This window comes from Chiloscyllium punctatum, chromosome 14, assembly GCF_047496795.1.
Source record: "Chiloscyllium punctatum isolate Juve2018m chromosome 14, sChiPun1.3, whole genome shotgun sequence".
Taxonomy (NCBI): Eukaryota; Metazoa; Chordata; class Chondrichthyes; order Orectolobiformes; family Hemiscylliidae; genus Chiloscyllium; species Chiloscyllium punctatum.
This window is the reverse complement of record NC_092752.1, coordinates 42,143,042-42,287,220: the sequence shown is the minus strand read 5'-3', so window position 1 is coordinate 42,287,220 and position 144,179 is coordinate 42,143,042. Positions and strand designations below refer to the sequence as shown.

Sequence of the window (144,179 nt, the reverse complement as noted above, 5' to 3'; positions counted from 1 at the left end):
AAGTTAAGCTCCATCTGCCACTCCTCAGCCCATTGGCCCATCTGATCAAGATCTCGTTGTAATCTGACGTAACATTCTTCACTGTCATAATCCTCAGTAAGACGTAAACTCTCCCTAAACTCCCACATCTGACAAGAAGAGCATATCAGAGTTTCGGGCAAAAGCCCTTCATCAGAGCATATTCCTGATGAAGGGCTTTTGCCCGAAACATCGATTTTCCTGCTCCTCGGATGCTGCCTGAACTGCTGCGCTTTTCCAGCAACACTAATCCAGAATCTGGTTTCCAGCATTTGCAGTCATTGTTTTTACCTTGTTGATTTTAACCCTACTGTGAATCCTCTTGCAAGGATGCCTGCCTTGAAGAAATTTTCCTCCTCTCTCTGCAAGAATCTCAGGGAGTCCCGCTCCCACTGCAACTCCCAGGTCATTTCCTCTGCCCTGAAGCTCTTCAACCATGTCCTGAAACAAACTCGCTACCACAGCCACATTTGCTTCCTCAGTGCCTACCCTATTCCTGATGAAGGGCTTTTGCCCGAAATGTCGATTTTTCCTGCTCCTCGGATGCTGCCTGAACTGCTGTGCTTTTTCAACACCACTTAATCCAGAATCTGGTTTCCAGCATTTGCAGTCATTGTTTTTACCAAGAAGAGCATATCACTCTACCAAAGGCCATTTTTGCTTTTTTCGATCTTAGACCCAGAAAATAGTACTGTCTTATTCCTCTACAAAACACTACTCCAGGCTAACTTAACAGTTATGGCTTATATTTTTCAGTTTAATCAAGAAACATATCTCAATTAAACATATAATTAAAAGAGAACTCGCTACTTCAGACTTACAGTAAGGCCACACTTAAAACTATTCACTTATCTGTTTCTGTGTTGTCACCTCTCCCAAACAGGTTCCTCCGAGATCAGTTATGAATTTCACTGTTTGTTAATTTTCCCAGATGCACTCTGATGTCCAGTGATACATGAATTCAAACAGCAAAAGGTAGTAACTGTGCAGGTTCACTGCTGTGTCAGTTAGCAGTGTGGGTTCCTCTCTCTCTCTCTCTTTCTCTCCTGCACTGATCTCACCATGTGCATCCTTTGTCTGTTTCTCTTCCTTTTAAAAATGCTGTTGGTTTGATTTTCTTTTCTCCAAAGTTCCAAAACAATGCAACAGCATCTAAAACAGGAATTGCTGCTCCTGGAATTCAAGGAAATCATCTCCAACACCCAAAATACCTCAAAAAAAAGGAGCAGCCTGTTACAGCCAAAAATTTTCCCCTGATCAGGTCCTGAGGCTTTATCCACCTTTATGCATTTTAAGACATCTAGCACCTCCTCCTCTGTAATAAACCTAACCTCTCTCCAGTCAGCCCTGCCTCAGCTGAGGGCCACACTCTCTCAGAATTGCAAAGGACCCACTCTGTACTGCATCCTCAGGAGAATTCATACTCTCAACAAACAGTATTTCAACTCCATCTCAAACATCAAAAACTGTAAGTACAACAAACTTTTATCCACCCACCTCCATAACCAGCACTCCTCAAACATTCCAGAAGATTCCCCTGGCCTCAGAACCTATTCCACCATTAGCCATGCGGCTGATGCAGCTGCCACCCCCACGCTGATTGATGATGTCACTTCTGCCCCCATCATGGCAACGCCCACAACCACTTCCACCCCTCACAATTCCTCATGCATCACACCTGACATCACTTCTGCCCTTCACATCATCGCTGATGCCACATGCTCAGTTACTCCTGCCACCCCTACTGCCGTGGTCACCACCACTTCCGCCCCCACCAGCACCACTCACCTGCATTCTGCTGACATGCCCCCCACAGACCCCACTGTCACTATCCCCACCACCCCCCCGAACCCCAAGGGGATCACTACCCCTGCTCATGACTCCACCCCCATTCCCCCCACCATCACACCCACTCCAGTTACAGGTTCCACCCCCACTCCCAGCTCCACACCCACACCAGATCCCAGCTCCTAGCCCTGCCGAGTTTTCACCATCCCCCCAGACCTCCCCCTCACTGAGGACGAACGATCAGTCCTCAGCAAAGGACTCACTTTCATCCCCCTCTGTTCATGCATCAATGAATTTAATACACGCCGTGATGTCGAATAATTCTTCCGTCGCCTCCGCCTCCGAGCTTACTTTCACAATCAGGACTGCCGCCAACCTTCCGAGGACCCCTTCGCCCACCTCCAACACACTGCATCCACCTGGACACCCCGCGCTGGCCTATTACCTGCCCTCGACCTCTTCATTTCCAACTACCGCCGGGACATTAACCGCCTCAACCTGTCGTCCCCCCTCCCCCACTCCAACCTCTCACCCTCACAACGCACAGCCCTCCAATCCCTCTCCTCCAATCCCAACCTCACCATCAAGCCAGCGGATAAAGGGGGCGCAGTGGTAGTCTGGCGCACTGACCACTACACTGCTGAAGCCAAACGTCAACTCGAGGATACCTCTTCCTACTGCCCCTTCGACCATGACCCCATCCCCTATCACCAAACCATCATCTCCCAGACCATACAGAACCTCATCACCTCAGGAGATCTCCCACCCACAGCTTCCAACCTCATAGTCCAGGAACCCCGCACTGCCCGGTTCTACCTCCTTCCCAAGATCCACAAGCCTGACCACCCTGGCCGAACCATTGTCTCAGCATGCTCCTGCCCCACTGAACTCATCTCTACCTACCTCGACACTGTCCTATCCCCCCTAGTCCAGGAGCTCCCCACATACGTTCGAGACACCACCCACACCCTCCACCTCCTCCAAGACTTCCGTTTCCCTGGCCCCTAACGCCTCATCTTCACCATGGATATCCAATCCCTCTACACTTCCATCCACCATGACCAGGGCCTCCAAGCCCTCCGTTTTTTCCTCTCCAGACGTCCCCAACAGTACCCTTCCACCGACACTCTCATTCGTTTGGCTGAACTGATCCTCACCCTTAACAATTTCTCCTTTGAATCCTCCCGCTTCCTCCAGACCAAAGGGGTAGCCATGGGCACACGTATGGGCCCCAGCTATGCCTGTCTCTTTGTTGGCTACGTAGAGCAGTTGATCTTCCGTAATTACACCGGCACCACTCCCCACCTCTTCCTCCGCTACATTGATGGCTGCATTGGTGCCACCTCATGCTCCCGCGAGGAGGTTGAGCAATTCATCAACTTCACCAACACATTCCACTCTGACCTTAAATTTACCTGGGCCATCTCTGACACCTCCCTCCCCTTCCTGGACCTCTCCATCTCCATTAATGACGACCGACTTGACACTGACATTTTTTACAAACCCACCGACTCCCACAGCTACCTGGATTACACCTCTTCCCACCCTACCTCTTGCAAAAATGCCATCCCATATTCCCAATTCCTCCGCCTCCACCGGATCTGCTCCCAGGAAAACCAGTTCCACCACAGAACACACCAGATGGTCTCCTTCTTTAGAGACCGCAATTTCCCTTCCCACGTGGTTAAAGATGCCCTCCAACGCATCTCATCTACATCCCGCACCTCCGCCCTCAGGCCCCACCCCTCCAACTGTAACAAGGACAGAACGCCCCTGGTCCTTACCTTCCACCCTACCAACCTTCGCATAAACCAAATCATCCGCCGACATTTCTGCCACCTCCAAACAGACCCCACTACCAGGGATATATTTCCCACCCCACCCCTTTCCACCTTCCGCAAAGACCGTTCCCTCCGCGACTACCTGGTCAGGTCCACGCCCCCAAACAACCCACCCTCCAATCCTGGCACTTTCCCCTGCCACCGCAGGAACTGTAAAACCTGCGCCCACACCTCCTCCCTCGCCTCTATCCAAGGCCCTAAAGGAGCCTTCCACATCCATCAAAGTTTTACTTGCACATCCACCAATATCATTTATTGTATCCGTTGCTCCCGATGCGGTCTCCTCTACATTGGGGAGACTGGGCACCTCCTAGAAGAGCGCTTTAGGGAACATCTCTGGGACAGCCGCACCAATCAACCACACCGCCCCGTGGCCCAACATTTCAACTCCCCCTCCCACTCTGCCGAGGACATGGAGGTCCTGGGCCTCCTTTACCGCCGCTCCCTCACCACCAGACGCCTGGAGGAAGAACGCCTCATCTTCCGCCTCGGAACACTTCAACCCCAGGGCATCAATGTGGACTTCAACAGTTTCCTCATTTCCCCTTCCCCCACCTCACCCTAGTTCTAAACTTCCAGCTCAGTAACTGTCTCCTTGACTTGTCCGGACTTGTCCGACCTGCCTATCTTCTTTTCCACCTATCCACTCCACCCTCTCCTCCTTGACCTATCACCTTCATCCCCTCCCCCACACACCCATTGTACTCTATGCTACTTTCTCCCCACCCCCACCCTCCTCTAGCTTATCTCTCCACGCTTCAGGCTCACTGCCTTTATTCCTGATGAAGGGCTTTTGCCCGAAACGTCTTTTTCGAAGCTACTTGGATGCTGCCTGAACTGCTGTGCTTTTCCAGCACCACTAATCCAGAATTTTTCAAGATGTCACCATCTATTTCCCCACATTGTATATCCTCCACGTTCTTCTCCACAGTAAATACTGACGCAAAATATTCATTTAGTATCTCCTCCATCTGCTGTGATTTCCCCTTGCAAATCTTTGAGGGACCCTATTCTCTCCCTAGTTATCCTTTTGTCCTTAATGCGTTTATAAAATCCCTTTGGATTCTCCTTAACCCTATTTGCCAAATCTATCTCATGCCCCCTTTTTGCCCTCCTGATTTCCCTCTTAAACATACTCCTACTGCATTTATACTCTTCTCAGGATTCACTTGATCTCTGCTGTCTATATCTAATATGTGCTTCCTTCCGTTTCTTGACCAAAACCTTAATTTCTCCAGTCATCCAGCATTCCCTATACCTACCAGCCTTTCCTTTCACCCTAACAGGAATATACTGTCTCTGGACTCTCGTTATCTCATTTCTGAAGGCTTCCCATTTTTCAACTGTTCCTTTACTTGCAAACATCTGCCCCCAGTCAACTTTTGAAAGTTCTTTCCTAATATCATCAAAATTGGCCTTCCTCCAATTTAGAACTTTTAGATCCAGTCTATCCTTTTCCATCACTATTTTAAAACTAATATAATTATGGTCACTGGCCCAAAAGTGCTCCCCCACTGACATCTCAGTCACCTTCCCTGCCTTATTTCCGAAGAGTAGGTCAATTTTTACACCTTCTCTCATAGATTAGATTCCTTTCAGTGTGAAAACAGGCTATTTGGGCCAACAAGTTCACAAGAGTAATCCACCTAGACATATTCCCCTTTATTTACCCCTGACTAACACACCTAACATCATGGGGTAATTTAGCATGGCTAATTCACCTGAACTGCAAATCTTTGGACTGTGGGAGGAAACTGGAGCACTCGGAGGAAAACCACGCAGACACAGGGAGAATGTGAAAACTCCACACAGTTACCCGAGGCAGGAACTGAATCCAGGTCCCTGAATCAGAAATATTTCCTGCACACACCAGACAAATTTCTCTCCATCTAAACTCCAGTTCCAGTCAACATTTGGAAAATTAAAATCCCCTACCATAACCAGCCTATTATTCTTACAGTTAACTGAGGTCTCCTTACAGATCTGTTTCTCAATTTCCCTCTGACTATTGGGGGTTCTATGTTACAATCCCAATGAGGTGATCATCTCTTTCTTATTTCTCAGTTCCACCCAAATAAGTTCTCTGGATGTATTCCCAGGAATATCCTCACTAAGTACAGCTGTTATGCTATCCCCTATCAAAAACCCCACTACCCCTCCTCTCTTGCCTCTCTTTTCATCCTTCCTATAACATTTGTATCTGAAACATTAAGCAGCCAGTCCTGTCCATCCCAGTGCCAAGTCTCTGTAATTGCTGTGATATCCCAGTTCCATGTTTCTAACCATGCCCTGAGTTCATCTGCTTTCCCTATTAGGCTTCTTGCATTGAAATAAGTGCAGTTTAATTTATCAGTCCTACCTCATATGTACAGAATTTTACATTTATTATATAATCACTACATTAGATTCATATGAGTATTGCTTACAATCACTGTACCATCCAATTATATGGAAACACCATGTATTGGCGTCTCCTTCTCCAATGTAGGAACAAATTACTGCCAATGCTGGAATCTGTACTGAAAACAAAAAATGCTGGAATTCACAGGGTGGGTCTGGCAGTATCCATGGAGAGACAGCAAGCTAATATTTTGAGTCTAAATGACTCTTCATCAAAGCTGACGTGAAACGTGGAGGGGCAGCATTTATGCAATAGTGGGGGTTTGTGAGTGGAGTGGTGGGGGAGAAAGGGTGTTGACAGAGCAGATTAAGTGATCGCAAATTGAGAACGGCAGAACAAAGATGTGTCCAACTGCCAAACTGGAAAGAACAGATGGTCCCACTGGAGTTGGGAGAAGGGGAGAGAGGACATGGCGACAGAGGATGGAACAAGTAAAGCTAAAAGAAATGGGAGTGAGTTCACAATCTGAAGGTGTCCAGACATTGTAAGATGATGATGAAGATGAAATTTTGTTCCTCTGGTTTGCGCTGTGATTCATTGGAGTATTGCGGTATGCCGAGTACAGCCAAATGAGCATTGAAGTAGGATCCTGTGTTAAAATGACTGGCTACGGGAAGATCAGGGTCATGATTGCATGTGGACCAGAAGTGTTCTGCAAAGCAGCCATCCAGCCTGCGTTTGGTTTCTCCAATGTGGAGAAGGCCACATTGTGTGCAGTGAATGTAATAGACCAGATTGGAGGACGTACAGGAGAAATGCTGCTTCACCTGGAAAGACTGTTTAGGCCCATGGATGGTGAGCAGGGAGGAGGTGATGGGGCAGGTGTTGCACCTTTTGTGGTTACATGCAGGGTGCCATGGGAAGTAGAGGATGGTGTTGGTGGTGGTGGAATGGACTCGGGTGTCCCAGAGGTAACAATCCCTACAGAATGCAGACAGGGGGAGTGAAGGGAAGATGTGCTTGGTGGTGGTATTCTGCTGGTGTTGTCTGAAATGGCAGTGGATGATCCTTTGAAGGCGAAGGATGGTGGGATGAAAAATGAGGACAAGGGAACCCGATCACACTGTTATGAATGATGAGAAGGGGTAAGGGAAGAAGCACAGGTGATAGGTCGGTTGAGGCCCTGTCAACCAAAGTTGGCAGGAAACCATAGTTTTGGAAGAAGGGAGCGATGTCAGCTGCACTGTTTTGGAAGGTGGCGTCATCTGAACGGAAACAATGCAGACAAAGGGTTTGGGAGAATGGGATGGAATCCTTACAGGGCATAGAGGATGAAGAACTATAGGGAAGGTAGTTATGGGAGTCAGTGGCTTTGTAGTGGATGGCTGTGAACTATATGTTTAGTGCATAGATGCAAAAGGCTGACACAAGGGATCTCATGCCATTCAAGGAGCTGACATTTGGACAAACCTCTATCTGGTTGACAGGCAGCTGATTCTAAAGACACAGTCAGAATATCAGCAATCAACTCGCGAGGCACATCCAAAACAAGACATTACACTCTTTTAAAAACCCGACTAAGAGTTTAAACCTTGTGATGTAACTTGACACCACACTGCAGTTTGATCTTTCTCTCCAGGTAATGTAGAAGCTGAATAAAACAGCTTTGTGATGCTGCATACACATGGACCAAGACTGGTTTGATGAGAATGTTGAAAGCCCATCTTCTTAAACAAAACAGCTTGTATGTACAAGTCCTTGAGCAGCTCCACAGTCAACAACCAAGTGTCAAGCCTCTGAAACTTCTAAACACATGCTCAAATGTATTTAAGGAGAAATGCAGAATGACTGATGTGATGCAAATGTTGATGAACTGCAACATATTTGCTGAGAATATTAGTTTTTACAATGCATTGAAGGCTGTATATAATTCACCCACCTCAACGTTTGGTCCTATTCCAACAACTAAGCGAGGTGAACCAATCACTGACAAGGCTGCTGTAATAAAAAGGTAGTGTGACCACTCCTCAACAAAAGCTCCCAAATTTCAGCAGATTCTATATATCAAATTGAACAGTTGCCTGAGAAAGGAAATGTCCTTTCCTCCTTCCACTGATGAGGTGATAAAGATAATTAGATCAAATAAATAAGACACAAAGGCATCCCAGCAGAGATTTTGAAGTTTAAAACTACAGAGATAATAAACAAAATTACAGCAGTCTTGAAGAGAAGAACAGGGAGGCATCCACAGCCTTCAAGGATGCCAACAAGGCCAGCATCTGAATATAAATGTTATACAAGAAAATATGAGTGGGATGGTAAGCAAGTTTGTGGATGACACAAAAATTGACCGGCTGGTTGACAGTGAGGGATGGAGGTGTTAGGTTACAGAAGGCTACAGATGAATTGATCAGATGGGCACATCGGTGGCAAATGGAATTTAACTCTAAAATATGAGTTGATGCCCTTTGGAAGAAGTAACAAGACAAAGGAAATTCAATGAATGGCAGGATAAAAGGGAGCTCAGATGAACAGACAGATGTTGGAGTGCTTCCTCAGTGATGAAATGGATTATAGGGGTAGAGAGGTTATATTGGAGCTGTACAGAACTTTGGTTCTGCCACGGATGGAGTACTGCATTCAGTTGTGGTCACCATAATATAGGAAGGTGTCATTGCACTAAAAAGGTCGCAAAGGAGATTCACCAAATTTTTTCTGGGTTGAAGCAGTTTATGAAGAAAGGCTGGAGAAGCCTTGGGCTTGGGCTGTTTTCTTTTGAGCATAGGAGGCTGAGAGGGATTATAATAGAGATGTATAAGGTAATGAGGGGCTTGGACAGGTCAAATAGAAAACAACTATTCCCCTTAGTTGAAGGGTCAATAACAAGGGACACAATTTAAAGATGAAAGATAGGAGGTTTGAGGGGATTTGACAAAGAAATGGTTTCACCCAGAGGGGAATGGGAACCTGGAATTCACTCCTTAGGAGGGTAGTGGAGCTGGGAAACCTCACAACCTTTAAAAAGTTCTTGGATGACCACACGAAACGTCATAACTTTTGAGGCTATGGGCCAAGTGCTGGAAAGTAGGACTAGTGTATTGAGAGTCTTTTTTGTGGGTGCTGACCCAATAGACCAGAGGCCTCTTCTCTATTGTATGATTTTATGATAGGATAGATTCAAAAATATGTGTGGCAACTACTAAGAGATAAACATCTCTCTATCAAAGGAAAAGTCTTTACAAGGATCCAGTTAAATGTTTCCTTTACAGCCTCTCATAGATGATGTCCTGACCGAATCACAATGCAGTTTTAGAGTAAGATAGCTGCATTATTAAAGTCATTTGGACAGCGACAGGAAAAGTGCAAAGAACAACATCCGAATTAATATATATATTATTTATAGGCCTACTGAAGTTTTTCAAAATGTGAGTTGATTTAGTCTAAGGCAGTTGTTTTCCACGCTCGGATGTTTGAACAAGTTTGTTAAGAAAACTGTGGTAACAATTTGAGGATGTGCTTGTGCCTGTGTTGAGGTGTTTGATGCCTCTGCAGTAACCAGTACTATATGGCTCAACATCCACCTCCCCTCACTTTTAAATCTCTTTGTTGTAATACTTAAGCAAGCCACCAGAGATATGGTTCCATACATCAACATTACATTAGATTCTCTACAGCTCCTTTGGCCCAAAATGTCCACACCAACCCTCTGAAGAGTAACCCACCTAGACCCATTTCCCTCTGACTAATGCACCTAACACTATGGGACGATTTAGCATGACCAATTCACCTAACCTGCACATCTTTGGATTGTGGGAGGAAACCAGAGCATCCAGAGGAAACCCATACAGTCACCCAAGACTGGAATCGAACCTAGGTCCCTGGTGCTGTGAGGCAGCAGTGCTGACCACTGAGCCACCATTCTCTGCAGGGAAACACTTCAATATTCAAACTGCATTACTCCACCAAAGACACAAAGGCAATAATCAGAGAAAAATAAAAATGGAAAGTGCTGGAGAAGCTCAGTAGGTCTGTCGGCATATTTGGAGAACAATAATATGACCCTTTGTCAGAAGTGAAGACAGGTGGAAATGTGACGAGTGTAATGTTGGTGAGAAAAAGGGAGGCAAGAGCAAGCAGAATAGAGAGGAAGGTCATGGAAATGTTTGAAAGCGAGGGAGATCAAAGATCCAAAGTATTATGGATCAAATACCATACAACAGCAGGTTATAGTCCAACAGGTTTATTTGGAAGCATGAGCTTTCGGAGAGCTGATCCTTCATCAGGCAGCTATGAAACGGGATCATAAGACACAGAATTTATAGCAAATGATTAATCTTTAAATTCTGTGAAACAATACTGTTTCACAGCCACCTGATCAAGGAGCAGCGATCTGAAAGCTAGTGCTTCCAAACAAACCTGTTGGACTATAACCTGGTGTTGCGTGATTTTTAACTTTGTCCACACCGGCTTCTCCACATCATAGATCAAATCGTAATGGTTGCAGCGGGAAGACCACGCATCAATCCAAACTAGGTGTTAGTAACAGAATATAGGTCAGCTATAATTCAAAGCAAACATATGAAACCATGATACAGATAGAGGGGTTGGATAAAAGGTATATCAAAATGGAGGACAGAATTCATGATTTGAAGTTCCTGAGCTCAATGTTGAGGCTTTAAAGTGCATGATAGGAGAATTAAGTGATGTTTCTCCAGCTTATGTTAGGTTTCACTGGAATGTTGCAGTATCCCTAGAACAGAAATATCAGCTTGAGAGCAAGGTGGCATTTAATAAATGGCAAGTGACCAGAGCCAGGCTCATGCATGCAAACTGAGTGAAGATATTCTGCAAAGCAGCCACCTAGTTGGGGTTTGGTCTCCCCAGTGTAGAAGAAACGACATTGCACTCAGCAAATATATATAAAGTATATATACTTCCTGTGCCATATGCTACTGAGGCCAGAAATAGGAATACAGTACAGCTAATATGTGGCGAAAGAGCTTGTGTAGGAGGGAGGTTTCAGATACGTGGATCATTGGGATCTCTTCCAGAGCAAGAGGGATCTGTACAAAAAGGACAAGTTGAACCTAAATTAAAGGGGCACCAAAATCTTTGTGGGGAGGTTTACAGTTGCCTCTCAGGAGGTTTTAAACTAGTTTAGCAGAGGGGTGGGAACTGGAGCAGCAGGGCAGCATGTGTTGAGAAGGTAGAGGTTAATAGACGAACAGTAGGGTCAGTTTAATGAACAAGACAGGACTATAAAAAGTATATTGAGTAGGAGGGAGAAATAAGAAAAAGATGCTGAAGGACAGGATAGAATGTATGGGCAATTTAGAATTATTTATATACATGCACAGAGTATATACCTCAAATTAAACAATCTACAGGCACAGGTTCAAGTTGGAAACTATGATATAGTAGCCATTATGGAGACATAGCTACAGAATGGGAACTAAGCATGCCAGGTTGTAGAGTTTACAGGAGGGATAGAGAAAAAGGCAGAGGGGATAGAGCAGCATTACTGATTAGAAACAGAATTCAATTCAATGGTGAGGGAGGATGTAATGAAAGGAAAGCAGTCAGTGAAGACTTTATGGGTGGAACGGAGGAAACATGAAGGAACTAAAAGGACAAGGGAGTTTACCAGACTGAATCCTGAGATGCCAGGTCTGATGTATGAAGTAAGACTAGATTAGATTCTCTACAGTGTGGAAACAGGCTCTTCGGTCCAACAAGTCCACACTGACCCTCCAAAGAGTAACCCACCCAGACCCACTTCCCTCTGACTAATGCATCTAACACTATGGGCAATTTAGCATGGCCAATTCACCTCACCTGCACATCTTTGGACTGTGGGAGGAAACCAGAGCACCCGGAGGAAACCCATACAGACGCGGGGAGAATGTGCAAACTCCACACAGACAATCGCCCAAGGCTGGGATTGAACCTGGGACCCTGGTCCGTGAGGCAGCAGTGCTAACCACTGGGCTCCCGTGCCACCCTACTGTGCATAATCTAGTACAAGGTAGTTCAAGGCCATTTTTTTTTGTTATTGAGATATTGATAATACTACTGTCTTAAAAACACTAAGGAGTTAAGCACGTGCAAATTGAGTCACAAATTGGCCAGACCAGAAGAATATTCGTGAAGCGCTAATGTTTTTCTGACAATCCAGCAGCTTTCATCTTGCTAATGCTAGCACATAAATTACCAGATATTTTTATTTAAAATTAATAGATTATCATAATGAGATTTAAATTCATGGCCTCTGTGCTAGTTGAGTGCCAAACCTAGTAAATCGCTTTTACATCTCTTTGGTCACTGGATAGTTCTGGACCTATATGTCTATTTAAGAGTTGGGCACATGTGCATTTCCCACTGTAAGTGCAAAAATGAGACAATTTTTGGGACTTTCAGAATGTAATGTCCAGGTAGTTTGAGTGCAGAGCTGGTATTCAGGATTGAAGCATTTATGGACTTAATGTGGCAACAGTGCAAGCCCAGTCTTCATTTTCATTGGCAAACTTAAGTTAAATTCTGTAGAACATCTTGAAAATCTATTTTTCCAGTCTTCTCCTTTTGTCTATGAGAAATATACTAGAATTATCCACCAGCTTATTCCAGTCACCGATCAGACACAGAGCTCTGAATTGTGAGAGCTGGTTGAATAGATTAGTGCATGCTGAATGGGTCATGGCAGTATTCTGGATATTCATAACATTGTTAGGATTGTTATCTTGAGGCTTTGATTGACACAGTTCCATCAATTAGTTCATAATTGTTTGTTTGTCTGAATCCATTGGGAAGTATGTAAATTCCAAAGCCTTCTTCAATAGAACATTCTTGATCCAGGACAATTAAATGAAAAGCATAGGTAAGATCACCTGCTGCTCCCTGATGCCAGGAAATTTAAAGCATTTATTTTCTTAAGTAGTTGTAATGATGCTGTTCTACTGATAGATGTGAGGTACGTACCTTCAGCACTAACTTTTCCCCAAACCAACCATAGTTTTCTTAGATTTGATAGTCAGAAAAGTCTAACTTGATCTGGCAATCCAAATGAGTGATGAATACATTGGGAAGAGACATTTTGGTGAAGCCACTTTCAAATAGCCTCCAATCTAACCACTTCTAAACATGTGACCTTTTTTATTATCACTAGACATGATTTGTAATTGGAGGTTTATGCTCCAATGCATACCAATAGAGTGAAATTAGCAGCATAGGGAACAGTGTCCTTCAGTAATAACACGGTCTTGTCAATTTACTTTCTCGATCATGAACATAATGGTTACAAGGGGAATTAAGTAAAGGGAAGGGTTAATCACGAGTCTTTGACCTTTACAAAAAGATACCTGGCTCCCATGAGACTGAGAAGAGAATTCAATTTTTGTTGCAGATATTTTGGTAATCGGTTTGAAGCTGTAAGAATCACTTTACCCTGTTTACTACTTCAAACTCTCTCCTTAATCCATGTCTTGAAGTCCAACATTATTTTTGTTGCAGCTATCACATAATTTGGGTAGGAGGCAAGCTCACTTCTAATACCTTCTACACATGTATAAACACTTCAAAGGATAGAGCTTAAAAGTTTCTTCCTGGTCAAGGCTCATGTGCAATAGGAGTATCATAAGTAGGCAGTCATTCAAAGAACTGAGTGCATCACAACTCACAATATTTCATCCACTTCACTTAAAGCTTTCCCAGTTTTCTCAATGGAAAGGAAAATGCAATCCAAAATTACATGGCAGAACATAGACCAGAGAAGGATTGTTAGTATATTTAAATCAAAGATGAGCTGAAAATGTGTTGCTGGAAAAGCGCAGCAGGTCAGGCAGCATCCAAGGAGCAGGAGAATCGACGTTTCGGGCATGAGCCCTTCTTCAGGAATGAGGAAAGTGTGTCCAGCAGGCTAAGATAAAAGGTAGGGAGGAGGGACTTGGGGGAGGGGCATTGGAAATGCGATTGGGGGAAGGAGGTTAAGATGAGGGTGATAGGCCGGAGTGGGGGTGGGGGGTGGAGAGGTCAGGAAGAAGATTGCAGGTTAGGAAGGTGGTGCTGAGTTCGAGGTTTAGGACTGAGACAAGATGGGGGGAGGGGATGCTGATCGCCAGCATCTGCAGTCCTCACTTTCTCCTCCTATTTAAATCAAAGAGTCAACTATCAAGTGATCTCTACAACAGAACACTGCAACTACCTCAAGAGGCTAGACAAAATCCCTTGGCTTCAATCTTTAGGCTACTTCAAATGAAATGTTTCTTTAAGGATTATCTAACTAGATTTTTTTAAATCCTTGACTCCTTCACTGCCCAAGTGGAAAAAGAGAAGCAAAATGAGTTTGAAAAGAGACCGGCAGGTGATACGAGGAAATTCAAATGCCTTTTACAGGCATATACACAGTAAAATGCTAGTAAGAGGAGGAGTGGACCAACTAGGGATCAGAAAGGGGATGGAAGAAGAGGGCATGGCTGAAGTATGAATTGAATGCTTTGAACCTATCTTTACCAAGGAAGAAGATGCAACCAAGATTATCGTGAAAGAGAAGGTACTTCAGATACTTGGGAGTGTTCAAGGTTAATAAGGGGGAACTAATTTTATAGTTCTAAGGAAGGGTCATCGGACCTAAAACATTAATTCTGATTTCCTTCCACAGATGCTGCTTGAGCTTTTCCAGCAATTTCTATTTTTGAACCAATTTTATACTCTGTTCAGATAGGCCAATCAATTTAACCTCAGTTGCAAGCTTTTGGAAATGATAATTCAGAACAAAATTAATAGTAGCAAATGTGAGTTCATTAAAGAAAACTTGCATGGACTTCAGGGAAAATCATTGTTGACTAACTTGCTTCAATGTTTTGATGAGGGATGAGGTAACAGACAGGGTTGATGAGGGCAATGCTGATGTTGTGGTGCACAGGAATTCTGAAAGCATTTGATAAGGTGCTCTACAACAACCTTATTACCAAAGTCAGAGCTCGTAGAATAAAAGGGACAGTAGATAGGTGGGCTTGAAATTGATTGAACGACAAGGAACAAAGGATAGTTGTGAACATTTGTTCATTAGATCTAAGGAAATATTCTAGGGAATTGTCCACAAGTCCGTGTTGGGCCCCTGCTTTTTCTGATATATATGAATGACCTTATCCTTGGTGTATAGGCACAATTGTACAATGTGCATCATAAGATGTAGACAGGTTGGTTAGAATGATCAAAACGTCGACTCTTCCAACTCCTGATTCTGCCTGGCTTGCTGTGTTCATCCCTGACTAGGTTGGTTAGAATAGGCAGTCTAGTCACAAAACAATTGTACTGCAAAGAAGTGTAAAATGATTCATCCTAGTGAATGTAGAGAAACATTACACAACAATTCTGAAGTGGTACAGAGGTGTAGGAACTTGGATGAATATGTGCATAAGTAATTGAGAATGGCAGCATCCTGCATAACAAAAGCAAGGTATTTGAGAATTTTGGTAATCTGAATCCTAGGGAATCCATCTACAAATTTATGTTAAACAGCTTCAAAACAGCCAAGAAAACACGTGTCTCAATTTGCCCACAAGTGCACCATATATTAATAATAATCCCAAATGAAGGTACAGTTAAGCAGTAACCATGTGAAAAAACTCTTCATTACTCAATTTGTTCACCCCTTACAATTAACCTGTAAAAAAAGCATGGAAAATATTGACAGCTAGCTCCGGAAAAGCTCAAAAGTCCTTTGCTGTTTTGGATCGTGTTTAAATAACGACCGGAATTGATGAGTGATTAAAATAGCGGCTTTATTCAGCAATCACAGCACAAGTTCAAGGCAGCAATGAAATCCCAAATTACTGTTCTTACAAGAGCGCCTTTATATACAGTTCTTACATATATTAAAATCTCATTACTATAGTGTTACGTTTTTAATCTATAGTACCCAAATTTTTCAAGGGCTCTGCCCTGGGAGACAGGAGACGGGTTAAGTCTTGCTGGCATCTGTCCGGTCGGCTTACATAATTGGAGGTGTTAGCCCTTTTGTCTTTTAAGATTGTAAATGTTTGTAAAATACGAGGCCTACATGCACATAAGTTAGAAATTGTAATAAAATAATAAATTATATTAAACTGATAACTGAGTGGTGAGATTTATTTACTATTTGCTGGTGTGAGTTTCATTCGTTCATACAATTTCATGCAAACACTGTTTTGTCAGTTAGTTTCTTAAAGGGATAATGGCCCAGTTAAAAGATACTTACACAATCTATTCAGGTCCAATAGATGGTTGGTAAGGGCTGATTGATATTATAATGTTTTGTGGAGATGGTATTTGGATAAGATGACTTACAGTGTGGAAACAGGCCCTTTGGCCCAACAAGTCCACACCGACCCCCCGAAGAGCAACCCACCCAGACCCATTCCCCTAACACTATGGGCAATTTAGCACGGCCAATTCACCTGACCTGCAGATTTTTGGACTATGGGAGGAAACCGGAGAAAACCCACGCAGACACAGGGAGAATGTGCAAACTCTACATAGACAGTTGCCCGAAGCAGGAATTGAACCCAGGTCTCTGGCACCGTGCCGCCCAAAACGTATTGTTCTGTATGCTGATAAGTTGTGAAAATGCAGGATTGGGTTTGAAAGGGTTGTTTTAAATTTGGATACCACAGAACTGCAGTTTTATGAATGACTGAAACCATGTTATAGTAAATGACTGGTTAGTAAAGGGTTATGAATGAATGAAGGCAACTCGGTACTAATGAATATATAATTAGCCTATAACACATTATCTCACAGCTGCTTATTGTACAAGTGCAACATATCCCACAGTATTGTCAATGCAGTCAAACGTGCTTTCACTGTTTTTATGCTGCAATGCAAAATCCCAGATTATCTCTTCATGGCTTTGGGTAGGGAAAAAGGCAGACGAGTGGGCTGACATTCATCAGAACCTTCAGAGTCAACTGCCTCCTGAGGCTCTTCAACATACTGCATCATGACTGCCTCATTTTTCAGTTCCACTATAGAGTGTACAGTCTCCATCTCTGTGTGTGTTTCCATGGTTGTCTCTGCTGGAATTTCAATGCTGGCTTCCTTCAAGCAAGAAGAATAAGAGTTTTGTCATTGGGATGTTTAGCCCATGTCTCCCTTCTCAGTGCCTTGAACATGGCCGTTTTAACTCAGCATAGCAAAATCATTTGATAATTATGGATTCCACTATGGTGCAAGAACTCCTGATGATCAGTCATTGCAGGTGAACTCCTTGTGGTTCCGTCTCTTTGCCAGGGATTTCCTAAAGAATTGGACCAGGAATTGGAATGTTCTCTGCTTGAACTGCCTCTTTAGTGGGGCATCTTCATTGTCAGGTTAGCTAACTATTCTCATCATCTTTCCTGCTGGAGAGAATTCTGGTTTGTCCGAATATGTTATCCTTGTCTTGCAGAATAGTTGAAAAGCCAAATGGTGGAATTTATGACTTCTTTGAAATGTGCACTTTTCACTTCACATGTAGTTTTTCACTAATTGTATTGACTTTCTTTCCAAGCAAAAACACTTTTTACTTCCTCCAGAAGTTTAGCCATATTTGCAACTGCATGTCCTATTACAGGCTTTCTGACCTCTCCATGATTTTGCATTCTTTTGTGGCCTAACTCTTGTCTGACTGGTCAGCATGATCATATGACAAGTACAGCTAGTCCAAAATTACCAGAGCGCAATATGGGCTTATGATGGACATTATAATCATATCATCTAAATTTCATTCATCACACCCAACTCTGCTATATGTTAAAATGTCAAAAGTCCAAAGCAAAAACAGAAGTTGCCAGAAACACTTATCTGGTCTGGTAGCATCTGTGGAGAGAGAAAAACCAAGTTAATGGTTCAAACCAAAACCACCAGGAGTCCTGTCTCCAACTTTGAAGAAGTTCTCTGCTTCAAGCATCTGCAGTTTGTTTTGTCTCCAACATGAGAAAGCAGCCTTATGATGCTGGAGGAATTTGGTGACTTCTTCTCTTGCTCTCTCTCTCAACCAAGAAGGAAGAATCACATTTGCCTCAAAACCTAATCTCTGTATCTCAGCACAGATGCTGCTAGAGTTCTGCTGAATTTTTTCAGCACTTTCTGAAGTTAAACTGTATAAAACACTAGTTCAGTCTGAACTGGAACATTGAGTCTAATTCTGGTGTACCACAATTAAGGAAGGATATACTTCCAGGGAGAAGAAACTAAAATACATAGAAAGATGGGAAAAGTTGGGACTGTTCTCCGTAGAGAAGGTTTAGGAGCGATGTGGTAGATGTACACAAAACCATGATGTATTTGGACAGAGTAGATAGGGAGAATTGATCCTGTTAGTGGATGAATCAAGAACTTGAGGGCACGATTTTTTTAAGGCAATTAGCAAAAGAAATAATGGAAAAATGAGAAAGTTATTTATGCTGAGAGTGATTAGGATCTGGAAGGCAATGACTTAGAGTGCAATGAAGCTGACCTCAACTTAGGCTTTCAAAAGAGAATCAGATCATTATCTAAAAAGGAAATACCTGCTGAGCTATGGGGTAAAGGCAAGAGAGTTGTATGGGATGTACTGTACCTTCAGAGGCCAGCATAGACACAACTAGCTGAATGACCTCCTCCTGTAACATTTATATGGCCGGATCCTCCAGACTGGGAAAATGCTGAATACATTGCCACTGCCTCTCAAGAGTTCTTTGCCCTGACAGTACTACATTATTCCAGACAGGACATCTTATCCCTAGAATTAGTGGAGCCATTCACAGGGAAGACTGGGTATAAACAAAGAGAGATGAAGACAGGCCACCTTTTATTTTGGCATGAGCTGTGCTATCTGCTATGTCAGTAAATAAATAAAGTCTTTCAGTGAGCTATTGAGCAGGTGAGTGATTGGCTAACTGAATAAGTGAGTGGCTGGTGTTTGTGGATAAATGAATAGATGAGTGAATAAGTAGGCAGTGGAATTGGAACAGATATTTGGGTGCAGGAAAACTTGGGTCAAGTGTGGAAATGGTGTAGATAGTTTGGATCAGGAGTTTGTCAGCTAAGGAATTCTGCAGGGTCTTGAAGACTAACAACAACTAAGGTCTAGATTTTGCCTCTCTGGATCTCTGAAGATTCAAGCCTGTGTGTTTTATTTCAACAGACACATGATGAATAGTTTAAGGAGGTGTAATCAGTTTCACCAATAGAACAGGATTGATTTTAATTTGAGGAAGTTGATGTGTTCTCTGGAGTGATTAGACTACCTCTGGTAACTTGAACACTCACAGTAGTTACTACTGAGAAGTATCAGAGGATTTATCATAGAGCAACAAAATCCATTAAAATTCTGTCACAGACATTTGGCACAATCTGTGCTTCAGTTAGTTCAGTTAACTGAATTTCCTGATGGATTACACACAGCAACAGCTTTTCAACATGAAGTTTATATAGAAACACGGCATTAATATTAATGTAATCACTTAACTCTCAAAATTATGCGCTTGCTTGATTATAGACACATGCCATATCACAAACTCTCCCTTTTCCTTTAAGGAGTAGGACTGCTTCCATGAGAAACACAAGGATCCAGACCAAAAAGAAAGAGGCATTTACACACTTTTATCTTTACCCATCGAGGTAATGCTCCAGCAGACATAAAATGTGACTGGATCAAGTTCTTGTATAGTTGTGGATATGATTGTACGCTTTTATGCTATCATATGTTGTCTGCTACTGTAGATTGGTGTAACTATTCACTGTAGTCACGTAGTTATATGGGGATAGCATAATACTTTTACTGTCTGAACCATCTTGGATTGCCTGTGAATTATGCAATTTGAATGTATATTCTGCACTGCTTTTGGACGTGTCTGTGATCATACCAATTTCACATGACCTGGATTGAGTATGTTTTCTCTGCAATCTTAACAAATCCAAGTATTGGTGTTACTGTCCCATACATTTTGTCCTGAATTTATCCAAAGTAATTTTACACATTCTCCAATCATTTTTCTGCACCATTCTCTCTTCTTTCCAAAAAGCAATCATGTGAATCTAGTTGAGATTGGGTATGAGATGGAAAAGCAGGATGGACTTGTCTTCTGAACACGAGAGTTGCAGGTGAAGAGAGATCTGTGCCTTGAGGTGTACCTTGCAAGTTCAATGTTGCAATCCTGAAATCTTGACAAGTTGCCTTGTCATACCTGGTTATCATTACTTTAACTGCATGAATAGTGTGTTCTGCCTAGGAGGAAGTGGAGAACAGCAGATGTTGGAGATCAGAGTCAAACGTGTCGCGCTGGAAAAGCACAGCAGGTCAGGCAGCATCCAAGAAGCAGGAGAATCGATGTTTCGAGCATAAGCCCTTCATCAGGTATGTTCTGCCTGACTGTTGAACTGTGGGTAATGTGAAGAGGAGGTAACTTGCTGAACCTCCTACTTCCTGCATTTATTTTGAAATGGCTCGTTTATGTACTCAGGATTGTTGTCTACAAATCCAACCCGACCAATTACTGTCCTATCAGTCCACTCTCAATCATCAGCAAAGTGATGGAAGATGTCATCAACACACTATCAATTAGCACCTGCTTAGCAGGAAATTCCAGGATTTTGACTAAGCGACAGTGAAGGAATGGCAATATATTTCCCAAGTCAGGATGGTGAGTGGCTTAGAGGGAAACTAGAAGTTGGTGATGTTCTCGTGTATCTGCTGCTCTTGTCCTTCTAGATGGAAGTGGTCATGGGTTTGGAAGGTGCTGTCTAAGGATCTTTGGTGAAATTCTTCATTGTATCTTGAAGATAGTACAAACTGCTGCTACTGAGCATTGGTGGTGGAGCAAGTGGATTCTTGTGGATGTAGTGTCAATCAAGCAGGCTGCTTTGTCCTTGATGGTGTCAAGCATCTTGAGAGTTATTGGGGCTACACTCATCCAGGTAAGTCGGAAGCATATAAGGCACAGTCTTGCCTTGTTGAAAATGTGTTGCTGGAAAAGCGCAGCAGGTCAGGCAGCATCCAAGGTGCAGGAGAATTGACATTTCGGGCATGAGCCCTTCTTCCTGAAGAAGGGCTCATGCCCAAACCGTCGTTTCTCCTGCTCCTTGGATGCTGGCTGACCTGCTGCGCTTTTCCAGCAACACATTTTCAGCTCTGATCTCCAGCATCTGCAGTCCTCACTTTCTCCTCACAGTCTTGCCTTCTGCCTTATGGATGGTGGCGAGGCTCATGGCATTGTGGTGGACTGCAGCGGTTCAAGAAGGCAGCTCACCACAACTTCTCAAGGACAACTCAAGGGTCATAAATGTTGGCCAGCCAGCAATGCCCACATACAATAGATAAATGCATTTAAAAAAAATGATCTGATGCCAGACGCCAAACCTGCTGCAGATAAAAGTTAGCATTTCAGTACTGAGTAGCATTCTTCATTTTCCCAGTGAAAGGAAATTTGTTGAACTAATTTGTGACTAAAATATAGTGTTGACCATGAACAATTTTGCAGCAATTGTGAACCCTGGTTCAGAGGGAACTTCATGTAGCATAAATACTATTTTATACCATTAGCGAGTTTTGAGAAGATTTGTAGCTCAGGTTGAGGCTCTGGATGTACGTTTGCTCGCTGAGCTGCAAGGTTCATTTTTAGACGTTTCATCACCATACTAGGTAACATCATTAGTGAGTCTCCAATTTCAAATAACCTCCCTTCCCATCCCCCGACTCCCTCCCTGCCCCTCTCCCATCCCTTCCACTCCTCTCTGCTATCAATGGATTCATTCCTTCTATTGGCCAACCAGGTTGTACCCTCTGCCTGTCTTCAACAATTCCCACTTCACCACCTTGCCCCTGCCACCCCCTGTATCTGAACCTCCCCCTCTACTCATCCACAGTCCTGAAGAAGGGGGATGTCAAGTTCTCCACCTCCTGATGCTGCCTGGCTTGCTGTGTTCTTCCAGCCTCCTGTCTATTTTGGATTCCAGCATCTGCAGTTATTTTGTCTCTATCTAGGATTTGTAACAGGATAATATCAGCACTTGTACCTGTTTCAATTTTGGCTTATAATCCATGCTGTCCTTTTTCTTCCTGGGATACATCATCTTCATCGTAGCCAACATTTCTGTTTTCAAATGCTGTCAGTGCGATGTGTCAGATTTATCACTTGTACAGTTCAGTTAGGAGCTGGAAGCTGCTATGTTACCCACTTTTCCTAAACTTCGCCCACATGTTTATACTTCAATTTTGAAACCTTGGTGACATCTTTTTTGTTAGGTTTTGGCTTCAGAACCTATTCAGAACTGAAGACACTGAACCCAAATCATTAACTCTGCTTTCTCTCCACAGATAATGCGAGACATGCTGAAATTTTCTTGCAATTTGTTTTTGCTTCTGATTTCTAGCACCAGTAGTTCTTTAGTATTTTTGTCTGAATTTTACACTTAGTGACGATCTGCAAGTTGTAGGCTTACTGTATCCTTACTGCAGAAGTTTCTGAATAATTGTTGCTAGCTGTCATTGACTAAAATGCACTTTGCAGCAGTGCTAGAAAAGAAACAGTTGTAACTGGATACAGTGTAGTAATGCAGTGGATGTTGCTAACTGTGGATTGCAATCTCATTGACTTCAATGGAATTTAAGATGACAGCTATTTATCCTAAAAATAAGAAACGAAATGGAGTCTTGTGGCATCTTCACATTTTATACCTCTTCCTGAGAATCAAAATAGTGGATTTGGGGAATGACTTGAAAATCAGTGAGAGCAGTCTTGGTCGCACCACAGTTGGGAACTACGACTGCCATTGGGTTAGGCTGTGCCATAAGTAAAATGTTGCCAGATTTCTATCTTTGGGTTTGGACCAATAGAGGGTATCTCTCTATTTACTTTTTAAACAAGTGAGTCTAGTCCACTGAAGCACTTTAATTGGGAAGCTGAATGATCATACCTTGAGGGGACTGCTGTGCTGCTAAAACCATTTTGAAATTATTGTTGCTTGTTTACAGACCTCTGTCCTGAACTTAGTGCTGTCACTGCCACAATCCAGAGTTAACTGAAGTCATTCTTTTTGGACCATTAGCCACTGAGAATGTGTGCAGCGTCTTTGGTGCCCCATAGCAGATCTTATCAGACAACAGCCCTCAGTACATAAGCCAAGTCATTTCAAAACATATATAGGAAATAGGGAGTTACCTCTTCCTCACATTACCCACAGTTCATCAGTCAGGGAGAGCATACAGTTAAAATATCAGTAACTTTAAAATATTCTTCCATTGCTGCACATTACCTGCCACCATGCTCATCTTCTGCCTCGGGACTCTCCAATCCCATGGCATCAATGTGGATTTCACCATTTCCCCTCTCCCCCCCACCTTAACCCAGTTCCAAACTTCCAACTCGGCACCGCCCTCATGACCTGTCCTAGCTGTCCATCTTGAGCAGTGCTTAGCACTGCTGCCTCACAGCACCAGGGACTCAGGTTGGATTCCAGCCTCAGGTGACTGTCTATGTTGAGCTTGCACATTCTCCCTGACTCTGGCATGGGTTTCCTTCTACAGTCCAAGATGTGCAGGTTAGGTAAATTGGCTATGCTATAAATGTCCTTCGTGTTCAGGGATTGTGTAGGTGAGGTGCATTAGTCATGGGTAAATTTAGAGTAATGGGGATTGAGTTTGGGTGGGTTGAACCATATAGTTCATTTGGCTGAACCATTGATTCTCCTGCTCCTTGGATGCTGCCTGACCTGCTGTGCTTTTCCAGCATCATGCTCTTGACTCTAACCTCCAGCATCTGCAGTCCTCACTTTCATCTGCCACCATATGTTCAGTAGTTATTATGTTAAGTTTGAAAATGAGCCTGGATCCATAATGAGAACAAGTATTAGATAGATCAATAGAATACAACTGTGTCACAGACATTGGTATAGGCTGGCTTCAAGTTGGTTGACTAACTTACTTTGCTGTTTGATTACAGCAGCAGCAGCTTTACAACATGGAGTTGACACCAGTGTCAACTGGTGTGCAGCAGTAAAGTGAAAAGACCCTGAGCTTCCAGTTGCCTGCCACTTTAACACACCACCCAGGTCCCTGACCAACATGGGTATCTCAGGCTTGCTGCATTGCTCCAGCAAAGCTCAGTACAAGCTGTAAGAACACCTTATTTTCCATTTGTGACCCTGCAGCCCTCCAGACTCAATATCAAGTTCAATAATTTTAGTGCCTGAACCTCATGTCCTAGTCCCCTACCACACATACCAGGCCTTGTTATCATAAAGGGGAAAGTGAGGACTCCAGATGGTGCAGATCAGAGTCGACTGAGTGGTGCTGTAAAAGCACAGCAGGTCAGGCAGCATCCAAGGAGCAGGAAAATCGACGTTTCGGTCGTAAGCCCTTCATCGCCATACTCTCGATTTGTTAGCACAAAGTCTGCCATTACACACTACATAAAAACAGGGACTGGAGCGAACAAAGTTAAAAAATCGCACAACACCAGGTTCTAGTCCAACAGGTTTATTTGAAACTGCAAGCTTTTGGAGTTGCCTGAGGAAGGAGTGGGGTCTCCAAAAACTTGCGGTTTCAAATAAACCTGTTGGACTATATCACGGTGTTGTGATTTTTAACTTTTTACACTACCCATTGATACCCACTAACAGTCTCCATTAACAGTTATTCACTCTCCCAGCCAGATCCTTTGTCTGTCCACCTGTTCTTCTCTCTGGGCTTTATATGAACCTACCTTTTACTCTTTACTCCCTCCCCCCACTATCTTCCACATATAAACTGACATTTTCCAAGCTACCTTCACTTCTGAGGAAGAGTCACCAGACCCGAAGAAACGTTAATGTCAACTTCTCTTCACAGATGCTGCCAAACCTGCTAAACGTTTGCAACAACTTCTATTTGTTTAAGTTCCTGAGAAGCTGCTAAAATGCCCCTCGCACGTAGATTTCCGACATTGAGCATGCGCGTAGACTCCATCACTGCGCATGTGCAAGTGTCAGGGAGCCCGGATGTTATGCAGTCTTGCGCGCGCGATCACACACACATTAGGTTTGAGCGTGCGCAGTGATCGGACATCGCCGCGCCTGGACCGGAGATTGCGCGTGCGCATACCTTAGGTTTGAGCGTGCGCAGTGATCGGACATCGCCGCGCCTGGACCGGAGATTGCGCGTGCGCATACATTAGGTTTGAGCGTGCGCAGTGATCGGACATCGCCGCGCCTGGACCGGAGATTGCGCGTGCGCAGTGAAGGGGCCCCGCTATTTTTTGAAAGGCTGTCGCCTGGACAATAGGTTTAAGGAAGTGGATAAGGTTTTTAAGTCAAAAGAGATCACTCTTCACTTGGAGCCAAAAGCGATTTTTATACTGTGAGCTTTTTGGACACAGTATAACGAGAGCTCACTGGTCTTTGGATTTTCAGGGTCAGGAGGCGGCCTCTTTCCCTAAATCTCTCTCCTGTGAGAGAGTTGGTAAATACTTCAGTTGCGCAGATTTTAAAAATGTGTCTGTGCTCACAGTGGAAAATGGTGTATTTTTCTAGCGGATTTTCAGCATTAATGCTTTTAACCCTTCTATGAAACGTGTTTTTTAATCGGCCCCTCGGGATCCAGGAGTGTGTCAGTTGATTAAATATTCCAGATAATCAGGAGGTTCGTAGTAAACCCTGTCCAAGTGAAGGTTTGAGGTATTAACACCCCTTAAAAAACCTGCGTGAAAACATCAACACATTTCCTAAAATCAATGTAAAACACACAGAGTAAGTAACAAATATAATGTCGGGGATATACACATCAGTGTTATACGTTACGTGAAAAGACTCATATCGTGGTATTTAGGATTCATGTTTTTTTTTACGGGTTTATTAAGAGTGCTGGTTCATTAAGATGCGTGTTAAAACAAAGTTTGCTGTGCGATATTCCAAACTCCTCTAAGTAAGGTCATTAGTCATAGTAAATGCAAATTAATATGCCTTTTATGGCAGCTGAAAAAAGTAGTGTGGCATGAAATTTTTTTGTCTCACTGAAGTGTACCTTGATACAGCAGAGGTTGGGAACTACTGCTTTACAAAATACTTGTCACATTGCTGTAATCGCATAAATCTCTTGAGGTTGCGTGCTTGTCTAATCAAAGATGCACGCAGTATCCAAACAGAATTAATTGTGTGGTTCGGACAGAGGCTCAAACAGGAATAGAGTTTTTTGATGGTTCGTTTTATCACCTGCACAATGTCTTTTGTGTCCCTGGGTCTGGTGGTGATGTGAGAAAATGGTTCTCTGAATTTGGATAAGTGCCTGATGGGTGTTCAAAAGAACCTCACAATCAGGGAGTGGTGGGGAGCATTAGCTATGGGGGGTTTAACTTTCCTTTGTTGAATTGAGCAGGACCTTCTTCCTCCTGCTTTGACAGAAAGATATTTTTCAAAAATGAAAATTGACTTTTAACCTTTTGGGTTTGTTCTGGCGTTGGCTAATTCTTCACCATTAGGTTGACCAGAAAAGCTTCACCACACAGATAGCTTGTTGAAATTGTAGTCAGTTTCCATTTGATATCATAACTTAATTTGCATATTTTAAGAGACAAACCTGGCTTCCTATGTGTGTTGCTCTTATGATTTCAGAGAGTAGATTATGTTCAAAACAATTTAGAAGATTACAAGCTTGGTGTGGAGAAGCCTGGCTTGGTATGTTCTGCTCCCCTGCTTCCCAAAAGAGGAGGCTTAAAATTCATCCTGAAGTCTGAAAAAAGTCTCAAATTATGTATTTTAAGTACCCTGAATGAAGAGCTTTAGGGACATGTTACACCCTGTCAAAGTTGCTCAGTATTGTAAAAATCTCAATTGCGTATGTTCCCTGTACTTGTAAAAATTGTCAGTGTTTATTGATCAGTGCATTGAGTATAAGAGTTGGGAGGTCATAGGTTAGGCTACTTTTGGAATATTTGCGTGTAATTCTGGTCTCACTGCTATAGGAAGGATGTTATGAAACTTGAAAGGGTTCAGAAAAGATTTACAAGTATGTTGCCAGGGTTGGAGTGTTTGAGCTGTAAGGAGAGGCTGAATAGGCTTGATTTGGAGATGCCTGTGTTGGACTGGGGTGTACAAAGTTAAAAATCACACAACACCAGGTTATAATCCAACAGGTGTATTTGCAAGTACCAGCTTTTGGAGTGCTACTCCTTCACCAGGTGAATCAAGGAGCTGCGCTCCGAAAGCTGATACTTCCAAATAAACCTGTTGGACTATAACCTGGTGTTGTGATTTTTAACTTTGAATAGGCTGGGTCTATTTTCCCTGGAGCATCTGAGGCTGAGGGGTGACCTTTATGGAGGTTTATAAAATCACGAGGGGCATGGATAGGGTGAATACTAATAGTCTTTTTCCTAGGGTGTGGAAGTTCAAAACTAGAAGGCATAGGTTTAGGGTGAGCAGTGAAAGATTTAAGAGTCCTGGGGACAACTTTTACATGCAGAGCATGGTGCGTGAATGGAATGAGCTGCCAGAGGAAGTGGTGGAGGCTGATACAATTGCGACATTTATAAGGCAACTAGATTAAAAAGGGATGAGAGGGATATGGGTCGAGATTAGTTTAGGATATCTGTTCGGCCTGGACAAGTTGGACTGAAGGGTTTGTTTCCATGCTGTACAGCTCTATGACTCTGATTCTAAATGGCTCAACTTTTCTCTACCTTTTTTTTTGAACTATGACCTCTCGTTCCTAATAAGAGTTTCATAAATCTTTCCAGAGCTCCAATATCTTGGTTGTTGTGCACGCAATTGCAAGTACTAGGATAATCTGGATTGTCATATGGGATGGGCCACGAGACCTGGGTTCAAGTTTCAAGTTGCTTCAGGAGAATGTAGGAACGTCTATCAACGGGTTGATGAGAAAGTATCTGGGGAATGTGCTGGCCTCACATACACAGTGTATGCAACTCAAGAGTGAGGGATGATTCAGTGGAACTGAAAGATTTGGACAGTTTCTCTTTGTTACTTTTTTGATTTGCCATGCTGCATTACAGCTTTTACTCTCATGTTTGCTGCTACATTTCCACAACACATGATAATGCTCCTTAGTAGCAATAAGTACATGTGAGATTCAGCATTTAGGGCTTACAGTTTTGTTTCTTTCAAAAGAATAGCACATTTGTTTTTGGGACCCTAATTCTTTATAGTTTTTTTGATTGGCAATAGACGTAGCACATTAATGGTTAACAATTTATATAAAGTTGAACTTAAAAAAAAACTAACAAGGATATTAGAATCTCCTCAGATCAGATGACTGATTCCTGAACTGGCTGATCACACAACCAATGTGTTACTGTTATTTTTTTTTTGAGAATTGCGCTGGCTGGTCACACTGCCACTGTCTACTGTTATATCTCAGTTCTCTTTTTTTTTCCATTTCACTGGCTGGTTGCAGTCTGTGTTACTCTTTTTGTTTTTTGAGCAAGTACAGTGATGATTTTGTAGCAGGACTTGGCCTTTGCACTACGGTGTTTATATTTGCACTTTCTTTTTGCTGTGTTCTCACCTTTTATGTGTTAGGACTGAGTCCCTATACCTCAGCTGCACTTTTACAAATTGATTGTGTCTCTGTGGGTGGACCAGGCCACTGTAGAGACTAAACACCTTGTCTGTGTGCTGTGAGGTGTACATTCATTGCATTCTGGAGTGGACTCCGTCTTTTGCTGTGGACTTTGTTTTGGTAATGGACTCAACTTTTTTGATGGTTGGTTTTAATCACCTGCACAGTGTCTTTTGTGTCCCTGGGTCTGACAGGCCTTACTGTGAGCCAGACAGTGAGTAGGTTGTTCTGAAAGCTGTCACCCCTTGAGTCCTAGAGGATGGGCAGACTGTCCTGAGCGCTGTTGTCCTTTGGAAGGACTGGGACGGGCTTTCTTAGAAGTAGCCAGAAGACCAAGAGCCAGAAGGTGCGTAGGAGCAGTTGAGGTGTGTGGGCTGTCCTGAGCGCCATCGTCCCGGGGAAGTGTTGGAACAGGCTGTCCTAGACCTGGGTGGATGGTACATAGAGACAGGTAAGGGTGGACTGAGAGCCGGAAGACAAGTAGGCTACCACGAGAGCCAGAAGGTGGGTAGGCCATCCATAGCGCTATAGTCCTGGGAAGTTTTAGGGACAGGCTGTCCTACAGGTGGCCGGAAGACGGAAAGGGCAGACAGAGAACTGACTGGTGCATTGGGGCGGACTGAGAAGCAGGAATGTTAGTAGGCTGTCCTGATTGCTATCATCCCGGGATGGGCTGTCCTAGAGTCATCAGGGAGGTGCGTCAGGGTGGACCTAGAGCCAGAAGGGGCATGGGGACGGGCTGCCTTTGCGTGGCCAAAATGTGGAAGGTGGAAGGGGCGGGCGGATTGCTGGTTTACTGGGGTTGTCTGTGGAACCCTATTTTAATATTCGGTTGATCAATTAGATAAATATGATAAGCTGAATTTTGGAAAAGCAAATCATAGTAGAATTTATACATTTAATGGTAAGGTCCTAGAGAGTGTTGTTGAACAAAGAGACCTTAGAATGTCGAGTTTGGTGGCTCAGTGGTGCAGGTTAGGTGAATTGGCTATGCTAAATTGCCCTTAGTTTTTGGGGATGTGTAGGTTATGTGCATTAGTCAGAGGCAAATATAGGATAATAGGGTAGGGGAATGAGTCTGCGTGCGTTACTGTTTGGAGGGTGCTGTTGACCTGTTGGGGCAAAGGGCCTGCTTCCAAACTGTAGGGATTCTATGATTCTATAATAGCCAATAAAAAGTTGTTGATACAGTGAATGAAAGTTCCTGTAAGAAATATCACTAGTCACCATACCCTCAGTTTTCCATATTCACTTACTGCCAAGAAAATATTGTAAATGCTGCAACAAAATATATAAAATGTTGGCCTAGACTTCATGGACATGAATCTTATCCCATTCATTTTAATAACAATGAGGCCATTATAATTGGTAAATCAATCTATTTATTTAAAATAAGTATAAAGAACACAAAGTTCCAATATTAGTGAACAAAGGTACGTAAGAATTTATTGCCTTCTCAGTGATTCTACATGAGTGCTCATGACTTTATTACAGTGCGTCAGTCAGTTTCAAAGTATATTGGCCAATATAACAGGTTTTAAGAAGTGATAAGTCTACATAACCTAAAAACATTTGCTTCTCATAAATTTCTGTTTGAGGTGCAAATGAATTGTTTAAATTGTTGCTCACAGTTAGAAACGAATAATTGCTCATAAATGATATGCGTCAACCTCAATTCAGAGAAGTTCAGAACTTGGATGAATTAAATTGGGTCACATCTAAGTAGAAATATAATAGTTGGCCTACCCCTCCTCACAATCCTCAGATTAGTATAACTTAGAGTAAAATCTTTGGAACGCCACATTAATCTTTTTAGAATAACATGTTAGGTTCCCAGACCCTTCCTTAATCGCAGTAATGGTTTGTGGGGCACTCCTCTTTCTGGCAAGGTATGCTAAGTATTTGCCTATCAACCAAGCCTATGTTGATGTCTACGAACGCCCGAAATTCTCCACAAACTTACTATCCATGAGGATAAAGGGATCCATTTGCCAGTACCTTGAACCCACTGTACCATTCTTAGTCTTAACATTGGAGCATGATCAGAGATGGTAATATTACCAATCGTTCAAGATGTCACCAGATCCAGGGTTACCGCAGGGGTCAGAAAAAAAAAAAATCAATCCTCGTGTGACATGTGCAGATTGGAGAAAAACGTGAAATCCCTACCTTTACGGTGGAGACTCCTCTAGACGTCCACCAACCTAATTCCCCACACAGACTGTTTAGTTTATACAGAGGGTATCGAGGGACCATTGGGATCCATGAGACAGTTAAAATCTCCCACGATAATGATGTGCCGGGACTCGAGACTTATCAATTTAGAAAAAGCATCTACCAAAAATTTAAGGGGATGAACTGGGGGACAATAAACATTTAAAACACCGTATTCTTCCCCATTTATCAAGGCTTTAAGAATTACAAACCTCCTGGATGTGTCGTTAACACATTCCAACAATTTAAATGGGAGATTTTTCCTCACCAATATAGCCACTACCCTACTTCTGGTATTAAATGATGAAAAATAAACTCGGTCAAAGCCATTCTGCTGTAATTTCAGATGCTCCTTGTCATCCAGATGTGTCTCCTGTAACAAAGCAATATCCACCTTCTCCTTTCGAAGACTCAAGAGTACCTTCTTTCTCTTTATTGGCGAGTGACTTTCCTTGATATTCCAGGTACACCATTTAATTAAATCATTGGCCATAATCTTCTGCAATTACATTTAAATTCCAGCGAGAAGGAACCCGAACCACAAACTGTTGAGCCTTAGTGTCACGTGATCCACCAAATATAAAAACTACATAAACTAAAACCATGACATTTAACAAATCTATAAAATTATTAAAAATAAAAAAACAAAAACCAGAAAACAAGCCAACATAGAAAGCACCAACAGCGCCGAGTAGGGAAACTCACCCCCTGGCCCAAGGGGGTAACTATCCATCCCGAACTGCCCATATGTAGGCATCTAACCATCCCAACCACCTTCACTTCTCCCAGATAGAGCTGCACCACAAACACAAGCAGAAAAGAATAAACACCCCATAGAATATAGATATGAATAAAAAAAAATTATTTTATTTAAAATCAAGGGCAAATAAATACCCACCCATCCTTTGGTATATCCTAACTTAGAAATCTTCACCACTGCCAGATGTAGTTTAAACCAAATTATTATTAATAGAGGGAAAAAAAAGAAAAATAAAGCTCCAACCGGATTTCCTCCGTTTATTTTACAGAATAAAAGAACACATACCCAAACAACACGATTTAGACATACTACAATTGTTCAAATTAGGTTAGTTTGTCCATAAAGTCTCTTGCCTTCTCCAATGTGTCAAAGAGATGCATGGATCCATCGAAGGTGATCCGAAGCACTGCCGGATATCTCAGTGAGTACTGAATCCGAACTCCCTCAGTCTTCTCTTGACACCGTTGTAAGATTTTCGTTTCTGGATCACAGCCGCTGAAAAGTCCTGAACAATTTTAATCCTAGAGCCCTCGTAAATTAGGGCCTTTGGATCCTTCCCCTGGAAAATGGAGAAAGTGAGGACTGCAGATGCTGGAGATCAGAGCTGAAAATGTATTGCTGGAAAAGCGCAACAGGTCAGGCAGCATCCAAGGAGTAGGAGAATCGACGTTTCGGGCATGAGCCATCCTTCCCCTGGACTCTATGACTCTCTCCTTATCCTGGTAATGATGGAACCGCACCAGGAGAGGACGAGGAGGTTGACCCAGATTCAATCTCCGCGCTGTGACCCGGTGAGCCCTCTCTATCTTCAATCCTCTCATGCCAGCCTCCAAATCAAGGAATTTTGACAGCCAATCCTCAACAAATTCCACAGGCTGCTCACCTTCCTTACCCTCAGGCAGACCGATGATCCGAATGTTTTTTCTCCTTCCCCAGTTTTCAAGATCATCCACTTGGTCACTCAAATTATGTGCTTGCGTCTTCAGGGCTTGGATCTCATCCTTGGATGAACTGGCATCAGCTTCTGCCACTGTGACCCTGTGCTCCACCTCATCCGTCCTCTTCTCCAAGTTTCCCAGCTGCTGCTCATGCTTCTGCAGCATGAGAGAGACTGGAGCCAGCTTTTCTTAATCTGTTTTCCCAGCATCTCATGAGTCTTCAAGAGCTGGTTCACCAGGTCCGGGGAGTAATCAATCCGAGGCTGCTGCAGGCTGAACAGCAGACCCGGCCTTGGATACTCCTGCTCCCTTTTTCGGCATCTCTGGATGACTGAAAATAAAGGTAAGTTCATTTTTAGACGTATCTTGGGACTCCATGATCTTTCCAGAGTCCCAAGAAATCCAGATGACCTGGGTTGGGCGGGTTAAAGGACCATTCCGTTCCTGCTGCGATGCAAAGCTCTGCAGTGCAATCTTCTCAGATTGCCGCCATCTTAGATCCACCCCCCCCCCCCCCCCCCCCCCCCATCATACTGTTTTGACAGTTAAAAATTAATCCAGTCTCTTGTTGCCTATAAAATTATTTTCTTGTTATCTGTAGTCAAACTGGAGTTCATCTCCAGTGAGAAAAGCATGGTGTGGGAAAAAAATGGCAAAACAGAATAACAGTGGTCTGGCCAGACAACCCTTTGGGGCCAGCACTTAGTAAATGGTCCCCACATAAGAAGGTGGGACAAACAGGTGACGTCTGTCAGGTATTTCCCTGTTCCCATTCCCATCCGCAGCTAGAGGCTGACAGGATACCAGTGTCCCCGTACAGTCAAACAAAGTGAATGGAGCCCACAAGATCTTGCAGGCTTCTTCCACAGACAGAAATGGCCTACAAGATACAAAACAAAAAAACAACATTTACAACGTATATGCTGATTTAGCAGTCTAATTCTCTGTTGCTCCATAAGGCTTCCATGCCCAAGTAGTGTGCACATTCCCTTTCACAATAGATGCTGATAGACATGCCATTGTTGACATCTGAAATAAAAGCAAAACATGTAGGGGAAATCCCATGTTCATTAGCGGCATCTGTATAAAGGGAAATAGTTTTGAGTCCAACATGACATTGGAAGTCCAGGTTTTCCCCACATTCCATTAGTTTTAACTCAGAGTGCTTCTTTCTTTTTTAACAAGTTCACCATCTGGAAGTCAATCTGGTGGATAGGTTTGGGAACATTCCGGTGGAGGGCACAGCCTGAGTAGCTATTGGAAACCTGCTGTGTTATTGAGAGCAGGTCAGTGGGTCGGTGTGAAGTTGATTGCTCAATCCTAGTTGGCATTGTCAAAATCTGAAAGGTTGTATCACTACTGCAGGGTTAGAGCAAGGCAGAGCCATTAGGAGAGAAGAAGTCAGTATGGTGGGCTAGGAGACTATGTTACTTCTTGTCATGTTCCATAAACAGCGTGGTTAAGGCATTCATCATTTCTCCTAAAACCTTTCATCTCAGCAAGTTTTGAGATTTGTAGCTCAGATTGAGGTTTTGGATGTAGATTTGCTCGCTGAGCTGGAAGGTGCAAGGACTGTAACAAACACTACATTGGACAAACAGGCAGAAAACTAGCCACCAGGATACATGAACACCAACGAGCCACAAAAAGACATGACCCTCTCTCCCTAGTATCCTTACCATACAGATACCGAAGGACACCACTTCGATTGGGACAACACATCCATCCTAGGACAAGCCAAACAAAGACACGCACGAGAATTCCTAGAAGCATGGCATTCCAACCAGAACTCTATCAACAAATACCCCCTGAGAAAAGGAAGTGACTTCTCCACAGGAAATGACATCACCAACCCTAAGAGACCCATACATATAAATAGAAAGCAGGAAATTTTCAGCATTGCGTTGCCTGAGGCTCACTGAAGATGAACCTTCCAGCTCAGTGAGCAAACCTATATCCACTTCTCATCTCCTTTCAGAATAAACTGTTTATTCCCCATAATACTTAATAGCAACCATTCCTTTCGGGAGCTCGATGACTGTGTCTCTTATTGAGGTCTGTTAATAAATAGAAATTGTTATTGTCATGGAAATTTTGGAGGTGGTTGAGTGTACTATATTATTTAATTTGGATAAATGCGAGGAATTGCATTATGGTAAAATGAACAAGGGCAGAACTTGTACAATTAAAAGTAGGACCTTGGGCAGTGTTGTAGTACAGAGAGACCTAGGGGTGCAGGTACATAATTCTTTGAAGTTTGCATCACATATAGATAGGGTGATTAAGAAGGTGTTTAGCATATTTGCCTTCATTGCTCAACCCTTTGAGTATAGGAGTTGGATGCTATGTTGAGGTTGTATTGGAAATTGGTGAGGGCTGTTCTGGGGTACTGTGTCCAGTTCTGGTTGCCCTTTTATAGGAAAGATATTATTAAGCTGGAGAGGATTCAGAAGAGATTTACCAGGAGGTACTGGGAATGGAAGGTTTTAGTTATAAGGAAAGGCTGGATAGCCTGGGACCTTTTTCACTGGCGTGAAGGAAGTTGAGGTTTATAAAATTATAAAATTTTAGAGATTTATAAAATCGTGAAGGGTATAAATAAGGCAAACAGCAAGTGTTTTCTCCCTTGAGTAGGGGCTTTCAAGACTACGGCCATATTTTTAAGGTAAGAGGAGAAAGATTTAAAAAAGACATGGGGCAATTATTTTACACATGGAGGGGTTTGTGTGCGGAATGAACTTCCAGAGGAACTGATGGATATGGGTACAATTAAATGTTTAAAAGACACTTAGCTAAGTGCATGAATGAAAAATGTTTGGAGGATATGGGCCAAATGCAGGCATGTAGGACTAATTTAGTTTGGGCTTATGGCTGGCATGAACTGTTTGGACCGGAGTCTATTTCTGTACTTTTTGACTGTGACTCGATAAAATAAGTTGCTGGAATCCAAGGCCTTTTCAACATTCTATGAACCATTTTACATATTTAGACTTAGAGCGAGGTTTGCACTATTACATCTCTACTCAGAATCTCTCCACATCATATGATTTCTTACATCGTTACTATTTTCATATTCAGGTATTAGCCCTTTACGCTATCTCCACCCCTTGCCTTTGTATGATGTTTACATCCTCCTGAGAGAACTTGGTGAGTTGGAGACGAGATGGGATTGAGTTTGCGATGTACAACATTTTTACAATTCACTTGGCCCCAACTCTTCTCTTAATGTGTGTTAAAATGATCTTGTATTTCCTGAGTAGTATGTGGCTGCCTTCTTCCTATAAAAATGTGTACCTCATGGCGTTCTATACCGAAACATATTTGCCAGTTACATAACCATTCTACAAATTTTTAAAAAAGTGTCTATCTGCATTGTGGTGTTCTGTTCCTTTTTCTAATGAATATTCATATGAATATAATGATAATCCTCTTGCCAACCAATCAGTATTGTCCTCTCATTCAGTAAAAATATTGATTTCCTTTTATTTTAATATTTCTCGAGCATTGTCCTTATAAGTGCAAGACAAAAAAGCTTCAATTTAGTGTATCTTTTGCCGCATTATTAAAGTGGAAATTATTAAGTTATCTAGGAATAGAACACTGAAATACAATTTAGTCCCTGTATGGATACAGATGCATAATTGCATCCTAAATATCTGTTCTCATCCCTGGCCCCACAAAGCCAAAAACGTCCTCAGTCCTTTTTTGAACAGCCTCTAGAAAACTAACACTGGACAAAGGCTGACATGTGAATGGATCCCTGCCTAATTTCCTCTCTCATCTTCTGCCCACCCCTTGCATTAATGCTGTTAAATAGAGAAAAGATGTAGATCAGTGTATGTATGTCCCAATGAGACCTGAAGTTGTATGTATAGCCCAATTTTCCAAACTCATGAGTGATGAATTACTGCAGGGATTTTCTGGAACAACATTATTTGATATATACCATTTTTACATGGTTGCTGCCTTCTGTTTATGTTACAGCCCCCCCCCCCCCCACCTCCACCGCCAAGAAAATGTATCAACCTTCTCATTTTGTTTTCTATCATGTCATTATGCCATTACTGACACATACACTTGAGGTAAGAATGATACTAGTCACGAAATTATTTTATTAAGTGGACTGTTTTCTTCCTATGTTTGTAGTTGCTTTAAATTACTTGGAGCTGCATGAGGAACATGCTGGATGTCCTCTAGGATATTTTCCTTGTGGAAACATTTCAAAATGTTTACCACAGATTCTCCACTGCAATAGTGTGGATGACTGTGGAAATAAAGCCGATGAACAAGATTGTGGTATGTAAATAATTAATTACATTCTTCTGTCAGAGGATGTATTGCTCCTCATGTCTAGCTTTAGTTGCATGTGCATTTCACTGTCACTGTCAAAGAGCCTAAAGAAGTGTGATTTTAACTTGGCAAAGGGGATGGTACAGAGTTTGTCATGCTGTAGATAGAGATGTTCTGCCACTGCTTCCTGCCCCCATAACATTCTGTAGCCTTTATGAAAAAGGTCATTTTCCTGGTATGCATTTGAGAACGCAGCAAGACTATGGAAAGTCCACAACCTCACCACAATACATTCAAAAGTACACACAAGAATACAGGAAATGGAAGCAGGAATACACCATATGACACCACTAGAGTCTGCTTTGTAGTCAGTAAGATTATGACTGACCTGATTGTGGCCTTAACGCCAGTTTCCTGCCTACTGTTCATCAGCTTCCACATACTTTACAATGTTACAAGGTTGATCTGCAAGTTTGGTGCTTGGTCCTTTGAGTGGTGCTCCTATAAGTCAGTCAGTTAAGGAGGGAATTTGTGACATCAAAATGATGCCCCATCAGAAACGTCAGGCATCTGCTGGTGGTGCTCATGCGGGGCTATGGCAGAAGCAAAAGGATGTAATTGAATGAAGGAAATTGGCCACAAACCTGGTATTTCCTGTATATAACACCACACCCACAGCACCATGGTTAAGTCTTAACTTCACTAAAATGACCTTGCAAGCCAAGTGATTGTAGTCAAGCAGGTAGTGTTCTGCTATCTGCTCAAGGGCAGGTAGGGATAGGCAATAAAGACTGACCTTGTTAGTAATGCTCATCATCCTGTAAATGGGTGATAAAAAGAATATCTAATCATTTCATGAAGTGAAGTATTGGCACCATTTAAGAAAATCTCCTCTAGCAACCTCTACCCATTTGAAGATTTATAAAGTTTCAGCATACCTTCCTTCAAGAAACCGATTAAGTTTTTGTTAAATCTTTTGTCCTTATAATATCCACCTCCCTCTCCCTGTTCCTGCATCTCCTTTAATACTGTAGGTCTTTCAAATACATGAAGCTTAGCTCCAATTTCTCAATCCCTTTAAAGTCAGACAGCTTTGATCAAGGCAGATGTCAGTCTTATCTGTTCAGGCTTCTTCAGTAGTTACTACAGACACTTTACAGAATTTATTCCTTTTTCAATGCAACTTCTTTACAACAACCTCCTTGTTTGACCAGGAAGAACAGGTTTTCTCTACCCAGCCTCACCATTGCCATTTCCATTTCATTTGTTTTGTCCACTATGACCCTTCTTCTAGGACTTTAAATAAAGCCACTGCTAATGGAGTGAGTGTTCATACGGTTCACAACGGGAGGGTGTAATATTAGAAGTTAGTGAGACCCAAAGTTCAATTTTAGGCAAGCCTCAGATATTTGGTTGGTTGTATACTTTGTTATCAGAATGGAATCTGCCCAGAACCAAAATTCTACACTTAATTTTCACATTTTCATTCAATAACATGATTTTAAAAATGTTCAAGTGTTAAACTTTTCTTTAAAGCATGCTGAAGGATTTCTTTATCCATTAGTTTTCAGGGTCAGCTCTCATTGCTTCATGTATTACTTCACATAATTTGTGGACATATATCTCTGTATTGTGCTGTGTTTTAAAAATGCTTTCTCAATTGTAGATGACAGCAATGGATGGTCTAAGGTTTTTGAGTTATATTATGGAAGAATTTCAAAATATAAAACACCAGTTACCAACTGCTGTAAGTTTCTAAAAGCGTTACAAAACCTTCTTCATGTTTTGGTCAAATGTTAGTTTCTACTCAAGGAAAGGTGTCGGAGTTAGTCAGAAAGGTAGGGTTCCCTTTTGGAGAAGTCAGCTGTCCTTTGGAGAGATCAGGTTTTCTTCAAGGTTTTATAAATGTGTAGAAAAGTGGATTATTTTACTAGCTATCTGTTAATATAAAGCTAAAGGTTACCTTTAAAAGATTAGTGCTGCATAACAGATTTCACAGCCGGTCATTCTCACAGCAGGGGTCTGTAACATCACAGTTTTATTCACAGGTCCAACTGTGATAAAGTCTTTGATGTTTGTTTTCATAGGAGTTTAAATACCTGAAGGAAGTATTTTTAATGAATTAAATATTTGGAAAGAATTTAAATGTATTGAATGAACTTTTATAGATTAAAGTTTTTTTTAAGACAAGTGATGTATGCAGTACATACTTAGAATTTTATTTCATCTCACCATGGCTCATGCCCACAGTAAATGTAGGCATGAGGGGTAAGGCAAAGGGTAGTGAATATGAGGGACATTATTTGCATGAGTTGGCAGTGGGTTGACTTTGGTTATAAAGAGCCATTGAGTAAGTAGAGAGGCATAGTTAGAATGGAGGTTAAAAGGGACAATGGGAGGGTTCATGAGATGGCATGGATGGAACTATGAGTGTATGCGGTCTGAGGAGATGTGATGGGCAAGGGCTACGTTTTGCTTCATTGTTTTAATTACAACTAGAATAAAATCCCAGTGCACAAGAGCATTTTTAACAAGATACCTCTGTGCCCAGCAGCTGCTCTGGCTGCCTGCTGACCATCCTCGAGGTGGTGGCCCCACTCATGTTAACACGAGAATGAAAGTCTGAAAATTTGATACATTTTCCCAGTAATGAAAATTCTTCTTCAATGGCCTCAAAAATCCATTTTTGATATTTGTGGAATCACCATGGATTATCATTGGTACACCATATAGTTGTAATACCAACAAGTTATTGACCATGGGATTATAATCTTTCCTCCCCTTTTCCTGTCAATGACCTTAGCTTTGATCGCCACATTACAAACAAAGAATGAACAATACCGTACAGGAACAGGCCATTTGGCCTTCCCAGCCTGCAACAACACATTTTGCTGTTCTGTATGAAAACTGTCTTCGCTTACACGATCCGTAACCCTCTACTAGGGAGAGAGGGTCATGTTTTTTTGTGGCTCGTTGGTGTTCATGTATCCTGGTGGCTAGTTTTCTGCCTGTTTGTCCAATGTAGTGTTTGTTACAGTCCTTGCACCTTCCAGCTCAGCGAGCAAACCTACATCCAAAACCTCAATCTGAGCTACAAATCTTCTCAAAACTTGCTGAGATGAAAAGTTTCCCAGCAATTAGGCATAGTACTATTATCAGAGAATTCGCAATAAACAGTGAGTCTCCTGCAGTTATATTTTTAAACTATAACTATAGTTAGTGTCTTTGTCAGACTGTAAAGTGCAAATGTGCAGGTATCTGGTAAGGATGCTGTGTCCTCTCCTACAATCAGTTAGCCAGCTGAAATTCATCTTGTAGGCTAAGATGTGAAGAAAGGACATTTGGAGCGAATATTAGGAACCAATTAACGCAATAAAATTGCACTCCAGCTAGCTTCAGCACCTTTCTGAGAGTAAATAAGAAACCTGTGGGAAGGAATAGACTGTGTTTAAAATTCTATTTACGAAGTATATGGAAACACTCTTTCACAACAAAAAAAATCAATAAATCACAAAACAAATAAAATACTGTAACATTTCTTTTTGCAGTGCTTGGGAATATTTCAGAGAAATGTCAATGCAGAGGCTTGGAACTCGAGTGTGAACATGCTGAACTATATTCCATTCCCTTGGTTTCATCCAATGTACTAGCACTGTAAGTACAGAAACATTCAGATCATCCAAGGGAGAAATAGCAGGTGAAACCCCAGGTAGCAGTGAGGTATTTGACAGTGGGTCAATGGAAGTAAGTGAGACTTCTGCTCTGGGTGGGACAGTTGACTACAAATGATCACATTACAGCTAATCAATTAGCTATGTACAGGCAGGGAGCATAGCAAGAGTAGGCAGGATCAAAGGCCTGGCTGCCATATTTAAAGGGCATCTAGACAGACATTCATTAACTTCAAACTAGAAACATCATTCTCATTCTCTGAGGAGATTTTTGGAATTGCAGGTGCTGCCACCTATCTCCCCCTTGTTGAGCAAGACCACCATCTATGTCCAAGCACAGACAGGGGACCCTAAGGTTTGGAGGCACCTGGCTTCAGGTTCTCCCCCAGGCCTGTCTGGGAAAGGCAGGAGTACATGTATCCCAAGGATAACTGCAGGAGTTGCTCTTATCTGACGAAGATAGAAGTTAGAACAAGGTTTAACACTTATGGGGCCCACTCCAGAATCTGGGTGCAATGCAAAAAGAGAATGAATAACCTGTTGTAGCCGCCAGGTTAAGTGGCACTGTGTAGTCTCTGGAAAGTGGCTTTTGAAATCCGCATGTCCAGGCACGGAGTAGGGAGCGAATGCCCTTCTGAAAGTCCACAGAACACCTGGAAAATTTCAGTCACCATGACAATGAAACAGAAATGTCAGCCAGTGGATAAAAGTGACTGGAAGAGCTGTCCCTTACAAATTCAATCAATCAGTGGCTGTTACTCTCTGGCACCTAGCTGCTGGTAGGCTCAACTTATCAGCACAAATTGTGGGAGGAAAGCTACCTTAAATTGGAGGTGTTAAAAGTTAAAAATCACACAACACCAGGTTATAGTCCAACAGGTTTATTTGGAAGCACTAGTTTTTGGAGTGCTACTCTTTCATCAGGTGGTTGTGGATAGTAAGATTGTAAGACACAGAATTTATAGCAAAAGTTTACAGTGTGATGTAACAAATTATATGTTGAAAAAGTCCTGGATTGTTTGTTAAGTCTCATCTTTTAGAATGACCATGTTGGTTTCAGTTCTTTCATATGTAAATCGCAAAACTTTTTTTTAAAAAAGGTTACATTCTCAAGTGAACTTTAACAATTGGTGTCATGTTGGCCCAGATAAGGTAATGAAGGGGTTAGCTCCCTGTAAGGCTGTCTGTGCCACAATGGTCAGACTGATTCTCATCGAAAAAACAGATTTACAAAATCTTACATGGATTCATGCAGTTTTTGAGCAAAGTAAAATGTAATTCTGCAAGTACAAATTCATCTCACAAACGTGTGTGTAGTATGTACGTATGTGTGTCTCCATCTGTGTGTGTGTGTAAGTAATGTAATGGAGTCACTTGTAGTGTGCCATGAACCCAAAAGGTCCCAGTTGAGGCTATCCCCATGGATACCAAACTTGGCTACCATCCTCTGCTCGGCCACTTTTCATTGTTGCCTGTCCCGAAGTCTGCCTTGGAGGACGGACACCTGAAGATCAGAGGTTGAATGTTTTGGATCGCTGAAGTGTTCTCCAATTGGGAGGGAACACTTCTGTCTGTTGATTGTTCTGTGGTGTCCATTCATCCATTGCAGTAGCCTGTATTTGGTCTCGCCAATGTACCATGCTTCAGGGCATCGTTGCCTGCAGCATATGAGATAGACAACGTTGTCTGAGTCACATGAGTACCTGCCACATACATGGTGGGAGGTGTCCCCAACCATAAATGGTGGTATCCATTTCGATACACTAAAATGTCTTGCAGTGACTACTGTGACAAGGTTGCATGGTATTGACCTGAAAGCTGTGCAGTTTGCTACGAACAATGATCTTTTTGAGGTTTGATGACTGTTTAAAAAAGGTGAGAAGTGGAAGTTTGGGGAAGGTCTTGGCAAGGTGCTCATCCTCATTGATCATGTGTTGCAAGAACATGGCATAGTTTTTCGGCTCCTGGGAAATACTAGACAACAATGGTTGCAGTCTCCTGAGGAAGTCATTACAATTCCTTGCTGTGGCACATCGGAACTGGCGTTCGATGAGTTGAGCATCATACCCTTTTCTTCTGAGGGCATCCCTGAGTACTTCCAACTGCCCTTCACGTTCCTCCTCATCTGAACAGATCCTGTGTGTGCGTAGGGCTTGTCCATAGGGGATGGCTGTTTTAATGTGTTGTTTCTGGTGGAAGCTGGAGAAGTGCAGCATTGTGTGGTTATCCATTAGTTTGTGGTAGAGTGAGGTGCTGAGGTGCCCATCCTTGGTGGAGATGCATGTATCCAAGAATGAGACAGATAGTAGAGAGTAGTCAATGGTGAATTTGATGGTGGGATGAAACATGCTGATATCACTGTGTAGTTTTTTCAGTGACTCCTCTCCATGGGTCCAGAGGAAGAAAATGTAATCAATGTAACTGGTATATAGTGTTGGTTGGAAGTCCTGCATAGAGAAGAAGTCTTGTTCGAACCTGTGCATGAAAATGTTGGCATATTGGGGTGCAAATTTGGTCCCCATGGCTGTTCCATGTGTCTGGATGAAGAACTGGTTGTCAAAGGTGAAGATGTTGATCGAGGATAAAGCGGATGAGTTGTAGGATAGTATTTGGAGATGGGCAGTTGTTGGTGTTGAGTACTGAGGCTATTGCCACGATGCCGCCATTGTGGGGGATGCTGGTGTAGAGTGCTGAAACCTCCATTGTGTCCGAGGAATGTTCCCGGTTTGATTGGTCCATGGGTGCTGAGTTTCTGTAAGAAATCTTTAGGGTCGTGACAGAAGCTGGAGATCTCCTTTACAATGGGTTTTAATATGCCTTCGACATAGCCAGAGAGGTTCTCACAAAGGGTGCCATTGCCTGATATGATGGAACGTCCTGTTGTATTGGCTTTGTGTATCTTCAGAAGACAGTAGAAGTCACCTACACGAGAAATACGTGGGATGAGTGCACGTAGGCAACTCTGAAGAACTGGGTCCAATGTCCTGATCAATGTGTTTAGTTCACGGGTGTGCTGTTTGGTCGGATCGGCTGGTACTCATCTGTAGTGTTCCTGGTTGTTCAGTTGTCGGTACACTTCCTTGCAGTAATCTGTTCTATTCCGAATGACGATGGCTCCTCTTTTATCTGCTGGTTTGATGACAATGTTGTGATTGGTTTTGAGAGCATGGATGGCATTGTGTTATGATTTGGTGATGTTCTGCTCTAACTCATGGGTACGGCTGATGAATCTGGCATTTATATATTTCCTGACAGTTTGAGCACATCTGTCAATCTCAGGGCACCGGTCCTCCGCTGGAGTCCAAGTTGACTCCTTCTTTGGTCGATCCTCTACAGATCCCCGTGATGACTGTTCGGGTTCGTTGGGTGGGCTCATTGGGATCACTGTGTCTGTGAGAGGCTGTGTGTATGTGTGTGAGTCTGAGTATAAAAGGGGTTTAAGTCTGGGTGTGTGTGGGTGTGTGGTGCAGTGGGTCACCTGTAATGTGACATGAACCCAAGGTCCTGGTTGAGGCCATCCCCATGGGTGCCGAACTTGTTATCAGCCTCTGCTGGGCCACTTTTCGTTGTTACCTGTCCCGAAGTCCGCCTTGGAGGATGGGCTCCTGAAGGTCCGAGGTCGAATGTCCTGGACCCTTGCAGTGTTCTCCGACTGCTGGGAGGGAACACTCCTGTCTGTTGATTGTTGTGCGGTGCCCATTCATCCATTGCCGTCGCCTCTGTTTGGTTTCACCAATGTACCATGTTCCAGGGCATCCTTGCCTGCAGCATATGAGATAGACAACGTTGGCTGAGTCACATGTGTACCTGCCACATACATGGTGGGAGATGTCCCCACATGTAATGTAGTGGTGTCCGTGTCAACACACTGACATGTCTTGCAGCGTCTACCGTGACAAGGTTGTATGGTATTGTCCTGAAAGCCAGGCAGTTTGCTGCAAGCAATGATCATTCAATCACAACGTCTTTACCTTTGTCAACCAGTTCTTTATCAATTGGTAGCTATGCCCCCTTGTACAAGCCAACTTCATCATCCTAGGAAAAAGACTTTCACTGTCTACCCTATCTCATCCTCTGATCATCTTGTATGTCTCTATCAGATGCACGCTTAGCCTTTTTCTTTCGAGTGAGAACAGACCCAAGTCTGTCAAGCCTTTCCTCATAAGACCTTCCCTCCAGCACTTGGCCTGAATGCTTCCCAGGTAACATTCTGATAAATCTCCTCTACACCTTTTCCAATGCTTCTGCATCTTTTCTTTAATGGGCGACCAGAACTGTACACAATATTCCAAGTGTTGCTGCAGTAGCATTTTGTATAGTTGCAACATCTCTGTACCAATAAAACCTAACACACAGTAGGCCTTCTTAACAGCATTATCAACCTGTGTGCCAGGTTGCTGCCAGGTCAGGGCTGCTGGAGCTGTTGCGGTCATGGCCTTTGATGGGGAGCCTGAAAAGAAGCTAGGGAAAGAGGCTTGAAAAGGCAATGTGGTATGGGGGAGAAGAAGGTAGACAACTTTAATTTCTGTAAATAAAGAAATAGTCAACTAATTGGGAGCCCCTGGAAAAGTAAAATCACTGAGGCAATGCATGTAAAATACAAATGGATGTAAAAATCCCTAGATTTAGGTTCTGGAGATATTACATGTGGGTCACATGTAGTGGATGCTATTATAATGAACATTGTGTTAATTTTTAAATCTGAATTTGAGATTGAGATCTATGATGCAGTAAAATGGTAGCAACTGCCTAGTTAGAATATTCCAGTTTTGTGCATAAATAGTGGAAGCTGTGACTTCACCAGTCTTTGGACTTTGGCTAGTGACTATTTTTTGCCATGAAAGTGTGTGTCAGTGCTTATGAAATAAATGTTTGTTGCTGACTTAAGCATTTTGTCATCTGTTAATTTAAATATTACTGCCGATGAAATTAACTCTTTTCTGATCTTTTGTTGCTTTAAATTTGATGGATCATTTTTAATTATTGATTCTTATGTTGGTTTTGCGCAACTAGAAATACACTATACATCAACATAAATACAGAAGACATTGTTACTACATGCTTAAATCATCAATAAATGAGCTAGTGAACAAAAGGAGCCTCTAAAAAGTGAAACATAGACCCTGAAAATAAAAAGAAAGCCTCAAAGTAAAATTGACACCATTTGCAATAACGACATTTTGGTGGCTACTTTTTGGTTTTCAAGGACCTCTTTTTCATTCTCACTAAGTCAATAATTGGATGATACCATCATGTGACAAAATTACCTTCTGTAATAGGCATCTGGTTGTTTGAATTCACAGAAGTAGAATTAGAAATATTCATCAGTAACTTCAAGCATTATGAACAACCATTAAAGTTAAAGCTGCATACAAGAAATGTCTTAATTTCCGATATATAACAATATTTCAAATTGTGTCACAGATGGAGTAAAAACATTTTTGATTATGTCTCTCTATCCATATATTTGGGTGACTATTTTAAAACACATTAAAACAGCCCAGTAAAGGTAGAAGTGACAGCCATTTGACTGAATTTAGCATTAAGTTCCAGAACCTTCTCAGAAGTCAACATCAGCCAGATAATCAATACTCTACATACCTCTTGGTGGGTAGAGAATACTATTTATAATATTATAAGAAAAAAGCCCTTTATGATAGAATTGAAAGTTATGTTGATCTTACAAGATGATGTGTTCATGATTTGCCAGCTATGGCCTAACGTTAGAAGAGATTTACCACGATTTTGCCAAGGCTGGAGCAATTCAATCTTGAAGAAAGACCAGATAGACTATTTTCCTTAAAGCAGTGAAGACTGAAAGGGATCTGGTTGGGGTGTACAAAGCTCTGAGGGACATAGTCAGTGTAGAAAGGGAGAAACTATTCTCCTTGGTAGAGGGTCAGTAACCAGGGAGTAACCCAATATACCGGCCACTACAGTGGACAGCTCGAACTGACAACCGGAAGCGGCAGAGACAGGCCACTATAAATGCCGGAGGAAACAGCACAGAAGCGCTTCACAGGAGGCTCCCAAGCACTGAGGATGTCACCTAGACAGGGGACGAAACTTTTGCAAGACAAATTCCCAGCTCGGCGAACAGAACCACAACAACGAGCACCCGAGCTACAAATCTTCTACCAAACTTTGAACACCAGGGAGTACAGTTTGGGGTAAGGAGCAGCAGGTTTAGAGTCATAGCAATGTACAGGGAATTTGAGCAAAAATTGTTTAACCCAGAAGTTTGAGGGTATCCGGAGCTGACTGATGAAAAGGATGGTCGAGGTTGGACTCCTCCAGATTTTTAAGAACTATTTAGATGAGCACTTGAAATGCCATACAATACAAGCATTCAGGCCAAGTGCTGGAAAATTGGATTCTTACTGATGGATGTTTGATGACCAGCATGGATACAGTGGGCCAAAGGGTCTTAAAACTTGATGACATTTAACCTCTGAAATGAGCTGTAGACAGTTGGCTATCTACAGTGTGAGCCTTTGTCTCAATGGTAGCTGCTTCTTCCCTGTAGATGGCTTGGTTACATGATTCACACATTACTGAATCCTTTTTAATTATATAATTTTGAAATAACCATTGGATTAGGGGCCAGTGCAGTTTCATACAGCATCTACTGGCAATATTAACACTCTTAAATCCAGGACAAAGGATCATCTTTAAGCCTGTAAAAAGCAGCCAACATGTGTGTCTTCTGTGAGTAAAAATTTCTTTCATCCAAATGGTGTGACAAAAGTCACATTTCATATCTACACCTCCTCAGAAGACTTTTGAAGAGATAGTTTAAGGAAAGAAACCACTGCCAACTGTCCAACTGCTGGCTAGATCTTCGACTATCCTCACAAAGGGATTTCAGATTGTAAACTTGAACTTTGGACTCCATCTTAAAAGCAAGAATATTGTTAACTGGTTTTGAAAACTGAACTAATTCATATATGTTTTCTACTGAAATTCTTACTAATTGAATAGTTTCTTTATCCTTTTGTTTATGGTGCATAAGTCTGCCTGTGTTGTGAAGCATTCTCCTGCATCTGAGGGTGGTACGATGGCTCAATTACTGCCTAACTGCACCAGGGTCCTGGGTTCAATTCCACCCTTGGTGACTGTCCATGTGGAGTTTGCACATTCTCGCTGTGTCTGTGTGGATTTGCTCCAGTTTCCTCCAATAGTCCAAAGATATGCAGGTTAGGTGGATTGGCAATAGGATAGTGTAAGGGTCTGAGTGGGATACTCTTCAGAGGTCTGTGTGGACTTGATGGGCTGAGTGGCCTGGTTCCACGCTGTAGGGATTCTAAGAAGAGTGTGGAATAAACCTTACTTCTGATTTAATTTACCACATTGTTGTTGGGGTTCCTACAAAGCCAGAATCCACCATATCAGAGGGAATGGCAGATATACGCCCTCACTGTTTAAACAAAGGGAAAACTTAAATTGCAATCTTCTTCTTGAGAAATGGAGAAAGTGGTAAGGAGATTTGTTTTAAAAGTCACAATCTATCCATAACAGCAATTCTGATCAGACAACAGTGATAAGTTAGCAACAAATGTCTTTTTTTTTAAATAAGATTGTTTTAAAAACCCTAAGCCATCATCTTCCACAGAGTACTGAGGTCAGAGCGAAAGCATTTTCATTGTGTAAGCTGGAAGATTTAACCTATTAGTTACTATCCTTTTTACTGCATCTCAGATATCAGTGTCAGATTTGAGTTGAACAATTGACAATGTTTTTCTCCATGAAGTAGCTATTGAATGAGGTTAATGACGATTCGCCGACGCTGATTAGTCACAGCCAGTTCACAAGCGTTTCTCCACTAGGGTCATTTGATCTCTGGAGACTATTCACCACCGGAAAAAAAATGTATATGTAGTGATTTTTTTTCCCTCCCGCCTGTTCTTTCATACTTCTCAGTGCCCTTTATTTATACAAAAACATAGTACATATTGATTTTTAAAAAAGTGAAATAAATATCATTTTATTGGTTTATATATAAAAATGAGTTACAAACACTTGCGGTGGCGAATCGTCCTCGGCGGTGAAAGGCTAGTGGCTAATCGGCGGCGGCGAATGGTCCCATTCCGATTGAATGAGTGCAGGCATCGGTGGTTTAAAATTTCCTGACTAATTCAGTATTTCCTGGTTGAAAAGTTTAAAAGCAGCTTCCCTTTCCCTCCCTCACTTGTATTCTCATCCTCTTCCCCCGGTGGCCTGCCCTGTCACTTTTGCAGCCATGCCCTCAACCTTACAGCCACCACCTCTTTCCATTCTCGCAGCCTCTCTCTCCTCATCCTGTTTGTTTCCTTCCTCATTGTACCTCCTGAAGCCTATTTTTCTCCACCTCACCTCCACTACACTTTTGCAGCCTTCTCCTCAACCGCACTCCCACCAGCAAATGGCTATTTTTTCTATTATCTTCCTCCTAGCTCCTCCAGCAGCTGACTTCCTTTCGTATCCTTTCAGGATGGTCCTGCTCAGTGTTGCTTCAATGGCAGAGTGTTCTTTTCCACGTTTGGTGCTGAGAAGTTTGCCAGTGAATGGAAGGGACCTAGCCTCTGACTCCTCATAGGTTCTGTCCATTCTACGCTGGAGACAACTTTACTCTGGTTGGCACTGGCACAATTGAATTTTCACAGCACTTAAAGGAATTTAGGGGATGGGATATTTCCAACAACCCTATGTGTTGATATAAAAATGGCTTCCTGGCACTTGCTCTTGAGAAATTTTATCAATTTTAAAACCTGAGAGCTTTGTAATTTCACTCCTTCCATCTAGAAACTTATTTTTGTCCTCCCACACAATTACGTTTCATCACCCACCAGCCTTCCCACTCCTGGGACTAACCAAAATTCCACCCAATGTGCCTTCACTTCATTTCTTTCTCTGATTCAGGAGACTGCCAGTCAATAGTCTAAGAAAACTTCATGCTGATTGCTTTATCAACTATCAAGACCTTCGAGAGCTGTAAGTATGCACAAAACTAAAAAAACTATTATATACGCTTTGGCTGTGATTACTTTTGGGAATCGTTAGTTCAGATTTTGTTAGGAGCACTGAAGGAACAGATTGTACCGTTTGCCTTACATGAAGGGGACGGTCTTGTAGTATTGACAGTGACTAGTAATCCAGAGACCCAGATAATATCCCAGGGACTGGTGTTTGGCAAAGAGTAGGATATGAATTCAATAAAGTCTGGAATCCAGTCTAATAATGACCATGAAACTGTGGTCAATCATTGGGATAAACTCACCTGTTCATTAATGTCCTTTAGGGAAGGAAACCGCTGTCGTTACCTCGTCTGGCCTAGATGTCACTTCAGACACACAGCAATGTGGTTGACTCGTAACTGCTCTCTGGGCAGTTAGGAAGGGGCAATAATTATAGGCCTAGTCAGCAACTCTCACATCAAGTGAATGGATTAAAAGTATATATAGTTATTTAATTCAGTACAGTACACTGCAAAGCATCTGCAGAGAAAATGAGGAGGACTAGTAGCAGGGAGGCTCTTCAAACAATCATATTGAAGAATCTCAATGAGACAGTCTCAAAGCAGAAAGTAAAAAAGCTCAATCATAAATTATATTTCAATTTCAGGAAGGAAAATAAAGGTTAGGACACATACATGGAATTAAGGAAGTGACATAAATAAAAACTCTTGATTACATATCTCCGACTTCCTTCATCTGCCTTTAATGAGAGACTAATAGATAATTATCCAAAGTTAAAGCCCAGTTGCGATTTCTGTGGAGACTCCAGTGACAGAGCAATCTGCGAAGGAACAAGATAATTATGAAAGTAACCTGTAGATTTCTGCATTTAACAATACCTGCACATGCAGAAGCTGTCCCCAATTTTACTCTGTAATGATGGCAAGTATTACAACTTCACTTTCACCAGGCAGCAGGGTGGTTATTGGGACATTCTATGGTTATGCATGGTTCTATTCTTTCTCAAATTGACCATTGGAAAACTGAATGAAACTCAATAATCACATAAAATCCATCCATAATTTGCCATGTCCTCAATTTCTATTGAAGTTACAGCAGCCACAAGTACATTGCAATGCAGTTTATCTACACCCCTTCTCTGCCAAGCTAGAATCTTACTGAGTCTGGATGCTAATAGTGATAAATTGCTGGAATAGCTTTAGTAAAGAGAGGTGGACTTTTTTCCTAGGGATCAGAAAGTCCTGAACTTGATCGGCCAGCAATTCCATAAGACCATAAGACATCGGAGTGGAAGTAAGGCCATTCGGCCCATCGAGTCCACTCCGCCATTCAATCATGGCTGATGCGCATTTCAGCTCCACTTACCAGCATTCTCCCCGTAGCCCTTAATTCCTCTAGACAACAAGAACCTATCAATCTCGGCCTTGAAGACATTTAGCGTCCCGGCTTCCACTGCACTCCGTGGCAATGAATTCCACAGGCCCACCACTCTCTGGCTGAAGAAATGTCTCCACATTTCTGTTCTGAAATGACCCCCTCTTTAGCATGTACAATTTAAACTGCTGGACTGACCCACCCCTTCCACTTTCCAAAATTGCAAAAGTGGTGGAATGAGGACCTCAAATGGCAACAAGTTTAATTTTAAATAAAATCTTTCCAATGTTTGTGTTAAGCATTGGTGAAAGTTGTCAAAAAGATAGATAGTAGACTAAGTCTTAAATGTCAGTAAACATTTCACCCAAAACCTTTGTTTTAAGTGCACAGCCCAGTGTGGAATTGATTGTGGAAATATTGGAGACAGGCAAAATCAATTTGGTCAGTGTTGTTGCCTAGTGTTGAAAGTGGACTTTTTGAACACTTTAAAATGACAAGAGAATGGGCCCCTACCATACTGTACAGCTCAGATGAATAATTACTTACAATTCCACCCTTAAATTACACCAAACTGTATTAGCAACAAAATAATTTCTGAAATTTCACTGCTGAAATTTGATAGGTTAACATCCATAGTATAATGTTGCATGTTAGATAATTGAACCATTCCCAGCATAACGTACTATCTTAGGATGATAGTACTACAAAATTAAAAAGAGGGAAGATCATAGTAACTAGAGAACATTATTTGATTCAGGTTCCCAATGAGTTCTGCTCTAACCCACCTAAAGCTATTTTGTATAATACAGAGCCATATACAGGCTGAATCAGGGTGGAGTCGTAGAGGGTGCAGAACTGCAAGTACGTCACAGCAGCAACAACATGGTGCTCTGCTGGAATGCTAGTTTCTAAACTTAACAGATCTGTTAATATTAACACATTGAACAAGACAGTGCAACAAGAGGTCCTTTTCTAAAAATTCATTCAAGGGACGAGGCTGGACCAGCACTTATTGTTCAACCCAAGTTGCCTTGAGAAGCTGGTGTTGAGCTGCCTTCTTGAACTGCTCCAATCCATTTGTAGACCCACAATGCCATTAGAGAGGGAATTCCATGGTTTTTACCCAATAATAGTCAAGGAATGGCAATTTAGTTCCAAGTCAGGGTGGTGAGTGCCTTGGAGGGAAATTTGCAGGTAGGTATCTTCCCAGGCAGCTACCTTCCTTGTCCTTCTAGATGGAAGTGTTTGTAAGTTTGGAAGGTGGTATCTAAGGAACCTTGGGGAATTCTTGTGTTGTATCTTGTAGATGATACACAGTGCTGATACTGAATTTTAGGAGTGGATGTTTATGCATGTGCTGCCAAAAGAAGTCAGCTGTTCTGTCCTGGATAATGCCAAGCTTCTTGAGTATTGTTGGAGCTGCACCCATCCAGGCAAATTCAGGCAGCATCTAAGGAGCCCTTCCTGAAGAAGGGCTCATGCCCAAAATGTCGATTCTCCTGCTCCTTGGATGCTGCCTGACCTGCTGCACTTTTCCAGCAACACATTTTCAGCACAGCTCAAATATGGGCATTGCCCAGGTCTTGCTGCATTTGGGCATGAACTAGCTCAGTTTCGGAGAAGCCATGAATGGTGCTGAAAATTAAACTAAACTGTGGTCAGTGAACATCTCCAGGGAAGATCATTGAACTAAGGACATTGCACTAAGGAACTCCTGGAGCTGAGATGAACTGACCTCCAACCACCACAAGCATTTTCTTTTGTGCCAGGTATGACTCCAAGTGCCCTGAAGATGGGAATGAGCACCCAACTTCAATTGCTACAATCTTTCAGATATAGGGACACTAACAATGCTGTTAGAAATGGAGTTCCAAGATTTTGACCCAGTAACCGTGTTGGGGAAGAGTAAATAAGAGTCATAGAGGGGTACAGCATGGAAACAGACCCTTCGGTCCAACTTGTCCATGCCAACTGGATATCCCAACCCAATCTAGTCCCACCTGCCAGCACCTGGCCGATATCCCTCCAAACCTTTCCTATTCATTTTCCCCATCCAGATGCCTTTTAGATTTTGCAATTGTACCATCCTCCACCACTTCCTCTGGCAGCTCATTCCATACACACGTGAAAAAGTTGCCCCTTAGGTCTCTTTTATATCTTTCCCCTCACTATAAACCTATGCCCTCTAGTTCTGGACTCCCCCAACCCAGGGAAAAGAAAGACTTTGTCTATTTATCCTATCCATGCCCCTCATGATTTTGTAAACCTCTATAAGGTCACCCCTCAGCTTGCGATGCTCCAGGGAAAACAGCCCCAGCCTGTTCAGCATCTCCCTATAGCTGAAATCCTCCAATCCTGGCAACATCCTTGTAAATCTTTTCTGAATCCTTTCAGGTTTCGCAACATCCTTTCCATGAGAAGGAGACCAGAATTGCATGCAATATTCCAAAAGCGGCCTAACCAATGTCCTGAACAGCTGCAGCATGATCTCTTATGCCGAATTGTTTCAAACAAAGTAGTCAGGAGAGGAGACCTTGAGCAATTAACTAGCTTTTATTCATGGCTATGGGGAATTACTTCTGTGTTCGGAGAAGAGGTCTGATGCAATTCCAATGAAATACAGAATGTTACAAATTATATAGTAAAACACAAACCCACTGCCCATTAATTACATAACCGGGGGCAGTCGTAAGGTTCACATACATGGTCGAGATCTATATTTCTTAATGTCTACAAAACTGAACATCATATACTGCAAGTTCAGCTAGACTAGAACAACCAATAAGGGACAGAGTGAAACAATGCATCATTCTATGAAGCAGAACTATCTCATGGCCTGAGAAGCAGAGACAGCCTGCAGCTGCAAGATCAGGCTATCAAAAGAATATTCCTCAGGCAGGACTCAAAAAACAGTATGGCTGGCAGGCTACATTTTCCTGCAAAAATTGCTTTGTGACAAAAATGACTTCCACACCGTTTGGAGTCACGTTTGATCAAGTTCTCCCACAGACAGCTTAATGCTCTTTTTAACTTGATCTACCCGTTGACCCTTGGCGTAGGCTTGTGGCTGGCCCTACATATATCCTTTTAAATTCCAATTCTCTTCTACCATACTTCAATGCCTCCATCTTTGAAATTCAGACTTCCCTAAACTAAAATTTTGTCCAGTTTCATATTAGAAAACTGAAACTACCATCTTCCCACCATTTCTACAGCATACCAAACTTCATACCAACTGGTTCCATCTCCTTCTCCAGCTAATGTCTCATGCTGAGCTAGACTATTGGCATTCTGTTCTAACCCAACTGGAGTTTTCTAGCCAATAAATGCTTGATCCCAAAATTCCTCCTTCCACCTCTATAGCATTGGGCAAAATCTTAATGAAATTGTTTACAATTTAGGATCAGAATCAGGTTAATTTTCAGATCCCAAAACTCCACAGCTTCATAGACAATGGAGAATCTTAAAAGATACCGTCAGTTTTAGAGGCTACTGTCCAATTAAGGGGGACTGGTCGGTTCCCAAGCTATATGTGGCCCCGTTTCACTGGACTGATAGCAGTCTAGTGGGGAACTATTAAGCACAAAAGGTGGGTATGAGAGCATCTCAAAATGGAGGCACTCTTAAACTCCTTCTGAAAATATTAAAGTTAAGTAGGTCACACAGGACTCTAAGGGGAATCAATTATTATAGATAAACTATCTCCAGAAACAAAGGCAGAGGAGTCAGCTAAAGGAAGAGGTAGATCAGGCAAAGGGTGAAAATTAGAACCAAAATCAATTAATTTTTACAGTTCATGGCAGGAGCAGAAGAGGATACTGACAGTTATCAAGGTACTAGAAAAAGCATGGGGGGGCGGGATGGGGAGGGGGAGTGGTGGTGCGGAGAGAGTGAGTAGAACTCGTATAATAAAGATTCCACATATTCCACAAAAAGGCAGGCATAGGTGGGAAACATCTGGGTACTGATAGCTATTCATTTTATTTGTAGGAGCAGAGTGGAGTTAAAAGTTGTTCACTTCAAACCCACTGACTCTCATAGCCACCTTGACTACACTACACTTCCAATGCTTCCTGTAAAGATTCCATTCCATGCTCTCAATTTCTCCATCTCTGTTGCAGTCTTCAACACCAGTGCTTCTGACATCTTTATCTGCATGAAATGGGTCAGGCCCAATGATCTCACCCGTTTCCCTCCCTCCCAGATCCATGAAAGGATTCCTGCTTTCCACCCCACCGGTCCCTGTATTCAGTGGATCACACTCTGTTACATCCATCACCTCCAGCATGATGCAACCACAAAACATATCTCCTCCCTTTTTAGCATTCCTTGGGAATATTTTCTCCACAACACCTTCGACCAATCTCAGTCATAACAGCCGCTCTCTTCACACAGCATCTCTCCAATCAGGTGAGAAGATACTTCACTTGTTCTTTCACCTTTGCCTTTCTCACTGCCCAAGGGCGCTCACAATCCTCACAGGTGAGCCACAAATTTCTTTGTATTTCTCTCAATTTAGTAATGTATATCCTTTGCTCACAATGTAGTCTCTTCTTGATGAGGATTGCTTCATGAAATAGCTCTATTCTGTCCTCAAGCATTACCCCAAGCTTCCAGTTGCTTGTCATCTTAATTCTCCACTTTGCTGCCATTCTAATTTTCTGTCCATGGCCTGCTACAGTGTTGCACTGAATCTCAAATCAGAACAGGACCTTGTCATTCTACAGCCTCTAGAGTCAAGTTTGACAGTTTAATGTCATATCACCTGATTCCATTTTTGTTCCCTTTGCTTTTTTTCCTTCCTTTTTGTTTTGTTGGTTGTTCTTCATGATGTTTCTTTCTCCCTTCACTGTAGTTTTTTTAAAAATGAAGTATTGGATACAAAATTTGTTTCTTTACTATAGCTATTTCCACACTCTGACTACTGAGTCGTGAAATATTTTGCTATTTGGTCTCCCCAGCCTCTATCTTATCACAGATCTTCCCATTTATTTGTCCTGCTTCTCCACAGACCCAGCCTTTCCACTTGTTTTAAAACCTATTATATTTTTATCTCAGTTCTGATGAAATGTCTGTTGTGGATAAATCACCACAAGTTACCTTTAATTCTGCTATTTATTAAGAAATCTCACAATCAAGCAGTGAAACAATAATTTAAACTTTAAAGCATGCAGCAACCAAAATTAGACCCCTCAAGTAAATCTCGCAACTCAACTTAGCTATTTCCTGTTTACAGGGAAATTTAGCTACAATTCCAACCAACAGTGTCTATGTCTGGATGCATACAGGGTTTAATCTTCTGCAGAATGGTTCTCCGAAGTTCTACTAAAGGGGGAGTTCTTGTGTTCGATTCTTATACGCTTATTCATTCTACGAATAATGTGATATTGATTACTCTCAGGTCCTTGAGACTGCAGCTTGCTTCCTTGTCAGAAGTAACTTCTTTGTTCCTTATTACATTTGGCCTTAACTGTCTGAAGATACATCCTGTCTTTTACTCTTTCAATTCTTTAGCAGGGTAATCATTTACCCTTGTGACATGAGGTATCCAGTTATCAAGCAGATGTCACAGTAATTTTGTCTATGTAACCTCAACTCCTTACTTTGCCACACATGGCTAATTGCTTTCAGTCTCTATGCAACAGCTTGTCTTTGTCTCTTAATGGCTCATTCTAGACAAAAATTACTGCTGCTTTCCATGCGTAAGTTTGTATTTGTTGATTTATTCAATCCATGAACAGTTAAAGTTCTGGAGTCTATAATATTGTAGGTCATCAAGCTGAAACATTAGCATGTGTGGCGACAAACATTGTTAATGTGATCAGTGCGAGCCAGGACTCATTTCGTTATAAACAGCCACCACTGTTAACTCAGATCTGTGCTGCCCTCACGATTTAAATCTACAATGGTAGGCTTTTTAGCAAGGTATTACTTATGGTAGTACTCATGATAGCTCCAGTAACAAAACAAGACAGGGGTAACAAAGAAGGAAAGTGTCCCGTAGACTCTCATTACAACCCTTGCTCTCTTGCATATATTACAATCATAGGCACTTGTATGTCTGAGCTGAAACTAAACATTTTGAATGCAAGCTGTACTGCACTTCCCTCAGCTGCAAAGAAGACTCTAAGGCGTAGATAGACATTTATGCCGTCTGGTCACATGACGATATGGTACTGACACCATGAATATGTCCCTTAAAGGAATATTGCATTTTAGCTGAGACATAACTCAACAGATGGTTCCTCAAGTGCTGAGTCTTTTTAGCTTTTTTATACTTTTTATTTCAGATCTGCAGTATTTTGCTTTAGTTTTATGTATTAAAACTGAATAATATTAGAAAATCCAAAGTTTGTATTTATTTCATTGTTATGAATATTTCTAAAGTCATTGGCCAGAGAGGTTGACAATCTGTTTGGTGACATTTTTGGTACTTGGAAGAGTACAGGGTCAACTAACGTCTCTTCAGAACTATGTCCCCTCAATGTTGCAATGATTCTAAATAAAGGAGTTTAGTGCTCTGTTTTTATCAGGGTTCAAGCAGTAATCTATTAGGCAGTATAATCTTGTATAATCTAGCTTTGGTGAATGACCAGTACTAAAAACTGTGTGGCTTAGAATTTTCACAAGTTATTTATAATTTGATATCAAGTCATTAAATACAATTATATTTGTAGATTGCATCAAATATCATATGACATACTCCAGGAATAGGTCTGACCTATTAGCAAACCTCAAAGGGCTGGTTAAGTGCAAATGTTTGCTTAGCAAATAGGATTGAATGAGAAGTAATTGGGTATATGGGATCCTATGTTGGCATTTAATTGAAATCAGCTATAAATTTGAATAATTAACATGAAATTTTTACTAAATTATTTTAATCTCTGAACATTCTGCTGATATAGATTAGAAAACTTGGCAAAACATCAAAGAATCCAGATACATTATTGAAAGCAATTCAAATGCTTTGAGCACATTGGTGTAGAAGGATCGCCAACCAAATGCTCCTTTATGTAAGAGGAGGTTAACTCTTGAATTCTCCAAAAATGAGTTCATCACTTCAGCCACCCTATGAAAAGGGAAGAATAAAGTCAATGCTACCACATTCTTCAATAGGCCCAGAGGAAAGGAACCTCTAGCGACTGACTGTATGGCAACCTTAAACGAGATCAGAGAGCAAGGTGCTTGTCTCTATGGAAAGCCATGGGATAATGTAAAAGGAAGAAAGAATATGCATACTACTTTGAAAAGTGAACGTATTGCTGAATGAATCTACAAATATACTTTATTTGATCGAGCTCTTATTGTTTTAGACCTAGAGCTATTTCAAATCCCTTGTCATCTAATTCTCATTATTTTGGTTGCAGCTCCATTTGTTGATTTAATGTTTCATATTAATGACATTGCATTTTCTTTTAGAAACCTTAGAAACAATGAAATTGCAACAATTTCTGATCGAGCATTTAAAGGACTGAACAATCTAACTAAACTGTGAGTATCATTGGCATCAAATTCCTTCAGCTAGATTAAGAAACTGAAGTTTCACGGGGATTCTCTGATCACCTAACATAATTGTGGCAGAAATCCACTGTTTACCACACTTGTCCAATCAAAGCTGCAAGTCACCAGCAGATGCTGTAATAGCATAATTATTGGGTTAATTAAACCATACATTTTCTAGGACCAGTTGCTTTCCTCAGGAAATGACAAATATTTTCAGTTATATTTTCATAATTTTTCAATCTTACTGCAAAGAAATTTGAACAGACTATTGAAATGAATGCCTCTGATCCCGTTTTGAGTAATGCTCTATTTTTGATTATTAGATAGAAGTTAGCCTTTGGGCTACTGGTTTAACTTAACTGTAGTGATGCCTCACAGGTTAATAGTTTGTCAGTATTAAACCATTACACTTATCTTGGAAGGACTCCATTTTACTGCATGGAACTTTATACACAAAATGTGTTGCAATAGTTGGTTCATACTTTGGAATTCTTAATACTTTAAACAGTAAATTAAAGGAGCTGAAAAATATAACTAATTATATACAAGTTCTTATATGTGCTGCATTCACAAATTCAAGACATCTTTACTGTATATAAATTTTGTACTAGTCTTTAAAGTATGAAATAAAATACAAGTGCCACTTCTCTGCAATCTGCACAACAAATCCCAGGCACAGAAAATACCTTATTGATGAGGCAAACAATTATTGTTGATTGGTTGCTATTATTGTTGGAAAAATTTTGTGTGGGGACCCAGGGAATTGGAATGGAAAGAGCACATCTCCCTGGTCCTTAATAAAAATGCACCTGTCATGACTGCCATTTACTTTCATGTTAATCCATTTAATCCTGAAGAGGTGCTCAGTTATTATTTCACTCAGTTTGTGAAAGAAAGCCATTAGCAGACCCATAACATTTCTGATGTTCCCATTATAATAAAATTTTAAAAGGGAGGCACAAAATATGTGGATGAATAAATTGAGACATGCTCATAAGTCAGCCATTGAAGAAGAGTCATGTTTAACTCAAAGTGTAAGCTAGTTCTGTCTCCCCAGACTACTGAGTATCTCCAGTACTTCCTGAATTTATTACAGCATCCAAACTATTTTGCTTTTATAAAATATACAGCACTCACTTAAAAGTAACAGAAGGGGCATATAGTATAAGAGAGTGCATTTATGTACATTTGTGCAATAATGCTGATTGAGATAACTCTTCAGGTGGCAATAGCCCATCATCAGTCAACCTTTATTTACAAATGCATATCTTTGATTATAGCCTACAGGTAGACAATCCTTTATCCGAAATTCTGAAATCTGAAAAGCTCCAAAGTCTGAAGGTTTTTTTTCTCATTAACAAGGTGGTTTGGCATGCAAACAGTTAACCCAAGACCATACAGCAGGCCTCAATTCTCTCTCAAGGTCCATTTTACTTAGCGTGTCTCCTCCTCCGGTAAGATTTTAAAAAATTTCACCATTAAACTGTCCTTTATTCTGAAATTTGAAAAATTCTGAATTCCAAAAACCAGTTGGTCCTGAGTATTTCGGATAAATGATTGTGTACCTGTATCTCTTACTGAGTCAGCCACAAGTGTCGGTATCCCTGACATTCCACTGTTTATGTCAGCCAGGGCTCCCTGATTGGATCAGATTAATTGCTGCAGTCAGAGAGCTCACATTCTATGACATCCATTTGACTCACCTTGTTACAATCAGTGCACTGATCACAGTTATTTCCTGTTTTATTTGTTAACATATATGTTATTGTACTCAGTGGAAAAATATCACCTGCCTATTTTTCCTTCATGCCACAGTACTTACATTAATGCTTCAACTGGTGATAAGGAGTGTTCTACTAAGTTAATAAGAATTGACTACTTGCTATTAATCACCTTTTAATGCACGAGATAGAGCACTGTACTTATTAGGACCGTAAACATTATTTTTCTGTAGATCTATAATATAATTGGCTGTAATTTACTGGAAAAAAAAACGATAATCATTAAGTTCCAAAAAGGATGAAGAGGCTGAAGCATTAAGTAGCAGGAGTGTTATTAAGGAGATGTTCACTCTACAAGCAACAAAGTTAGACTAAGGTGTTTCCCACTCAGAATGGCTGGTGATGTCATCACTATATCACATGATCAGACTCAGTCCACCATACTTACCAAATGCACAGCAATAGTGGATAAGTACTGAATATTGTTACCAGCAAGTGGCAAATGCAGAGAAACATCTTGTACTCACTTTCACTGCAACAGTCAAGCTACCTTGATGTCTTGGATCCTCTTCACTTCTGCAGCCAAGACAATGAGGACAGTAGGATGAACCTTTACACCTATTTAATCAATTTCCTTTGTTTAATTGTAAAGTGTCATCCATAGACATGTAACCAAGTTCTTTGTCATTGAGAAGTAAACAAAGTGATTGTTACAGATGTGCAGGTGGTTATAATCATTAATCTGCTCATAGCCTTTACTTCATGCTACTCAGACAAGTGTAATTGATAATCATCTTGTCAAGCATGGTCAAAGCTGGATGTTAAGCTCCTCAAAAGCTTAAACAACATGCCATGCAACACATGATAACACCCCACATTTTGATCTTTCTCCCCAAATGATTTGTAAGATTAATGCAGACAGTTCCATAGTCAAATCTTCAAAACTTCAGCAATGTCCAGGAATGCTGCAAATTCAGGTATCAAGACTAGTTTGATGAGAAAGTTGAAAGCATCCCCCATCATCACAGAAAAAAAGCACCTCTAAAGTCCCACTGTCAACAACTAAGATAATGCCTCTCAAACTGTGCAAACACATGTTCTCGTAGCTTTTAAGAGAAATACAGAATGACTGGTGCATTGATAATGTTGATGACCTGCAACATCTCTACTGATAGGCAGGATCCATGTACTTACAATAGGTTAAGGTCTGTGTATAGTTCAGTCATTTTTAAGAGGAAATTAGGCTATCTGGCCCATCAAGTCTGCTCTGCCATTTGATTATGTTTCTCAACCCCACTCTCCTGCCTTCTCCTCCTCATAACTCTTGATCCCCTTACCATTTAAGAACTTATCCATTTTTGTCCTAGAGAGACTCAATGACTTAGCCTCCTGTGGCAATGAGTTCCTCAGGTTCACCACTGTCTAACTGAAGAAATTCCTAATCTCAGTTCTGAAGGGTCAAAGCTGTTGGATTCATTTGAGTTAGTGATTGGAGCAAGTGAGATAGGTAGGCAAAGGGCAGGTGTATGAGACTTGGATACTGTTTACCTGAAGAATAAACACCAGAGACTGGTTGGGCTCATTGTCCACTTTTGAACTGTAATCTAAACAAGCTTTTTTTTCCCAATGGCTGTCAGTAAGTTAACTACTTAATATGAAAGAAATTCTACATGAAAATGACTTCACCTTCTCTATATAGTATGTCCTTCAGCAATCCCAGCCATCCCCATCCATGTGCTCACCTTCCGTGTGTAATCTGATCTTTTTCAGAAATGAATCCGGTTCTCCTCCAGTTCTAGCTTGGTGCCTTCAACAAGGTTCCACATGATGGACTAATTAGTTAAGTTAGATCACATGGGATTCAGACTAAGCTTGCTAATTGTATCCATAATTGGCTTAATGGCAGAAGATAGAGTGTTGGTGAAGGGTTGCTTTTTATATTGGACACCTGTCAGTGGTGTTCCATGATTATTGATTCTGGGTCTCTTTTGTTTGTCATTTATATAAATGATTTGGATGAGAATATGACATGGTTAATAAATTTTTGGACAACACCAGAATCAGTGGCATAGTGAAAGTGAAGAAGGCTTTCTAAGATTAGAAAGGGATCTTGATTAAATGGGGTCAATGAACTGAAAAATGGCAGTTGGAGTTCAGTCTGAATAAATGCAAGGTATTACATTTTGGTCCAGCAAACAAGTGTAGGCTTGTATAATTAATGGTAAGCTTGGGTGGTCTTGTAGAACAGAAGGACCTCATGGTGCAGGTAATAATTCTTTGAAATTTGCCTCACATATAGACAAGGTGGTTAAAAAATGTTTTTGCCATGCTTTCCTTCATTGCTCAGTCCCTTTGAGTATAGGAATTGGAAAGTCATGTTGAGATTGTACTGGACATTGATGAGGCCTCTTCTGGAATACTGTGTCCGGTTCTGGTAGCCCAATTATAGGAAGGATATTCTCAAGATGGTGGGGTTCAGAGTAGAGTTACCAGGATGTTACTGGGTATAGAACGTTTGAGTTCTAAAGATAGGCTAGATAGGTTGGAAGTTCTTCCACTGGAGCGTAGGAGATTGAGAGGTAATCTGACAGAAGTTTATGAAATAATGAGAAGTAAAGACACACTTAATAGCAGCTGTCTCTTCCCTAGGGTGGGATCTTTCAAGACTAGGGGGTGCATTTTTAAGGTAAGAGGAGAGAGATTTAAAAACATGAGGCAAATTTGTTTCAAAGAGGGTGACTCGCATGTGACATGAACTTCCTGAGGAAGTGGTGAATTCAGGTATAATTACAATGTTTTAAAGGCATTTTGGATAGATACATGAATAGGAAACATTTGAAAAGGCAAGGGGCAGGCAGGCGGGACTAGTTTAATTTGGGATCATGGTCGGCATGGACTGGAGGGTCTGTTTCCGTGCTTTATGACTGTGTACCAGATCACCTAGGTTCCTCTGCACTTCGGAATTCTGCACCCATTCTCCATTTAGTAATATTCTGATTTTTCATTCTTCCTGGAAAAGTTAACAACTTCACATTTTTGCTCATTATAATTCATTTGCCAGATGTTTGGGAATGGCATTGGTGGTAGTGTACTGATGTGAACTGAGAATTGGTTGAAAGACTGGGTGTAGGAATAAAGTATGCTCTTTTTCCGAGTGGTAGCCTAGTGGGGTACTGCTTGGAACACAGCTGTTCACAATTTATATTAATGATTTAGATGATGTAATGAAATGTATATGTCCAAATTTGTAGGTGACACAAAGCTGTGATGAGGATGCGGAGATCGTTTGGTGTGATTTTGGACAAGTTTAAATGTGTGGGCAAAAGCATATGTAAAGTATAATGGGTGTAATCTGCATATATACAAGGTTATCCACTTTGGCAATAGAAACAGGAAGGCAGATTATTACCTAAAGTAGGAAGAGAGTACTAACGTGGATGATCAGCCATAATCTGATTGAATGGAGGAGCAGGTTTGAAGGGCTGAATGGTCTACTGCTTCTATTTTCTATGTTTCTGCGTTATTAATGTTCTAAGCTGCCACTGATTTTCATGCAGTCATGTTATTTTTCCTTACTTATGATGTTTTTCTGAATATTCTTAGTCTGAGGTTATTAAATGATCCTGATACATTCAGCTCGAGGGCATACTGCTTTATGGAACTATCACAAAAATCTCTTATTTTACTTAATAGAGAACAGTGATGATTAATACTTTTGTATGTTATTAATTCTAACGATTTGTCTCCCATTGTACCAAAACATGCACCTGTCTTTATGCTCTGATTAAAATTCTTCCTGCACACTGAATTTGAGTGGGTGACATAGAAAATCAAGCTTTAACCATGGTTTTAACATCTGAAAGAATAGATATGCCTGGCTCTTGTATCCAATTTAAAATGAGGGTTGTTGCCATTAACCATAATATCTGTACACCAGAAATCAACTGCAAAACCCTTGGTGACCATGCCTAATTTTTGTCACAAATGTTTGAACCCTGAAGTATGAATTGAAGGCTTTAATAACATCTTCATGTTTAGCAGATTAACCATTAATAAATGCTATATATTGTAATTAGGGTATGTTATGTTGGGATGGTGTCCCTTTTAAGAGGTGACTCATTATAGTGATTCTTCAGTCATATTTGCAGGGCTGTTCTGACTTGTATTGAGTTTTTACAGGGTGCACAGCTATGGAATGAAAGTTCACTGTTAGCTTGCAGCAAACCACAAGGTCATTTGTTCTTTAGTTTTCTCTGGAGCCTAGTAACTGCATATAACTCATAATTCCTTATATTACAACACACAAAATCCATCATTAGAGCACAAAATATCTCACATTACCCCCACAGCCCACTTCCACCTTTGCCACATGTGGATGTCGACTGTATTGAACTTAGAATCATAGAATTATGAAGAACAGAAGAGGCTCTTCAGTCCATCAATTCTGCACTTATTAAAAACTGTGCTAAATCTATACAAGTGCTACCACCCAGCACTTAGCTCATAGCCTTGAATTTATGGCATTTTAAGTGCTTAACCAAGTACATTTTAAAGGTTGCATGGTTTCCTGCCTCAACTACCCTCCCAGGCTGTGCATTTCTGATAATATGCCTTATAGAATCAATGAGCCAATCAACCCACCACTCTCAATGATTGGTAGGATTTGAACCCAGGACCTCAATGCATTACCTGGATCTCTGGATTAATAGTTTAGCGATAATACCACTGGACCATTACCTGCTGATTTATAATTATCCTCCCTGACCCCTGAATTCCAGCATTATACCTTGCCCTCCTATTCTACTCTGAACTTTCCTGATTCTACTTCCACTCCGACAAATGCTTTTGCTTTCCCTCCACAACTCCCATGAAATCTCCTGAAGGTTTGGCAGACAAGATGGCATTCCCACTAATTTTCTTACCAGCTGTGCATGCCTCCCAATCCCATTCATGCTGGTGGCTTCCAAATCAGATATCAGTTCTGCAGTGGACATGACACAGCAATAACAATGTGTGAGGTGAAACAGCACTGGACACTAAGACTGTAATCACCCAGACCTCTGCCTTTGAACAGCCCTTAGACATGACTGACCAGACCCCTGACTGTCATGTTAGCAACTCCGAGACTAACAATGTGGAATTCTGTTGAGCGCTAGGACTGGCCCTATAGGACTGACCACTGAAACTCCCAGCCCATACTGTACTGGGACAGATCCCATGACCATCAGCATTCTAGGCGGATGACTGACTGTGTCGAAACCCCTGGACTGTGTGCGGTCCGTGGTTATTATTGATGCTACCGGGACCCTTGATCAATGATGCACCCCCCTTGGCTGTACTGAGGTAAATCCCCAACCAGATTATGATATGGCCATTTGGTTGAATGAACATGAAATACGTTACACAGAAAACTAGCACATGCTGTAGGTGTTTGTGACATCTCAAAATGCCATTCACCAACATGACACCCACAACTCAGGACAGTTTCACACTGACAGACATAGCAAGGAATCTGTCTGTGTGTGTGGTTATGGACCAGGCCAGACCCCCCTCAAAACATTTCAAGAAGGTAGCCCAGATCCTAACTTTGCTAAGCAGGAGTGTAGTGGATATTCCAGGAGAGATGCAGCTGGTCCACCCACTTAGTATTAAACAAAACAGAATTTATTTACAAGATTACCGATTGAACCTCAAACAAAAGAGAACAGAATACAGAATAACTCAACATATCCGAAAACCCAACAGATTATTCCAATTTAATGATGCTGTTCCAATACTTGCAACAATCCCCATAAACACCTCTGGGCGCAAAGGAAAAGTCAAACACGGGATCTTACAGGAGAAAAGCCAGAGAGAGAGTACCAGCCTGGACCTGCTTCTTTGGGCTCAGCAACTTCAAAACGCTACTATGCTAAAACCAAACCAATTCAGAGAAAAGCTGGGCTGAGAGAACTGGTCACTCCCCTTTCATTGACCAAGTTTTTCTTTCAAAAACTTGAAAGCCTGTTGCCTGAGGCAGTATCTTTTAGCTATAATCAAACTAGCCCTAAAACCCAGAGTAAGTGACTGAAAATCAGTCGAGAGTTTGGCGCTGGAAAAGCACAGCAGGTCAGGCAGCATCCAAGGACCAGGAGAATCGACATTTCAGGCAGAAACCTTCATCAGGACTAAAACTCTTCAACTTCGGCTGTTTGGAGTCTGTGTCTTTTACAACTTCTCTGAAAAAAAAACAAGGACAACATAACCTTGTTAAAGGAGCAGCTTCATCACAACATGCTAAAGTGCAATAGTAAACGCCTTTGGCACTGGTTGAAATGACAGTGTGCTAACAGGCATGGCACAGCACGACAAGGCAAGGCATGGGTGATGCAATCATGCAAGTAGCTGCTAAATGAATGAGCCTTAAGAGAGCAAGTGAGCAGCCTTGAAGTGCAGCCTGATCCATTTCAACAACTGGGTGCCTGTCCCTGAAAAGTATTCCAGCAGCAGCCTTTCAATGCTGGTTTCTGATGCACCCTGAATGCAAGTCTGTGCTGCCAGTGTATCAGAGAGATGTTATGTTGGTCTTAATGCATTGGCAGATGAAGGATGCCAGTGTCAATAGATGGAGGATGCATATGGCTGGTGCCATGGATTATACCCTGAGCTGTTGTTGCCCAGAGTTCTGTATGGAGGTCATTCAAAGCAAGTGGTGAATTCACCAGGTACAATGAACTCTAGTTTCCTTGTCCAGTTTTCCTGACAGCTAGCTTGCATGGTGAAATAGGAGCCTGAATGTTACTAAGGAAAATTATTGCTTTAACAAAAACTTGAATGGCATTGATTCCCCTCAATTGGCATTTTGCCGCTGCCCAACGTGAATCTTGCCACACTGCTTGTTAAAAGCATAAAATATGCAACAAGATTATCTCTATCTCGAGATGGGCCTCACCCGTCATCTTGTCCAGTTCTACCATACACTTCTTCATAGCCCACAATTCTTAGACCCCAAGAGCTTTTGCTAATTAGAGAGAGAAGCTGTTGCTATATACATAGCATGTACAAATGCCTATTAGCTAACTTAACAATAGAACTGTTATGTACATCCCATTTTAGACCCACCTAAAGAAATCTCTCTAACAGTTTAATGTGTTATGATGTTGGATTGTACCACTGGACTGGAGAGAATGATTTATTTTAAGTGAAGCACTTGTCACAATCACTTTCCAATTGAAATTAAGATGTATTCTGTACTCTGCAGTTGATGCATGAGATTCTGAATGCTCCATTTTCAATAACTGGATAATCAACATATTTGACATGGAAAAAGCCCATCTTACTTTCTCTGCAGATGGCATCGTTAATCAAAACAAGGAATACCAATCAGTTCTTTTAATTCCCTTTTGGATTCCTGTACTTTGTTAGCAAACTTGTTGTGCTAATTGCAATTTGAAATTAAGTTGCTTATCCAAAAAATGCAAGCTGAATTGACTAAATATTTGGACCCTGATCTTTGTAAACTTACTGTATATTGTAATAATTTGTAGATCTTAGTGATGAGGAGAATTATCATGGGGTGGATGGTAGTATTAGGGATATGTTTTGTCAGAAATTCACACCTAGCTGCAGTAGTATTGGTACATGAATATAGACCATTAATGTAAGTGCAACATGATATTTACATCACCTGTAGATGAGAACAACAAAAGGTTATAAAAATAATGATACTGAATGATGTAAATAACATCACATTAGATTTATGTATTTTTCTTCGCAGGTTTTTGAACAACAATCGCATAACATACCTGCCACCAGGCGTGTTTGAAGATCTCCATCAAGTCAAATGGCTGTATGTGCTTTTACTTGTCTCTGCAGTATTGATGAAAGCTTTGAAGAAATGGTTTTCCTCCAATTTTCTCATTAATTGAAGTGCATTTTTCACTTAATCGTGCACATGTCATGAATCCACCAAGTCCTATCAATGGCTATTGTTCAAATACAATCACTGGATTTAATAGCCAGAAGCCAAAAGATGGTACTGAAAAAGAAAGTGCCACCTTCTATCTGACTGCAGCAGTTTACTCCACATCCCATTTAAGATTGGTTCGAATATGAAATAAGGTACAGTTACTAGGGGTACTTCCTGATGAGCATCCCCTTGACAATCTGAAGGAATATGAATTTGCAGAAGCATTGCATCCCTCCTATTTCATATATTTGATTGGAACGAAAAAACATCGTCTTCTAAGTGCATCCCCAGAAAAACTCAAGTGCTTTACAGAAGATCTGATATGGCATGTGTGACCATTTTTTCCTCTGTTTTGCTTTTGGAAATTGAATGAATGTGATAAAGGGAGAGCAATAATTATGCGTGATTTTATCTATATACAAACAGGAAATAGATGGTATGAGTAGTTTTGACAAGGAATTCATAAAATGCTTTTGAGATAGTTCCTCATAGCAGCACATTCTAGAACCAATCAAAGAGCAGACTATGCTAGATTGTGTTAATAGTTTTGTAGATTGAGTTATTGAAATCTACAGACAAAGGCCCTCCAACACATCTTATCTGTGGTGGTCAAAAACAAGTACCTAACTATCCTGATCCCATTTTTCAGCATGTAGCCCACTGCCTTGTGTGCCTATAGAGCCATAGTGACAATATTAATTAATGATCTCAGAGCAAAAACACTGCTAGGTAACAGTGACCATAGTATTATTGCATTTCATTTCCAGGTTGAAAGAGTGGATGTAAGAATAATTTTAAACTTAATAAAGGTCACCTATGTGCAGGTATGAAAGCTAAGCTAGCAGAAGTGGACTGGGATATTGTGACTTGCCGACTTTTTTTCATAAAGCAAACTCCCCCTCTGCAACCTGCAACATCCTTCCGCACTGTCCACAACTCCACTGACTTTAGTGTCATCCGCAAATTTACTAACCCATCCTTCTGGGCCCTCATCTGGGTCATTTGTGAAAATGACAAACAGCAGTGGCTGCAAAACAGATCCTTGCGGCACACCACTAGTTAACTGAATTCCAGGATGAACATTTCCCATCAACCACTACCATCGGTATTAAATTAACAGATTGCTCCCAGCTTCTTGTCCTCAGGTTGTAGAGACATTTTCATGATGCTTTTCCAAGTTCACTAGCACAAACATGTCACAATACCTTTCACAAAATTCTTCACAAGAAAGCAATTGATGACGTGAAGCTGATGCAGAGTACAGTCCTCATTGCACTGTGACACATAGTGCTGGGCATTAGAGCATTTAAATGGTCATTGGATAAACATATGAATGATAATGGAATAGTGTAGGTTAGGTGGGCTTTAGATTGGTTTCAAGGGTCATCGCAACATCGAGGGCCAAAGGGCCAGGACTGCACTATAATGTTCTAAGTTCTAAATAAGGAGTGAAATTTCACTGGAATTGACTAATATTGAAAGGACAGTGTTGAGGAGTTTGAAACTTGCTTTGTTGTTCGTATTAAAAGCTTTTTTTCTCTCTTTGTTTAAAAAATACGTTTGATCTTAAAGAATATTTGCATATTTGTGTGAATCTATTTCAGTGACTAATCAGTATGGTTACAAGCTGCAAAAAGAATCAGCACAGGGACTTAGACAAGGTCAGTCAGCTGTTCAGGGTGGTCAGAGTTAGGAAACTTTGCACATAGAGGCTGAGGGAGAGAAAGGTAGATGGCACACTGTTACTTTTTGTGCATGTGTGGAGATGTCCTGAGGGGCTGAGTAGGCTGTGCAGAAGAGATTCAGGGTTAGTCAGGGTCAGATATTAGCGCGAATGGCAATGTTTGGGGAAGATGTAGCAGGAAATGGTGGGTACTGTAGCAGAAATAGAGTGACTGTGAGATATCAACAAAAAGATGGTGGTACTTTCACTGGCAGAGTGGAGAAGGTATTTTTCATAAAACTTGTGCATTCCTTGAGGTGATTGAGACTGCACTGGCCTGGATGGTAACCCTCGTCCAGGTTGGCGTGGCTCCAGTGGCATCCTCTGGCCTGGGAGAAAAGGATGTCCTGCCTCTGCATTATCCCATCCCCATTTACAGCATCTCTATGTCCCTGCCCTCAAAGAGAGGCACCAATTTTTCATTGTCTGCCATGTCAAGGACTAATGTCAGGAACTACGCAGGGCAGCTCTGGACTGACAGCTCTTGTCAATGCCTTTTTAAGGATGGTACTGCACCATGGATTAGATTAGATTCCCTACAGTATGGAAACAGGTCCTTTAGCCCACCAAGTCCACACTGGCACTCTGAAGAGTAACCCATCCCCCTACCCTATATTTACCCTGACTTATGCACTTAACACTATGGGCAATTTAGCATGGCCAATTCACCTGACCTACACATCCTTTGGATTGTGGGAGGAAACCGGAGCACCCGGAGGAAACCCACACAGACACGGTAAGAATGTACAAACTCCACACAGACAGTTGCCTATGGTGGGAATTGATCCCAGGCCCCTGACGCTATGAAGGAAGCAGTGTTAACCACTGAGCCACCAATGCTGCCCTTAATGGTTGTTGGTTAATTTTGGGATATCCAGGAAGTGGTGAGTTGTTTCGGAAATGACACATGGTATGAAGATGCTAGAATTGGTGAGAGGACAACCTAAGTGGGGGTAGGTAATATATCAGGTGGGTTTTGTAAAATAGGGCGATAGATGTCCCCAAGCATCACGATGTGAAACCCTCTGAAAAACTTGACAAAACTGGCACTTAGAGAAAAAAGTTGAGATTCAGCCCTTGATCTATCAAGGCAGGTTCCATTCTTGGATCTGACTTGTGCAATGTTACCATTGGATGGGATAGAAGACTGGCTGGAATGTAGTGCAACCAGCAGATGTAGATGCCAATTGAGAGTAATTAATTGAAGATTCTGATGAATTGCACTTTATAGTACCATAAAACAGGCCAATTACAACAGATCAAAATTTACTTTGACTGTGCTATTGTTTGTGTCAGGCTAACTCTTATTTTTGTCTTGATTGTTACTGGTATTTTTGATAGTTCACCCCAACCCTATCTTTTTCTATAGGCCGCATTATTTCTCTTGCATGGCGTCGCCCGGGAACATAACTATGGTGTTACAGGAGAACTATCTGTATCATGCAAAGGGATAGATCTGTTAAGAATCAGTGTTTAACATTTAAAGGGGTATTTCAAAATATTCAGAATAAGTAGATTCCTACTACAAAGAAAGTTTATTTTTAAAAACTTGCCATCTGTGGTTAACTAAGGCAGTTAAAGGAGAGTATGAGCAGAAGGGAAAAGCATGTACTTATGCAAGGATGAATGGCAGGTCAGATGACTGTTCAGAATGTAAAGAATGGCAGAGAATGAATATAATGTTAATTAGGAAAATAAGTCAAAGCATGGGAGGAAGCTGGCTGGAAATATTTTAAAAAGGCAGCGAGTATTTCTATAGGTATCTAAACAGTGCAGAAGTAAATAAAGTGAGTACCCTCTTAGAGAGTGAGATGGGTGATACTAGTAGATACTAAAGAAGTAGTAGATGCAATGAATAATTATTTTACTTTTGTCTTCACTACTGTAAAGGATACAAAATAATCCCGGTAATGCCTGTAAATCAGGAGATTGCAGAAAGAAGTGCAACTGATTGAGGGAAATTAGTGCAACTACAATCACTAAGGATATAAACTGATGGAACTGTGGCTTGATCAGTCTCTGAATCCTGATCATATCTCATTCTTCTAAGCTTCAACAAGTATTGAACCAACCCACCCAACTTACCTTCCTAAGACAATTCCTTCATTCTATGAATCAGCTTAGTGAGTCTCTCTGAACTGGTCGCAAAGCACTCACTTCCCTCTTAAAGTGAGGAGGCCAACGTTGTACATAATATTCAAATTGCCAGTGCGGTGTACAATTGGAGCGAGATTTTCTGAATTTTATGCTCTTCCCCATTGCAACGAAGGGTAACATTCCATTTGTGCTCATAATTGCTGTACCTGCATGCTATCGTTTTGTAATGTGGAGACATCTAAACCCTTCTGTACTACACCATTCTGCATACTCTCTCCATTTAAATAATATTCTGGTTCTGTATTCTTTCTGCCCAAAGTACACAATCTTACATTTTCCCACAATATACTTTATCATATTCAATATTTGCCTACTCACTTAAACTGTATTATATTTCTTTGTATCCTCCTCCTATCTACCTATCTTTGTATCGTGTGTAAACCTGAAGTGCTACTTATTAACACTGCTGGTGACTCCTTCCATCACTTTGCTGATGAAAAAGAGTAGACTGACTTGGATATTTTGTCCTGTCTTTTTAATGGATAGATCCATATCTGGCAATTTTTCATTATGCCAGATAGACATCAATGTTTTAGCTGCAATTGAACACCTTGGGTGCTGCTCGTTCTCAAGCGCAAGGTGAGGAAACTGACCACAATACAGGAAGCCATTCAAAGAAGGAATGTAGTGGTAGTCAGGGACACATAGTCAAATGAATTGATCTAGTTCTCTGCAGCTGAAAGCGAAAGTTCAGAAGGCTGTGTCACCTGCCAGGTACCACAGTTCAGAGCATTTGCTTTAGGCTGCAGACGAACCTGCAGTGGGAGGGGGAGGATGCATTGGTACCTGAGATCTTCATTGGTACCAAAGATATAGCTGGAACTAGGACAAAACTTCTGCTGAGGGAGTGTGAACAGCTTGGGGCTAAATCAAAAAGGAATACTGAGGGATCAGTTAGTTCAGTTGACTGAAGATGCAGAGTGATGCCAACAGCCCAGGTTCATTTGCTGCACAAGCTGAGGTTACCGTGAATGCTGCACCTTCTCAACCTCAACCCTTTGCCTGAGGTATGCTGACTGTCAGGTTATACTTGCCACCAGTCATTTCTATCGGGACAGGGCGAGACTGTGGGGACTTTACATTTACCAGATTCAGGTATATCTTTAATCTTCTCTTCATTAGATCTTGAGGAACCATACAGCTTATAGTAAAATGCCGAGTATTCTTTGCTGCAAAAGAAAATTAGCCAGCCATTGTTTCATTTTGAAATTTGAACACCCATACAGCATATTTTTCTTGGAAGCTTCTTTAACTACACCACCATTTCTTTTGGATTTCCATTTGCTGCTAGGAAATAACACCATTTTGTTCCATGAAATTTTATAACAGATCAAAGTAGAATTGACAGCCATTATCAGAGAAGAGTTCCTTTGGTAATCCATGGCAAGTAAAAATATACCATAACTCTACCATTACTTCATCGTTGGTGTTTCGTGTGATGAACTTTTATTAACTTTGTGTGGCTATCAAAGAGAACCAACAAGTTGTAATTTCCTTTTAAAGTCTACCTAATTGTTTTGAAATAGTGCTTACCCTTCCTCTCTTCCAATACCTCTCAAATCCCTATCTCCGAAAAGTCTCAACCCCCTCCTTCAGCCTCTGATTATGCTGATCTCCCCTTTGTCCCCAAGAGTGCTCACCTTTCTGATAATGCTACCTCACCCACTGCACTATTCAACAGTGCTAATTCTTCTATCATTGATCAGACAGGAGGCATGGATTCTGGAAGGTCCGTGGGAAGTGGGTGTAGGAAAGGGTGAACACTGTCTAGAGGGTGAGCTGGGAGGAGAAGGTGAAGATCACTGCGGTGGAGGGAGGGAGTAGTGAACCTTGTCAGTGTCAGGGTAAGCGTTTTTAGGAGGGTTTGAGCATTGGTGGCTGAGTGAAAGGGGAAGGGTGAACCAGAACAAGGTTGAACACTGTTGGGAATGGGAAGTGGGGAGCATTGTTATGGTTGCAGTTGTTCTTTGGAACTCTAGCTGTTTATTTTTGCATTTTGTTGTTAAACAGGCTTTCTATCTACTGTGAAAATCTGTAAATAAACTCATGCAAAAAAAATGGTTATGAATAAGGCAAACAACTGAAGTCTTCATATTTTTGGTCATCTGATCTCACTGTCATGTGGAATTGACCAACAAGTTGAGCAGGGTGAAGAAAGCAATCGGAAATTTAAACATGCTGAGCAATCATGTATGTGTCCCTCTGGGTCCCAGAGAGAAGCAGAGACTTAACTTGAGGCATTCACCTCTTTACATTGGAAGATTTAGCCCAATGTTGCGGGTCAATGACTTTTCAACCGAACTGGGGGAGCTTAGAGACGTCCTGAAATTTTGAGCAAGGATGGGTGAGACAAAGATTGACGAAAGGCCTGTAATAAGGTGGAAAGCAAGAGAGTTTGACTAACAGACATTTGTTTGCCAGGAAGGAATAGTAATGGCAAAAAAAACAAAGAAACAAAATAAGTGCCTACAGCAAGTGTTCTACTAACTGAAAGCAAAAAATGAGAAAAAACAAAAACATGAAAAGAAAAGGTAACAAAGTAGGGAAATAGAATTTATAGTGATATAGAGGGTAAGTTAGCCATGTCAGAACCAACTCAACATAAGCCAATCTAGTCAATAGTTGAATAAAAGACCCCGCAGCAATCCATTTGACTGAGTGTAACCATGCAGCGTCAGAAGCAGGCAATCTGATCAAAGTCTCTACACTCCAAACAAGTCACTCATCAGGAGCTAGCTGATCATTACAGTCCTTATTATCCTTTGCAGTAAATACTTTTTTACTTTGATTCCATCTCACTGCCAAGATGTTACATTAGGAGGCACTTATAAGACAGCTAAGAAGACTGCAGGCTACAGGTTTAATGATAACAAATGAAGAATACATTGCAAACTACAAGGGATATTGTTTCAAAAGCACATAATTCATTCTGTAAGAAACTGCCCAGGCTGTGTTTATAAAATATCATGCATTGATCTTTTCCAGTTTGTGGAAATGCATCTGACTAAGGACCCAGAAGGAAATGTTAGTAAAAATGGGAAATGACAAACTGAGCTGACTCATCTACATCAAAATGGAGTTCTAATATACTCAGTACATTTATTTTCAAGTGCTATTGTTTTTTTCCTTTTTATAAAGGCAAAGGATAGACGAGAGATAAGGCAAGTCAGTATCTGATGTGGAGGTGCTGGTGTTGGACAGGGGTGGACAAAGTTGAAAATCACATGACACCAGGTTATAGTCCAACAGGTTTATTTGAAAGTTCAAGCTTTTGGGGTGCTGCAACTAGCTAGCAACCTGACAAAAGAGCATTGCTCTGAAAGCTTGTACTTTCAAATAAATCTGTTGGACTATAACCTGGTGTTGTGTGACTTTCAACTTCATCTCAGTATAGTTACGCCTAAAATAATACTCTGTGTGATAGTTGTTGGTTCCTGTATAGCTTATTCCAATCATATTATTTCAGACTGCTAGTCCTGTTCTTAATCTCATAAATTTCATATGTACATATATATATTTTTGCAGATACCTAGTCCATTGTGTAGAAATAATCTTTCTCCAATTCACTCTTTCAGAATTCTTGAAAACAATAGAATTCAAAAGATTTCTCCCCAAACCTTCCTGGGACTGAAGGCAGTCATTCTCCTGTAAGTTCTGGCGTCACCTGTACTGATTCAAGTAATTTAATCAATGCTGCACCTTTTATTGGGTGTAAATTGATTGTTTATGGCTTTATTTTTCTAGAGTGCTGCTGAACAATTCCTTCCATCAGCTGCCTGATAAGCCTATCTGTCAAGAAATGCCCAATTTGAGCTGGCTGTAAGTATCTCACTTCTAAATCAGAACTCCAGTGAAGCTTCAATCCATTTAGTACCAATCCATCATTTAAAAACATCCGGAAAAAAATCAAAAATGAAATTAAAATGTATTATAGAAAAAGTGACTGTCTTCCTTAATAGTCCTCACTTTAGTTTTAGTTACAAAATTATGAATATATTCTGCACAGAAACACTGTATTATGATTTTGTAACTGAGTTAGGGGATGCCCAGAATCTTATACTGCAGCATGAGTGGAAGGCGAGGAAAGCAGGTGCACTTGTGCGGGAGGCAAAATGTCAGCTTCTCAATGGGGCAAGAAAGTAGCAATTAAGGTTAGAGTGCATTGACAGCAGATCAAAATTCCCAGCAAGAAGCATTTGGAACAGGTGAGGAAGTTTTTCTGGTAGACTTGAATTGTACATGAGTAATTATTCACTTTATCAATGTCCAATGTACAGCAGATCTGAACAAACCAAAACCCTTCTGACCCATGCTTGAGCTAATTTCTCTGCTAGTCAATCAAAATGGCATCTTCAGGATGTCAATAGCTTGTTCTATTCTTCCTAAATTTTCATTCTAGAACTATGTACTGATGTTAATTCTTAAAATTAATCAGAAAAGATGGGATTCTGTGTAAGGTTTTGTGATTCAGTGTGAAAGCCCTTCTCTAAACTGTGGAATCAACTTTATGGACAGCAGGAATCAGCACGGACCAGGATTGTCAGCTGATTGGTCCCTCTTTCCCCCCCATGCTGCAGAAAGCCAACCAAAGCTAAGAGAGAGTTTAATCAGATGACCTCACAACAGGGGCAACATGACCAGCAAGAGGGGAAAACGAGAGGCCGGATATAAAACTAAACCCCTGTGTATTTAGTTGACAGCTAGCACTCAAGCAGCAAGGTGTGAGAAAGGATTACTTCTGGACAGGCGACATACCATTCATTCCTGGTTGGTAGGGTACCATGGGGACACTGCTTGAAGCAAAGAACATATAACTGCAACTGGAGCAGTAAAGGTCAACTGGAAGACCAGTCAGTTAGCTCAATTGGTCGGACAGCTGATTTGTAATTCAGAGTGACATCAACAGCATGCATTCAATTCCCACATCAGCTGAAGTTACCCTGAAGGATTCCCCTGCTTAACATCTCATTGTTTGTCTGAGGTGTTGTGACTTCAGGAACCACCATCACTTGCCTGTCTCTCTCAAATGAGAAAGCAACCCTATGGTCCAGTAGGATGATAGTGACTTTAACTATTTCTCCTATGCCTCAGTTAATAGTTTCAACAGAGAGTTAGTGACTATTTCTTTACCAAGTATCCCTTATTACTGATGTGCCATTGCTGAGGCTGTCTGCTCATATGAACAGCAATGGCCCCATTGCCTGAAGATGAATGACAGCAAAATGGAAACCTACCGCACTCCTGAAGGAACTGCTCATGATAGTCACATGACAGCTGTGTGCACAATCTTGAAACTACATGTACAGCTAGAAATGTCTGATCGTTTCTAGATCAGACTGCCCCCTCAATTCTGGGATAATATCAACTATTCCCACTGTCTGCTCAACTTTGCCTACCCAATAACTGCAACTGCTTCTATCACCTGGAGTGATACTTCGGAGCAGATAATCAGTGACTCCACAGTTTAACAAAGTCTCACTATATGTTCTTCTTCATTTTACACTGGAACAGTAGGAGGACCTGTTTCCCATCAGGCCCTTCAGTCTGATCTGAGAACTTCTCAGCATTGGGGTGTCCTACCCAGAGCCTCACCATGAATATTTCCATCCTCAACCTGTGGTCTGGAGACTTCTCTGTATTGTCACATCTATATTCCTGGAGCTTTATGCTATAACTGTGCACTTTTCTTCAGTCAGCTTGGACTTCACTCTATTGGTCTCAATGATTCTTCCATCATCTGCCCTCTATTACCCTCTACTTGCAGGACCTTACAATTGACCTTCCCTCTATAACCCTAGGTCTTCCAATAATTATGTTTCACCTCCCATTTGTAGATATTGCCTTCCCTGTATAATCTAGTTTCCTTGGTTTGCCCTCAACAAGTCCTCATAGGTCTGTGATAACCCACTCTCCCTTCCTCAATTAACATGCACCAATTCCCCTCATACTTCCACCACCCAATCTCAACATATAAATTCCTAACAAAGAAGAAACTCCTTATTTTATGTAATCTACATTGATCTACACTCCTTTAAATATGTGATTATAACATACAAAGATCAATTTTCCAGTGTTACACAAATGATCAATATTTCAGAGGGAACTTGTGAATTAAGTCATGTAACAATATATAAGAAAAGTAATTGACAAAGTTTAATTAGTCATGTTCAGGAATGATGACCACTTGGCGAAGTAAAATGGTAATAAAAAAATGGAGAGTAAGAAAACAGTGCTAGTACGTTCTTGGCTACTTTACAAAAAAAGTACAACTCAGCCCTGTTTTTCTATTTCTGTTTCGCATATTAAACCGAGATTATTGATTAGATGCTGCAAGTTTGGTTCAAAAAAATTATTTCTAAATACTTTGGGGAAGTGAGGAACTTCAGGATTATGTAATAATGTTTTCTGAATTCTGTCAATTTGCAATGAAATATTGCATAATCTCTACCCTAGGGATTTGGAAGGCAATCAAATTGAGTCTGTGAAGAATGGAACTTTTATGCATTGCAGCCGGTTAACTGTACTGTAAGTAAAATGATCAGAGAAATTTTTAGTCAGATCACATCTGTCATGTAAAATGTTTCATTCTTGTTCATTAAGCATTCACCTTAATGAATTTAGCTTTAATTTCTGAATTCAATTCTTTAATTTAAAATCATTGCAAGATATCAAACTACTAATTTTCAAGAATCTTAAACGATCAAATTTTCAAATCCCAATTCTTTGCTAGAGCTATCAGAATCTCACCAGCTATTCTATCTTCCCATTATAATAAGGTGAGCTGAGTTAAGTTTTGAGGAAAAATTTCAGACATTTGATGTCAACCTTCTTGAGTGCTAATGGACCAGCAGTTATCCAGAAAAGTGGGGAGTATTCCATCATGATCCTGATTTGTACCCTGTCGATGGTTGACAGGTTTTGAGGAGTCAGGAAGTGAATTATTCGCTGTACAATTCCTAGCCTCTGACTTGCTGTATTTATGTAGTTAATTCAGTTCAGTTTCTGGTCAATGATCAGTTTCACAATGGTAATGGCATTCTCATTGACTGTCAAGGGGCAATAGTTAGATTCTTTCTTGTTGGAGATGTTCTTTGCCGATTTGTGGCACTAATGTTACCAGTCACTTGTCAGCCAAAGCCTGGATGTTGTCTGCATCTTACTGCATTTATATTCCAGCATCAATTCAAGCCTGGGTGCCTGTCTGTGTGGAGTTTGCACATTCTCCCTGTGTCTGTGTGGGTTTCCTCCAGGTGCTCCGGTTTCCTCCCACAATCCAAAGATGTGCAGATCAGGTGAATTGGCCGTGCTAAATTGTCCACAGTGTTCAGGGATGTGTTGGTTGAATGCATTAGTCAGGGCTTAAATGGAGGGGGCATGAGTCTCAGTGGGTTACTCTTTGGATTGGGCCACATGCCCAAAATGTCGATTCTCCCGCTTCTCGGATGTTACCTGATCTGCTGTGATTTTCCAGCATTACACTCTTGACTCTGATCTCCATCATCTGCACTCCTCACTTTCTTCTCCTCGTTGGGCCTGTTTCCACTCTAGGGATTCAATGATTCTGTACATGGTCAGCCTCAGTATCTGAAGAGTTGCAAATGATGCTAAACATTTTACAATCACCATTAAACATCCCCTGATCTTATGATTGAGGAAGGTCATTGAGGAAGCAACTGAAGGTGTTTGGGCCTGTAACACCACCCTGAACAACTCTTCCAGAGATTTCCCAGTGTTGATGGCTGACATCGAACAAACACAACTGTTTTCCTTTGACCTAGGTATGATTTCAACCATTGGAGAGTTTATCCTGATTCCCATTGACTCTGTTTTTTCTAGGGTTCCTTGATGCTACACTCAGTTGAATGTGGCCTTGATGTCAAGTGCAGGCAGTTTCACCTCATCTCTGGAATTCAGCTTTTTTGTCTGTGTTTGAACCAAAGCAAAAGTGAGATCAGGAACTGTGTAGCTCCTGGAACCTAAACTGAGCATCACTGAGCAGGTTATTGCTGAGCAAGTGCTGCTTGACAGCATTGTTGATAAATTCCATCACTTTACTGATGATCAAGATCAGACTAATGGGCCAGGTCGGATTTGTCCTGCTTTTTGTGTACAGGACATACTAGGCAATTTTCCACATTGGCTACAACATTACCCAACAATGTGTAGCTATACTGCAACAGTTTTGCTAGGACCATGGCTTGTTCTGGAGAAGAAGGCTTCAGTACTGTTGCTGGAATATTGTCAGGGCATATAGACTTCGCAGTATCCAATGCCTTCAGCTGTTTCATATCACATGGAATTGGCTGAAGACTGGCATCTGTGGAGGAGGCAAAAATCGATCATACACTTGGCAGTTCTGGCTGAAAATGGATGCAAACACTTTGGTCTCAATTAATGCACGAGTGCGCCTTCATTGAAGATTGAGGTATTTGAGGAGTTTCATCTTCCATTGAATTATGTAGTAGTCATTCAGAACTGGATGTGGCAGTTTGATAGATCTTAGATCTGATCCTTGAGTTATGGAATTGCTTGACTCAATCTATTGCTGTTTTTGCTACTTGGCAAATTAGGTAGACCTGGGTTGTAGCTTCACCAAGTTGATACCTCATTTTATGCTTGATGTTCATGGTAGATTGAGGATATGCCAGGCTGTGAGGTTACAGATTGTGCTGGACTACAATTCTGCTGCTGCTGATGGCCCACAGCACCTCCTGGATGCCCAGTCTTGAGTTGTTAGATATGTTTGAAATCTGTCCCATTCATCACCCTATGCATTATCACAATGGAGGGTATCTTCAGTGTGAAGACATGACTTTGTCTCCACAAGGACTGTGTGGTGACCAGCCCTGCCGATACTTTCATGGACTAGATGCACCTGCGGCAGACAGATTGGTGAAGATGAGAGCAAATATGTTTTGCTGGCTTGTTAGTTATCTCACCACCTGCTACAGACCTCAATCTATCTTTTAGTACTTGACTAGATCAGTTAGTGGTGGTGTTGCTAAGCCACTCTTAGTGATAGAGATTGAAATCCCATACCTGGAATACATTTCATCCATTTTCATCCTGAGATCATCCAAGTGGAGTTCAACATGGAGGTGTTAGCGAGTTTTGAGAAGAGGTGTACTGACTCATCAAATCATTGGGGGTGGTATGTGCTGATCAGAAAGTTTCCTTATGCATGTTTATCCTGATGCCATAAGACTCCCTGGGTCTGGAGTCAATATTGAGGACAACTCTGGGCCACTCCCTCTTGACTTTATATCACTGAGGCACGACCTCCACAGGTCTGTAGTGGAATTGGACATAGTCAAGGTCAGTGATAGTGTGTGTATGACAGGCTGTTGCTTGACTAGTCTGTAAAACAGCTGCTCTCCCAATTTTAGCAATATGTTAAGAATATTTTGCAGGGTCGGTAGGGTGTTGGAATTTGCCATTGTCATTTCTGGTACCCAGATCAGTGCCAGATATGCATCTGGTTTCATTTCCTTGAGGGTTTTTTGCAGTTTTTCAAAGTAATTGCTATGATCTGGAAGCACAAATAAGACTAAGTCCTTCCTGTGATTTGCTTTTGCAACAATTGACTAAAGTTTCATAGACATGGTAAAACTTTTAATGCCAGCATTTTAAAATTCCTTTCCATCATCTACGATGATTGGGTTCAAACCCTGGTACCCAGAACATTACTTGAATCCCTGGTGTATTAGTTCAATGGCAGTGCCTTTACTTTAACAAAGACTGTAAATATAATCATTTCTTATATTACTGCTGTGGCTTTTAGTTTTACATTTTTACGCAGCTCTTAATAAAAAAGAAACTACATTATGTTTTGATTTTTTTTATCAATAACTTGCTGCTAAATTTGTTTACTGGCATTTAATTTTCTATCTGAATTTGAATTTATCTTGTTACATTACCATAGTGTGAGCTTTATTTCAACTTATCTGAGAATTAAACATTTCTACCTCCAGCTCTATAAGCCCACTTTGTACAATCTCTATTTTATTTACTTTCGTTGAAGATCCAAGTTGATTGTTGCAATTGATTGATTTTTTTGTGTTAACCAACATTTACGTATTTAAAATCTAAACAAATGTGAAGTCAAAAGTAGAAAATGATAGAAATGCTCAGCACAAGGCAGAGTTCCCGACTGGATAAATAACTGTGATTCGGAGATGCCGGTGAACAAAGTTAAAAATCACACAACACCAGGTTATAGTCCAACAGGTTTAATTGGAAGCACACTAGCTTTCAGAGCGACGCTCCTTCATCACCTGATGAAGGAGCGTCGCTCCGAAAGCTAGTGTGCTTCCAATTAAACCTGTTGGACTATAACCTGGTGTTGTGTGATTTTTAACTGGATAAATAACTATTCTTCTAAACTGGGAAGATAGCCCAGCCAATGATCAATTTTGGATCTTGTAATTGCTGATAGATCAATATTTTTCTGTTTTTCTATTTATCTTTTACAGCAATGCTTTCACCAATCTAACACTTGCATTATTTTCAGGGTTCTCCGCAGGAATAAAATCAGCTCTATACAGGAAAGTGCTTTTGCGCCATTACAAAGGCTAGGAGAAATGTAAGTGTTCCTGGGATTAAAACATGTATTAAATTTAGAAAATGCAACAAAATGGGAGCAATGGCTGGACTGTCTGAAAATTCTAAGAACCATGGCAAAATTTGGATGTTCTTTCCCAGTTCTCAGCTAAATTAATAGGTTCAATCATTTGTTACAGTTTAAGGGCTGAAGAAAACTATCGTTTTAGCTGTTCTTCAAATATTTCTCCAAAATATTTAAAGTCTATGGTATTAACGGAATTTTAATCCAATCCAAGTTAGCTTCATGAGGGATGCAGTCTTGTAAGCAGTTAGTGGGCGGCATGGTGGCACAGTGGTTAGCACTGCTGCCGCACAGCGCCAGAGACCCGGGTTCAATTCCTGCTCAGGCGACTCTCTGTGTGGAGTTTGCACATTCTCCCCGTGTATGCGTGGGTTTCCTCCGGGTGCTCCGGTTTCCTCCCACATTCCAAAGATGTGCAGGTCAGGTGAATTGGCAATGCTAAATTGCCCGTAGTGTTAGGTAAGGGGTAGATGTAGGGGTATGGGTGGGTTGCGCTTCGGCGGGGCGGTGTGGACTTGTTGGGCTGATGGGCCTGTTTCCACACTGTAAGTAATCTAATCTAATCTAAAAAGAGTTGAGGAGCTATGACTAAGGATATACTGTTGCACCATGTGAAATATGGAGGAATTATGATTTCTGGGTAATTAGGCTTTGGACTGTTTATGCCTGATTCCCAAGAGATGCTACAGGCATTCTGCTCCATTTTAGCAGCTGGGTTTCAATAATATAGTAAGCTGCATGTTTAAAATAAGCAGCATCTAGAGACAGCAGTCCACATTCTGCTAGGTTAACATGAAGTGGCCTTGTGTTATCCAGCTTGTAAACAATTACACTGTTGGATTAAGGGGGTGTGGCAGGGTTGTGTATACATGGGACAGGAGCAAACACAGAATTTCAGTGCCTATTTTCTGTTGGCGTCCACAATTTCCCATAGAAGCCTCTGCTTACTTCCCACTAGGTTTTACTGAGTAAACCCTCCAAAATGACTTGCCGCTAAGTTGGTAATTATTGTAATTAAATGTTGATGTACACAATGCAATCACATGTATAGTGGCCTGGATTATAAATTCCCATTCTGTTTAATGTCTGCCTGTTGGCTAAAGTTAAAATTCCACACTGGGATGAGAAATTCACGCTGGAATTTTGTCAATGCATTGAAGATGGGCTGCAAGAGCCCTGAGACAGGTAGGAAAATGTCAATAAATGGTGTCACGAGAGAAGTCTAACATATTTCTGGATATTTCCAGAGGCAGGTAGGCTGGCAAGAGGAGGCTCCTTTTAATGTAAGGAACAGCAATTCAGCCAGTTTAATAGGTAATCAGTGGCAACTAGTAGCTTTTTTTTTTCAATTTTGTGAAAAATGCAGGAGAACCAGGGAGCTTCTAAACTTGCTAGAAATATGGAAGCAGAAGAGAGCAACAGGTCTGTCTTGGCTGTGGTCTGCAGGCTTGAAGTGTAGTATAGCCTTACAGAGAGACCGATGATGAGTAAATAACGGCAGCAATGATCAGGAGGCATGGCAGAGGCATTCTGATTGAATGTACTGTCTACCTTGGCTCTTGAGTATACAGAGAAAGATAGAGTGGGAGCCTCTGAGAAGTGGTTGTCAACTTTCTAATACTGTATTATTGTCAATTCATGACACCATTTGTGGCTTAAACAAAAATGTTTAACAATTTATTAAAAATAGAATAACTAGCAGTGTAAAATGAAACAAGATACTCTAATTGGTCTACACTTTAAACCCAAACATCTTTGTTTTCAGCCCAATTGACACAGAAGATAGGCACAAGTAAACATAATTAAAGGATAAATAAAAGAAAAAGAAGAGTGGCTGTCTTGATGTGTTGTTCCACAGGTGTAGATAATGGTTTCTTGGTTGATTTTCTGAAGATGTTGGTCAGGGTCACCTTTACAGACAAGACTTAATGCTTATAACTTAGCTTCTATGTTCTGATCTTCTAAGAACTGCTCATTGGGGGTTAGACAGGGAGTTTTCAAATCTTGATGTTGTAACACCAACAGCCAGCTTCCTTTTCTCAGTAAACACTGTCCAAAACCAATTCACACACTGACTACTCCATCAATAACTTGACTGTCTCCTGCATAAGGTCCCACTTAGCTTTCAACACAGATTGGTTAACAAGATTGGATCACGTGGAATACAGGCAAAACCCAGCCATTTGGATACAAAATTGGCTCGAAGGTAGGAAACCGAGGGCAGTGATGGAGGAATGCTTTTCAGACTGGAGGCCTGTGACGAGGGGTATGCCATAGGAATCAGTGCTTTTTGTCATCTATATAAATTACTTGGATGTGAATATAGGAGGTATGGTTAGTAAATTTGCAGTGACGCTAAAATTGGTAGTATAGTGGACAGCGAAGAATGTTTTAGATTAGATTACTGACAGTGTGGAAACAGGCCCTTCGGCCCAACAAGTCCACACCGCCCCGCCGAAGCGCAACTCACCCATACCCCTACATTTACCCCTTACCTAACACTACGGACAATTTAGCATGGCCAATTCACCTGACCTGCACATCTTTGGACTGTGGGAGGAAACCGGAGCACCCGGAGGAAACCCACACAGACACGGGGAGAATGTGCAAACTCCACACAGTCAGTCGCCTGAGGCGGGAATTGAACCCAGGTCTCTAGCGCTGTGAGGCAGCAGTGCTAACCACATGTTGTCTCAGAGTACAATGGGATCTTGATCTGATGGGCTGAGAAGTGGCAGATGGAGTTTAATCTTGATAAGTGTGAGGTGCTACATTTTGTTAGGGCAGATCAAGGCAAGACTTAAATACTTAATGGTAAGTTCCTGGGGAGTGTTGCTGAACAAAGGGACCTGAGAATACAGGTTTATTGTTCCTTGAAACTGGGGTCACAGGTAGACAAGGTAGAAAAGAAGGCATTTAGTACACTTGTCTTCATTGGTTAGTGCATTGAGTATAAGAGTTGGGAGGTCATGTTGTGGCTGTACAGGACATTGGCTAGGCCACTTTTGGAATACAGTGTAATTCTCGTCGCCTTTGCTATAGGAAGGATGTTGTGAAACTTGAAAGAGTTCAGAAAATGTTTCAAGGATTTTGCCAGGGTTTGGAGGGTTTGAGCTATAGGGAAAGGCTGAATAGGCTGAGGCTATTTTCTCTGGAGCATCGGAGGATAAAGGGTGACCTCATGGAGGATTATGGAGAGGCATGGATTGAGTGAATAGTCTTTTTCCCAGGGTAGGCAAGTCCAAAATTAGAGGGGATACATTTAAGGTGAGAGTGGAAAGATTTAAAAGGGACCTGAGGGGCAACCTTTTCATGCAGAGAGTGGTGCGTGTATGGAATGAGCTGCCAGAAGAAGTGGTGGAGGCTGGTACAATTACGACATTTAAAAAGCATCTGCATGGGCATATGAATTTGGAAGGGTTTGGAGGGATATGGATCAAATGCTGGCAAATGTGATTAGATTAATTTAGGATATCTGGTCAGTATGGACAAGTTGGACCGAAAGGTCTTTCTCTGTGCTGTACATCCCTGTGACTCTAGAGTCTTCTGCATCTGCTTGAACATAAGGTTGAAACCAATTCCCAAGTACTGACCTCATTAATAACCCATTTCTGTTACCTATTTAAACATAATGCTCTTCCCTGGTGATGAAGTGTCTGCAGAACCTTTTAATCAGAACCAACCTGCAATTAACCTCCTGGCCTGGCCACACGAGTAAAGAAAAGCTTGTTTGATCTGCTTGTCTTTTTACGTAACTTGTTATCTCCAGTTCAAAAGTCATCTTTGGCTCACAGTTTCCAGTTTACAGCTCTGAATCAAAATTGATAAAAGAATAAAATTAAAATAGTGGAAGTTCAGCAAGGGCTTGAACACTATTAGGCTCAGTCACTCCAGCTCTAAGATCAGCAATGAGGAGGGTTATCACAAGGGGAGAGAGCTACAACCACCAGAACTGGAATTGCAATAGCAAGGTAGAGAGGTGCAAGTGACTAGCATGTTGTGTGCACAAAAGGGTTTACCATCTGAGATTCTGCTTCCTGAAAATGTCCAAACACCAGTATAAATGAAGGCTATTCTCCTCCAGATAGAGAATTTATCTGAGACACCCTAATGGAAAGAAACTGACTGCATTTGGGAGTGGTGGACACCTGGTTCCTATTTTGTTATCGGCCTCCTGGTGTTGATTTCTGTGGCTCATGATTATTCCTGGGATTTTCTGGAGGTATCCAAGCCTGTGGCTCATTGCTATATCAAGATGGTCACATCAGTGCCTTCTTTAAGAGTGCAGGCCAACATTTGGAATTTCACCCAATTAGGCCAGTGTGGCTAAAAGGGCCTTCAGGTTCAGGGCCACTGTTGGCTTACCCCAGATGTAGGAACCACCAGCTCAATGGGTTTTGCCGTCGTTTTTTTCCATAGATTAGGCATCAGTCTCCATCAACAGAGAGATCTCCCACTCTCTCAATCTACCACTGGTCTGTGACTACCACAGATGGACCCTTCAGGTCAGTACAATGTTCCCAGGAGTTCTCTCACTTGTATAATGAGTTGTTCCAAATGAGTTTTCAGGTCCATTACACACCTTCAAAGATGAATTCTGGGGTTGAGGTCAATCCTGCCGAAGTCATGACTCCTTAAGAACCATGTGCTTTTTTAGTGTTTTTAAATACCGTGGATTGAAATTAGAAAGAGGTATTTGAAAAGGCTAGTGTTTAAAAGGGTGAGTGCAGTGTTGTAAGCAAGTATTCTGATACCACGACGGGCAGCATGTAAACAACTGTTTGAACAAGGAGTAATTACAGTTTGAGTTGCAGGTGAGTTGGAGCTGAGGAGATATATAGATGCAGCTTTTGCTGGCACTAAGAAGTTGATTGATCCATGGACTAGTAACTGTTTGTTGATTACAGAGACCTTTCTGCCTATCAATAACTGTGCTATTGGTTCTCAGGCAACCGAATAGCTTTGAGCTGGGAACAAGTTACAAACAGATAAAAGAGAGAAAGAAGAGTTCAGTTCTTTCCCAGTTCAGAAGTGGGCTCTCTGTTCACTGCAATCAAAATACATTATAAACCTGAAGAAAAACAGCCAACTGTTGATGTAACCTGTGACTTTTAACTGATCAGTCAGATACTTATTAAACTCTTACCAACCAGTGAAAGTATCTATAGAAAGGCAACTGAAGCAATGTTCTGGCCAATAGAAGAGTAATAAAGATCATTTCAACAATAGATCCTGTGAACAAAAACTACTGAACAGTCTTCTTCCAGTCATTATCTTTTTAATCCTGTCTATTTGCCTGTCTTTGTAAGTGTGTGAATTGGAATTTATACATGGTTTAGAGTTTTAATTAGCAATATTATGTGCAAATTGCTTATAATTGTTTACCTGTAGCTAGAGTCTAATTATTTGTAATAAATGGTGATCCTTGTTAAATACAGAAACCTTCTCAATTCTTTCCATCTATCTGAGTCTGACGGCAAAATCGTAAATTCGAGAACTTTGCATATTACTTTAAAATCTTCTAACTTTTGTGACAACTCCAGGAATAGCTGGGCTTTATTTCCAGTGCACTAGCCAAATGTGACAAGCACTGTGTAGAACCACAGCCTAGATGCAGAGGAGTTAGACAACAGCTGCAAGTAACCATTGAATAGGCCAAAGGAGTGCTGAAGGTGTAACTCAGATAGATCACATTGAGACTGTCAGTATATTCCACTGAGATTTGTGCATATTTTCATGCTCTGCCCAACCTAATACTACAAAGAGGTGAAACTTTAAACAATGATGACATCCTGGACCATGATACCTCCTTTGAGGTTGAGGATTTTGGGAGATGGTGACCCGGAAGACTCCTTGGTAATACAGACAAGGCATAATGAGATATGCACAAGGGGCCATCACACAACTCTCTAATATTTTGGTAAGTTTCACATGAGTTTTCTTTATAATTAACTGAAAGTTCCACCTTTCATTGAATATCCTTACCATCTGCTTGGACCTCTCAGAACATGAAACATGGGAAATGCATTGACATCATGTGGTGTGATTCATCTCATCATATCCTTTGTAAGTGTCATCAATCTATTCATGGCCCACTAGTGGCTGAATAAGCAAATGATTCACTTTGTGATGCAGTATATTAAAATTTATTAAAAACAAATTTAACATTAAGCTGATATTTAAATGTATAATATAACCCTATGAAACCCAAGTGCAACTGTGTTGATTTCCTTGTGAGTTTTGTAGGTGCTTGTGCATTTAAGGTGTAGGTTTGCTCGCTGAGCTGTGGGTTTGATATCCAGATGTTTCATTACTTGGCTAGGTAACATCATCAGTGCCGATCTCCAAGTGAAGCGAAGCTGTTGTCTCCTGCTTTCTATTTATATGTTTGTCCTGGATGGGGTTCCTGGGGTTTGTGGTGATGTCATTTCCTGTTCATTTTCTGAGGGTATCTAGATCTGTGTGTGTGTGTGTGTTTGTTTATGGCGTTGTGGTTGGAGTGCCAGACCTCTCGGAATTCTCTGGCATGTCTTTGCTTAGCCTGTCCCAGGATAGATGTGTTGTCCCAGTCGAATTGGTGGTTTTTTTCCTCCATGTGTAGGTCTATGAGGGAGAGAGGGTCGTGTCTTTTTGTGGCTAGCTGGTGTTCGTGTATCCTGGTGGCTAACTTTTTTCCTGTTTGTCCTACGTAGCATTTGTGGCAGTCCTTGCATGGAATTTTGTCGATGACGTTGGTTTTGTCCATGGGTTGTACTGGGTCTTTTAAGTTTGTTAGTTTTTGTTTGAGAGTGTTGGTGGGTTTGTGTACTACTAGGATTCCGAGGGGTCTTTATAGTCTGGCTGTCACGTGCTTGCGCATGTTGTTCCCCCTGAGCTTTCAGCTAAGCAGGAGACAGACAGACCAGTCTGAAAGCTCTGGCAGTTATCATCTGGTTGGATTGTAATAGTTAAAGATATCAGTTCTCCATATTTCTTCTCTTTAGACATATCAATTTGTACTGTCTCTCACCCATCAGTCCTGCATAAACATACATTGGTAGTAATCTACCCTAAGTATTTATCATGGTGCTATAGGGATATCTTCTGCATGTAGACTTTGAGTACTGGCAATGCCAAACTCAACTCATGAACTACAAACCGACTAAAATGATTTTTATGATTTTTTAATAGATATTTTTATTTAAGAAAGAAAAAAATTTAAGATATTTTTACAAAATTACAAAAATAGTACAAACAGCACCAATATAAAATTAAATAATAAAGGAAGAAAGCAAACTAACTACTAATCTATTCTACATACAACCAGAACATAAAATAGGATATCATACATTATTAACAGTAAACAACAGGCAATTAAATAAGTAGATACATGTTCAAAATAGATTTACATCGAGTCATAATAAAACCCATACTTATACGGGATTTCTCCTCCCAGGGGCCCCGAACCAGCCAGAACCATTACCATGGCTAAGTAAAAGCCCTGGACAGTATGGCCGAAATATCTGTGTTGATGTAGTTCAAAAAGGGCTGCCATGTTTTATAAAATAATTCAATTTTTTTGGTGCACCATATTCGTATGGAAGTCAAGGGGGATGTATTCCATGAATATCCTGTGCCAGTTTGAAAATCCTGGGGGACTTTTGGATACTACCTCAATGGTATCAAATTAGGTAAAGGGGCTGTTCAGAGAGATCTGGGTGTTCTTGTCCACCAGTCAATGAAGGCAAGCATGCAGGTACAGCAGGTCGTGAAGAAGGCTAATAGCATGCTGGCCTTCATAACAAGAGGGATTGAGTATAGAAGCAAAGAGGTGCTTCTGCAGCTGTACAGGGCCCTGGTGAGACCACACCTGGAGTACTGTGTACAGTTCTGGTCTCCAAATTTGAGGAAAGACATTCTGGCTATTGAGGGAGTGCAGCGTAGGTTCACGAGGTCAATTCCTGGAATGGCAGGATTGCCTTACACGGAAAGACTGAAGCGACTGGGCTTGTATACCCTTGAGTTTAGAAGACTGAGAGGGGATCTGATTGAAACGTATAGGATTATGAAAGGACTGGACACTCTGGCAGGAGGGAACATATTTCCGTTGATGGGGGAATGCCAAACCAGAGGACACAACTTAAAAATACGGGGTAGACCATTTAGGACAGAGATGAGGAGAAACTACTTCACCCAGAGAGTGGTGGCTGTGTGGAATGCTCTGCCCCAGAGGGCAGTGGAGGCCCAGTCTCTGGATTCATTTAAGAAAGAATTGGATAGAGCTCTTAAAGATAGTGGAGTCAAGGGGTATGGAGATAAGGCTGGAACAGGATACTGATTAGGAATGATCAGCCATGATCATATTGAATGGCGGTGCAGGCTCGAAGGGCAGAATGGCCTACTCCTGCATCTATTGTCTATTGTCTACCCAACTTACTAAAATACTTTTCCTCGCACAAAAGGAAAGGATAATAAATAATTTCCTCTCGTATGCGTCCAGAGAGTTTTGGAGAAACTCCAAAATTTGGAGAGCCCAAAAGTATGACATTGGATCCGATCCAATCTCTGTTCCCCCAAATCTCTGTCAAGGCATTTGCTACTCTGTCCCAATACCTACGGATCTTATGGCATGTCCACAGACAATTCATGAGTGTGCCAACTTTGATTTTGCATTTAGTACACATTGGGGATGCTCCTGCCTTGAATTTTGCGAGTCGTTCAGGTGCCATGTGAGCCCTGTGAAGTATCTTTAATTGAGTAGCCTGGATTCTGTTACAAATAGAGATCTTCCTGGCATTTTCCCAGACATCTTCCCACATTTCCAAGGGAATTTCCAACCCTAATTCTTGATTCCAGATTTTATATAACCGTTCCATGTCCTTCAATACTTTATTGTATAATGAATGGTAAAGTGTACTGACTGAGGGTGGCCCCATCGGCCAAAGTACTCTCCTTTCCCTATCCGATTTATAAGGATTGACTATCGGTGTGGTCTTCTTTTGTATAAAGTCTCGTATTTGAAAATACTGAAAGAGGTCCCTGCGAGACAGTCCAAACTTCTGGCGCAGCTGTTCAAAGGACATCATGAGCTCCCCATCGAACAGGTCTCCCAAACAGGAGGTACCTCTGGACCTCCAAGTTTTGAATGTAGTATCGGTCAGCCCTGGCTGGAATCCCAATGTTCCCACTATGGGGGTATAAGAGGAGGTTTTGTGCAGGTTACCCTCATCTTATCGCATTTTCCTCCAGGCTTTGATTGTATTTAGTACAATAAGGTTTTTACAATAGTCCGTAATAACTCTCATCTTGTCCATAGATAATAGATTGATGAGGGGACATTTAGCTTGGGAGGTCTCAATATCCAGCCAGATTGATTGTGGGTCACAAGAGACCCAGTCAGCTACGTAAGATAATAGAGAGCTCAATTGGTACCTCCTGAGATCTGGAAAGTCCAGTCGTCCCCTTATTTGTGGAAGCTGCAGCTTTTCTAATTTGATAAGGGGCCGTCTATGATTCCAAATAAAGGAGCTGAGCCAACTGTAAAGCTTACGCAACACCTGTCTCAGCAACATCAAGGGGAGCATTCTCATAGGGTATAGAAGACAAGGTAGAATATTCATCTTAACTAAGGCTACTCTGCCTCCCCAGCGTTGAAGGTCCTGCCTTATTTTCTCTAATAAGTGTGCGTAATTGGCTTTATACAACTGACCAAATACTGGGGTAATAAAAATACCTAAGTACAGAAAACCAGAAAGGGAAAACAAGATCCATCCAGTAAGTTGGATATACTGGCAAGGCCTCTCAACAGCATGGCCTCTGACCTCATAAAATTGATTTTGTAACCTGAAAACGTACCAAATAGATTGACCACTTGAATTAAGCGAGGTACGGATGTCAAGGGACCACTTATGAAAAGGAGGACATCATATGCATCGAGAGTAATTTTGTGCTTAAATAGCGTAAATAATACTGGTGAGAGAGGACATTCCTGGTGACAGCCTCTGCCAACGCTAAAGCTATCCGAACTTAAACCATTGGTGATCACCGTTGCTTTGGGATCATTATATAATACTGAAACCCATTTAGTAAAGATGTCTCCGATACCAAACTGTCCCAGCATGTAAAAAAGATGTGGCCATTCTACCCGCTCAAATGCCTTCTCTGCATCTAGGGAGTCAACTAAACCCGGTATTGCTCCCTGCTGGCAGGCTTGTATCATTTTAAGACCCTTCTAATGTTATTAGTTGATCTGCAACCCTTTATAAATCCTGTCTGGTCCACTTTTATAATTAATGGTAAAACCCTCTCCAGTCTTAATGCTAACATTTTTGAGAGAATTTTAAAATCCACATTTAACAAGGATATGGGTCTATATGAAGAGCAATCTTCTGGGGTCTTTCCCTTCTTGAGAACAAGAGAGATGTTTGCTTCTCTCAACGAGGGTGGGCGGTAGCCCTGACTGTGTGAGTAGTTGTACATATTTAAGAGTGGCACAGCCAATTTCCCTATAAATTCTTTATAGAACTCAGCCTGGAATCTGTCTGGCCTGGGTGCTTTGCCACTCTGAAGCTGCCTAATCATGTCCTGTATTTCCTGAGTTGTCAAAGGGGCATTCAACAGCGACACCTCCTCCGTGGTTAGGCCCGGAAGGGCCAAATTTTTAAAGAAAGACTCCCATCTTCCGAGTTCAAAAATACCCTCTCTCCCTCGTAGCCCTACACACAGAAGAAAAAACCCACCATTTCGACTGGGACAACACATCTATCCTGGGACAGGCTAAACAAAAACATGCCAGAGAATTCCTAGAGGCCTAGCACTCCAACCACAACACCATAAACACACACACAGATCTAGATACCCTCAGAAAATGAACAGGAAATGACATCACCACAAACCCCAGGAACCCCATCCAGGACAAACATATAAATAGAAAGCAGGAGACAACAGCTTCGCTTCACTTGGAGGTCGCCACTGATGATGTTACCTAGCCAAGTAATGAAACGTCTGGATATCAAACCTACACCCTAAACTCTCTCTAATGGATGTAATAGCTTGGGGAGCCTTTTTCTTCTTGGCAAGGTATACTGGATACCTGCCAGACTTGTCACCATATTCAAATAATCTCTGCTTTGTGAATAGTATTTCCCTCTTTGCTATTTGAGTAAGTGCAGTATTCAAGGCTGCCCTAAGGGCTGTGATCCTCTGTAGCTTAGTAATGGAGGGCCTATCAACATACGCAATTTCAGCTGCCTTCAGGCGAGCCTCAAGCAGACGCTGTTGCTCTCCGTTTTGTCTTTTCCGGTTTGCAGAATATGAGATGACCAAGCCTCGCACGTATGCCTTAGTGTCTCCCACACCATCGAAGGGTTACTGGCTGTGCCTGAGTTGATATCCCAGAAGGTTTAAAATTTCTGCGAGAAGAACTTTATTAACTTTCTATCCTTCAATAAGAAAGGATCATATGCCAATGTTGGGGACCTATCCCATCATCACTAGTCTTAACTTCCATATATACTGCGGCATGATCTACTACTCCCCTACTTTTTGAGCTGAAAGATGAAAACAACACCTGGCCAAACCCACCCTGTTGCAGCTTCGAGTGTTCTTTATCAAGTAGATGTGTCTCCTGTAAAAACCCTTTCTTTTTTAAGACTTGGTAATATCTTTTTCCTTTTGACTGGCGAATGGCTCGCCTTGACATTCCAGGGGCACCACCTGAACGAATGACTAACCATGATTGTCCAGGCAGGGCCCGAGACCCCCCAGGAGGAAGAACCCCACCCAAAAGACACTGAGTAAAGACCAAAAAAAATTCACATGTAAAAGAACTCTTAAAACAGTTAAATTGACACAATTAAAACTACTCCTAAGTAAAAATAACATAAAATATTTTTGAAAGGAGACTTACCCCATTGATCCCAGGGGGCATTACTACCTATCAATAACCCCACCATAACCTTTCCCAACTAGGGCTCTGCCCTTGGCCCAAGCATTAGAAAATGGAGTAAATAAATTCCAGTATCTTATAAAACAGAAGTTAAAAGTAGGTAACCCACCCACCCCTCACACTATCACCGAGATACACTTAATAAAACAACATAAGATAAAAATATATAAAATTACGAGATTACAATTCCAGCAAGTATTAGGCAACTAAATAAGAAAAAAAAGAAAGAAAATCCCATTCAAAAACCAGCCCGAAAAATCAAATAAGCCACACCAGCTATAGATAGGAGAGCAAAGAAAGAATAAAGAACAAGCGCCCCTCCCCCCCACTACCCCTAAGAAAAGATGGGCAAAAGAGAGATGGAAAAAGAAAGATAAACAAAGTGTGGGGGGGGGGGGTGCAAAATAAAGTTTTTATCCATACAGTTCAAGTCCCACACTCTATTTGAGAGCATCCAGGAATTATTTTACTTTCTGCAGTGATCCAAAGTTATAAACAGATCCTCCATGACAGAAGCGCAGCGTTGCCAAATATTGCATCGAGTATTGAATATTTAAGTCTCTCAGACGCTTCTTCGCCTCATCAAATGCCCTCCTCTTGCAGACCATGACCAGAGAAAACTCCTGAAACAGCATTATCTTGTACATCATGGGCTGGGGATCCTTCCCCAAGACACTGTAGGCCTCCAGCAGCATTTGTTTTTCCTTATAGAACTGAAGTCAGACTAGAACCGGGCGGGGCGTTGGTCCAACCCGGGCCTGCGCACAGCAACCCAGTGGGCAGGGAAGAAACTTTTTGAATCTGCTGAAACGCATTTTCGAACTTTTGTGTCTTCTACCCGATGTTCCATAAGATAGAAGAGAGTATAACTGGGTGCGAGAGGTCTTTGATTATGTTGGCCGCTTTCATCTGATAGTTATGCATCTGAAAGTCAAAGCTGCTACCGTGGGCTACACTGGCTAGGGGGTCACCCACTTCTCCTATTTCATATTCATCTTTTGTTCCATTTTTAAGGTTGCAAGCTTAACACCTAAGCCACTTTCTTCTTCCAGACCTGACGAAACAGGATTTCATTGAGACAGTGTCAACTGGACGAACACCTCCAGAGAGACACCAGAGGACTTGGAAATCACCCACATTCTGTCTTTTACTTTATCACAACTTCTGCACTTCCCAGAGTTCCCTTGGTGCTCTCTCCTAGACTGCCAGCTGTGAAACCTTGCTTTACCTGAGTTAGTACTTCCATTCTTACTCACTAACTGACTGGCTGCCATACATATTGGATATTGCTCATTCCTGATAAAGGGCTTTTGCCCAAAACATTGATTCTCCTGCTCCTCAGATGCTGTCTGACCAGCTGCACTTTTCCAGCACCACACTCTTGACTCTAACCTCCAGCATCTGCAGTACTCACTTTCGTCCACACTTATTGGATATCCCAATAATATTATGCTCCCATTTCCTGCAAGTTCACCAGTTCAGATCTTGATATGGAGAACTCTGTGGCTACCAGCAAAATTTCAGCCTCAGACACAGGAATAATATTTTTAGATTAGATTCCCTACAGCGTGGAAACAGACTCTTCGGCCCAACCAGTCCACAACAACCCTCCGAAGATGAACCTACCCAGGCCCATTTCCCTCCGACTAATGCACCTAACACAATGGGCAATTTAGCAAAGCCAATTCACCTGGCCCGCACATCTTTGGACTCTGGGAGGAAACCGGAGCATCCGGAAGAACCCATGCAGACATGGGGAGAATGTACAAACTCCACGCAAGCAGTCACCCAAGGCTGGAATCAAACCTGGGACCTTGGTGCTGTGAGGTAGCAGTGCTAACCACTGAGTCGCCGTGCTGCCCATCTTAACAATCTTAATTTCTTATGGGGTTCATGAGCACAGGCAACCTTTATATCATTATGTTGAAGTATTTTAAACTTACAGAAAGTCTAATCTACTTACCCTGTTGTTTGAGGAATAATCTGTTCTGCTGTGAATAATTTTTCATTACTCGAACATTCATTGTTGATCGTAAGTCTGATAAATAAATATAAATCTGATATCAACTTTACTGGATATTCTTAATTAATTAAGGACTTGTAAGTTAAGCTTAATTGTGTATATTTTTCAGTTAATTGAAACCCAAAGCTGATTAAATTCAGACCCTAAGGACAACAGAAAAATGTTAAGACTTTAAATATTTAAAGAATGAGAAAATATGTTTTAAAAGGAGGTTTGCCTCTGCAGTACACATATTTAGTTAACCTAAAATAAAAACAGAGAATTGTTGGAGAAACTCAGCAGGTCTGGCAGTAACCGTGAAGACAGAACATTTTGAGTCCAGTATGACACCTTCAGAAGACTCAGTAAAGAGCATTGCTGAAAGCTTACAGGAAATGCAGGTGAACTGTGCGCATAAATTGTCGCAGATATAGAACTTCATTTGTAGTGAATCTGGATCTGCAGCATGACAGGAAAGTGCAACAGAAGCTTTGAAGAGTGGAAGTTCAATGCAGTGTTCTTTGCCAGCCTAGAGGTAGAGTCTTCCATGCTCTCAGCATTGACAGAAGACATCAACAGACCATTCAATGCAGCCAGTATCTTGACCACTCATATGCTGTCCTACTGAGGTCCTCACTTGAGTTCTCTGCAGCACAAGTCATCAGAAATTCTGTCCTCCAATGATCCGGCAAACAAGCTTTTCTTTGGCAACAAAGACCTGCAGATTAGAAATCTGAACCAGAAACAGAAATTACTGGAGAAATTTAGCAGGTCTGGCAGAATCTATGGAAAGAAAGCAGAGTTAATGTTTCATGTCCAGTGACCTTTCTTCAGAACTGCTAGAACTGAAGAAGGGTCACTGACTCAAAACATTGACTCTGATTTTTCTCCAAAGATGTTGCCAGACCTCCCAAGATACTCCAGTAATTTCTATTTTTGTTTCGCCTTTGTCCAGTCCTGGCATGATTTTAGCCCACTTCTTCCTGCAGATTCACTATTTGATATTCTAAACCTTAATTAACATTAACCTACTGTTAATATTAGAGTTAGTGGCTGTGAATGGGAAGTCCAGTGTTGAGCTGTTGCTCTCTCTTCCTTCTTCAGCTGTGACAGAGCAGGTAGCAATTCTTGAGTGTCTCAAAGCAGGATATTAGCCTGGGAAACATGGTCACATTTTCAGCAGCTTGTTCGTAATGTTAGATTATAATGAGGACGTGCATGCATTTAAAAAGGGAACAAGGCAGGGGTACGCCACCATCTTTAGTGTTCTCAGCAATGCTGGATTCCATAAGCTGTATTATAGCCAGCCCAAAGATGCTGAGATCTATCTCCTCCATTGGGTGCAGGCACTGCAGATGTTGTCCCAGCCAAGTCTGCTCTGCTCCATTCTATTATTTACCAGCTTTACTGCAAGAGAGACACCAAAATGTCAGTGATTGTCAACATTACCCAAACACAATGTATCAAATTGTGCAGGAATGTTCACTTTTGGCTGAAACTAATCAGAGAAAAGGCACACCCCTGTAAATTCAAGGGAAGGAAACAATGAGGACCTGATCTCCAATTATAAGCTGGGTCACTCCAATGGTGCTAATAGGCTGAAAACACGAAAGAGAAGCAACTTGTTGTTGGCGGAATAGCAAAATGTTAGGTTAATAAGTAGTGTCCTTGCAGGAGTCAGCACGACATGTCTGCTGGAATATGGGGCCAGGGATTGGGAACCAGCTGCCTTTTTGCCAAACCTGGGAAAGAGGAGAAGCCTGTTCCAGATCCGTGAGGCCAAATTTTAGGAGTGGTGTGGCGGGGAGATAGGAGACTGCAATCTGATCTGGGGAGACAGGTGGACTGCAAAGATGATGCAGGAGATGGGACCCTGATGGTGATATGAGAGATGGAGTGTGCAATAGTGATAGGGAAATGGGGATTACAAGCTGATGGAGATGGGTGAAGCAGGTGAAATGGTGAGGCTAAAAGCGGCTGAGGGGAGATAGAGGACTGTAAGAGTTGGACAGAGACAGGGAGACTGCATAAGGGCTTGGAGTGATGGGGAGTCTGCAAGGTAATTGAGAGGAGCAAGACAGGCTGTAGGGGGTCTTGGAAGAAAGGCAGGCTACAAAGATATTGGGACAGAGGGAGTGGCTGTATGTGGTTCAAGGTGGGTGATATGAGTGAGGTTTATTGCGCAGTGTGTAATGTTGGCGATGCATGAAGAAGCATTCAATGACCTTAACCATCCATGTAAGTGTTCGAACTGGTGTCCAAGGCCAGAACCTGGAACTGACCACTTGCTTCCTTCTTTGGCTTCCTGCTACCACTCTGTTCTCAGTTGGTTCTTGCAGACTTCATTGAAATCTTGATGCCTCATACCCAGCACTAATGTCTCCAGTAATGCATCCAAGACTTTAAAATCCTCTCTATCCTCTTATAGCTATTTTCTCTATTTTAAATAACAGCTATGTATTAATTGTAACTTTCATTTAAAAGGGACACACTGCTTTCAAGAAGACCAACAGCACACATGTTCCCAGCTCAATGTGGTTTGAGACAGTCACCAGCACGACAGACACTCAACCCTATGATTGTGATAAAGAGGTGGCATCATGAAATCTATATGCTGCCCACCCCAGCACAACCAAGATGGGTACATTACAGATGCCTGCCCACTGCCCATGAATGGGGCCAGCTAATTTTTAGCCTTTGTTTTTGAATATTATTTATAGAAAGGTTATGAAGTTTGATGCAATGTGAGTCTTGCTTAGATTAATGAAATGTTAATATTGCATTTGTTTTTACTGAAAATAAAACTGAAGTCATAACTAACGTTATCAATAAATTCTCTAGGATTCTTACAGACACATCTTGTTATGTCTTACTTGATCTAATACAACTTTTTGTGTGTTTCTACAGGGACTTGTCTTTAAACAGGATTCAAGAATTGCCGCATAACCTTTTTCAGCAACTTAAGGAACTTATACAATTGTAATTTCATCATTGATTATATTTGCTTGCTTAGTATTCACACTTTGCATGCTAAAACTTCGAATTTGTTATTTCTTATTCATATAAAAATTTTTGACCTTGTACAAGTTGATACTTTTAGCTTTGAGTGTGCCCATATAAAAATTGAATGGTTGTAGTATAAAGTCTGCTAGCATAGAGTAGAAATCTGTCAAATGTAAAGGATAACATACTTACAGACTCAGTTCATATATCAACTTCATACTGTTTCCAAAACAGAATAACTCAGCTTAGCACATAGTGTGCTTATCCAATACAAGTACTAGCTGAGTTTTAATGAACAGTTAGGGAAAACAACCCTTTTAATTTTATATGGTTCAAAACATATTTAATTTATTTTATATGTATACATATTCTATACCCAAATAATGACTAATTACCTTAAGGGTTGTGGAGATACTGAAGGAAAATGGCATTGAAGGGATCAGCCACATTTGAGAATTATAAAACAGGCTAGATTGGCTGAATGACATACCCCTGTCCCATGCTCCGAAATCACATTTTACATATACAGGTACTTAAGAACTTTCCAGGTGGTAATGGCATTGATTTCAGTAGTACTGGTTGTAGTTTTACTGCACTCAACGCCATTCTTGGGGAAATCTAGCTTACTGTGAAATAAGCACCAATTTCTAACCAGTGGTGTTTGCATGGTAACTGAATCAAATTGTGTATTGAAAGGCCGATTCATTGTTATAAATACTTTCTAACTGACATTTACAAATTACAAAGAACGGCTGAGCCAGTTTTGCAACCACACTTCCATGACTGCTGGTGGTGGAGAGTAGACTAACAGGAATATAATTGACAGATTAAGCTTCTCCTTTTTCAGGACAAGACTGAGTAATTTTCCACATTATCGGGTAGATATCAGTGTTGTAGTTGTACTGGAACAGTCAGACAAGAGTCATTACTAGTTCTGAAGCACAAGTCTTCAATAATACTGCTAGAATTTTGCCAGAACTCATAGCCTTTATAGTATCCTGCGCCTTTAATCACCTCTTTATATCAAGAAATATAAAAAAAAAGAGAATAGGTAGGATGTGAGTTTAGATTTTGGAGTCAGTATGTTAGAAATTTGGGCAGAACATACATCTTCCCAATAGACGAAGCTCCTCTGTAATGTCATTTTTGGCTCTCTAATCATAATTGTCATAGCTTAAAGCGTTAGCAGTCTCATGGAAAAAAGTGATGACTTGAAAGTTTCTTTCACGCAGGTTCTTCTACCTCAACCTTCTACCTCAATTGATCAGGTCTAACCCTAACTCTAATCCAGGTCTGGTCAATTAGAAATGGCTAAAGGACAAGTTTAACCTGTCAATTATAGTCGTATTAGTCTACTCTCCATCACCAGCAGTCATGGAAGGGTGGTTGATACATCAAGCAGCATTTGCAAAGGAATAACCTGCTCACTGATGGTCAGTTCAGGTTTTTCCAGGGGCCACTCAGCTCTTGACTTTATTCGAACCTTGGCTCAAATATGGACAAAAGAGCTGAACTCCAGAGCTGAGGTGAGAGCAACTGTCCTTGACATCATGGCAATAATCAACCAATTTGGATCCCTAGTAAAACTGGAATCAAGAGCAAACTCTCCGCTAACTGAGTATGACTTATACAAAGGAAATTGTGATTGTTAGAGATCAGTCATCTCAGTTCCAGAACATCATGCAGGAATTCCTCAGCGAAGTGACCCAGGATCGTTTGCAGCCTTGGGCATCGACCTGTGTGGGGATTGCACATTCTCCCTGTGTCTGCATGGGTTTCCTCCAGGTACTCCAGTTTCCTTCCACAGTCCAAAGATGTTCAGGTTTGATGAATTGGCTTTGCGAAATCACTCACAGTGTCCAATGCAGGCTAGTTGGTCTCGCCATGGGAAATGCAGGGTTACAGGATGGAGGAGTGGTGGATCTTGGAGGGGATATTCAGAATGTCAGTGTGGATTCAATGGGCCAACTGGCCTGCTTCCATACTGTAGGATTTTGATGAATTAATTTTCCCCCGTTAGAAGGTCAGAAGTGGGATGTTCACACATGTTGCACCATATTTAGCACTAATTTCCACTCATTCGATACTAAACCATGTGGAAATTCTAGTTCATGCCTATATGTAACAAGACTTGGACAACATCCAGACTTGGGCTGATAAGTGGTGAGTAACACTTGCACCACACAAGCACCAGGCCATGAACATCCCTAACTAGAGAATATGACCATTGCTCTTGCACACTCAATGGCATCCCCACTATCAACATCAGAAACTGAACTTGACCAGCCATATAAACACTTTTCGGCCACAAGAGCAGACCATAGGTTAGGAATTCTGTGGTGAGAAATTCACCCATCTCCATCATTCTGTTCACCAACTACAAGACACGTTCAAAAGTGTGATGGAATACTTTCATGGAAAATTGCAACTCCAATCGAAGAAGGTCAGTACCATCCAGGACAAAGCCGTCAGCTGAGATGCCTCATCAACAACCTTCAACATTCATTTGCTTCACCACTGACATACAGTAGCAGCAGTGTCTACTATCTGCAAGATGCACTGCTACAACTCACAAGCACTCCATCGATGGCGCTTTCCAAACCCACGTCTTCTATCATCTGGAAAGACAAAGAAAACAGATGTATGGGATGCATGCACTTGAAAACTCCCCTCTGAATTTTATTGCTATTCCTTTACTGTTGTTCAGTCAAAAACCTTAAATTCCCTTCTGAACAGCACTATGGATAACGCTACATTCCAAGGTCTGCAGCAGATCAAGGAGGCTGCTCAACACCATGTTCTCCAGGGCAATTAAAGATAGGCAATAAAAGCTGCCATTGAGACCCACTTAGAACCAAGACTGAGCTGTAAGGTTCTAAGAATGTTCTCTCCTACCCCAATTAATGTGGATAGTTTGAAATATTATAAAAAAGCTGTTGTTTGCCAGCATAGGGACGGACTCACTTCTCTATACTATCCCACATCAGAGGTATCAAGTCCCCTTCCCTACCTGAGACCCAAGCAAAACAGTCTACCAGACTATTACCCTGTGACAGAACTTTACCCATCAGTCTCAGAATGGTGGCCAGGTGGGAAGTGGACATGAAATAACTAATAATTGGATCAATAGTAATACTTAAGGGCCTGAATTGGGGTGATATTCCATGCCTGCCCAACTACCAATTGCTGACATTTAGCAGTGGCAGAAAACCACTAGAGATTTTAAAAGCACCCCCACCTACAAACCTGCTAACTGAAAATGACAAAATTCCTCCCATTATTTCATTCTGCAGGTGAATTTCCACTTCCACACAGTGGAGCTAGTCGTGTTCAGATAGAATTCCAGGAACATAAAAAATTAACATCAGTCAGTTTTCCATTTCGAGCATTGCAGTATTTTGTTCCTGTATCAAAGTAAAGCATGCACAAACTACTTTTGGTTCTTAAAATGTTGCTTACCGATGTCTTAATGTAACAAAAGCACACTCCCTCAAACTGAATAAGTACATGATTCATTATCTTAGGCATAAGTTATGATGAAAGTGTTAAAATACCCTATTAGTTTGTGTGAGAGAGATTATTGAAATGTTTGAATGGCAATTGATGAATATTTTGTAGAAAATATTGAACAGTGTGGTTTGACATAGACACAATCTTTGATATTGATCTATTTTTATGGGACAACAAAATCTGTTAAAAGGGGTTTGATTCAAGTCACAACTCAGGAAATGTCGAGGTGGTTTGTTCAAGCTAGTAAATGTATTCATGTGCATGTTGTGCATGTAACGATCAGTTTTATTTTAAATGAATGGATCAAAAATTGTGGGCCAAGTCCAGAAATGTGCAGCTGAGACCATAAACCTAAGAAATAGGAATGGAAATAGGCCAATAAGCTCCTTGAGCCTGTTTCATCATTCAGTAGGATTGTGGTTGATCTGATACTCCTCGTGTCCATTTTCCTCCCCTACTCATCAAGAATCTATCTATCTCAGCCTTAAATATAGACAAGGACTCTCCCAGTACAAATCTCAATGGTAAAGAGGTCCAAAATTTTTCAATCCTCTGAGAGAACAAATTCCTCCTTATATCAGGATAAAAGCAAATTACTGCGGATGCTGGAATCTGAAACCAAAAGAGAAAATGCTGGAAAATCTCAGCAGGTCTGGCAGCATCTGTAAGGAGAGCAAAGAGCTGACGTTTCGAGTCTAACTGACCCTTTGCCTTTTAAATGTTGCAATTGAACTAGCCTCCACCACTTCCTCTGGCAGCTCATTCCATACACTTACCACCCTCTGCATGAAAATGTTGCCCCGTAGGTCCCTTTTATATCTTTCCCTTCTCACCTTAAACCTATGCCCTTTAGTTCTAGACTCCTTACAGATGTTTGCTGTCCTTACAGATGCTGCCAGACCTGCTGAGATTTTCCAGCATTTTCTCCTCCTTATATCAGTTTTAAATTGGCACTACTTAATTCTAAGATTATGCCCTCTCCAGTGAGGAGAATCATCCTCTCAGCATTTACTCTGTCAAGCCCCTTAAGAATCGTATATGTTTTAATGAGATCACCTCTCATTCTTCTAAATTTTAGTGAGTAGAGTCACAACCTGTTTAACCTTTGCTCATAAGACAATCGCTCCATATCAGGGATCATCCTCGGGAACTTTATCTGAAATGCCTCCAATGAAATGGTATCTTTCCTTAAATAAGGTGACCAAAACTGCTCACAGGACTCCAGATGTGGTCCTTGGACTGTTGCAATAAGACATCCCTACTTTTATATTCCAACCCCCTGGAAATAAGTGCTAACATTTCTTTAGCCTTCCTGATTTCCGGCTGCATCTGTGTGCTAGCTTTCTGTGTTTCATGCAGATGTACATCCAAGACCCTTTATGAAGGCAGCTTGCTGCAGATTTTATCCATTTAAATAATACACTGTTATTTTGTTCTCCCTTCCAAAATGATGAACTTCACATTGCTCCAAATTATATTCTGTTTGCCAACTTCTTTGCCTGCTTATGTAATGTATCATTATTTCTATGTAGACTTTCCCAATCTTCATAGCCTATCACTGACTTTTGCCTCCTTATATGCTTTTCTTTCATCCTTAACATCCTTGGTTAACTATTGTTGCTTTATTCCTCTCTAGGAATCATTCCCCTTTGTTGCCATGAAGTTTTGCTAAAAGTTATTAATTACCTCCTTAAGTGTCTCCTGCTGCTTGCTTACTGTCATTCACGTTAATCTATTTGCCCAGTTCACTTTAGCTATCTTTCCCTTTATTTCATTGTAATTCCCTTTATTTAAGTTAAACACAGTTGTTTCTGACCCATATTTCTCACTGTTGAACTAAATAATAGAGTCATAGAGATGTACAGCATGGAAACAGACCCTTCGGTCCAACTCATCCATGCCGACCAGATATCCCAACCCAATCTAGTCCCACCTGCCAGCACTAGGCCCATATCCCTCCAAACCCTTCCTATTCATAGATGCCTTTTAAATGTTGCAATTGAACTAGCCTCCACCACTTCCTCTGGCAGCTCATTCCATACACTTACCACCCTCTGCATGAAAAAGTTGCCCCGTAGGTCCCTTTTATATCTTTCCCTTCTCACCTTAAACCTATGCCCTCTAGTTCTGGACTCCCCGACCCCAGGAAAAAGACTTTCTCAATTTATGCTATCCATGCCCCTCATAATTTTGTAAACCTCTATAAGGTCACCCCTCAGCCTCCGACGCTCCAGGGAAAACAGCCCCAGCCTGTTCAGCCTCTCCCTATAGCTCAAATCCTCCAACCCTGGCAACATCCTTGTAAATCTTTTCTGAACCCTTTCAAGTTTCACAATATCTTTCTGATAGGAAGGAGACCAGAATTATAAGCAATATTCCAACAGTGGCCTAACCAATGTTCTGTACAGCCGCAACATGACCTCTCAACTCCTGTACTCAATACTCTGACCAATAAAGGAAAGCATACCAAATGCCTTCTTCACTATGTTATCTACCTGCGACTCCACTTTCAAGGAGCTATGAACCTGCATTCCAAGGTCCCTTTGTTCAGCAACGCTCTCTAGGTCCTTACCATTAAGTGTATATGTCCTGCTAAGATTTGCTTTCCCAAAATGCAGAATTAAGAGAAAATCTAGAATTAAGAGTCTGTCAATGATCATGAATCCATTGTTGGGGAAAACACATTTTGTTCACTAATGTCCTTCAGGGGAGGCAACTGCCATCCTTACCTGGCCTGGTCTACATGTGACTCCAGACCCACAGCAAGCTGCTTGGCTCTTAACTGCTTCTGGGCAATTAGGAATGAGAAATAAATGCTGCCCTTGCCTTCATCTCATGACTAAAAACAAATTGATTTTGTTGAAAATTTCAATGATAAGGAGGGAGAATACATCTGGTTAGTGTAGTTGATGAATGAACACAGATTTCATTTTGACTGACAATTTGAACATCAGAAATCTCCAAATTTATGGAATCAAACAGAGAGTGGTCACATGATTTTAAACAAACAAAAGTGTTAAACATACTAGGAGCCTGTGAATTGTGGTGATCATTCTGAAAACCAAACTTGATGCTCTTGGGTCAATAGTTTCAAATCCCACCCTGAAGTACCCTTTGATTCACTGATGTCCCTGAGGAATGGGTTAAATTCTATCATGTTATGATCACAATGTCCTGGAGAATCTTTTACTCTGAAACCCTTTAATCCTAACTCATTACCCACTACCAGATCCAAGATAGCCTGTTCCCTAGTTGGCTTCATAACATATTGCTCAAGAAAACAATATCTAATGCATTCAATGAATTTGTTGCCATAGCTACCTTTTTCAATCTGATTAATCTAATTAGTATGGAAATTAAAACCACCCCTAATTATTGCTGTATTCTTTTTACATACTTCTACTATTTGTTGATCTATAGCATTTTCCAGTCTTCAGGGACCTTCCATACACGACTGCCCTCTGCTTAAACAAATTTCCCCTTAGGTCCCTTTTAAATCTTTCTCCTCTCATTTTAAACCAATGTCCTCTAGTTTTGGACTCCCCTACCCCAGAGAAAAGAGCTTGTCTATGTATCCTATCCATGCCCCTCATGATTTTATAAACCTCTATCAGGTCACCCCTCAGCCTCCAACATTCCAAGTAAAATAGCCCCAGCCTATTCAGCCTCTCCCAACTGCACAAATCCTGGCAACATCCTTGTAAATCTTTCAAGTTTCACAACATCCTTCCTATTGCAGGGAGACCAGAATTGTACATACTATTCCAATAGTGGCCTAACCAATGTCCTGTACAGCTGCAACATTACCTCCCAACTCCTATACTCAATGCATTGACCAATAAAGGCAAACATACCAAATGCCTTCTTCACTATCCTATCTATCTGTGACTCCACTTTCAAGAAACTATGAACTCTAATCTGAAAGTAACTTCTAATAGATAGTCACATTAGCTGCTATTACCAACCAATGAACTTACAGTTTTCTGTGATGTCACTCATTGTTTTATGTTGTGCCTCTGATCCTGGGCTTGGCTTCAGTATAGAGCAAAAGCCCTTCGTCAGGGCATTTTCCTGCTCCTCGGATGCTGCCTGACCTGCTGTGCTTTTCCAGCACCACTCTGATCTGAACTCTGGTTTCCAGCATTTGCAGTCCTCACTTTTGCATACTCGGCTTCAGTATATCCAGTTTATTGAAAACCTTACAAATTGTAAATTAAAAAAGCAAGCAAAAAGCAGCTTTTCTCCTCTGCACCAAATTCCTGTTCTTTCCTAAAGATCCCAGAAATATATGCTCACTATGGATGTGATCTCTCCTTCCTAATCCTGCAAATGTTACTCAGGTGCCAGACAAAGATTTGTACCAAGAGTGTGCATGTATGCTGTGTATCAATTGTAAGGTTCCATAGACACTATCAACACATTCCCATCTCTGGTTAACAGTGTTATCTTTTGATTGGGCTAATAAAATCTCAGGAGAAACTGTTGACATCGAAACATTTCCATAGCATGCAATGACATTCTGTGCACAAAAAATATGAGTTGATAAAAAGAATATAACTGGTTACCCCTTGTCATTGCAGGAACATTTCTTTCAATATCATGAAGCAAATCCATAAAGACCAATTTGATTGCCTGGAGAATCTAAAATCACTGTAAGTTTTCCCAGGACCTTTACAATATGAATGTTTTGATATTCAACTAAGTATTATAATCTTTGATTTTTTTTTAGTGAAATTTGTGCGTAGTGACTACAGAATCCCTACAGTGTAGAAGCAGGCCATTCGGTCCATCAAATCCAAACCAACCCTCCAAAGAGTATCCCACCTAGACCCAACCTCCTTACCCTATCCTTGCATTCCCCATGGCTAATCCACCTACCCAACGCATCCCTGGACACTATTGGCAGTTTAGCAGTGTCCCACCTATCCTGCACATCTTTGACCTGTGGGAGGAAACCCACACAGATATCGGGAGAATGTGCGAACTCCACATAAGACAGTCGTCAGAGGCTGGAATTGAATCCGGTTCCATGGTGCTGTGAGGTGGCAGTGCTAACTACTGAGCCACTGTGACAGCCATTTCTCCACAGACTTCATGGAAATTGTGTAGCTACCTGTTTGCAATCAGAGTAGTGATGGTAACTGACAGAACTTCTGTATAATTGTAGGGCCGTAGTGCTCCATCAAAAACTCATGAGGCACTGTGTCCCACAGTGGCCACATATTCAGTCTAAAAGGCTACTTTGTATTTAATATCTATTTCATGCAGAGGCACTTTGAAGTTTTTAATTTAGTGCTAGTTTGGAGTCAATTTAGAGGTAAATTTTCCGAATATCGAGCATTTTCATATCCCAATGCTGATGAGAAGAAACTTCAAATCCTACCCATACTAATTGAATGGATATGTTTTGTAAGGATATTTTCTATTGTTACAGCAGTATGGATGGAATGGATTTTCAGGCTCTACATAACAGGATATTCCAGCCTCTTACAAATCTATCCCATGTGTAAGTGTTATGCAAATATATATATACTAGAAGGAACTCTTAATGCAAGTGCTGTTGCAGCCCATGACTTTAATAGAAGCATGCTAATAATTTGACTTTCCTTTCAGATATTTTAAGAAATTCGAGTTCTGTGCTTATACCCCACATGTTCGTAGCTGCAAGCCTAACACCGATGGAATATCATCCTTTGAGAACCTGCTTGCTAATGCTGTCCTTCGAGTTTTTGTTTGGGTGGTTTCTGCTATTACTTGCTCTGGAAACATCTTCGTCATTTGCATGAGATTTTACATCAGATCGGAGAACAAGCTTCATAGCTTGTCTATCATGTCTCTTTGCTGTAAGTATACACTCAATGGAACAAACTTTGATTTTCTTTTGTTATCGTATATATTTTTAATTGCATCAATCTACTTCCTTTTCTGATATCCTGGTATGTACAGTCAAAAAGGCAGTCAAGTAACCTCCACACATCTCTACCATTGTCATTGTTATGCTACCATGTAGAAGTTATATAGGCACACTGCAGTAATGACTCTTGCTGTGATGCCCTGGTAGGAACAAACAGAGTTCAGCACCAAATCTACATGATATGATATGTAAAATCAGCTGTTCAAATCTGTAAGGAATCATATTTGCAGAATGCATAGTTTAACCTCTCAATTATGATCGTGCAACACTCCCTCAGTACCACATTGTAAAGTCAAACTAGACTTTTGTGCTGAATCCCAGAGTAGGATTATGAGCCTAGAGACTCAAAGACTACTGGGTTATGATTGTCATTGTACTGAGACACATATTGATGTGTAGATTTTCTTTGTAGACCCAACTAATAAATGTTTGCTTTGTTCTTCCTAGGTGCAGACTGCCTGATGGGAATATATCTTTTACTAATTGGATCATATGACCTTAGATACCGTGGTGAATACAATAGGCATGCTCAAATGTGGATGGACAGCATGCAGTGTCAGATAACTGGATCTTTAGCAATGTTTTCAACAGAGGTGTCTGTATTACTTTTGTCTTTCCTGACTTTGGAAAAGTACCTCTGCATTGTTTATCCATTCAGCAATCTGAAGCCAGGAAAATGCAGGACAGTTTTTATTTTGGTTTTCATTTGGTTTGTGGGATTTGTCATTGCATTCACTCCCCTGATGAATAATGACTTCTTTAAGAATTATTATGGCAGAAATGGAGTATGCTTCCCACTGCATTCAGAACATTTGGACACTTATGGAGCACAGATATATTCAACTATAATTTTTCTTGGTAAGCCTGAAGATTATTTATTGTGCCTAACTATGTAATATTCAATTCAAGTTCAGTAGCATCTTTTCTTAGTTGTATTGAACTGTGCTATCGATCCATTCGTAGCCCAGCAAGCATACCTAACAGAAAGTACCAGCTATTTGTTGAGTTACCAAATCTCTGCAGGGGAGAAGAGAAAGGGAGGTCGTTAGGAATGATATATTTGAACTTTTTGATACTTGGCTACGAAGAAAAAGAAACAGCTAAGACTTCCAATCCTGATTACTATTGCTTACTCTGAACCCAGTGATACAGGATATGAGAAGACGATTAAGCTTAATTATTACTGCTTTGTCAAGTATCATGAAAGCATTCAATGTCCAAGTTTACTCCAGTGAAATGGCTGCTTTAGTGAGATATCAAGAGCTCCAAGCAACCATATAACTATACCCTAGCAGCAATCAGTACTTTCAAGATAGCAATGAAGAAAAATAGAAAATGCAATATTGAAACTGCGTCAAAATGTTGTAAATTCCCTAAGTTCAAAATTTATTTTGATAACAGCAAAGGTATTTTGCTTATATAGTCTTATGCTTAATGTTTGCCCCTCCCGATTTTATTTGTTTCTATTCTTTCCATCTTCAGCCCATGTACTCCTCCTGATCCAAACACCTGGCTAAGGGAACATCAAGGTACCCTGTTCCCATTCCATTGCTCCTCCTCAACCAGCTGTTAGATGTACAAGAACACAATGGATTGCTTCATCCTTCAGTTTCACCCCACATGATACTGAACTCTGCTTTACCAACAGCTCAGCTGAGAAGTGAGATCAAACCATATGGGGAAGTCAGAGGGTTAAATCCTTTTGCAACCCATGTGGTGTGTCATTATTTTTGCAGTATGTTACACATTTTAAGCCACCTGGAGTCCACGTCTCTACAGGTGTGAAACTAAAATATAATTGTCATGCTTTGATATGTTGAAATGACAAATTTTGCAAACGATTTGTGTGAAGTTCCGTATGATTCCTCCATTGAAGTTATACATTGGCATCAACAAAGAATCACCTCTGCAGGGTATATATATGACAGATAACAAACAAGTACTTGTATTCTGAAAGCACAAAGGCAATTTGATAATCAGAACGTTCAGTTTATTCCTGACAATGGCAGACCACTATCCTAATGCACCGGATTCTTGGCAGATAGAAATAGCAGTGTTTAATGCAATATTGTCTTCAGGTAGAAGTTACTGAATAACAAACCTAATTTACTTCTTTGTGCTGCAGTTGAGACTTTCAAATATGTTTCTGATGTAAATAAATAACCTGACAGATTCTACCAATATGAGAAATAGGAGTTTTAATGTTTTAATAAGCATAGGAAAATTTACATTTTAATGTCAATTTATGGGAGTTGGCTGATCACTTTGGCCTTTTAAAAGATCCCATCACACTGCTTGAAGGGGAACAGGGAAATTCTCAATTTATCTTGGCCACTAGCTATCACTAAAGCAGAAAAGATAACTGATCATTTACATAAATGATACTTTAGGACAGTGTGTACAAATGGATTGCAGTGATTGCCTGCACATCAGCAATGACTACACCTCAAAAGCAAATAACTGGCTCCAAAGCATTTCTGAAAGGCAGTATATAAACGTATATTATCAATCTTTCTCCAGACTTTTTGGAAAAAGTGATCAATACCATCTGGGATCAATTACTAATCCAGTGTAAAATTCTGGAACATCTGTAAAATTATCAGAGAACTTCATGCTGCTGTCAGCAGGCATGAGTTTTCTAAGATTAGAGTGGTGCTGGAAAAGCACAGCAGGTCAGGCAGCGTCCGAGGAGCAGGAAAATCGATGTTTCGGGCAAATGCCCTTCATCAGGAATCCCCCATGAGTTTTCTAAGACCTTATTTGAGATGAAATGAACAATATTTCCCTGGCTAGTGCTTAAACTCCTCCAGATATGCTATTTTTAAACTGTAAATCTCTTGGATGATACCCAAGTACTGAATCTGTGTTTAGAAACAGCATTGCAGAGCTTTTGGAGGTCCCTGTGAGTGAGGGTTCCAAAATGGCTTCTAGAGCTCATGCACATTCTTCTGATGCAAAACACACCAGAGCTACTTGGTTTAGCAATTAGCATGCTTGTAGTTAACACAGATTGGAGGTATGTATTCCAGGATTTGTCATGCCCCTAGCCAATCTATTTCAGTGTAGGCATAACACTGATATCTATCTGACAATGCAGAGAATTACCCAGACATGTTCTGTACTCAAAAGCAGACAAATCCAATGCACCACTTCATCAGTCTACTATCAATTCAGCTGTCCCTTTACCTGCAAACATCCATCCCCAATCTACTTTTGAAACTTTTGGATGTAGGTTTGCTCGCTGAGCTGGAAGGTTCATTTCCAGAAGTTTTGTTACCTTACTAGGTAACATCTTCAGTAGGCCTCAGGCGAAGCAATGCTGAAAATTCCTGCTTTCTATTTATCTGTTTGGGTTTCGCTGGGTCGGTGATGTCATTTCCTGTGGTGATGTTATTTCCTTTGGTGAAGTCACCTCCTGTTCCTTTTCTCAGGAGGTGGTAGATAGGGCCTAAATCAATGTGTTTGTTGATAGAATTCCGGTTGGAATGCCATGCTTCTAGGAATTCTCATGCGTGTCTTTGTTTGGCTTGTCCTAGGATGGATGTGTTGTCCCAGTCGAAGTGGTGTCCTACCTCATCCGTATGTGAGGATACTAGTGAGACCCAGTGTTTGGGTTGGATGGTTGGCAGAGCTGTTTGCTCAAGTCTCTGCATTACTGCCTCTATACAGACAACAAGCAAAACTAATGTCATTTACAAAATACCATGCAAGGACTGTAACAAACACTATATTGGACAAACAGCCAGAAAACTAGCCACCAGGATACATGAACACCAACTAGCCACCCTCTCTCACTAGTATCCTCACATACAGATGAGGAAGGACACCACTTCGACTGGGACAACACATCCATCCTAAGTCAAGCCAAACAAAGACACACACAAGAATTCCTAGAAGCATATCATTCCAACTGGAACTCTATCAACAAACATATCAATTTAGACCCCATCTACCATCCCCCTGAGAAAAGGAACTGGAAGTGACTTCGCCACAGGAAATAACATCACCACAGGAAATGACATCACCAACCCAAAGAAACCCAAACATATAAATAGAAAACAGGAATTTTCAGCATTGCTTCACCTGAGGCCCACTGAAGATGTTACCTAGTAAGGTAACGAAACATCTGGAAATGAACCTTCCAGCTCAGCAAGCAAACCTACATCCAAAACCTCAACCTGTGCTACAAATCTTCTCAAAACTCGTACTTTTGAAAGTTCTTGTCTAATACCATCAAAAAACGGCCTTCATCCAATTTCGAACTTTAAATTTTAGATCCTGTCTAAACTTTTCCATCAGTATTTTAAAACTAATAGAATTATGTTTGCTGGCCCCAAAGTGCTCCTCCACTGACACTTCAATCACCTGCCCTGCCTTATTTTCCAAGAGTATGTCATATTTTGCACCTTCTCTAATAGGTACATTTTCTTGTACACACTTAACAAATCCTCCAAGCGTTTAACCCTATGGCAGTCTCAGTCTATGTTTGGAAAGTTAAAATTCTCTACAGAAACCATCTTATTATTCTTACAGATAACTGCGATCTCCTTACAATTTTGTTTCTCAATTTTGTGCTGACTATTGGGAGTCTATAGTACAATCCCAGTAAGTGGTCATCTCTTTCCTATTTCTCAATTCCACCCAAATAAGTTCCCTGGATGTATCCCCAGGAATATCCTTCCTAAGTACAGCCGTAATGTTATCCCTTATCAAAAACACCACTCCCCCTCCTCTCTTACCACCCTTTCTATCCTTCCTATAGCATCTATATCCTGGACCATTAAGCTGCTAGTCCTGTCCGTACCCAGAACCATGCCTCTGCAATTGCTACGTTACCCCAATGTCGTGTTTTCAACCATACCCCGAGTTCATCTGCTTACCCTGTTAGGTCTCTTGCTTTGAAATAAATACAGTTTAATCAGTCCTACCCCGCTCTCTGATGTACCTACCTGTCCTGACTGTTTGACTTGCTCCTTTTCCCAATCGAATCAGTCTCAGACTGGTCTCTTTCCTCACTTTCTCCCTGGGTCTCACCCCCACCCCCCCCATCCTCCCAAGCAGCTCCAGCAAATCTACCTTATTCATTTGTGGGACTTGGGCGTCGCTGGCTGGCCAGCATTGATAGCCCATCTCTATTTGCCCTTGAGAAGGTGCTGGTGAGCTGCCTTCTTGAACTGCTGCAGTCCACTTGTGGTAAGTTCACCCACAATGCCAGTAGGGAGGGAATTCCAGGACTTTGTCCCAACGACTATGAAGGATCAGCGGGATCAGGATGGTGAGTGATTTGGAGGGGAACTTGCAGGTGGTGGTGTTCCTAAATACCTGCTGCCCTTGTCCTTCTAGATGTAAGTGGTCATGGGTTTGGAAGGTGCTAAGGACCTTTGGTGAATTTCCACAGTGCGTCTTGTAGATAGTTCACACTGCTGCTACTGCGCGCCGGTGGTGGAGAGATGGAATGTTGGTAGATGTGGTGCCAATCAAGCGGGTTGCTTTGTTCTGGATGGTGTAAAGCTTCCTGAGTGTTATTGGAGCTGTACTCATCCAGGCAAATGGGGAGTATTCTATCACACTCCTGATTTGTGCCTGGATAGATTTTGGGGTGTCAAGATGTGAGTTACTTGCTGCAGTGTCACTAGTTTCTGACCTGCTTTTGTAGCCACTGTGTATATGTGGTGAATCCAGTTGAGTTTCTAGTCAATGGTAATCCAAGGATGTTGACAGTGGGGGATCCATTGATGGTAATACCATTGACTGTCAAGGAGCAGTGGTTAGAGTGTCCCTTATTGGTGATGGTCATTGTCTGGCATTTGTGTGGTGCGAATGTTACTTGCCACTTGTCAGCCCAAGCCTGGATATTGTCTAGATCTTGTTGCATTTGAGCACGGGCTGCTTCAGTATCTGAGGAGTTGCAAATGGTGCCAAACACTTTGCAATCATTAGCAAATATCCCCATTTTTGACCTTATGACAGAGGAAAGGTCATTGATGAAGCAGCTGAAAATTGTTGGGCCTAGGACACTACCCTGAGGGACTCCTGCAGAGATGTCCTGGAGCTGAGATGACTGACCCTCCAAAACCACAACCATCTTCCTTTGTGCCAGGTATGACTCGAACCAGCAGAGTGTTTGCCCCTGATACCCATTGATTCTAGTTTTGCTAGGGCTCTTTTATGCCATACTTGGTCAAATGCACTCTTGATGTCAAGGGCTGTCAGTCTCCCCTCACCTCTGGAATTCAGCTCTTTTGTCCACGTTTGAACCAAGGCTGTAGTGAGATCAGGAGCTGAGTGACCCTGGCGAAATTCAAACTAGGTGTCACTGAGTAGTTTGTTGCTGAACAGGTGCTGCTGTACTTTTCAATCCCCTACCAGTATTTTTTTAGACCTCTTCCAATTCAGATGCAAACCATCCTTCTTATACAGGTCACTTCCACCCAGAAGAGATACCGATGATCCAAAATTGTGAAGCCTTTTCTCCTGCACCAGCTCCTCAGCCATGCATTCAACTGCTCTATCCTCCTATTCCTACCTTCACTAGCTTGTGATACCAGGAATAATCCAGATATTACTACCCTCCAGGACCTCCTTTTTAAATTCCTGTGTAACTTTCTATGTTCTCACCTCCGAATGTCATCCTTTTCTCTTCCTATGTTGTTAGTTTGAATGTATACCCCTCTCTCCTTTGAGGATATTGTGCACCCTCTCCAAAATATCCTTGATCCTGGCACCAGGAAGGCATTCTGATTTACTGCTGTCAGCCACAGAAAAATCTGTCTGCCTCTGACGAGAGAATCCCCTATCACAGACGATTGCTTGGAACCTGACGTTCCCCTCATTACATTTGAGCCAGTCTCGGTACCAGAAACCTGGCTGTCCATGAAAATCCATCACCTGCTACATTTACCAAAACAGCATACTTGTTAAGAGATGGGGATAGCCACAAGATACTCCTGCACAACCTGCCTCCAACTCCTACCTTGCCTGGAGGTAACCTATCTACCTGACTGTATCGGTGGTTTTTCTTCCTTCCTATAACAGCCATCCATCACACCCCTTACCTTTTATAAATTCCTCATTGCCTGTAACTGCTACTCCAGCCAATCCATGTAATCCAATAGGATTTACAACAAAACACACTTCCTGCAGACATAATCATCAGTAACATTGAAATTCTGACTAATTTCCCAGATCTGATAGGAAGAGCATACCACTCTACAAAAAAACCATCTTTGCACCTTAGCAAACAGACCCAGAAAATAGCACTGCTGTACGAAATATTGCTCTAGGCTAACTTAGTACCTATTGTTTATATTTTAAAAATTTAATCAAAAGATCAGGTCTCAATAAAACATATAATCAAAAAAAGAATTCGCTCCACTCACTATTGTAGATTTACAAAGACCAACACTAAGGTTCCACTTAAAAACTATCCATTTAGCTGCTCCCCTACTGTGAGCTCTCCGATATAGATTTCTCCAACATCAGCTGTGAATTTCCCTGTTTCTTAATTTTTCTTAGATGCACTCCAAAGTCTAGAGATACTCCCTTGGGAGGAAGAGGAAGCAAGTACAGAATTGGGGAAGATGGATGTGAAATTCTTGAGCAGGTTGACACTAGAAGGAAGGAAGTATGGAGGTTTTGGTGGATTTAAAAGTGGACAAACTTATTTTTCTCACCCGTAGGGAATAAAGATAATAGGACCAGTGGCAGGTTGAAACCTTTAGATTGTTGTTAATTGAGCACTTAAGGGACTTAATTGGTGACAGGTTGGGAATTTTGACTATGGAACTTTCACCCAGAAATTAATTGCTGAGATGGTGGGAAGCTCATGGGTGTCAGATTTCCTGATGCCAATCTATCCAATTATTTGCCTTGTCCTCTATCTTCCCCATCACTTATAAAGATAGGAAACTGCACCAATTCTATGAGATATCGGTTCTTTATTATGAATATGCTCATTAAAGTGTGAGAAAGTACTGTAGCTATGATTCCGCTGCTAGAGCAGAACAATGTCCACATTTGTACATTTAGCTCCTTCCAGGCTTGTTCTGGTGAATATCAAAACGTATAGTCAAAAAATTTGAAGGTTGAAAAGGTTATGAAACAACTTAAATGTCAGCAATTAACCTATTATTTAATTATATGCACATTTATATGATGTTTGTTTTCACAGGTGTAAACCTTGTCGCTTTCATAGTGATAGTATTTTCCTATGGAAGTATGTTCTACAATATTCATCAAACCAGTACAATGGCAACAGAATTCAGCAAACACATTAAACAGGAAGTAACCATTGCCAAACGCTTCTTCTTCATCGTCTTCACAGATGCCCTTTGTTGGATCCCTATTTTTATATTAAAAATTCTGTCTGTACATAAGGTCAAAATACCAGGTAAGTTACCTAATATTCCCTACTTAAAGACCAAGCTTGTATTTCAGTTGCCTGCAAGTCTTATTAATGTCTCCAAAATGTTGCACTTTGGATCTTTGTCAGCCAGTAAAAGGAGGAAGATAATTTACCAATACATAAAATCCCTGCATTATGGAAACAGGCCGTTTGGCCCAACAAGTCCACACTGACCCTCTGAAGAGTATCCCACACAGACCCATCCCTCTACCCTATTACTCTACATTTCCCCTGACTAATGCACTTAACCTACACATCCCTGAACACTATGGGCAACTTAATATGGCCAATTCACCCAATCTGCACATCTTTCGACTGTGGGAGGAAACCCACGCAGACACAGGGAAAATATACAAACTCCTCACAGACAAGTTGCTTGAGGCTGGAGTAGAACCCAGGTCCCTGGCACTATGAGGCCACAGTGCTAACCACTGAGCCACCATTCTGACCACAGTTTGGCACTAACGTTGATTGAACAGAATGTGCAATTAATTTGCAACATAACCTTAATTTTTCAGAAGCTATAGAGTTCCATAATAATGGAAGGTCTTTCTTCCAGTCCAGTAAATGTCAAAATATCTCATCTTCTCCTAAATATTTCTGCTTTGACAAAATACTTTATTATTAAAGTTTTCGTTCATATTTCTGTTGCATTGAATTTCTAGCAGCATCATTTTTAAATTGTCTGAAACAAAACAGAGTTCTAAAACTTTCAATTTCTTGTCTAACTCCTGCAAGAATGACTGAGATTTTAAACTATCTCTTAAATTCAAAGTGAAATGAGGTTATGAAGAGGATCACGTGGCTTGCTGCTAATCTTGCAGTGTTCTTGCAGAAGCTACTTGGATGCTGCCTGAACTACTGTGCTCTTCCAGCACCACTAATCCAGAATCTGGTTTCCAGCATCTGCAGTCATTGTTTTTACCTTGCTGCTAATCTTGTCCAACAACAAACCTGCATGAGCTGCAGAGCCGAGCTCCCTTGTAGATTGGGATGAGGGAGTTGGTGCAGGTTGAGTGCTGTTGAAGTACATGTACCAGGTTTAAGACTTGAACATACAGGAAGAGGTGGATGTTTCAGCTATTGCAGACTTGCTGTCTCAGAGTCTCTGTGGTCAGGTGATCTGTGGTCCAGCAACCAACCAAGTGGGAGGCCTTTAAAAGTGAGATCACGAGAGTTCGTGTGAGGGTGAAAGGCAAGTTTGACAGGAATATGGTTGACAGGAATATGGAACCCTGGATGACAAGAGATATTGAGGCTTTCACCAGAAAAAAGGAGGTGGTATGGCCCAGGTAGAAACAGCTGGGATCAAGGGAATCCCTGGAGGTGTTCAGGGGATACAAAAGTTTACTGAAGAAGAAAATTAGGAGGGTGAAATGGGGGGCACGGGATTGCGTTGGATAAGAATATTAAGATGAATCCAAAGAGGTCCTTTGAGTATATTAAAGGAAAAAGAATAACTAGGGAGAGAATAGGACTCCTGAAGGACCAGAGTAGACATGTATATGTAGAACCGCAGGAGGTGGATGAGGTCCCCAATGAATATTTCTCCTCTGTGTTTATCATGGAGAAAAACATGAAGACATAGGGACTTTGGGAAGTTAGTGGTCATATCTTGGGACAGTCCATATCACAGTAGAGGAGATGTTGGATGTATTAGAATGTGGGAAGGGGAATAAATCACCTGGTCCTGACCACTTAGATCCAAGAACACTGGAAGAGATTTTTAGATTTTTTTAGATTACTTACAGTGTGGAAACAGGCCCTTCAGCCCAACAAGTCCACACCGACCCTCTGAAGAGCAACCCACCCAGACCCATTCCCCTACATTTACCCCTTCACCTAACACTATGGGCAATTTAGCATGGCCAATTCACCTAACCTGCACATTTTTGGACTGTGGGAGGAAACCGGAGCACCCGGAGGAAACCCACGAAGACACGGAGAGAACATGCAAACTCCAAACAGACAGTTGCCTGAGGCAGGAATTGAACCCATGTCTCTGGTGCTGTGAGGCAACAGTGCTAACCACTGTGTCACCGTGTCGCCCATTGTGCCACCATGCCGCCCACTGAGAATAAATTGCAGGGGCCCTAGCTGACAGTTTTGCATCATCATTAGCCACAGGTGAGGTCCCAGAAGATTGGAGGGGAGTAAAAGTTGTGCCCTTATTTGAGAAGGGCTGCAAAGAAAATCCTGGGAACTATAGACCAGTAGGCTGAACATCTGTGGTAGGTAAGTTACTTGAGAAGATTCTGAGAGATAAGATATACATGCATTTGGAAAGACAGGGTTTGTTTAGGAATAGTCAGCATGGCTTTGTGTGTGGGTGATCATGCCTCACAAATTTGTTAGAGTTTTTTGATGAAGTGACCAGAAAGGTTGACAAGGGCAGGGCAGTAGACATTGTCTGTATGGATTTCAGTAAGGCCTTTGAAAAGGTTCCAACTGGTAGACTGCTTTGGAAGGTTAGATTGCATGGAATCCAGGGTGAGCTGGCAAATTGGATACACAATTGGCTTGATGGTTGGAAGCAGAGGGCAATGGTGGAAGGATGCATATTGGACCGGAGGCCTGTGACTAGTGGAGTGCCTCAGGGGTCAGTGCTCGGCCCATTTCTGTTTGTTATCTGAATCAATAACTTGGACGAGAATGTACAAGGCATGAATAGTAAGTTTACAAATGACACTAAAGTAGGAGGTATCGTGGACAGTGAGGAAAGGTATCAAATTGCAGCAGCCCCTTGATCAGCTGGGGAAGTGGGCTGAGAAATGGCAAATGTAATTTTTTATATAGATGAGTGAGTGGTCTTGCATTTTGAAAAGTCAAATCAAGGCAGGAGTTTCATGGTGAATGATAGGGGCTTAAGGGGTATAGTGGAACAGAGGGACCTTGGAGTTCAGGTGCACAATTCACTGAAAGTGGAGTCACAGGTAGACAGGGCAGTGAAGAAGGTTTTTAGCACATTGGCTTTCAGTAGTCAGGGCATTGAGTATAGAAGTTGGGAAGTTATGTTACAGTTGTACAGGACATTGGTGAGGCCACACTCAGTATTTTGTTCAGTTTTGGTCACCTTGCTATAGGAAGGATGTTATTAAACTTGAAGGAGTGCAGAAGAAATTTACAAGGATATTGCCAGGACGCAAGAGCTGAGTTATAGGAGGAAGTTGAACAGACTAGGACTCTTTTCTTTAGAGCGTAGGAGTGTGAGGGGGTATCTTATAGAAGTGTATAAGATCTTGAGAGGCATGGATAGGGTGAACGCACTCAGTCTTTTTCCCAGGGTTGGGGAATCGTGGACTAGAGGGCATCAGTTTAAGGTTAGAAGGGAAAGAATAAAAAGGAACCTGACACAGAAGGTGGGACACATGTGGAATGAGCTGTCAGCAGAAGTTGTTGAGGAGGGTACATTAACAACATTTAAAATGCATTTGGACAAATACATGGAGAGAGAAAGTTTAGAAGGATATGGGCCAAGTGCAGGGAAATGGGGTTAGCATTGATGGAAATTTTGGTCAGCATGGACCAGTTTGGGCCAAAGGACCTGTTTCTGTGCTGTGGGTTTCTATGACTCTATGAACCACAAACCATCTTCCTTTTTGCTAATTTTTATTCCCATTAGCTAAGAATCTCTCTCTGATTCCCATTGACTTCTATTTTGATAGAGCTCCTTTATTTCAAATTCAATCAAATGCTGCTTTGGTGTTAAGCACAAATATTCTCACCTTTTCTCTCAATTTCAGTTTTGTTGTCCAGTGCTTGGACCAAGGCTGTTATCAAGTCAGGAGCTGAGTGGCTCAAATGGATTTCCTTCCCTAGAGGATATTATTGAATCAAATTTTTTTTAGGATAATCCAATAATTTCATGATCAACTTGATTGGGAAAGTAACAGTAAGGATTCATATTATATTACAACTTTACTTTAAAAATGGTATTATTTGGCTGACTTTATTAGGCAGCTATATTTAATGAATAGCCACTTATATAATTTGTTGTTTGGTTGTTTATTGAATTGATTTGACTTTAATCCTATAAATGTAGTGCCAATTCTACATCTATTAGCATTCAGGTGACATGATATCTATTCAGCACTGCACATTCCAAGCATGGGTTTTCATGTGACTGAGCAGAATGATTCTTGACACGAAGATCTTTGAGGACACTACATGCAGGTGGTAGTGGTATCCAGACTGCATGATTTATTTCCTTTCCTTCCTTTTTCTTTCATGGTCAGCCTCATTATTAAGGCATCAAGATGCTCTTCTTGAGAAAATTATCACGATTTTGAGTGGTTGGTAACCAGCCCCTCCCAGTGATTTATGTCAATGCTGCCATCGTTCAAGGAGAGCTAGGACTTTTTATGATTTACAAAGGGCTTTGTTGTCAAATAGTTACTGCCATAGTTTATACAAGGCTGATTTGGCACTGCTGATTCTATGGGATCTTCTTATCAATGGTGGCCTGTTGAAAGAGGTGGTTGCCAGCGTATGGGAAGTGTTCAACATACAGGTGGGTCTCCTCTGGGACATGTTTCCACAACACCAATTGGCTGTAACACGACTGCTGAATTTAAACCGATATTTGTAGAACACAAACTTTCCTTACCTGTATTGGCTATAACATGGTATTGCATGCTTTTCTTATAAAGTGAGATCGCATGAGAACTGAACTATGGTGTGAAAAGAGAATTTTCTGTATTCCAGAATCTCTCCTGGAATATAAGTAGGAGTTGGAATATTGGGGTAACCAGGTATGGGTTGATGTATGTTTGTTGATTTGATCACATTCAAGGAGAAGCTAAGTTTCTTTTGTACAGAATCCAAGTCATCAAGAATGGCTTGCACATTGAATGGAAAATGGGCTACAACATTGCAGTCATCTGCAGATTGTAGAACATTTATGTCTATGGAGGTCAATTTATTTTTAGCACAAAGGTGACTAAGGTTGAACAGTTTTCTATCTAGGTGCTACATTTTTTTTAAAAAGCCTATTTGGACATGTAATGACAGACCTTAAAGACAGGCGCTATTCTTCACCAATAGGTTCTACCAAAAGGTGCTGGTGAATAGCCTGAAGAACATCAGCTGTGTTTTCACCATTAAGAAATTCTGAAATGTTTCAGCATTGATGGATTGTCATCTCTCAGAACAGAGACACTACCAAAACACAATTTTGTCCATTGTTCTTGACTTATAGGTGCCTCTTGTTGCTTCAAAAAAGTATCACACATCATAGTTTTCTGTATATTATTGAATCACTCAGGCAAGGAAAGGTGATCATTTTTGTTCTAGAAAATCACAAATTTCAGCATTGTTTTAATCAAACCAGTCTTGGTGATAACAATGCTGCACGCCAATGGTCTGGTCACAATAACTGACTTTATTTTCGCCCACTGTTCTGGAATTGATCTGAATGTGCAACATGAAGTTATTAGACCTCCAGTGTACCCATAGTTAAAAACAGTGTGAGATCAGCTGCCTTTTGCCAATTTCTTACAATCTCTCACTTCCCATCTTCTAAAAGTCAGGAAACATACTTTTATTTGTGAACTGCTGCTTGTCATTCTCTTAATTCAAGTAATCACATAGCAGCAGCATGAGTGATTAGCAATGATAATCCGCAAACATTTCCAAGTGGAAGCTCAGAAGCAGCAGGATATTAATTTATTGTTGAATGAAATCATCCTTCCTGTAAACAAACCTCCACACTGAACAAAAGTTCCCTCACCAAGAGATTGTCCCAAAACATAATTAGCCTTGGGAGAAATTACCTGCATGAGTGTAGTGTATTGGGTCTCATATGTCAGTAGACATTCTTCTGTCCTTTCAAGCAAATGTTCTTGTTCTAAGTAAATAAATCTATTCTGTTATCTTGAATTATTTTTCAAGCATCTAAGTTTCAAATTCATTATAAAACATTAATTTTTTATATGTGACCTGAAAGATAAATTGAATTCAAAGAATATGAACATTAAAAATGTTTTGATGTAACCATGTAAAGATTAGAAATATGTTTCCCAATGTAGAAGAAAGCACTAATACTCACACAAGCAGCAAGCATTACTTTTGACACACTTTATTTTCTGCCTTTGTTTGCACGTTTGCTTTAAAACTTTAAATCATCATAATTCAATTTGAATTCTGCATCAATCTGAACACTCAATTATCAGAAGCAGGGAAAAAAAATTTCATAGCATCATAGAATCTCTACAGTGCAAAAGAAGTTATTCGGCTCATCGAGTCTGCACTGAATCTCTAAAGAGCATTCCACCCAAACCCAATGCAAGTTACCATGACTAAATTAACCTAGCCTGCCACATCCCTGGACACAACAGGGCAATTTCCGTGGAGCACATGAGAAGAAAGAACAACATATCATTGAATTATAAAATTCTTCAGCATACAACAAGACCATTCAGCCCATCACTTTGCAGGTATTTATCCAATTCACTACTGAAGGCTTCTGTTGGATCTGTACCCATCACCCAGCATGCAGTGTTCCAAATCAGAAGTACTAGTGTACCATCTTATACATGGTACACTCTGCTGTCAGTGATGGAAGAAATGAATGTTCAAGATTGAGTGTCAATCAAACAAGCTGCTTTATCCTTTATTCTGCATTTATGATGTTAAGTTATTGAGTGTTTTTGTACTGTACTAATCCAGGTAGGATGTGGACAGTATCTACCACATTCGTAAATTGTGCCTTAACAGGCATTGGCAGTCAAGAGATGGGATACTCACCACAGCATTCACAGGTTCTAGCCTACCTGTTGTAACCACAATATTTAAATAGCTGGTCCCATTCAATTTCTGGTCAATGGTAAACTCAATGATAATGCCAGTAGAGAGTTCAACAGTGGTAATGCCTTAAAAGTTTATAAAAAAAAAGACTGTTAGATTATGCAGGAGGTAGTTATTGCCTGCAAATTGCTTAGTGTAAATGTGCCACTTATCATCCCAAGCTGAATATTGTGCATTGTCTTTCTGCATATGGACACAAACTGAGGCAGTGTCTAAGGAGTCATGAACCAAACTATTGAGTGTGTAAACAGGTGTGAACATCCCTCATTTCTGGAGGGAAGACCATTGATGAAGTAGCTGAAGATAGTTAGGCTTTAGACTTTGCCTGGAGAAATTGCTGTCGTGATCCCTTCAGATGATTGATACCCTCCTGCCAACAACAACTACAGCAATCTTCCTTTGTATGAGAAATTACCAATAGAGAACTTTCCCCAGTTCCCAATGGCTTCAGTTTTGCTTGGGCTGCTTAATGCCCTAGGTGGTTAAATGCTTCCTTGATGTCAAGAGTGATCACTTGCACCTCAACTCTGGAGTTCAGTTCTTTTGTCTGTATTTAGACCAAGACTGTAATAAGGCTAGGAGCTGACTGGCCCTGGCAAAAACCAACCTAATTATCACTAATCAGGTTATCACTGTTTAAGTGCTAGCCCGGTAACATAGAACATAGAACATAGAACAATACAGCACAGAACAGGCCCTTCGGCCCACGATGTTGTGCCGAACTTCTATCCTAGATTAAGCACCCATCCATGTACCTATCCAAATGCCGCTTAAAGGTCGCCAATCAATCTGACTCTACCACTCCCACGGGCAGCGCATTCCATGCCCCCACCACTCTCTGGGTAAAGAACCCACCCCTGACATCTCCCCTATACCTTCCACCCTTCACCTTAAATTTATGTCCCCTTGTAACACTCTGTTGTACCCGGGGAAAAAGTTTCTGACTGTCTACTCTATCTATTCCTCTGATCATCTTATAAACCTCTATCAAGTCACCCCTCATTCTTCGCCGTTCCAACGAGAAAAGGCCGAGAACTCTCAACCTATCCTCGTACGACCTACTCTCCATTCCAGGCAACATCCTGGTAAATCTTCTCTGCACCCTCTCCAAAGCTTCCACATCTTTCCTGAAGTGAGGCGACCAGAACTGCACACAGTACTCCAAATGTGGCCTAACCAAAGTCCTGTACAGCTGCAACATCACTTCACGACTCTTGAATTCAATCCCTCTGCTAATGAACGATAATACTCCATAGGCCTTCTTACAAACTCTATCCACCTGAGTGGCAACCTTCAAAGATCTATGTACATAGACCCCAAGATCCCTCTGTTCCTCCACCTGACCAAGAACCCTACCATTAACCCTGTATTCCGCATTCTTATTTGTTCTTCCAAAATGGACAACCTCACACTTGGCAGGGTTGAACTCCATCTGCCACTCCTCAGCCCAGCTCTGCATCATATCTAAGTCCCTCTGCAGCCGACAACAGCCCTCCTCACTGTCCACAACTCCACCTATCTTTGTATCATCTGCAAATTTACTGACCCACCCTTCGACTCCCTCATCTAAGTCATTAATAAAAATTACAAGCAGCAGAGGACCCAGAACTGATCCCTGCGGAACTCCACTTGTAACTGGACTCCATGCTGAATATTTACCATCTACCACCACTCTCTGACTTCGACCGGTTAGCCAGTTTTCTATCCAATTGGCCAAATTTCCCTCTATCCCATGCCTCCTGACTTTCCGCATAAGCCTACCATGGGGAACCTTATCAAATGCCTTACTAAAATCCATGTACACTACATCCACTGCTCTACCCTCATCCACATGCTTGGTCACCTCCTCGAAGAATTCAATAAGACTTGTAAGGCAAGACCTACCCTTCACAAATCCGTGCTGGCTGTCCCTAATCAAGCAGTGTCTTTCCAGATACTCGTAAATCCTATCCCTCAGTACCCTTTCCATTACTTTGCCTACCACAGAAGTAAGACTAACTGGCCTGTAATTCCCGGGGTTATCCCTATTCCCTTTTTTGAACAGGGGCACAACATTCGCTACTCTCCAGTCCCCTGGTACCACCCCCGTTGCCAGTGAAGACGAGAAGATCATTGCCAACGGTACTGCAATTTCCTCTCTTGCATAGTGAATGACATCTTCTAACATTCTACTGATAATTGAGAGAAGACTGATGAAGCAGTATTTGGTTGAGTTGGATTTATGCTCTTTTTGTGGACAGGACTGTTGATGCCAGTTTGAGTCCGGCAATCACCAGCTGCAGCTGCTGGCATGTACAGAGAGGACAAGAGTCAATTCTCGTAACTTCACAAGTTACTTTATTAATGCATTAAACAATGCCCATATTTCTTAAATGATTTATCACAAATTCATGCTTATATACTTTTCCATAAACTGAACTAGAACCTATTTATATACTCACGACAGTCCTCTGACACTCCCTGAGTAGTCACAGAATATAAAAGCTAATATCCGACCAGGATAATTGCTTGCTGCTGCTAACAAGGGCTGATGCTGGCCAGATGCTGTTTTTTCCTCTCTCTCTCTCTCTCTCTCTCTCTCGGCGTTGTCACCACATCCTTGACATGGAATCTGCTTCTGTGATGGTTGGTCTTTGGAGTTTTTGCTGGCTCCAAGCTCTGATGGTCTTCTTTTATCCTCTTTTTCTTATCTCTCTTGAGTTGTGCTGTCTTTGTCCTGTTGGCTCAGGCTTGTCCACTCATCGCTTGCCTTTATCTTCTTGGCCCTGAAGCAGCGACTTAGGTAGCATTACCACATTGCTCCTCATCCAAATAAAGCTTTTGCGTTACCTCATCTTTCTTACTTTTTTGCAGAAATTTAGTTGGTACCAACTGGTTCTGATCAGCTCATGTATTACCTGAACTCAGGTCATTCTCAGTTCAAAGGTTGCATTTCCCGGTCATCAGCAGTTTTATACTTAAGCATTTCCAGATCCTGTTGTATCTGACTTTCTTATTCTGCTATGTCCAAGGTGTTGACAGTTGCTACCCCGATGCATATCCTGCCCCTCATAATTCCAATTTCAATTCTCTTTTCTTCCTACCTAAACTCATTCCTGCTCAACTGTTCTTCAAGGAGCCAAACAACTCCACTGCCCTGTGACCAACCATTTCAACTCCCCAGCCCACTCCTCCAGGGACATGCAGGTTCTGTGCCTCTTCTCGGGACCCTACAACATTGACTTCACCAGTTTACAAATCTCCCCTCTCCCCATCTCATCCCAGATCCAACCGTCCGATTCAGCACTGCCCCCTTGACCTGTCCTACTAATCCACCTTCCTTCCCACCTATCCACTCCTACCCTCCCTACCGACCTATCACAATTATCTCTACCTGCATCCACCTATCGCCTTCCCACCTACCTTCCCTCCAGCCCCCTATTTATCGCTCAGCCCCCTTCACCCTCCACATTCGTGATGAAGGGTTTATGCCTGAAACATCGACTCTCCTGCTTCTAGGATACTGCCTGACCTGCTGTGCTTTTCCAGCGCCACACTTTTCGACTCTGACTCTCCAACATCTGCAGTCCTCACTTTCTTCTAATATTCTGATCATTACACTTTGTTCAGGACTCAACTCTATCAGGCTGGCTTTTGCGTCAAATTAAGCCTTGTTTTGCTGTTTCTTCTTCCCCTGTTGGTGAGCTGCTATGTAATCTTCCTTCTTTACTGTTTCCACCAACAGTTGTACCTAGTTTTCCAATAAAATGCTGAATACCTCAGGTTCGGACAAGTCCAAACCTATCAACCCCTCCATTCCTGTCATGAGCTTATAAGGAGTGTAGCCTGTGAATGAAGCATTGGTTTCTTATTATCATCAACACATAGGGCACAACAACCTGGCAGGTTGTCTTGTGCTGCTGCACCATTCTGTCTGCCATGTTTTTCAGTGTCCGACTCATCCTTTCCATAATTCCACTAACCTGTGGTCTGTAAGATATGTGGAATCAGAAAAGATACACATCCAACGCATCATCCTTAAACACTTCCGCCAACTCCAACCAAACCCCACCACCGAGGACATCTCCCCATCCCCACCCCTCTTTGCCTTCCACAAGGACCATTCCCTTTGCCAATCCTTGGTTTGCACCACTGTCCCCATTGACCCCCCCCAACGAAACCCCCAACCCCCAGAATCTTCCCCTGCAACTATCACCACCCCCCCCCCCCCCCCCCCACCTCCAGTCAGAGCTGCAAATAGTCCTTCCAGATGAGACAGAGGTTGAACTGCCTCCTCCAACCTAATTGACTGTATCCAGTGCCCCCGATGTGGTCTTCTCTACATTGGGGACACCAAACGTAAACTAAGGGAATATTTCGGCAAGAATCTCAGCCTAGCTCGCAGGGGCTAACCGGACCTCTCAGTCACTGTCCATTTTAATTCCCCTTCCCACTCCCTTTCCAACATGACCATCCTTGGCCCCCACCATTGCTGCAACGAATCAAACCGCAAATTGGAGGAACAACACCTCATCTTCTGCCTGGGCAACTTACAGCCGGCAGGACTCAACATTGAGTTCTCCAGTTTCAAATAACCTCCCTTCCCTGCCCCTCCCCCTGCCTTCCATTCCTCTCATTGGGTTCATCCCTTCCATTGATCAAACAGGTCTACCTGTCTTCACCTATTCCCATCTCATCACCCTGCCCCCCACCCCTTTATCTGCAGCTCCCCTTACACTCAGCCCGAGTCCTGAAGAAGGGTTACAACCAAAACTTCGACTTCTCCACCTCCTGATGCTGCCTGGCTTGCTGTATTCTTCCAGCCTCCTGCTTTGTGCAGGTTAGGTGAACTGACCATGCTAAATTGTCCCGTTGAGTTAGGTGCATTAGTCAGAGGGAAATGGGTCTGGGTAGGTTACTGTTTGGAGGGTCGGTGTGGACTTGTTGGGCCAAAAGGCCTGTTTCCACACTGTAGGGAATCGAATCTAATCTAATGTGGAATCTCTGTCGATCCCAAAAACGGTCATTATATTGTGCATTACTTAGGCTGTAAAATGTTTTCCTTGATCTGATTCTATTCTCTGGAGTATACATCAACGAGTGAATACATGTTCCAACAAAACCTTTGCAGTATTTCTGGCTGTGTTTATGGTAGCCTGGAAAGCTTCCACCTGTCTAAGGTATCCATTATTACCAGAATATATTTGTATCCTCCTGGAGTGGGGGATAGCAGTCTTACGTAGTTTATTTGTAAATTAGTCCAAGCTCTTCTACTGGTCCAGTATGTCAGAGGGCCCCTTTCTTAATGTTCCTGTCAGAGTTATGCTATGTACATTTCAAACAATTCTTAACATAGTGTTCCACATCAGCTTTCATTCCAGGCCACCAGCATGCCTCCTTTATCTTACCCAGGTTAGTCTCTGCCCTTTTATGTCCCCATAAGTCATGGTACCAGTTGATTCTTTGATTTAGCCCCTACTCTGGCAGCATGAATTTTCCTCCACATAAAACCACTCTGGCCTGAACATAAATCCCTTCTGGTGCTTTATATGCGTCTGATTCTGCTTCTTCTATTAGTTTTTTCAGTTGTCTGTCTTTCTTTTGTTCCTCTGCTAAATCCATTATCTCTATTTATTTCTCCTTCTGGCTACTGATTTCCTTAACTGGTGGCTGCCATTCTCCCCGCCCCCCCACCCCCCCCCCCCCCCCTTTACAGCACTAGCTCACCAGCCTTCCTGTTCCCTTCAGGAGATAACTTTGAAGGAACTTCTGCCTTTGTGATCCCATATCCTTTCCCCTGTGATTCTTCAAAGATGTATCCTAACAGTGGAGCCAATGGTATGGGCTTTCAATCTGCTGAGACAAATCCTCTCATCTTCCAAAGGGGCAAATGCTCCATATATATCCCACACCCAGTTCTTCTTTCTCCTTTCTGTACTGATGAGGAGCCATCCACAGAAATTTTACAGTGGTGTTCTTCCTTTCCCTTTTCCTTTGCCTCCTTGCTTTGGTGCCTCTCATTTATTTTGATACAAATGGGCCCTTGGGACCATTTGCTATCATTAATCGACATTTGTGTTTTTACCCGATATGCTAAGCTGTCTGCTAACATGATGGTAGCATTCTCTTCTTTTACAGTGATATCCCTTCCTTGTAGCAACAATGTCCATCTAGCAATTCTAATTTGGCTAACTATATCATCTTTAATCCTTCTGTCTAATAAAAGCTGTTCCAACATTCTGATAATATTGGAGGCAGGTTCAGCCCCAATGTGTAGATTAAATGCTGCATTCCCCAAAAAACAGCCAGCAGATGTGAGAGCATGAATGAAGATACTGGTCTTAATTTCCCATACGTCTCTTGTAACAGAACTGTTAAGAGGCTGGTGTCTGTGGTGGCTACTTCCAATGAAAACAGTTCAATTGGGTTCGGGTTTTCAGAGCATGTGCAGCAACTAGTGCATATTCTGTTTTCCACTCCCAGGATGTATTCTTTTTTAATAACGCCATCAAAGGGGCCGGTTTTGTACCGAATCCATTGATGTGGTCTCTGCAATATCCCACTAAGCTTAGGAAGGATCTTAACCCTTTGTTGTTCCATGAAACAGGGAGTCTGCCCTTCATGTGTCAATTTCTCTCTTCCCCAGTGACAGAATCATTCCCAGCTAAGTAATTTTGTGCTTCATCACCTGCATTTTCTTAGGGTTTATTTTCCCAGCCAATTTATTCAACAGCTGCAGCAACTCACTTAGCAGTTGAGAATGCTCTTTATTTTCAGTCTGTAGAAGCACGTCGCCCACACACTGCATCAGACATTCAGGTTTTGAGAACCCTTTTAACACTTCTCTTAGACGTTGGTGAAATATGGATGGGGGTTATGAAATCCCTGTGGTAGGGACATCTACATATATTGCTGGCCTTGGAAAGTAAATGTGAATTTATACTGGCACTCTCTCTCCAAAGGAATTGACCAAAACCTGTTACTTATGTCCAAAACCGTGAACCACTGCACATCTTCATTTTGTTTGACTGTTTCTGGGTTAGTTGCTACGGTGGGGGCTGTTAACGGGATTGGTTTGTACAATGCTCAGTAGTCTGTTGTTAGTCACCACCTATGGTCCGGTTTCCTCACTGGCCAAATAGATGAATTGTTAGTGGCTGCTAGCTGTCTCAGCATCCCTTGTTGTTTCAAACTCTATTACCTTCCCTACCTTTTCTTCTGCCTATTCCAGAAAACCATATTGCTTCTATGGTTTGGGGTCGGGACCCTGTATACACACTCTCCCAGCCATTCTCCCACACTCTCCTTTATGTCGGGCAAACACCAGTGAGTGCTGTGCAATGAGTCATTGCACTTCAGGGTCATCACTTATCTGCCCTGGTTTCACCTGCATTACCCCAACCATGCTTATCCTATCCTGATATTCCCCCACCAGGATGCGAGTACAGTTTTTCCTACTCATGCCTACAGGCATTTGCCAAATCGAGACAGGGTCCTGCTTTCTTGTCCTCTAGGTAATGTAATAAGGACCACTTAAAGTTTCAGTACAATGCCTCCAACAGTACGTGCACATGTCCCACTTGTGAATGTCACTTAAAATGATTTTCCTTTGAATTTTCCAATTTGCATCATTGACATGGGTAATATTGACAGTGGTTTAGAATACCCCCATGTCCCAAAGGAATGTAACAAGACAGCCTCCAACCCTGCCATTCACTAGGGGTCTCCCCACTTTATTCCATAGTGTAACACATGTCCATAATGAAGAGGCCTACGACCATCATTCAGTTCAGGATACATCGCTGAAGATAGTAGTATCTCCGTCACATCACATTGGGGGTTGGGTCTGTTCGGTCCTTCCATAGGTAGGCTCTGGCCCCTCCTGGCTTGCATTCTCACATCTCGGATTCAGGCATTCTCTTGCAAAATGTTCCTCTTGGCCACAATTTTAACACTTGTACACCCTGCTTTGAATTCTCCCTATTCCTGAGATGTTTCCTGTACCTCTACATCTACCCACTGTCTGGAAGGCTGGAAGAGGTGCCCTCTGAGCATGCCCCCCCCCTTCATTTCTCCAGATTGCTGTCTGATCTTTGACAGGCATCCTCCATACCACAGAGGCCCTGGGTAATTTTGTTGTTTCCTTTTCCCATACCCTGATGATCTTCCTGATCACCCAGGGCCTCTGTGTGTGTGTGTTATGAGTGGGTTCAAACTGTTGTTATGCCCACCTGACTCCTTAGTGCCATGCGATACCAGTGTTCTCAGCCACTGGTTCCTAGCCTCTTCCTCCAAGTTGTTCCTGTCCAAGGCTGTACATACAAGAATATGAGAAATAGGAGCAAGCGTAGGCCATCTGGCCCTTCAAGCCCGCTCTGCCATTCAATAAGATCATGGCTGATCGTTTCATGGTTTCAGCTCCACCCACCCTCTCACCATAACCCTTAATTCCTTTACTGTTCAAAAAATTATCTATAAGAAATTATCTATATATGCCATGAAAGACTGTCCAAAGGCATTATGCAAATGTGGTGGTCACCTTTCCTTTGATATAACTTTGTTAGTGCCTCCACTGAATCCCCTCTGTTAGCACCCATGAGAGTTAACACCTGGTCTTTTAAAGCCACATTTGTGCATCTTCCAATTTTCGCTTGTGATAAGGCAGAATATATATGTGCATATAGGCACATTATTATTAATTTTCTTTCCTCAGCATCATCTAAACTATGTACTTCTCTCTGTTGACTAACCCCTTGGAACAGGTGCCTCGGATCATCCCCGGGCGCACATGTACCAATGTCTTTGGCAATACCCCTCAACTGCTGCATTCCTAATGGGGTGGAATATGTCACTGTCATTACCTCCTCACCGTCCTCTCCTTCACCCGTTCTAGTCGTTACAAGGTGTCAGTTGGCACTGGCGCCAATGGGGTCTTTGATCCTAGGTCATAAGCTGCCAGAGGATCCTCTGGTATGGGATCTCTGTCACCTTAGCCATATATAGCCACTTCATCCACCAAACCATTCCAATCTATGTCCCCTTCACCACCTTCATCAGCTATTTTAGGTGTAAACGCACATGTCATGCCTCTTTGTGCAGCTAGCTGACTGTGCAGCCTTTCTATCTGTTTCTGACACTGTGTGTGATTAGCAGCACTATTACTTTTTTCCTGAGCTGCTCTCTGAATCACATCCATTGCAGCTTTTAAAATAACACATTTTTGCTTCCACACCTTTGCCTCAGCTTCAGCCATCTGCGCTTCTCCCTCGTGCTTACTCCTTTCCCTAACCAGTTTAGAACATGACAGCGCAGTACAGGCCCTTCGGCTCTCGACGTTGCGCTGACCTGTGGAACCAATCTGAAGTCCATCTATCCTACACTGTTCCATTTTCATCCATGTTTATCCTATGACCATTTAAATGCCCTGATAGTTGGCGAGTCTACCACTGTTGTAGGTAGTGTGTACCACGCCCCTACTGAGTAAAGAAACTGCCTCTGACATCTGGCCTATATCTATCCCCTTCAATTTAAAGCTATGTCCCCTCATGCTAGCCATCACCATCCGAGGAAAGAGGCTTTCACTGTCAACCCTATCTACCCTCTGATTATCTTGTATGTCTCAATTACGCCACCTCTCAACCTTCTCTCTAATGGAAGCAGCCTCAAGTTCACCAGCCTTTCCTCATCAGACCTTACCACCATACCAGGAAACATCCTACTAAATCTCCTCTGAACCCTTTCCAAAGCTTCCACATCCTTCCTATAATGCGGTGAACAGAACTGTACGCAAGCCTCCAAGTGTGGCCACACCAGAGTTTTGTACAGTTGCAGCATGACCTCATGGCTCCGAACCTCAATCCTTTTATCAATAAAAGCTTAACATTACCGTATGCCTTCTTAACAGCCCTATCAATCTGGGTGGCAACTTTCAGGGATCTATGTACGGGGCATCAAGCTCTCTCTGCTCATCTACACTACCGCGAATCTTACCATTAACCCAGTACTCTTTATTCCTGTTGCTCCTCCCAAAGTGAATCATCTCACACTTTCCTGCATTAAACTCCATTTGCCACCTCTAAGCCCAGCTCTGCAGCTTATCTATGTCCCTGTGTAACCTGCAACGTCCTTCAACACTATCCACAACTCCACCAATCCACCTGACCTGCACATCTTTGGATTGTGAGAGGAAACAGAGCACCCAGAGGAAACCCAGGCAGACACGGGGAGTATGTGCAAACTCCACACAGTTACTTGAGACTGGAATCTGACTCGGGTCCCTGGCGCTGTGAGACTGCAGTGCTAATCATTGAGCCACCATGGGTTAGTTTTTGTCCAATAGGTGTAGGAGGGTTTCCTGAAACAGTATGCAGACAAGCTAACAAGGGGCACGGCCACACTGAATTTGGTACTGGATAATGAACCCGGCTAGGTGTTAGATTTGGAGGTGGGTGAGCACTTTGGTGATAGTGACCACAATTCAATTATGTTTACTTTAGCGATGGAAAGGGATAGGTAATTATGATGCTATTAGGCAAGATTTAGGATGCATAGGATAGGGAAGGAAACTGCAGGGGATGGGCACAATTGAAATTTGGAGCTTATTCAAGGAACAGCTACTGCGTGTCTGGTTCTGTCTGGTATCAGCGCTTGGGCAACCTTCCAAAGGGCTTCTCCAGCAGGTTTTCCCTTGTCCTTACCCTGACCTGCATACTACATGTGTTACGGCCACTTCCCTATCATGTATGATGTATTTCTGGAGGACTGCCATCCAATCAGGGCAATCCATTCCCTATTAATTAGTCATATTCTAATAGTTATGGATTAACCCAGGCTCCCGTCTGGTATGATTCGGCTCTCTTCCTGACTCTGCAGAGAGATGGTCCCTTGAACCCCAAGCTCCTGTTGTCTCTGTACGTTGCTGCTCTGGTTCGACCTGAACGTCCCGCTGACTCAGCGAGAAGATCGTCCTTAAATCTAAAGCTGCAGTTCAATCTGACTGTAGCCCCCTATGACTCAGTGGAAGGATTTATGCTCAGGCCCACCTAGAGATGCCAAAATCTGTTGGTGCCTGTTTGAGCCTGGCAATTGCCAGCTGCCGATGCTGGCATGACAGAGAGGAGAAGAGTCAATTCCCGTGACTTCACAAATTACTTAAATAATACACATATTTCTTATATGTTTCGTTACAAACTAGAGCTTATGTATTTTCCCACAAACTGAACTAGGACCTATTTATACACCCACTAGAGTTCTCTGACACTCCCTGAGTAGTCACAGAATGTAAAAGCTAATACCTGATCACGATAACTGCTTGCTGCTGCTAACAAGGGCTGATGTTGGCCAGATGCTACTCTCTCTCTCTCTCTCTGGCTCTTGCTCTGTCACTCTCTCTTGATGTCATTGTCACGTCCTTAACGTGGAGTCTGCTTCTATGATGGTCAGTCTCTGGAGTTTTTGCTGGCTGCATGCCCCAAGAATTGTCTTTTATCCTTTTATACTTATCTCTCTCGAGTCATGCTGTCATCTTCCTGCTGGCTCAGGCTCGTCCACTTAAAACATGTCTTTACCTTATCAGACCTGAACCAGAGACTTAGGTAGCATTACTTCATTTCTACTCATCCAAGTAAGGCTTTTGCATTACCTCATCTTTCTTACTTTTTTGCAGAAATTTAGTTTGTACCAACTGGTTCTGATTGGCTCAGGCAGTACCTGGTCCTTCTCAGTTCACAAGCTGATATTCCCTGTCATCAACAGTTTTATACTTGAGCATTTCCAAATCATGTTAGTGACTGGTACCAACTGTCTCTTTCTGCAGCCTCCTGGCTAACAGGATATATCTGGGAAATTTACATGTTGCCAGGTAGATGCCAGTATTGTAGCTGAATGAGAACAGCTTGGCTAGGAGTGTTGCAATTTCTACAGCACAAGGCCTCAATATTATTGCCAGAATGTTGTCAGAGTCTGTAACCTCTGCTGTATCAAGTGCCTTCAACCTTTCTTGTATCACATGGAGTAAGTTCAGTTAGATGAAGACTGGTATCTGTAATGCTGGGGGACTTTGAAAGGAACCTGAGATGGATAATCCATTCAGTTAAAGGTGGTTGCACATACATCAATCTTGGCTTCCCCACTATCACAAGTGAAGATATTTGCATGGTACCTCTTTATGTGGTTAGTTGTTTAATTGTTCACCACCATTAACAACTGAATGAGGCAGGACAGCAGACTGCCAATCTGTGGGTTGTGGGATCACTTGTCTCTGTCTATTGCAAGCTGCTTTTGCTGTTTGGTATGTAGCAAGTCATGTGGTGTGGCTTCACCAGATTGACACATTATTTTTAAGTATGTTTGCTGCCACTTCTGGCATACCCTTCTTCATCATTAAATTAGGTTTTTGCCCTGCCACAGTGGTAATGTTAGAGTGGGGAGAAATGTCAAATAATGACGTTACAGATTGTGGTTGAATATATTTATGCTCTACAGTGCCTCATGATTGACCAACTGAGAATTTTTGCATCTGTTCAAATTCTGTCATATTTATTATAGTAGCAGAGTCACACAACACAATGGAGAATGTCCTCAATGTGAAGATGGGACTTTGTCTCCACAAATACCACGCAGTGGTCATTTCTGCCAACTTGGTCATGGGCAGTTGGCATTTGCATACTACATTGGTAGCGACATAGTGAAGTAGATTTTTCCCTCCTGTGGATCCCTCACCATCATCACCTGCCATAGACATTCTACGAGGATCTGGGCATCTTGATCAGTAGTCATTGCCTCTGAATCACTCTTGATAATACACATTGAAATCCCCTGCCAAGTTTATACTTGACCTTGGCACACTTAGTGCTTCTTCTACTTGTTCTTAAACAGGGGGTATTACTGATTTATCAACGGGTGGCATGAGAGACCATGAGAATTCATGCTAATCAATAAAAGAAACATGCTAGAGACTGAGACAAGTCATCCTACAGGCAAGGCATCAGATCAAGATTCTGCAGAAAGTGCCATATCCTCTTGTGAACAGGTAGTGCATAATTGAATAACTAGCAGAAGTTCCATAATATCCTCCAAAACTAAACAATGGCACAGTAAAGCAGTGAAGACATGAAAACAAAGTTGAAGCATTCACAATCATCTTCAGCTCGACATGTCAGGTGGATGATCCTTCGGTATCACCTTTTGATTTCCAGACCATATAGATAGCGCTCTACATATAATTCAGTTCACAGTGGACCATATCATGACACAGCAAAATACAGAAAATATTTTGATCTTACCAACAAGCTGGCTGTAAACAACTGTTGGAGGAGGTGGTTCTTTGAACATTCTCAACCTCAGTTATGACACGAAGCTCATTAAAAGCTGAAGCATTTACAACCATCTTCAGTCAGAAATGGCAAGTGGATGATTTACATCGGCCTCCACCTGAGGTCCTCAGCATCACAGAAACCAGTCTTCAGCTATTGTCATCACTCCAAACCACAACGGTTCACTAGATACAGGAGCCATGCCCTCAGCCAAGCTGTAACATATTTAAAGACTGAAAATATGCACCAATTCAACTCACCAATCAGCTGCTTTGTTTATGCAAAATAAATCACATACAGCTTCCTTTCCGTTGTTTCACTGCTTGATGATTCTTGTGTACAGCCCAGCACTACAACCATTCAAGGCAGCACTCACCTCTTTAAGGTCAGCTAAAGATGGGCAATAAATACTGACCCAATCCAGCTATAAACAAGACCTTATTAAAACATTACACAGATTTTAAGGACCAGATGGCTTAGTCTTTGTCTATTTTGTATCTGTGTATTTCAGGAATACATTTTCAAAACTATTTTGTTAACCTTAACCACCTTCAAAGATTTGTGAACAAACCTTCTTTAGAATTGTACCATAAAGGAGGAATAAAGTTAATTTATTTTATATTGATTCATGGGATATGGGTCTCCCTGATTTATTACCCTTTCTAGAACTGAATGGTTTGTTAGGTCATTTCAAAGCACAGTTAAAGGTCAACTGCAATGGTCTGAACTCACATATATACCACACCAGGTAAAGACAGCAGATTTTCTTCCCCAAAGACACTAGTGAACTAAATGGGGTTTTATCACAATCAACAGGCCCCTAATAAGCTCGCTTTTAATGCCATTTTTTCTTGCTAAATTCAAATTTGACCATCTGCCATGGGTATGACTTAGACCTTTGTTCCCAGAACATTAGAACCTACAGTTCTGGGTAACTAGTTCAGGCTCATTACAATGATGTCACCATCTGCCTTAAATAGTTAATTGTGATAGGATATTAAATTTGCATGCACATGAAGACGAAGGTAAGGATATATACTATCAGGCCCACAAAGATTGCATTCAACGGGCCAGGGATAATTGAAATGAATTAAATATAATTTCATGGTTCTTTTAAAAATTGATTGTTCTTTTATTTTCCAATAGGTACCATAAGTTCCTGGGTGGTCATATTCATATTGCCCATTAATAGTGCACTGAACCCAATCCTCTACACTCTAACAACTCGAACTTTCAAGGAAATGATACTACGGTATTGGTATAACTATAAAAATAGAGGAATTGTAAACAAACAAAGTCAGAAAATCTGTGCACCATCATTCATCCTCCTGGAAATGTGGTCATTTCAGGAGAGCATACCAACAGTAAGAAAAAGTGAACTGTAGAAAATCCTTCAGAAATCTCGCAAATCACCATTACATTGAAGCTGCTGTCAGAAAGTTTTGTATCAAAAATTTAGCACAAGGTGAATGCTGTCACATCACAAAGTGTTTGCATTTAGCTGAAGACCTGGGCTCAAGACATTGCCGAGCTGTTAAGCAAAAATAAAGTTTCAATCTTATTTATTTATTTACAAGCAAGCTTAAACTTTGTATTTTGCCTTTTGGCATTTTGACACACATCTTTATCATGTATTTGGTGTATCTTCCTCACCAGATGTAAAAAATAAACACAGCTCATTTGATGTGTTACCCTGCATCTTGTTTACTGAATGATTACCTCAGAATAAGTAACAAATGACTTGAACCATGTTTAACTGTATTGTTTTAGTGGCTTTATGCAACGTGTTAATGAAGATGTACAGATTATTTACTATTTAAGTGAATTCTCACTTTGTATGAAGTATATATTAAATACGTCTTATTGCAGATCATGGCAGAAGAGGCCACAATAACACCACAGAAGCTTTATTGTGGTGTTCATTAATCAGTTTGAATTATTAATTTATATAGTCTATTTGTAGATATTACTCAGCTTATATAATTCATATTTCTATGCATAAAGCTCATGTCTTGCAAAGTCAATCATCATTCTTATTACTGCGGCATGTGGACAATGTTGTGATACTGTACCCAATGATGTAGCAGCTTCCAAAAGACAAGCTGTGGCAGTATTCACTAGGAATAATTAACCTACTTGATTTAAATATAAATATGACCTTAAAATCATACTGATATTCCTCAGCTTAATCAAATACTGTGCTCTGTAAATAATGTTGTAAATGGCTAACAGAAATGATGTGAATGATTTCTATTGTCTCATGAATTTGAATGCATTAAATGTTGCATCACAATTTGAAAGTTAAATGGGGTAGAAATATTGACCTCATAAACCCTTGTTCGCAATTTTAAGTGGATTCTACATAATGGCTAAACTTTGTATTTAATTTAAAGCAATAATGCAGGGCCTGTCATTTTTATGACATAATGTTACACCTCTGGCACCAGACTGCAGTTACTTTGACCATACGTAGTTTTAGTCTGTGTGTTTTAATCCTGGATCCTCATAAATTGCTACATTCATGCCAACTATGCTCTTATTGAGACACTCCTCAACTTATTGGAGAATTAAAGTCAAGATTAGTGTGTTGCTGGAAAAGCACAGCAAGTCAGGCAGCATTCGAAGAGCAGGAAAATCGACGTTTCAGGCAAAAGGCCTTCATCAGGAATGAGGCTGGGAGTCTCAAGTGTGGAGAGATAAATGGGATGGGGTGGGGCTGGGGGGAAGGTAGCTGAGAGTGCAATAGGTGGTTGGAGGTAGGGGTGAAGGTGGCAGGTCGGAGAGGAGGGTGGAGCGGATAGGTGGGAAGAAAGATTGACAGATGGGACAGGTCATGAGGACGGTGCTGAGCTGAAAGGTTGGACCTGGGATCGGTGGGGGAAGGGGAAATGAGGAAACTGGTGAAGTCCACATTGATGCCATGGGGTTGGAGGGTCTTGAGGCGAATGTTTCTTCATTCCCCCAAGGCTCCCAGCCTCATTCTGATGAAGGGCTTTTGCCTGAAACGTCGATTTTCTTGCTCCTTGGATGCTGCCTGACTGGCTGTGCTTTTCCAGCACCATACTAAGCTTGACTCTGATCTCCAGCATCTGTTGTACTCATTAGAGAATTAGACTGGCTAGTGAGCAAGGCTCCATGTTTTTGTAAATATTAACCTGAAGTTTGTGGGTTACCCAAAGTTAAATTAAATTGAAATGAACAGAAAACATTTGAAACCTGCTGATAACCTAATGATTTGAAAGGTTTTTAAACTGTGAATGTTATGCTGAAGGAATATGTAGCGATGTGCATGTGTATTTAGATTGCAGGGTAGTAATTCAGCAGTAATAGACTGAATTGTCACTGTAACTCTGGAAAAGATTTGTTTCAAACAGACACAGTGAATCAGGTGCATTAATGGTGTGACGGTTTATCAGCTGAATTTGTGCTTGTTATGGAATTATGCTGTGTAAGTATCATATAGTTGATTGAGGTGGTAGAGGTGGTAATCAGTGAGCAGAAGCTAAATTTTATGTTAAAGTTTAGTAAGGGCAAGAGATAAGCGTCTTAATGAGTTAATTTATCAAACTGACATGGAAAACAAGAACAGTACAATACAGTACAGGACCTTTGCCCCTCAGTGTCGTGCCGGCCTTTTATCTTACTCTAAAATCAGATTAACCTACATTGTACTCTCTTCTGTGTGCCTATCCAGGAGTTGCTTGAATGTCCCTAATGTTTCTGACTCTACTACCACTGCTGGCAGTGCATTCCACACACTCACCACTCTCTGAGTAAAGAACCTACCTCTGACATCTCTCTTAAACCTTTCTCCAATTACCTTAAAATTATGCCCCCCCCCCCCATTTCTGCCATGTGAAAAAGTCATAGAGATGTACAGCTTAGAAACAGACCCTTCAGTCCAACCCACCCGTGCCGACCAGATATCCCAACCCAATCCAGTTTCACCTGCCAGCGCCCAGCCCATATCCCTCCAAACCTTCCTATTCATATACCCATCCAAATGCCTCTTAAATGTCGTAATTGTACCAGCCTCCACCACTTCCTCTGGCAGTTCATTCCATACACGTACCACCCTCTGTGTGAAAAAGCTGCCCCTTAGGTCTCTTTTATATCTTTCTCCTGTCACCCGAAACCTAAGTCCTCTAGTTCTGGACTCCCCCACCCCAGGGAAACGACTTTGTCTATTGAGATTAGAGTGGTGCTGGAAAAGCACAGCAGGTCAGGCAGCATCCGGGGAGTAGGAAAATCAATGTTTCAGGCAAAAGACCTTCATCAGGAATAGAGCCCCTCTATTCTTGATGAAGGGCTTTTGCCCGAAACGTCGATATTCCTGCACCTCGGATGCTGCCTGACCTGCTGTGCTTTTCCAGCTCCAATTTAATCTAGACTCTGGTTTCCAGCATCTGCAGTTCTTGTTTTTACTTTGTCTATTTACCCTATCCATGTCCCTCATAACTTTGTAAACCTCTATAAGGTCACCCCTCAGCCTCCGACGCTCCAGGGAAAACAGCCCCAGCCTGTTCAGCCTCTCCCTGTAGCTCAAATCCTCCAACCCTGGCAACATCCTTCTAAATCTTTTCTGAACCCTTTCAGGTTTTGCAACATCTTTCCGATAGAAAGGAGACCGGAATTGCACACAATATTCCAACAGTGGCCTAACCAATGTCCTGTACAGCTGCAACATGACCTCCCAACTCCTGTACTCAATACTCTGACCAATAAAAGAAAGCATACCAAACGCATTCTTCACTATTCTATCTACCTGCAACTCCACTTTCAAGGAGTTATGAACCTGCATTCCAAAGTCTCGTTGTTCAGCAACACTCCCTAGGACCTTACCATTAAGTGTATAATTCCTGCTAAGATTTGCTTTCCCAAAATGCAGCACCTCTCATCTGAATTAAACTCCATCGGCCACTTCTCAGCCCATTGGCCCATCCAATCATAAGACCATAGGACATAGGAGTGGAAGTAAGGCCATTCGGCCCATCGAGTCCACTCCGCCATTCAATCATGGCTGATGGGCATTTCAACTCCACTAAGACCACTAAATCAAGATCCCGTCGTAATCTGAGGTAACCTTCTTCACTGTTCACTACACCTCCAATTTTGGTGTCATCTGCAAACTTACTAACTGTACCTCTTATGCTCGTATCCAAATCATTTATGTAAATGACAAAAAGTAGAGGACCCAGCACCGATCCTTGTGGCACTCCACTGGTCACATGCCTCCAGTCTGAAAAACAACCCTCCACCATCATTCTCTGTCTTCTACCTTTGAGCCAGTAATGTATCCAAATGGCTAGTTCTCTCTGTATTCATGAGATCTAACCTTGCTAATCAGTCTCCCGTGGGGAACCTTGTCGAACGTCTTACTGAAGTCCATATAGATCACATCTACGGCTCTGCCCTCATCAATCTTTTTTGTTACTTCTTCAAAAAAACTCAACCAAGTTTGTGAGACATGATTTCCCACGCCAAAGCCATGTTGACTATCCCTAATCAGTCCTTGCCTTTCCAAATACATGCACATTCTGTCCCTCAGGATTCCCTCCAACAACTTGCCCACCACCGACGTCAGGCTCACTGGTCTATAGTTCGCTGGCTTGTCCTTACCGCCCTTCTTAAACAGTGGGACTACGTTCGCCAATCTCCAGTCTTCCGGCACCTCACCTGTGACTATCGATGATACAAATATCTCAGCAAGGTGCCCAGCAATCACTTCTCTAGCTTTCCCCAGAGTTCTAGGGTGCACCTGATCAGGTCCTGGGGATTTACACCTTTATGCATTTCAAGACATCCAGAATTTCCTCCTGTCATATGGATATTTTGCAAGATGTCACCATCTATTTCCCTACAGTCTATATCTTCCATATCCTTTTCCACAGTAAATACTGATGCAAAATACTCGTTTGGTATCTCCCCCATTTTCTGCGGCTCCACATAAAGGCCGCCTTGTTGATCTTTGAGGGGCCCTGTTCTCTCCTTAGTTACCCTTTTGTCCTTAATGTATTTGTCAAAACCCTTTGGATTCTCCTTAATTCTATTTCCCAAAGCCATCTCATGTCCCCTTTTTGCCATCTTGATTTCCCGCTTAAGTATACTCCTACTGCCTTTATACACTTCTAAGGATTCACTTGATCTATCTTGTCTATACCTGACATATGCTTCCTTCTTTTTCTTCACCAAACCCTCCATTTCTTTAGTCATACAGCATTCCCTATACCTACCAGCCTTCCCTTTCACCCTAACAGGAATATACTTTCTCTGGACTCTCGTTATCTCATTTCTGAAGGCTTCCCATTTTCCAGCCATCCATTTACCTGCGAACATCTGCCCCCAATCAGCTTTCGAAAGTTCTTGCCTAATACCATCAAAATTGGCCTTTCTCCAATTTAGAACTTCAACTTATAGATCTGGTCTATCCTTTTCCATCACTATTTTAAATCTAATAGAATTATGGTCGCTGGCCCCAACGTGCTCCCTCACTGACACCTCAGTCACCTGCCCTGCCTTATTTCCCAAGATTAGGTCACGTTTTGCACCTTCTCTAGTAGGTACATCCACGCACTGAATCAGAAAATTTTCTTGTATACACTTAACAAGTTCCTCTCCATCTAAACCCTTAACACTATGGCAGTCCCAGTCTATGTTCAGAAAGTTAAAATCCCCTACCATAATCACACTCTTATTCTTACAGATAGCTGAGATCTCCTTACAAGTTTGTTTCTGGCTCTACCTATGCCCTCAACATCTTGTACACCTCTATTAAGTCACCTCTCATCCTTCTTTGCTCCAATGAGAAAAGCCTTAGATCCAGTCCAGGCAGCATCCTGCTAAATCTCCTCTGCACCCTCTCTAAAGCTTCCATCTCTTTCCTATAATGAGGCAACCAAAACTGAACACAATA

General features: G+C 41.6%; 1 protein-coding gene across 1 annotated transcript; it reads left to right on the top strand.

The window, feature by feature from the left end:
• The first annotated feature begins 25,227 nt into the window (after positions 1-25,227).
• On the top strand, positions 25,228-138,725 carry rxfp1 (relaxin family peptide receptor 1). The gene is made up of 19 exons (XM_072584262.1): positions 25,228-25,707; positions 31,777-32,789; positions 36,593-36,742; positions 38,403-38,483; positions 40,285-40,390; positions 49,306-49,377; positions 58,155-58,226; positions 67,716-67,787; positions 75,363-75,434; positions 75,532-75,606; positions 78,241-78,312; positions 82,298-82,369; positions 99,247-99,318; positions 107,433-107,504; positions 108,287-108,358; positions 108,466-108,695; positions 109,214-109,624; positions 116,937-117,155; positions 138,413-138,725. The coding sequence occupies exons 2-19, from the start codon at positions 32,774-32,776 to the stop codon at positions 138,649-138,651; spliced, it is 2,175 nt and encodes a 724-aa protein (XP_072440363.1). The 5' UTR covers positions 25,228-25,707; positions 31,777-32,773; the 3' UTR covers positions 138,652-138,725.
• Positions 138,726-144,179: the final 5,454 nt, after the last annotated feature.

What these genes read in the sequence shown, in the direction of transcription:
- rxfp1 (XM_072584262.1), top strand. An exon ending in CTGAAGGCAGTCATTCTCCT is followed by an intron (nt 75,435 to 75,531) that starts GTAAGTTCTGGC and finishes TTATTTTTCTAG; the next exon opens with AGTGCTGCTGAACAATTCCT. An exon ending in TGCAGCCGGTTAACTGTACT is followed by an intron (nt 78,313 to 82,297) that starts GTAAGTAAAATG and finishes CATTATTTTCAG; the next exon opens with GGTTCTCCGCAGGAATAAAA.